The sequence below is a fragment of the Pseudorasbora parva genome, chromosome 14, assembly GCF_024679245.1.
Source record: "Pseudorasbora parva isolate DD20220531a chromosome 14, ASM2467924v1, whole genome shotgun sequence".
Classification (NCBI taxonomy): Eukaryota; Metazoa; Chordata; class Actinopteri; order Cypriniformes; family Gobionidae; genus Pseudorasbora; species Pseudorasbora parva.
Genome location: NC_090185.1, coordinates 32,833,501 through 32,977,679, shown reverse-complemented (window position 1 = coordinate 32,977,679; position 144,179 = coordinate 32,833,501). Strand labels below are relative to the sequence as shown.

The window sequence follows — 144,179 nt, the reverse complement described above, 5'->3', positions numbered from 1 at the left end:
AATCACGTTGCATTGTGGTATATGAACTCCCTGAAGTGTACATATGAAGTAGACTCGCTCCCTCAAGAGAAATCAAAATCGAGGGAGCAAGGGTCTGTCCATACAAACTTGTCCACTTCACGAAGTGGAACGCACTTCAAAATGGCGGCAGGGATTCCCCCAAGGGGATGTGCTCAGAGAAGTTTGCAAGTGCGTGTCTAAAAGTGGAGTGGAACGCAGCATGGAAACTCACCATTGGCAGGGCTCAATCCGAGGGGGTGGGATAAACGGCTGTCTTTCAAATTCCCTCTGCACAAAATTGGATACCCAGACAGCATGGTAACATTGTTACAACGTTGAGTTTTGATCCAAACCATCATTTTGGTTGAGATTGACACTTCAATGTTTAAAGTATGTTGGATCAGCATTGAAACTGCGATGAAAGCCGACAGCACACATGGCTGGAGACAGTGACATTTGTAGTTGATGAGCACAAGATCATGCAGGTGTGTGTCTTTGCAGAACACTAGTGGGTGTTTCCCAATCAGTGGGGCGTTTTCAAACCACAATCTGCATTTTAATCCCTGTTCCTGATTTGCTCTAATCCACTGGGGGCTTGGTTTGGGGACGGGCCTTCATGAGTTTAGCAAGTCTGTTGAAAAATGGTTGAAAAACATCTATTGTAGTTAAATTGGCCACTAATTGGTAAACGGCCATTTTGCTCCATCTACTTTATTATTTCTCTGTTCCTTCATTTTGCGTGCTTGTTATTTGCATTTGATTTGTATCGTTACTGATTGTAATTAGAAATATTTGTCTACATTCTTAAAAAGGGCTAGCCTGACGAGCCAGACCCTCATCAAGATGTTTGGTCTGGAAACTCACCATTGACAGCTCAATCTGAGGGGCGGGATAAACGGTTGTCTTTCAAACTCCCTCTGCACGCGATAGGATAGCGCTACAACCAACCAGAGCAACGAAGGTGAAGCAGAGCTTGTTGATAGATTAAACATTCACCGTATCCGGTCGGCTAAACTCCGAACACATCTTCCCTTCTTAAGAATGACTTCAGTGCCGTTCTTTGTTCTTTTCTCAGAGAAAAGCTTAACTCCAAGTCTTCCAGAGTCGCGGTCAAAGCTGATTCGAAAGACCGCCGTTCGCCAGCTTCTTTGTTTACTAGAAGCACGCAAACGCAACTCGGCCGTCGTCATTATGGCCCCGCCCGCAGACTCTATACACAATGTGATTGGTCCGGCAAGAGTTTGGCGATTACAGCTCAGAAGGGTATTGAGAGTTGCTAGAAGACACTCGCGGGCAGATTAGATCTGCTGCCGCTAGGGTGCGTCTAGATTTCTAGGCTAAAAAAGGGCATCTTGCTTTAGTAATGTTTATTGGGGAATTCCTAAAAAAAATGTACCACCATCATTTAAAGCGGTGGTTCCGTGGTGATTTTCTAGGCTTGGTTGTGTTTATGGGGCGCAGTATAACATGTCTTAATACTTATTTATTTATTTTATCGCTGTATTTTTCCTATATTTGACCTTTATTCCACACCGCTGTCTTCACTGTCCTTTGAACAGATCGTTTGCTTCCTGCTTCTATTAAGCCCATCCCTCTGAAAAAACAGTGGTCTTTGATTGGTTAGATGGCCAAATGTAGTTTCCTGTATTTTTATTGGCTGAAGTGCCAAGCACAGGTTGTCCGAAAACCCCACGCCCCTTACCATTACGGGCAGAAGTCACATCTGCGGAGTAAATAATGGCGCCAATATTGCCATACCAATTTGAGCACGAATCAGACCCAGATAGCGGGGACTGCACTGTGTTGCCAAGTCTGCGTTTTTTCCCGCGGGTTTTTTTCCATCTCCGCGGGTTGAAGCAACCTCAATTAGGCTATGTGATATTTAGACCCAGGAATGCAAATTTTTGCAGGCAACCTTGCCCAAATAATACACATTTTACCCCTCAAACGCCATTTTTTTTTTTTTTTACAGTTACTCCTCTAAGGATCAAGTCCAGACCGAACTGCTCAAATGTTGTGGATGGGGCTTGAGTTCGGCTGACATCCAGGCTAAAACTCACTGAAATGTAAAAACCCATTTATTTCTGCAATAGAGGCCTAGTGTGAACATGTAAAATGTGTTTTTTTCCTTTCTTTCTTTCTTTTCCCTATATTATACTTTCCGGAGTCAAATGCCAATAAATTATAATATATGTTCATGTTTATATTCTGTAGGATAAACACAATTTGTAAATAAAGTAAATAAAGTGGTTATATTGTGAATCGTCTCAGGTTACGTATGTAACCATGGTTCCCTGAGAGGGAACGAGATGCTGCGTCGAAACGCTAGGGGACGCCTCTGCGTGCCATGTCATGAAGCACTTGTGTAATCAGTCCAATAGCGGGACGATACGTCACGGGCGGGTGACGTCATCGACCAGGAAGCTATAAAGCATGCCCGGACCAAACAGTCACTAGCTTCTGGAAAAGTCGAACAAATCGATCACAGGCATGCCGGGAGTATGGCATCTCGACGCAGTGTCTCGTTCCCTCTCAGGGAACCATGGTTACATACGTAACCTGAGACGTTCCCTATCTCGAGGGAACTTCGAGCTGCGTCGAAACGCTAGGGGACCTCAATACCCACGCCGCCAGAGTCCCAAATGTCTGTATGTGTGAATCAACCCAGAAACACCCGGGACCCCGGTGTAGAGGCTACATCTAGATTGTAAAACCTCACAAATGTATGCGGAGAGGACCACCCAGCCGCATCACATACCTCTGACAATGAAACTCCCGAAATAAGAGCCATAGAGGCAGCCATACTCCTAGTGGAGTGGGCGCGGACCCTCATTGGTGAAGGATGTCCGGCCGACTCATAAGCGAGCGAAATAGCCTCGACTATCCACTTGCTAAGCATCTGCTTTGAAGCCGGTTTTCCCTTGCTCGGGGACCCAAAAACACACAAACAACTGTTCTGAGTTTCGCCACAGGGCAGCCCTGTGGACATATGCATCTAGGGCCCTGACCGGACATAGCAGATTTAGCTTCTCTTGGTCTTGACTAGTGAACGGAGGCGGACAGAAAGCCTGCAGCATTAGTGGTCCCGGCACATTAGTCGGGACCTTGGGAGCATATCCTTCCCTCGGGAAGAGAAATGCTTTTACCATTCCTGGTGCAAACTCCAGACAAGAGGGTGCCACTGCCTAAGTAGGCACCCTCGAGCGTGCCGCAGGTCTGCGCCTCAAAGTACCACGAAGGAAACGCATGACCCAAGGGTGTTTCCCCAATGATGCATTATCTAATGGAATATGATAAGCAGATATCGCCGACACATATACTTTCAGTGTTGACGGAGATAACCCTGCGGAGAATTTTTCTTGTAGGAACTCAAGAACTGAACCGAACGGGCAGTTAACAGGGTCCAAAGCCTGGTGCGTACACCAGGCGACAAAAACTCTCCATTTGAGTGCGTAAAGTCTCCTTGTGGATGGTGCTCTGGAGTGCAACATGGTCTCTATCACCTCAGTAGATAGACCCGTGTTTATGAACTGGGCCCCCTCAGGGGCCAAGCCCACCGTTTCCACAGTTCCGGGCGCGGGTGCAGTACTGACCCCCCCGGCCTGCGAAAGAAGATCTCTCCTGACTGGGATTTTCCAGGGAGGACCTTCTAGGAGAGACATAATGTCGGCGAGCCATACTTGGCCCGGCCAGAGCGGGGCTACCAATAAAAGCTGAACCCCGTCCCGGCGGACGCTCTCCAGCACTCCTGGGAGCAATGCCAGAGGGGGGAAGGCGTACAGACGCAGCCTCGGCCACGTCTGTACCATTGCGTCCAGCCCCAGCAGGGCTGGATGCGTGAGGGAGAAATATGCTGGACAGTGTGTCGTCTCTCGAGACGCAAACAGATCCACCTGGGCTCGCCCAAAGCGGATCCACAGCTCCTCCACCACCTCGGGTGGAGTCTCCATTCTCCCGGCATCACTCCCTGCCTCGACAGGGAGTCTGCCGCTACATACAGGACCCCCGGGATGTACATCGCCCTGAGCGAGAGCATCTTGCCGTGGGCCCATGTTAGCATATGACGCGTCAGCTTCCACACCCGACGCAATCTCAACCCCCCCTGGTGATTTATATACGAGACCACCGAAGTGTTGTCTGACCGAACTAACACATGGCGGCCCCGCAGGTCTGAGAGGAAGTGTTTGATTTTATATGATTGAAACACAGCCATCAGCTCCAGCTGGTTTATGTGCCAGGAGAGCTGACGGCCGCTCAGACCTTGGGCCGAGCGGCCATTCATGACCGCTCCCCAGCCAGTTAGGGAGGCATCCGTCGTTAGCGTTACGCGACGACAAGGAGCCCCCAGAACTGGACCTTGGGACAGGAACCAAGGATCTTTTCACTTCACTAAGGCACGTAGGCAGCGCCGCGTGACCTTGATCAAGCGAAAAAGGGTTTCCCCTCAGGGAGAACCCCTTGGTCCTGAGCCACCACTGTAAGGGTCTCATGTACCGCAGGCCAAAAGGTACCCCGTTGGACGCTGCTGTCATCAGCCCTAACACTCTCTGAAAGTGTTTCACAGTGAGTGACTGACCTAGCTTTATCTGGTTCACGGTATCCAGGATCGTTTTTATCCTGGGAGGGGATAGCCGAGCCAACATTATTTTCGTGTCCCAGACTACCGCCAGAAAAGTAGTACTCTGCAGCTTATAGGTGCCAGCACACATTTCTTTCCGTTCAACCTTAGCCCCAACACTCTCATATGGGCGAGAACAGCATCTCAATGCTGAACGCCCACTGTTTCGACTATGCTAACATCAGCCAATCCTCGATATAGTTGAGCACGCGAATGCCCTGGAGTCGCACCTGAGCCAGAGCTGCATTCACGCACTTGGTGAAAGTGTGGGGTGATTAAGCTAGGCCGAATGGCAGCACTCAATACTGGTAAGCTTCGCCCCCAAAAGCAAACCTGAAGACCTGTCTGTGCTGCGGAAGGATGGAGATGTGGAAGTATAATTTTTTTTTTTTTTTTTAGGTCTATTGTGACACACCAGTCCTCGGACCTGACGTGACACACGATCTGTTTTATCGTGAGCATTTTGTTTAGCTGATGCAGATCTAAAAATAGGCCTTAACCCTCCATCCTTCTTTGGAACTATGAAGTACCGGCTGTAAAAGCCCGACTCTCTGCAGAGGGGAGGGACCCGTGTATAGCCTCTTTTCGCAGAAGAGTCTGTACCTCTCGTTCCATGACCAGAGGCTGCTCGGGGGTTACTACCGTAGGAGTAACCCTGCTGAACACGGGTGGGTGTGACCCGAACCCTTTTTATAATGTGAGCAGGACCCATTCTGAGATATTCGGCAGAAGTTTCCACGCTGCCAGAAAATCTACTAAGGGAACCAGCCTCTCGAGGCTGGTCTCTGGATTTTCCTGGGTGGTCAGCCCGGTGTCCTGTAACGGATAACCGGCAGGTAGCAACCGAACTGACCGCCCCGGGGCCCTCACGAGAGGGCGCGAACATCCCCAAGCCGCTACGTTTCCGGGCGGACAAGGAGATATATGTTCGCCGGGGACCGCCGCGCCCTGAAGCACCAACGGTGGCAGGGTTGGCAGACCGGCCCCCCCCGATGGCACCGGGAAAGAGCGGGCGCCTCGGCGAGCCGCACTCTCCCGGAGGGGACTGCCATCGGAAGTCCTGCGCCTCTGACGTCAGGACTTCTTAGCCGAGGCCTTCCTAGCAGTAAGGACGGCCCTCAGATCCGCCCTACCACGGGAAGGTCCCGGCTGAGCGCGTCGCCCGGATCTCCGATCCCTCTGCGGGGGGGGGCCCCGAGCGGCCACGCTCTCTCTTTGTTTTGCTCGGTGTAGGTTTGAGAAAGGATGTACTCGGCTGAGGCTGCCCCGCCCGACAGCCCCAGAGGGACATTTTGATTTATTTATTTATTTATTATATATATATATTTTTATATTTCACATCTCAATATCAATATCCCCCAGCAGGTCTGCTTGTTTTATATGCTTGCAGGGCAACCGCCGTATACAAACCGGCGGCCGCCTGATCTGCTGCCGAATATGCCCTACCCCCAAAGCCGACTTTTTTTTTTTTTTTTTTACCGGCTTGTTGTGGGCAGCTGTGGGGCTGTGTGACGATGTGGACTCGGGGGAGAGATAGCTCGCAAGCGTCTCTTCCCCGCGAGACATCGTCGCCCTTTCTGAATGATAGATGCAGACCCATAATCTACGCGATGCCTCGGCAAACACGCGATCTGAGCCACTAAACTCAACCCCGTAATCTACACGCTGCCTCGGCAAGCGCGAGATCCGCGATCGAGTCATAGAATCTATATTGTAGACCCGTGATCTACACGCTGCCTCGGCAAACGCGAGATCCGAGCCACTAGATTCAGCCCCTCGTAATCTCAAACATACTGTCTGCTCGCCATTATATTGTTCTTTCTCTCTTATTTTATTTATATATTTATTTATTTTTTGGCGAACTTCTTGACACTCGGCCGGCCAGTCTAAACTTAACCTGGACACAGCGCGAGTTACACCAATAGCACCTCTTTTTATGAGTGTGTGTGTGTCGTTTTCTTTTGGCAGATCATCATCAGCGCTAACAACATCCAGTTCCTCGGAGCTGGAGTGCTGCTGCGCTTGTGCCTCAGCGCGAGCGGAAGAAAACCGCAGAGCGTGCTTCCAGCTCGCTAACTGAGGCATGAGATCCAGCGGGTAAAGGCAGAGATAGGGGATCACCCGTCTCTAACCCCGCCACTAGATCCAACTGCGATCCCCAGGACGCGAGCCTTCGCTGCGCCTCGGCAACAGCGGGACCCGAGCCCTGAGGACCGCGAGCCAAAGCACTCTCCTCGAAGAGTGCCCGGCGTGATCTTAATTTGCGCATTGGGAGTCTCTCGCAATGCTCGCAGCCGACCCCCTCGAGAGCTGACTGGGCATGCTCGAGCCCCAAACACATCACACATTAGGACGTGTGTATCCCCACAGGGAGGAACACAACACCTATACTGACTTGCCATATTTCTTTCTTTCTTTCTTTTTTGAACACACACACAATAAATGGACATACAATTCACACAGAGCGCTTGTGAAGACACAGAAGCTAGTGACTGTTTGGTCCGGGCATGCTTTATAGCTTCCTGGTCGATGACGTCACCCGCCCGTGACGTATCGTCCCGCTATTGGACTGATTACACAAGTGCTTCATGACATGGCACGCAGAGGCGTCCCCTAGCGTTTCGACGCAGCTCGAAGTTCCCTCGAGATAGGGAAACAGATTTTATTCAACATGTAGAATTGTTTTAAATTGTTTTTAAAAATACATATTGGATAATATCTAAAAAATAAAAAATAAAGTAGATTGTCCCCCAAATTCATGTCTGTGGTGTTACAACAATAGATTTCGCCCCTTTAAGAAAAGTGGTAAATCTATTTGGACTACTTCCTGTGTGTAAAGGTCATTGCAGGTGCTGGTTGATCTGAGGCGTGCATGGTGAGCTCATTCTTTCTCATTAATTTGACATCATCTTTAAGTTGGCTACATTTCTGACAGTTTCACGTATCACACTTTATTAGTGGCTTCGGTGTTACGTTGATAACTTGCAGATTTTAAATATTTTAATCAAAATTTTGATAAATACATATTTCCAAAATGTCCCCCGATCTTGAAATCATCAGGATGGCAGCCTCCATTTTAGAAAAGTCTGGATTTAGGCTAATTTGTCTGTGGTGTAACTGGCTTTCCTGGCAACACCACAGTCTTTATAGTAACTCCACAAAACCTTTATGCAATATAAAGTCTCTGTGGTGTTACTTCAAAATGTAGGCCTATCTGAAATTGGTTTCCTTCATTTTATCTAATAATGTAATGTTTTTAGATGATAAAGTGGTTTTAATCTTTTCAAATAAACACTATAAAGGTAGCACAGACCATTTTCCTGCTTTGTTTTCTTTTTATGTATATCCATATTTTGACAAAAATAAACTATTCTTCTTTGGCAAAAATAGGGCCAAGATGAACAATTAAACATTTCTTTAAAAAAAAAAAAAATTTAATTGATCAATGAAACCTTAACCTTAGTCCTTAAAGGGTTAGTTCACCCTAAAATGAAAATTATGTAAATAATTTCTTATGTCGTTCGACACCGGAAAGACCTCCATTCATCTTCGGAACACAGTTTAAGATATTTTATATTTCGTCCGAGAGCATATCTGTTTCTCCATTGAATACGGTGTACTGTCCCTTTCCAGAAAGGGAATAAAAACATCATCAAAGTAGTCCATCTGTGACTTCAGTTGGTTAATTAGAATCTCTTGAAGCATCGAAAATACAATGGCTCCACTTTTATGATAGATAGATGCACTTTTATGATGGATGGATGGATGGATGGATGGATGGATGGATCCACTTTTATGATTGATAGATGCACTTTTATAATGGATAGATGCACTTTTATGATGGATGGATGGATGGATGGATGGATGGATGGATGGATCCACTTTTATGATTGATAGATGCACTTTTATGATGAATGGATAGATAGATAGATAGATAGATAGATAGATAGATAGATAGATAGATAGATAGATAGATAGATAGATAGATAGATAGATAGATAGATAGATAGATAGATAGATAGATAGATTTTTGATCGATATATTTAGAACTTTTCTTTTTAATTATTACTTTATGCCTAAACATGCAGTCACAAAAAACATAAAATCTACCTATCACTTTTTCCATTGAACAGTAAAGGGCTCACATACTGTCCATTTTTGCTAATGTATGCCTTCATAAGCATAATTGTTTCTACATAATCAAATGTACAGACAAACTAGCTCTAAACTCAGTTGTGTATTTCAGATGCGGTCACATACCATAACCTCATGATCTGCTGAGAGAAACTGCCACTCAGACTACACACATAATGAAGGACATAAAGACACCATAGAGGAAAATATTTCACTGGAATGTGGTCTTTATTATATCTATATCATGTTTAATGTCAATAGTTATTTATTAATTTATTCAGCTAACAGCTGTTGTTAGAGCACTGTAATGTGTTCCTACACTGTGTCATGCCATAAATCAAAGTACCTAATTGACACAACATGCTGCTTTTTAGGTAAGACCTAGCACATAAGACCAGGTACAGATCTGATTCCAAAAAAAAGTTGGGACACATTGTGAATAAATACAGAATGCAATGATGTGGAAGTTTCAAATTTCAACCTAGGTGACATATCAGATGTTTAAACTGAGAAAATGTATAATTTTAAGGGAGAAATAAGTTGATTTTAAATTTCATGGCATCAACATATCTCAAAAAAGTTGGGACAAAGCCATGTTTGCCACTGTGTGGCATCCCCTCTCCTTTTTATAACAGTCTGCAAACGTCTGGGGACTGAGGAGACAAGTTGCTCAAGTTTAGAATTAGGAATGTTGTCTCATTCTTGTCTATTACAGGCTTCTAGTTGCTCAATTGTCTTAGGTCTTCTTTGTCACATCTTCCTCTTTATGATGCACCAAATGTTTTCTGTGGGTGAAAGATCTGGACTGCAGGCTGGCCATTTCAGTACCCGGATCCTTCTTCTACGCAGCCATGATGCTGTAATTGATGCATTATGTGGTCTGGCATTGTCATGTTGGAAAATGCAAGGTCTTTCCTGAAAGAGATGATGTCTGTATGGGACATGTGGTTCTAGAACTTGGATACACCTTTCAGCACTGATGGTGCTTTTCTACATGTGTAAGCTGCCCATGCCACACACACTCAAGCAACCCCATACCATCAGAGATGCAGGCTTCTGAACTGAGCGCTGATAACAATTTGGGTTGTCCTTGTCCTCTTTAGTCCGGATGACATGGCTTCCCAGTTTTCCTAAAAGAACTTCAAATTTGGATTTGTCTGACCACAAAACAGTTCTCCACTTTGCCACAGTCCATTTTAAATGAGCCTTGGCCTAGAGAAAACACCTGCGCTTCTGGATCATGTTCAGATATGGCTTCTGTTTTGACCTATTGAGTTATAGCCGGCAATAGAGAATGGCCCGGTGGATTGTGTTCACCAACAATGTTTTCTGGAAGTATTCCTAAACCCATGTGGAGACAGGCGGATCTCACGAAAATGCGTATAAATAGTCGTGGAATGTATACGCCAAAACTCAATTTGGCATGCTTATGCTACGCTGTTTTTCGCGTGCATATGATACGCACTTTATGGCGTATTATATATACGAACCCCCCACCCCACCACCATAATCCTACCCAAGCGCGTGTCATATACATGCCATAAAGTGTGTATCATATGCACAGGAAAAACAGCGTATCATATGCACGCCAAAATGAGTTTTGGCGTATACATTCCACAACATTGCACACTCATACTATTTATACGCATTTACATGTGATCGGGTTGGTTGTGATTTCCATTACAGTAGCATTCCTTTATGTGATGCAGTGCCGTCTAAGGACCTGAAGATCACCGGCATCCAGTATGGTTTTACGGCCTCAACCCTTACGCACAGAGATTGTTCCAGATTCTCTGAATCTTTGGATGATATTATGCACTGTAGATGATGATAACTTCAAACTCTTTGCAATTTTTCTCTGAGAAACTCCTTTCTGCTACTGCTCCTCTATTTTTTGCCGCAGCATTGGGGGAATTGGTGATCTTCTGCCCATCTTGACTGCTGGGAGACTCTGAGAGGCTCTTTTTATACCCAATCATGTTGCCAATTGACTTAATAATTTGCAAATTGGTCCTCCAGCTGTTCCTTATATGAACATTTAACTTTTCCAGCCTCTTATCCGGCCTCTGTCCCAACTTTTTTGGAATGTGTAGCTCTCATGAAATCCAAAATGAGCAAACATTCGGCATGCCATTTCAAAATCTCTCACTTTCAACGTTTGTTGTTATCTATATTGTATTGTGAATAAAATATAAGTTTATGAGATTTGTAAATTATTGCATTCCTTTTTTTATTCACAATTTGTACAGTTGCCCAACTTTTTTGAAATCAGGTTTGTAGGTAGGCTACTAACATTAATAATATGAAGATACTAATATTAATTAATATACTAATAAAAATATTAGAACCCTAATTTGGTACTGTTTAGAACCATTTTTCTTATGAGTTTATGATATCTGGATAACAAAAAGATTAACAGACAAATGTATTCTGTATCTTGGCAGTGAAAGGACAAAATAAATTGCAGAACAATAGTGATACACTTCAATAATGTTGGAATGTACTATTGGAATGTGTGCAAACAGAAAAGCTGCCCTTCTATTAACCACTAGAGGGAGGTATGCTTCCACATGGAGGCTTTTGTTAGACTGTCCTCAAGAGTCCTCTTCAAAAGGACCGGCGTTTGAATCTTAAGAGAAGAAATTCGGTAAAGAGCTTCACACCCCTCCAAAACGAGCCCAACTCTATGAAACAGATTTGGTAAATAAAGTAAAGTCCCTTGCTTTTTTGCTGAAGAGGAGAATTAAATTACAATCCCTCTTGTCATCATCACTATATCTGGGACACTGGAATACCTCTAGAGCAAACACTACGTGCCTGTCGTGTTGCACTTATACTGTCTGGAACCCTTTCACACCTCGACACGCTTCCCTGCCGTGGTACACTCGCTCTGATTCGGTGAGGGCACCAGTTGGACTGTCTTGTCAAATCTGACACCATTTGAATCGCTCAAGAGCCTTAATAACTCATCACAGACTCTTAAAAGTAGAGACCAGATCCGTTTTTGGATGTCAGCGGTTTTGATCCTAGTAAAGCGTTGAGATTTTGGCATTGACGCAATGAGAAACAAATACAGGTGTGCGCTATAAGTGACTGAAGCCAGGTACAATGAATCACTCAAGATAAGCCGTCAAAACCATTTGTTTACCAGAGACAAATGCTCGTGTCAATTGAAGTTCATGTCAAAAAGATGCCAGCCATACTGACATATAAATGGAAACATAATCTACTGACCCCCACCCCAGTGTTCTCTTTCACCGTAAAAAAAAATCTGTACCTAGACACAAAGGCTGTGGAGTAAAACCTCTGTCATCGTTTGCTCACCATCATGACATTCCAAACCTACGGCTTTTATTTGTAAAGACTTAGGGCCAGATTTACTAACAACTTGCGTCAGCGTCAGGATTTAAAGACACACGGTGAAAAAATGATCCAGTTGAAGTGGATACAGTTATTTTTGCCACTGGCTTTATTGCAGCATGTAGGATCCCTTTTCAGACGCAAAATTCTTGGTGAATTACTAAGGTTTGCGCTCAGGATGATGATATTTGCGCCATTATTTATTGTCTTAAACCAGATGCTAATTTGGACTGCTCTTGGTAGATTTGAGTTGGTCGTTATGGAAATTATCCGGCTGCGTCTATGCTCTTTAATTTGCGTGGTCAATAAATCACACACAAATTTCCACTCACTTCTTAAAGCCTAGTTCACACTGCCCGATTTTTGCCCCGATTTTGAGTCGCCGACAGGTTTTGTGAAATCGCCGACAAATGCCGGAGATCATAGGCAAATCGGTGCTCGTGTACGTGAGTGACAATCACGCAGTGTGAATAATCAAAGACGCGATCAGAGAGAATCGCCGACGAGTCGCCGACGCCGGTGAGATATTTGGCATGCTAAATATCTGGACCTGTCGGCGATTCAAACTCCTGCTGTGTGAACTGCGTTCTGACTGAAAATTACACCGACAGCCAATGAGAGAGTGAGATACAGGGCAGCGGGAGGTTCAGGGTGGAGTTAGAGCATAATTTCAGTATTTTAATAGATATATTTACAATACTATCAAACAGAAACAAAGGCCAAACATTTGCACATCCAGCCGCAGCAGCAGAACATTACAAAATTATTTATTTACCTCAAACTGTTTTTGCAGAACAAAATCCTGGCTCCCTCTGTCTCTCCAACAATTTCTTCCGCCATAATCTTTTTTCTTTTTCTCCACAAATCAGCGCACATACAATTTGAAGCAAACTTTGTGCAGTTTATCATTTTTAATAACAATTCCAAGACTCGCGCGAGAACTCCGGTCTGACGCACGTGATCTCGCATTGTTTACTTGTCACATCGCACGTGTGTTTGGGAAACGTAGTTTGCGCACCGGAGAGAGAGTTGTCGGCGATTCTTCCTTGTTCAGTCATGCAGTGTGAACTCCTCTGTCGTCAAACCATCGTGCAGTGTGAACACAGCGGTGACTGAATGATACCCCAGATAGTCATGCAGTGTGAATAGAGCAGTGACCCGACGAGTTTGAAAATCGTGCAGTCTGAACTAGGCTTAACACTGCCCGATTTTAGCCCCAATTTTGACTCGCCGACAGGTTTTGCGAAATCGCCGACGAATGCTCGAGATCACAGGCAAATCAGTGCTCATGCACGCGAGTGACAATCACGCAGTGTGAATGATCAAAGACGCGATCAGAGAGAACAGACAGCCAATGAGAGAGCAAGATACAGGGCCACGGGAGGTTCAGAGAGGAGTAATAGACCAGAATCAGTTTTATATTTACAGTTATATAAAACAGAAACAGCACAAACATTTGCTTGATGAGCCGCAACAGCAGCACATTGCAAAATGACTTATTTACCTCCAACTCTCTTTGCAGAACACACAATCCTGACTCCCTGTGTCTCCCCAACCATTTCCTCCTTTTTTTCTTTTTCTCCTTTTCACTGCAAATCAGCACTCAAGCAATTTGGATCGCATCCTTTCTGCAGTCTCTAACTCTTAAAGGGTCAGTTCACCCAAAAATGTAAATTGATGTCATTAATGACTTCCCCTAATGTTGTTCCACACCCGTAAGACCTCCGTTCATCTTCAAAACGCAGTTTAAGATATTTTATATTTAGTCTGACAGCGTGTCACCATGTCCAGAAAGGGAATAAAAGCATCATCAAAGTAGTCCATATGTGACATCAGTTAGTTAATAAGAATCTCTTGAAGCATCGGAAATACATTTTGGTCCAAAAATAACAAAAACTACGACTTTATTCAGCATTGTCTTCTCTTCCGGATTTGTTTTCAATCCTCAAACAAAGCTATCCGATTTGACATGCGATCCGAATCATGAATCAATACGCTTATTCATAACCAATCGAAACTTTGTGTGCAGTGCAGATTGAAAAAAAAGAGAAGAGAAGACGATATAGAATAAAGTCGTAGTTTTTGTTATTTTTTGACCAAAATGTATTTTCGATGCTTCAAAAGATTCTAATGAACTAACTGATGTCACATATGGACTACTTTGATTATGTTTTTATTCCCTTTCTGGACGTGGACAGTATAGTGTGCATACACGTTCATTGGAGGAACAGAAAAGCTCTCGGACTCAATATAAAATATCTTAAACTGTGTTCTGAAGATGAACTGAGGTCTTACGGGTGTGGAACGACATTAGGGTGAGTCATTAATGACAGAATTTACACTTTTGGGTGAACTAACCCTTTAAAGGTGCACTATGCAACTTTCCGTCCACTGGAGGGTGCCTGTTCTAAACAAAGGTGTAGTTTGATGACGCAAAGTTTGAGCACAGCATCTTGGGACATGTGGTCTTCACCTCACAGCCGGTGGAAAATAGGACTCAGGCAGAAATCACGTTCATGCATGCGGTTATTAACGTTACTGTAGTGTAAAGCAGAGCAGGACCGAGTGTTGTGGAGCTGAGCATGGCTGCTGGAGCGATTGTTAAACAAATACCCGCCTCGCGAACACCGGGACTTTTATTATGAAGGGGGCGGGACCACAGTCACCGGGCGCCTGCACTGATCCGCTCTTCCGGTTATGATTATGAGTTAATGCAGCTCTGTTTATCATATTAGATACATTTAAGTGTCTTTTAAAATGATGTTATGACGTTACTCTGTGCGTTCACTTGTTCACACTGCTAAGAGTAAAGCGCTCCTACCAAATAAAAGCCGAAACCGAGGGTAGCGCAGATATGACGCAATTGACAGGCGACTCCCTCAAACGCTATGCTGAAACGTCCCGGTCCTTAGTTAAAGTAGCAATTTTCTCACAATTTACAAATAGTTGGAAACATCTGGGATATTGTAGGTACTCAACTGAACAAAATATATAACACTGGCCTAGTGGTTTTTGGATATTTTACTGCAAAAATACTACATAGTGCACCTTTAAATAACAATTGCAGTCTCGTGCAAGAACTCTGACGCGCGTGTGACCTTGCTTTGTTTCCTTCTCAATTCTAGCGTGTGTGTTTGTGAAAAGTAGTTTGCGCCAGATATTCATGCAGTGTGAAAAGAGCAGTGATTGAATATTGTGCAGTCTTGGCTATAACTCGGTGTGTTCACACTTGGCATATTTGGTTTGATTAAAATAAACTCGGCCTGAACATGCCATCTGAACCCTGGTGCGCACCAAACAAACGGGCAGAGACCTCTGAAAAGATGGGTCTCAGTCCGCTTACAAACAAACTCGGGTGCGCTTCAAATTATTTATGAAAGCATCAATGACCAAAGACATGTAAACGAACCAAAAACAGGACATGATGTCTCAAGATGCGACCCTAAAAGGACAATGCTGAAGCATAATTTCTCGTCATGGTCGCAAAGTTGCCCATCACAGTTCAGTACAGAATGTGTGTGTGAATGAAATTTGAAAGTACTGCATCCGCCTTGTTGTCACTGTCATGTGACCTACGTAGCCACACTTCCATATCGCGTCCGAAATCGCGTCTGAGTAGGTGCTAAATTTGAATTTGAACTTTAAAGGGTTCAAATTCGACCATTAAAGGGTTACTTCAGTGATTAGCATATGGCTTTATATCAGTAGAAACCCTGGAGTATATTCAAATGATTGTACCCCCCCCCCCCCCCCCCCAAAAAAAAATCCCCCTGAGAAAAGAGATTTATGCTTTTTATTCCTGGAAAAATTCCTCCTATGACGCAAATCGACAATATTTGCATCATAGGAGGAATGTTTTGCCAGAGGCTAAAGACTACAGCCAGCAGAGGGAGCCATTTCCGCATGTTTTCAACCCGCAAATGGGGGATGGAAGATCACACTAACAGCACAGCTCGCAGCTGCAGGCATTAAACGGACCTATGCTAAGCAATGTAAGTGTTTTAACTTCTCAAATAAATTCATATGAAAGCTAAGCTTCCAAAGGCATGAACTGAAAGAGCGCCAGACTGAACACGCGTTGTGAATGTATGCTGCGAGTGTGGTCGTGTTTACCTCAGCTCAGCTCTCATCACGAGAGCTCATTAGCTCATTTATGACATTAAATGTAATCTTAATCCTGCAGCGTTGTGCTGTGAGACTCACGCTGCGACTCGATCGTTATATTGAACAGACACGTTCAGTATTTAATTGTAGTGTCTTCTCTAACTCAGTCACAGTAATCCAGTAGTGGTGGCTTTGGGAATGGCCTCACATGGCAGCGAAGCATTCTGGGAATTGTAGTCTTTCCCCCATGAGACAAAAATACGTCTTTTCTCAGTCTTAAAGGCACCAAATTCAAAAGTAATTTCACATTTCTACTACATTAATGACCCAGATGCATCTTTCCAGTGCTGAAGTACCCCTTTAAAGTACTTTCTATATGGTATTAATATGGGTAGTATGAAATTCAAATATACTAAATCCACCATGATGTCATTGTCATGTGACTTACCAGCCTCAGTTGTGTCTCTTCACTGCCATTCATAAATCCTCTCCTCTCCTGTGACCTCATATGATTGGAAAGTGTCCATCTGCACAATCCTTTTGCTGTTTTATTATTAATATTTTGAATTCGGACATTTTATGCGACTCACATTCTATATGGAATTAGGCCTGTATTCGGACGTAGTGCATGTTTTTGATTAATTAAAATGAATCGTTTCCTATGAGTAATTCACCTTCACATGTTTTTGAGTCACTATTCACTCTGAGGGAGTCTGATTATATTGGCTTAAAAGCCTAATGATCGTGCTGCTTGTTTTTAATGCATGTAAATTATCACACTGGTCATACAGTAGTTAAAAAATGCAACAAAGCACTGCAAACATTATACTTAAAATGTTCTGCAAAAGAAAGAATCCTATAAAGGTGGGTGGATAAATGATGACCGAATTGTGTTTGTTATTTATATTTTGTGAATGTGTGTGTGATATGTCACATGTTACTTTTGTGTCTCTTATGTGACTAAACAGCTCTACAACAATGGAAATAGGTGACATATGATACCAGATCACCTGTGCCCATTTCTCATTGTCACATGACCACATTTACCATAGCCTTCATTCCACATGAACTCAAATACTAGCGTATCAGTTTCAGCCCAGTTAAATATACACAGATAATTACACTGTTGTAATTAATTCAAAGAACCATGGAACGACAGGCCAAAGCACAGATTAGGTTTTCATACTTAACGTAACACACTTCATAAACAAGTGTACTGTGCACCACAATGACATGCATTGCAATTACAGGGAACCAAAATAAATAACATTAAAATATATTCATATGGACTACTTTGATGATGTTTTTATTCCCTTTCTGGACATGGACAGTATAGTGTGCATACACTTTCATTGGAGGAACAGAAAAGCTCTCGGACTAAACATAAAATATCTTAAACTGTGTTCTGAAGGTAAACGGTCTTACGGGTGTGGAACGACATTGGAGACTTAATAATTAATAAAAATTATAAGTCTGTATCTCAATGATACTGAAATAACACTGGTACTGGTTAGCTACAACTAAAAGTCTAAATTTGAAACATAAAAGCATATTAAAATAGCATACTACTGCACATGCACATTTCCTGCATGCATATAATACCAGGAAGGCCTATACATTTATTAAAATATGCAATATATATGAACCGTTCATTTCATTAATTGGTTTTCTAAATTAGATTAAAAACGTTAATCGCTTAAATGCAATTTACAACAATTGACATTTGCAATTTACATCAAAAATAAAGCCAACATGGAAAAGCCATGGGTGACAAACTAAATGCATCCTATGATTCAATTGATTCTAGACCCACTTTCACCAGCAGTTGAAGTATTCATTTTCTGTATGACAGTATTTAAGTCAGTTATAGCGCTTTTTACAATGCCGATTGTTTCAAAGCAGCTTCACAGTGTTAACAGGAAAATAATGACAGCATTTGATTCTGCTGTACAGCCGCTCTGGAGAAAACGGTGACGTTATCCAGCTTATTTCAATTATTAGTGTCAATGCAGGCAGATCAGTAATATAGTTGAACATTTAGTGTCCCCAACTAAGCAAGCCAAAAGCAAATGGCAAAAGAAGTGACAGTGGCAAGGAACCAAAACTCCATCAGGGGACAGAATGGAGAAAAAAACCTTGTGAGAAACCAGGCTCATTCAGGGTGCAAGTTCTCCTCTGGCCAATGAACAAACAGTGTATGATTATGAATCAGGCAAACAGTACAAGTCAGAAGTCAGATTAGATCGCAACATTTAGAATATTTGTCCAGTTCCATCTGGTTGAAGATCGGAGATATCATGCCAGAGACGGGTTTGGTGAGATGGCGCTATCGGATGTCGTGGCGATGAGGCCTTCACGGTAAGAGTAGTTGACACGCTGTCTGCAGACACTTCACAATTATTATTGCATATAATTATTAGAAAGATCGGAGTCGTCACGTCGGAGATGGGTTTATTGATGATGACGTTTCAGTGAGGCAAATTCAGAGGAGACACTAATGGACATGGTCTCAGCAGACACTCCAGAATGCGTTTGTCACATCTAGGTGCAGGTTCTTCATCTGATCTGTATACGGCCCGGATCCGGCCGACTGCAGTAAACCTCGGGATAAATAGGGAGACTAACATTAGCAAAGATGACATTCTTCTTATGATTTAACGAGTACATCAGAGTAATACAGCTTAAAAAACAATAATTTAACTGATTTAAATAGTATAACTTGATAATGTGTGTGCATGCCATAGTAAAGAGATGTGTTTTTAGTCTAGATTTAAACTGAAAGAGTGTGTCTGCTTCCCAAACAATGCTAGGAAGACTGTTCCAGGTTTAGGTGCTAAATAGTAAAAGGATCGACCACCTGCAGTTGATTATCAACTAGGTATTATCAACTGGCCAGAGTTTTGAGACCCCAATAGACCTAAATGAGTATAATGTGTTAAGAGCTTGCTTAAGTACTGGGGAGCTAAACCATTTAGTGCTTTGTAAGTAACAAGATTTTAAAATGTATGCGATGTTTAATAGGGAGCCAGTGCAGTGTTGACAGAACCGGGCTAATATGTTCATACTTCCTGGTTCTAGTAAGAACTCTGTTTTGGACTAGCTGGAGTTTATTTATTAAGCGAGCAGGGCAACCACTCAGTAGAGCATTACAATAATCTAGCCTTGAGCTCATGAATGCATGAACTAACTGTTCAGCATTTTGCATTGAGAGCATATGTCAAAGTTTAGATATATTTTTAAGATGGAAGTATGTGTTTCAATAGTATCAGTCTCTTCCAGCATTCAGGAGGAATTTTGGCCTGCTCTTCTTTACAGTGGGTGCGTTTACATGCACGTTCTTAAGCTGATTATGCCTAATAAGCCGACAATGAACATGGTCATGTAAACACGGCAACACGTTTTCTTTTGTCAGAGTAAGGTCGTAAACGGCGTAAGCATAAACCGGTCGGGACAGGTAGTTTTTTGCCTCTTACCTCGATTTCGCGCTGCATGTAAACGCATTAACCTGCTTTCTGTCAGCTTCTTGAAGAGCGCATGTGTGATAGGTGACAAACACGCAAACTTACAGCAGATTTAAACGCATCCAGACAGAGCAGGCTAGCGTTTTGCATGAAATAAGGACATATATCATAAACGCAGACTCTTTAAAGACCCAGAAAATTGTAAAGATGTGTTCTCATCTCATGCAGCAGAAGTAGAAGAGGTTCAGTCAAAACGCTGCATGAGGGATAATGAGCCATAAATATTCCGCTGATACAGTGTACACTTTATTTAAAATCACAACTGACGTAACATTTGAAAAACTCAGTCAGATGCAGACATTATTTTTGACGTCACTACAAGGAAATAACACGGTTTATGAATAAAGTCATGTAAACACGGTATACTTGCATTGTCAGTTTACTTGTTTGCATGTAAATGGGGCAAACTGATTATTAAGCTGGTTTTTTGAGATATCAGCTTACTGGTGAGCATGTAAACGCACTCAATGTTGCTTTAGTTCATTGAAGTTTGCAGGCATTCGCTTATGCACAGCTCTCTTAAGGTCCCACCGCAACAGTTGAGTTGAGTTGAGGTCTGGACTTTGACTGGGCTGTTGCAACATTTTGATTATTTTCTTTTTAAGCCATTCTGGTGTAGATTTCCTGGTGTGCTCCTTGTCCTGTTGCATGACCCAATATCGACCAAGCTTTAGCTGTCAGACAGGTGGTCTCACATTTGAGTCTAGAATACTTTGGTATACAGAGGAGTTCATGGTCGACTCAATGACTGTAAGGTGTCCTGGTCCTGTGACTGCAAAACAAGCCCAAATCATCACCCCTCCATCAGCGTGAAGGACAGTTGGTAAGAGGTGTTTGTGCTGAAATGTTATTTTGGTTTCCACTAAACGTGGCACTGTGTATTGTGGCCAGACATCTCCACTTTGGTCTTGTCTGTCCAAGCAACATTGTTCCAGAAGTCTTGAGGTTTGTTCAGATGCAACTTTGCAAACCGAAGCCATGTGTTATTTTTAGAGAGAAGCAGCTTTCTCCTGGCAACCCATCCAAACATGCCATACTTTTCTGGTCTTTGTCTAATTGTACTGTCATGAACTTTAACATTTAACATGTTAACTGAGGCCTGTCGAGTCTGCGGAATAGTTCTCGGGTGTTTTGAGAATTCTCTGAGCAATGTACGGTCTGACCTTGGGGTGAATTTTCTGTGGCGTCTACTCCTGGGACTGTCTTGAATGGTTCCACTTGTAGATAATCTTCCTCACTGTAGTGGAATAATGGACTTCACGTTGTTATATAACCCTTCCTAGATTGATGACAGCACCAATTGCTACTCTAAGATCATTGTTGATGTCTTTCCTCCTTGGCATTGTGTTAACACACACCTGAATGCTCCAGACCAGCGAACTGCCAACAATTCTGCTTTTATAGAGGTGATCACTTGCTGATGATAAATTAATCTAAGACATTTGATTAGCGCATAACTGCTGCTTACCCTCCTAATTCCTATGGAAGCAGTAAGGGTGTACTTAGATGGTCACTGACCATAGAGTTGGCCCACCCTTTGCAGCTATAGGAGTGTGTATATGGGAATTTGTAAGTATTCTTCTAGAAGCGCATTTGTGAGTTCAGCCACTGATGTTGAACGAGAAGGCCTGCCTCGCTTGTCTGGCTATCACCAGATCAAGCTCAATTTAAAACTGAACATTGGTCTGGGGAGTCTGCTCTTTATTTTCTACTGCACAAGGGGCATAATCAACGAGCATTAGTCAAATAGCTCTGTATGCAATTATATAGTCCTTCAACCAATCGGACCACAAGAGGAGTGATCAATGGGCAACGACCCATCGCTTCTCTATCTTTTAATTGTGGACTTTGTAACGACGTCTTTAGTGCCTTTTATGGGTCTTGTGAGTGGGTCAGTGGGAATGTACTGAATGCCAGTGGAGGCCTTTCTGAAGCCTTTCTCAGCCATCAGCTTTCAACAAAAATATCTTCATTTGTGTTCTGAAGATGAACGAAGGTCTTACGGGTGTCCAACAACATGAGGGTGAGTAATTAATGAAATAATTTTCATTTTTGGGTGAACTAACCCTTTAAACCCGCCAATAGCGTGCCAGGTGGATAAGCCAGTCTGTGATTGGTTCTTGCAAAAGTGTAACAGAAGCAGTAGAAGTGAATGTACGGGTGTCCAGACTGAGTTGCCGGGCGATATAATCAAATCTACGGCAGATCAGGCTGGGTTACCCAGTCTACTGGCTCGCAATCTCCGCTCTAATTCATCCCAAAGGTGTTCTATGGGGTTGAGGTCAGGACTCTGTGCAGGCCAGTCAAGTTCCTCCACAACAAACTCGCTCATCTATTCCTGATTCATGCCTTTCACTGGAACTAAAGGCTGCAACATACTCCGCAAGAACAGAGAAAAAATTTCTCGCTCCCAGGGCTCCGAAAACAAAATGGCATCATTTTGTTCTCGCAGCCCTGGTTTGGGAGTTCTCGCAGCTTGTTCTCGACACAACGCCTGAGCAGAACTTTTTTCTTGCGGGTATCCGAGAACTATCGTGTGATTGGTCAGACATTTAAAGTGGGCGTGGTTAATGCGGAGAGATGCAGATGATCAGCACCTGCTTTTCTCGTGAAGTATGGAATGCACTGCCAGAACGAACTTTGTTCTTGTTGTTGCCACCTTGAGAAAACGAACAAATTTCTTTGTTCTTGCAGAGTATGACCCAAGCTTTAAACCCGCTATAGCGCGCCAGGTGGATAAGCCAGTCTGTGATTGGTTCCCGCAAAATTGTAACAGAAGCAGGTGAATGTTTCCAGACTGAGTTGCCGGGCAAAAATCAAATCGACGGCAGATCAGACTGGGTTACCCAGTCTACTGGCTTGCAGTCTCTGCTCTAATTCATCCCAAAGGTGTTCTATCGGGTTGAGGTCAGGACTCTGTGCAGGCCAGTCAAGTTCCTCCACCCCAAACCCCCTCATCTATTCCTGATTCATGCCTTTCACTGGAACTAACGCTGGTACCACGCTTGAATTCACTGAGCTCCTGAGAGCCACCCATTCTTTCACAAATGTTTGTAGAAGCGCCTGCATGCCTAGGTGTTTGATTTTATACACCTGTGGCCATGGAAGTGATTGGAACACCTGGATTCATTGATTTGGAGGCGTGCCCCAATACTTTTGACAATATAGTGTACCTTTTGATATTCATGCAGATATAACTTGTATTAACGTGGCACTACAGCAATCTGTTACACTTAGGAGCGCCAAAACAGCATTTATCATTTGAATCGAAAATATTGTTTGACTCGTTTTTCTGCACCCTGTTGGTTACCATCGGCCATGATCATCAGCCGTTTTTAAACAATTGGCTCATGGCCGATAGTGAAAATAATAGCTTTTATTGGCAGATACAGAATATTGTCTGATACATCAGTGGATCTACTTGTCACCCATGGCTTTTCCATTTCTTATGTCCTGATACATAAAACCATGGAATGCAAAATGTTGTAATTTCTTTTTTCACATGACTCATTTAGCTTCTCTTTAGCGGCACGAATATGGCAGCAGACTTCTGTGATCATTAGTAATCAACAGGAAGTCACGTCTAATGTTCATATCATCTCTCTCTGGCTGAAATGAAAGCTTTCTGTGACTCAGAGTGGCCCTCCGCTGCTCGTTACAAGGCCGCAGAATATTGAGGAAGGCAGCTTCAGGCTCCCGCTGACTTTATATCATTTTTACAGCAGGAAAATTAATTAAAACATCAAGAGACGGAGAAAGACTGCCAGTTACACCACAAGATAGCGAGAGACTGTCTGTCTGTCTGTCTGTCTGTCTGTCTGTCTGTCTGTCTGTCTTCATCACCTGGGGAGAAAGTGGTTACGTGACATGACCAAAGCAAGTTCAAAATTACAGGTACATCTATTTGATTTGCCTGGTTATTAATGTTTAGAGTTTGCACTTTAATTTAAGAAGTAATTTACATTTTAATAGAATCAAGTTGTTGACAAAAATTCTCACTAGATTTATCTTTATTTGACCTAGTCAATGTATTTGCATTACACCAAAGACTAAAATTAAGTTGAATTAAATTCTTTGAAAATGATTTATGATGTAGCAGCTCATGGTGGTAATAATAATAATGCATGTCAGTGTTGATATGCAGACGATATATTGTCACTAGATGGCAGTATTTCTCAGGACATGCCAGTTTGCCCTGCTTACCATGGATTTATTCATTCATCTATTTATTGTTGATCAATATAATGCATAATGCAGTGTCTTCAGTCTGGATTGTAAGCAGCTGAACTGATGTGCCTGTCCACAGTAGCCAAATGGATTTCATTGTGCAAATGGATTTTTTAATGTCTATAAAATCAGGGCTATTCTGCAAGCAAATGAGCTGTAAAGTTGATCAACCTGATCACAAAACGAGATGAGACTTTCATTATCCTAGTTTTACCATACCATTAAAGTTAACCATCTTTTGTCCTTATTTTAAATCAACAGCACTATACATAACATTAACAATTACATTATAAAATGTTTAATTACATGATAAAATAGTGGTTAAGGTACATTCAAATAAGCCGTTCAGAAGCTTCAATACTTTTCAATTACACTTGAACCACCATTTTGAGGTGTGTTGAGTCAGTAAATAAGGTGTTTTTTTGTTTTGTTTTGTTTTTTAATGCTGATGCCTGGTTTACAAACTAAATACATCTCTAAATGCAATTGACCATAAGTTTTTCTTCTTTCGTGACATTTGCTTATTTATGATGCAGGAACTTTAATGGCTTGAATCAAGTCTTTGTATGGATGTTTCCTTTTTCTGTCAATGACAAAATGTCAAATCCAATGCTCATCCAAAATCAGAATCAAATCCTCCACCCCCAGCCTTTTGTCCATCACTCTAGAATCAAATTGCAATATATTGCTGTCCGGAGGATTCGAATCTTTTTCGAACGGAATCGAATGTTTTGTTTTCAGAGAAATTTTTAACTCGAATCCTCGTGAGGGATTGAATCTTTTTTTCACTCGGGCACTCTGGAATCGAATATTTCTCATTCTGTCACTGTCAAAAATACTTCATAATAACTTGCCCACTTGCGCGAAGGATAGACAAATATAAAAAATGTCGAGAAAATGTCTGACTAATTTGTATTTGTGTGAAATAACCGAGTGGTCGAAAAGACTAATCGAACGCAGTGGGTTTTTTCCCCCCCTCGGCATATGGTTGTGCATTGTTGTTCTTTTTAACCCTCGTTTGTCTTTTGTAATTGGATAGGATGGTCCTATATCCTTTAGCCCCCCCCCCCCCCCCCTCTCTCTCTCTCTCTCTCTCTCTCTCTGACATCGGGGTTTTCTCTCTTACAGTAAGCGCCTGCCACTGACAATGTGGACATCAGCGGGGAATATATAGTGTAGGCTATCATCTAAATTCGCGTCGTGTTCACAGCGCATTCAACTTCATTATTACCAGGTAAGTCGGAATTATTATGTCAGGTACCTTTTTATATATCTATGTCGTATCTTTATGGCTTTTGGTAAATGCATCCGATCCGGTCAGAAGTGAGAGATGGTTCGGACTCGCGCTGTTATCCCGTAGGAAACCGCTGCTGTTGTTATGGCAATAAAAGCGGAGCTCGTTGCGTATGCCGGTGTGTTCCAGCACTAGTTAATACAAGTTAAACCACCAAGCGATCGGAACGGTGAAGTTTACAGCTTTATGAACGTTTTATGGACCCATTTAACTCGTAGGTGTCTGAACATAACGCTTAAAAGCATGCAATATATTGCGTCTGTAATAGGAGGGGACCTAGGCTAGGGGGGACCAAGTTGACTTGCGAATTTAGATTTGTTCGTTAATCTGATTTAAGAAGAGCTGGACCAACCGAAGCAACGTTTTGCAGGTAGACTTGTTTAGACCATTATTGGTTCATTGATTATTTAATACAGAGGTTAAAAAGTTCAATATCTCCATGTGGCACCAGGCTTTTTTGTTCTGGAGCCTTAATAAACGTGAGGTTTTGGATGATATGCCTGTGCTCTGGACAGAAGTTCATTGAGACGAATAATGTCCGGATGCCAGGGGTCTGGGTGATCCCTCCTCCTGGACATCTGATTTGATTTTAGATGCTGTAATTGATTATGTTGACCGGGAGCCGAACCCTCGCAATTAGTGCAAATACTAATTATCTTGGGTCAGTGACTGAATGACTGAGCATCTTTGTAATTGAATTTATCTAGGAGGGTGTATTGGCTGTTTGTGCTCCAGAAAATGCAGCAATCCTCCAATTTAGGCATGGAACAAATTTTCATACGGAATTCTTAATCAAATCAAAGATTTTTTTTTTCTTGTACATAATGCAGTCTTTATTATTCTGGTATTTACATACTGTAAATAATATCTATACCACTTCTTCTATCATGCACATATCAGGGTGAGTGATTGAATGACTTAGCATGATTGTAATTCAAACCATGTAGAGAATATATCGGTTGTTTGGTTCACAAAATGCTGCTTTCTGATTGATCTGGCCTTGAATCTTTGTATGAAATCAAATAGTGTTTTGCACCGTCATTGTCAAAATCAGAAATAAGTCTTTAAGCCTTAGTATCTATCTATCTATCTATCTATCTATCTATCTATCTATCTATCTATCTATCTATCTATCTATCTATCTATCTATCTATCTATCTATCTATCTATCTGTCTGTCTGTCTGTCTGTCTGTCTGTCTGTCTGTCTGTCTGTCTGTCTGTCTGTCTATCTATCTATCGTTCTATCTATCGTTCTATCGTTCTATCTATCGTTCTATCTATCGTTCTATCGTTCTATATATCTGTCTGTCCATCTGTCCACATCATATAATGTATTTCTAAATATGAAGCCCTTTGTAGAATAATACAGTCGCTTAGTTGTTTTAATTGTTTTCCATCACCTAGAAATGAAGTGAAAGCTTGACTGCACCAGCTGAACTGATGCAGAATGAAAAACCTCATTGTGTTCATGGCATTTTCTCTGCTAAACTGTTTGGCATGTGAGCAGCTAATTCTTGTTCTCCGAATCACTGAATAGGGATCTTTGTTTCCGTTCTTTTGCCTTTCCGTACAAACTAGCTTTGAAGTTAACTTTGGATATTATTAGGGTGTACTGGGACATGTTCGTGTGCCTGTCCTTATTGCCTGTTGAAGAACATTTCCCGGATATGTCCTTCAAAATGTTTGCATATGATTCCAACTTCGAAGTTATGTTTTAATGTTAAAAAACTAACATCTATCTATCTATCTATCTATCTATCTATCTATCTATCTATCTATCTATCTATCTATCTATCTATCTATCTATCTATCTATCTATCTATCTATCTGTCTGTCTGTCTGTCTGTCTGTCTGTCTGTCTGTCTGTCTGTCTGTCTGTCTGTCTGTCTGTCTGTCTGTCTGTCTGTCTCAGTTTTCCACTAAAAAATGCACATTTAAATCAGTGTTACCTGCTGTTGTTGTTTTTTTTATTATTATTGTTTGTGGAATTTACTAGCAATTTCTGAGTGAAAATAGTTTCTTTATTGGCACTGATGGTTCCACAAAGAGCTTTTAACATGCATGAAACATTTCCATTCCACAAAAGGTTTTTTATAGTGGAAAAAGATTATTTAGGCCCTGTTTACACTAGTGCATTTCAGAATTAAAACATAACTTTTGCTACGGTTATGAATCCAGAGATTTTGACTTTTCAGTGTAAACACAAACCAAAACTGATCATTTTGCAAACGAAGGTGTGGCTTCCTACATTCACTCCCTGATTGGGTTTTCTGGATCATTGCATATCCTTCCCTGATTCGTCAAGCCCCTATCATTTGACCATTACGCTACCAGAACATGGCGATAACAGACCAGCCTGTAAACTTGCTCGACGAGCCTGTAAACAATAACATAGACATGGAACTGCAAGCTTTGCTGACTTTGTTGTCCTTTATAGCAGCCATTGTGCAGTTAAATTGTGCATTTGCTGCAGCCGCTTACATGCAGAAGAGGAAAGCTATTATCATTAGAGCAATCGGCAACTGTTTACACTACGCGCATGCCCAGTGTGCATGAATGGTCATGTGACGTGCGTTTTCGGTCGTGTAGTGTGGATGGAGATCTTTTAAGCATAAATGCCAGTACACTGTAAACCCTAAAAATTTGACAAAACTCAAATATTTTGAGAAGTTTAAGCAGAATTTGCATATTTTTATTTTGTACACAGGCATTTTAATTGCTCTTAGCATTAATTATTTGAATAAGCAAATTAATTAATTCATTCAGTCATTTAACTTAAAATTGTCATGTAATCTCAACTTAAATATTTTAGTAGAGGAAACTTGGCTAGCTTTAACTAGCTCATTCAGTAAATGCTAAAATCCCAGACCAGTTTAAGTTTGTCTAAACGAAAAGAGACCAGTTCATAAGACAACATAGTTTAGATTACTTAAAATGTGTTAGTTTTGTAAACTCAAAAGAAAAAGTTCTAAAAACAAAAAAATATAATTTGATTGAAATAATGTATTTAATTTAAGTTTACCCTACTCAAACCAATTACGCTGTAAAAAATAATGGAAAAAAAAATAATGAAAAAATATTTTTCTTTGAAATAAAAAATCAGAGTTAATACGATAAACATTTTTTGAGAATCGGCAACCTTTATTGAAATATTATTAAAAGATTTTATTAGCATATTGGGCAATTATGTGTTTTATTTGTGATGACGCAGCCAAATTGTGCTATTTTTATGATTTATGAAAAAATGTATGTGGTTCAGATTCAATAATATTTGAGTTTCTATTTATTAAACCAATTTCCTTCATTGTATCAAATACAATTTTTGATTTCAATAAACTCAAAATTTTAAGGCCAACCAGGTTACTTACTTTTTTAAGTTAAACCAACAATATTTTTTTTAAAGTGTATGTATTTTGAGTGTTAGGGTTTACTGTGTATAGACAAGGATTTTTTTTATTTTCAGATGCTGTGTCAAATGAAAACGCACAAGATTATTATAATGTTCTTCACATTACAAAAAACATGGCTCTTTTAAAGGGATTGTTCACTTTGAAATGAACATTCTGTCATCGTTTACTCACCCTCAAGTTGTTTCAAACCTGTATGAATTTCTTTCTTCAGCTGAACACAAGGGAAGATATTTTGAAGAATGTCAGTAACCAAACAGTTAACTGGATCCATTGACTTCCATAGTATTTTTGTTTTCCTACTATGGACGTCAATGGCTCCAGTTAACTGTTTGGTTACTGACATTCTTCAAAATATCTTCCCTTGTGTTCAGCTGAAGAAAGAAACTCATACAGGTTTGAGGGTGAGTAAAGGATGACAGATTTTTCATTTTAAAGTGAACTATCCCTTTATGAACGGTTGACTGAAAGGTTCTTTGGGGAACCAAGAAATGGTTCTTCTATCCATGACATCAACCCACCTTTATTTTTACCTGGAAATGTCTATTACAAAATAAGAGGTAGCGATGTAATTGTTGCCATTACATTTTTGACAAATCTGTACCAAAGGACATTAGTTTCGGCTCTTTGATTAAGTCCCTTGTCAACTCAATACCCCTTAAACTGATATTCCCTCAGAGCGAGTTTATAGGAAAACAAATTGCTTCTCTGGTTGAGGAAATGAAAGGCAAAAAAAGTGATGAATGACTTAAGAAGGAGAAAAAAAAGAGGGTGAAGTGTAAACATCCTTCTGAAACAAAGTTGAAGAGCAGATCTCCGAGACCTCCTTGTTGAAGTTCACCATGTACGAGGCTGCTAACGCACAATGGCATTACGGTCCCGCTTCAATTTGCCGCGGCAGACAGGCGATTAACTGCAGTTTAATCTGCACGAGGCCTTATTCTCCTCAACATTCTGATCTACGACACTATTTTTAGCCCCACAAAACAACCCCGCTTCCCCAACCCCCTAAAAACACTGCAGGCGTCTGTGAGGAATCCAGCATTTAAGATAAGAGCGCAGGCTCTGCGTGAGGATGTTAAGTTTTTCAGCATGACATGCATGTGATTCATGCAAATTCTCCCTTGTCTTTACTGTTTACTGTTTTGTTTCGAGCGAGTTTGAGGCGGTTCAGCGTGGTGCATCACAAGGTCCTCGGGCAGTTGATAATATATGGGTTCTCTGTTTAAAAAGATTGGAGAAGATATTGACTTCTAGTGCAAGTATCTATAAACCTGGCCCTTGCCCTGCAATGTGACTTCTGACTGTCAAAACCATTACGACTTTCAGTTGAAGGCACAAAGTTTTGTCATTATTTGCTCACCTTTGTGCCCTTCCACACCCATATGACTTTGTTTCATCTGTGGAAGATGACAGTAGACTTTTTGATTATTTCCCAAAAATCATCACGGAGGGGATTGCTTCTATATTCAATGACTTGAAGCTTTTATTAGAGTAGCCAAATGAGCTTTTATTTCTCTCTGGCTCATTTTCAAATCAATGACTATATCTATAAACTACTGAAACAATTTGACCAAACCAAACAATATACTGCTTTTGTACTTACACTACTTTATTAAATCATACAATTTTGTCTAACGGACTATAAAATAAATAACTTATATGGTTACTTTAAGTATGAGTCGATTAAACAAAAAGGGATTTTTTTAGGCACACTTAACCAAAGGGGGAAAAAAATCTATATCCGTTTTCAATCAATATTAGAGATGTTTTTAATGTATTTGTTTCAGCCTGAATTGCTTTGTATATTGTTCAATATTGAATATTTCATTGTGTTTCTCCCTATGTTCTCCTTTCCGCCTAAATTTATATTTAAAACATCAATATTATTTAATGTAAATCATTATTCATCAAGCACTAACTTAATTTGTTGTAGTATTAAAGAGTTCATTTTATTTATATTATGGGTTTTATTTATGTTTTTTTACATTATGCAATATATTTATAGAGAAAATTAAATTTGAATTTCATTGTCGGCCATGACATGAAACGAATTTGTTGCATCCATATTTACTTGTTTATTTTAATATCTGTAATACATAGTTATTTATTCATTCATTCATTCATTCATTCACAACAGTCACTATTGGACTGCCATATGGAAAAGAGCAGCATGGACATTCTTCAAACATACTCCTTTTGTGTTTCGCAGGAAAAAACACACAATATACAGGTTTGTAAAGGAATGAGGGTGAATGAACAATGACAGCACTGTATTTTGGGTGAACTGCCTCTTTAAGTAAAGAAAAAGCAGCTCAATGACAGATTGATGGTATAATAATGGCTTAACGTCTGTCATACGAATGTCACAAATTCGATCTATTGACTCTCGCAGAAAGAGACGAAACTTGCTGTCACAGTGTGTTTGGTGCTGATACAATGTTTCGCCACACTATAGCACTTCCTCCAGCTAAATTTGATAACTTACATGAGAACATTTTTCCTGTCTGGTACATTTATAGGCAATGCTATGACTTTTATTTTTGACAGACAGGACTTTCCAGACTGTCTTTCATCTTGTTGGTCCATATCTCTTTTTGTACAATACAAAGCTTTATTAGATATTTTAGATCTTGCTGTATTGTTATACGATTATGGGCTCTTTTATTTATTATTGGAGTTAGAAAATTTCTGTCATTCTACTTGCCTATTATTTGTTAAATTTACTTGCTATTATTATTATATATTTTTTTAGTTTTAAAAGTTATTTCTACAGCATTTTCTTATTCAATATAGTATCATCTTAAGTCTTAAATCTTAAGTCTAAATTATTTTTGTTAAACAATTGTATGATACAAAGAATGTTTTGCTAACATTCCCATTAAGTTTAAACAAACTTTTATGTAAGATGCGATTCATCGATTTGACAGCACTACATATTAAAATAACGCCTTGAGAACATTATTAAAGACCACATAACACAACCATTAACGTTACTTGAAGAACTTTGAGAGAACCTTGCTAGGACGTTAGCTAAAGTTCACTGTTCCATGTTAGCTGGGATGGTTTCAAGCAAAAAGGGTTGAACATAATTGACAATAGTTTGAAACACATACCATTGCTCACTATTTTGCCAACGTATATCGTGAAGGTCGTTGCTTTTGTCTAGAGAGTGTATCTAAACTTAGAAGATTCTCCGTTGAGCATGTTGTTTGACACTCATATCTGCTTTTCTCCCATCAATGTCACAACACCCACCCCCCCTTCTCGCCCACTGTCAATGTTGTGCTTCCAACTTTTTCAGAGCGGCTTTGATATATTTCTTTGGAAGAGAGGTGTTGCAATTTAGAGCTCTGAGAATTTTTAGATCAAGACGTGCTTTCTCTCTATCTCTCCAATTCCCATCGGTATCAAAGCCAGCTGGCAAGGTTGCAATCAAAAAGCTGAAAATGACTTTCGGAAAACGCGACGCGTTTGACCTGCTCATGAAAAGTGAGGGAGCATTGTAGTTTTGATAAAAGAACGCAGAGATGTTGATAACGACTGTTAGAGTTAGCGAGGATTGTGTAATTGTTCAGTCAGTTTATACAGGTCTCTTCTGAATAATTTCCAACAGAACGCTGCGTTCATAGAGAGAGAATGCATATATTGTTTCGTGTGTTCTAGCAGGCAGAATGCGCAGGACGCGTCCCACTCTTGCGAACAAGCTTCCCCTTATTTTCCTGCTTTCTGGGAGATTGAGGTCATTGTTAATTGAAACACAGACACATGTTAATTAGTGTGAGATATTTTTCCCCTGAATCTCTCCAAACTAACGATGTCCTTCAATTAATTACTGGGTGCACGTCTCTGCTGCAAGCTAGTGCTTGCTAGTCAAGAGAAAAATAAATTAAAGGAACTGTTCAGCCACAAATGAACATTCGCTCACCCTCGTGCCGTTCCCCTAATAGCTTTCTTTATTCTGTGGAGCACAACAGATTATGTTTGGCAGAATGTTCACGCTGTTCTTTTCCTTTTAAACCCAATTCCAGTTGGTGTTTTTGATATGTTGCAACACAGTAAGGGAAGTTAATTCAAATAATGACTTAAAGGAGTGATGAATTGAGAAATCAACTTTCCCTTGAGCCTTTGATTTATAAAAGGTCATGATAATATAAGAATATCCTGAAAGTTTTGAAACTGAAAACTTTCTTTTTAGTAAAAGCAAAGCTTTTATAGACACCAGGCCCAGAAAACGAGGATCTCAAATCAATGACGTAATAGAAGGGGGAAACGGGACCTCTACAGCTAAATGTTTACGCCTGCTTATGTAGCCCCGCCCACCTGCGTATGTATCCCCACCCACCTGTTTATGTATCCCCACCCACCTGCTTATGTATCCCCACCCACCTGTTTATGTAGCCCCGCCCACCAACTCATGGAGCTAAACTAGCGATAAGCATGCTGTAGATAGCAAGATAATCATTTGTTAACAAGACACAGGTAACACTGGATTTGCAGATATATTGAGATTAAAACACAATGCTGGGCCTTCTATAGTCCAATTACTTCCAAGTCTTCAGTGCTGCACGCCCATTAAAACCCAGCGTTCAGGAAAGAGCCTCAAAACCAGTGTAGAAAAGGTGTAGCCTGTTACTTATTAGTTATGATGTTTTTGAATGTAAAAAAACACACAAATGTCAGACAACAGTATATATATATATATATATATATATATATATATATATATATATATATATATATATATATATATATATATATATATATATATATATATAGGGTCAAGGGTTACTTCAGCGATTAGCATATGGCTTTCTATCAGTAGAAACCCTGGAGTATATTCAAATGATTGTGATCCCCCCATCATATGACCCTGAGATGAGAGATTTATACATTTTATTTCTGGAAACATTACTCCGATGATGAAATATCGTCGATTTGTGTCATAGGTAACATTTTTGGCCAGAGGCTAAAGACTACAGCCAGCAGAGGGAGCTATTTCCTCATGTTTTCAACCCGCACATGGGGCGGGGGATGGGGTCGCACTCACAACTCAGCTCGCAGATGCAGGCATTCATGTTCGGAGCTATGCTGAGCAATGTGTGTTAACTTCTCAAATGAATTCCTATTAAAAGTTAAGCTTCCAAAGGCATGAACTGAACACGCGTTGTGAATGTATATGCTGCGAGCGGACGTGTTTACCTCAGCTCTCATCACGAGAGCTCATTCAGTTCATTTATCACGGTAAATGTGATCTGACTCCTACTGCGTTTGTGCTGTGACACTCCCCTCAGCGGCTCACTCACATTATATTGAACAGACACGTTGAGTTTTTAATTGTAGTGTCTGTTCTCTAACTGAACTGATTTTATGAAGATGAACGCGGTGGGAAAGTGATCCAGTCACAGTGATTCAGTAGCGGTGGCTTTGGGAGTGGCCTCGTAGGGCAGCGAAGCATTCTGGGAATTGTAGTCTTTCATCCCGATGAGACGACAAATACATTTTCTGTCTTTTCTCAGTCTAGAAAGCACCAAATTCAAAAATAATTTCACATTTCTACTACATTAATGACCCAATTTAAATACAGATTCATCTTCACAGCACTGAAATACCCCTTTAAGAAAATAGTGTGAAATAAATGATTTAGTTGAATTGTTAGTCCTGGCATCAATTTAAACGTTGGCCTGAGAGAAATAAAAATAAAAGCTCACTAGGATACTCTAATAAAGCTTAAGTAATTAATTTCAGACCAGGAGGATTTCCTGACGACTAACAAGTTTTTCCGTGGTGTTTTTTTGATTGTTGGGGATGTAATCAATCTGACATGTGTATCAAACACCTGTTTTCCCCAAACAGAATGGCTGCCACCTTCCATTTTAATCAGCCACAGGAAAACTGCCATGGTGTGTTTGACATAGCTCTTATCCGCCACAAAAAAAAAAAAGCATTGATCTATCGCCACTCCACAGAGAGATCACCCCCAAGCGATATTTATGAGACTCACTATCCACCTCCTACAGGCGCAAATGATGTCCTTTCCGGAAAGGCACACGTGTACCTGAGCGTGGTGGGCGCCTTTCCATGGCATGTTGCCTTTACATTAAGAGAAACGCTCCAGTACAATGCTATTTTCTGAAGTAGTACTTAAGAGGAGGGGAGGGACCTCTGGAGTTTCCGCCGCTCGTTGGGAGTCTTGATAGTGGGAAAGAGGGGTGAAAAAAAGATTGTTCATTTGAAAGCACTCTGTATCCTCAAAGGGACGGCTAAGCGCATAGGGAAGAGTTGAAATCCTCCATTAGACTGAAAGGTTACAGGCTAATAACTGACTGTGGAAACAGGATAGGAGGATGAATGCTTTTTGGCATTCGAGCTAAGTGAAAATTGTGTCTTGCAAACATGAGCATATAGCGGAAGGTATTGCCTGTAATAGCAGGATGTTAGTGGACATCAACTCAAAATTGACCTTATTTATTAATGTGTTCCTGGACTCATTGTGATTTATTTGGAGCATCTTATTCCAAAGAAAAAACATGTCTTTGCAAGATTTCATCAACATTGTTCTGCCTATGATATAACAAGGTCTAGATTATTTTGCAGGACCATTATATTTATTTTAGTGAGCACTGTAAAATCGATTAATCGCGATTAATCATATCTAACGTGTGTGTGTGTGTGTGTGTGTGTGTGTGTGTGTGTGTGTGTGTGTGTGTGTGTGTGTGTGTAAACTCATATATTTACAAACTTAGTTTTGTGTATAGCACACAAAATAAATGGTACAAACCTTTGTTAGATGCGATTAATCGTGATTAATCATGATTAATGGATTTGACAGCACACATTTATTTTGTGTGAGTTGTTTTGTGTGATACATAGATGTGATTAATCGTGATTAATCGATTTTACAGCATTAAAATAAACATTAGGATCCTGCAAAATAATCTAGACATTGTTATATCATAGGTAGCACAATGTTGATGTTTACACACACACACACACACACACACACACACACACTTACAAACTTTTATGTTAGATGCGATTAATCGATTTGACAGCAATGTTTTGTATTTTTTTGTATTTTAGAATTGTGTGATCTGAGATCTTCACAAGCACAAACGAGATCAGCTTTTCAATTTTAGATGACACTCACAGCTGTCTGATGACATGGGGAAACTGGTTATAAATATAATATTTCCCTTCTGCCATGATTCATTCATAGTTTAATCATAACTGTTGCATTTATTTTTCTTTTATTCACAAATGATTGTTGCTAATCTGTTACCAACTAATACAGCAACATAATATTACTGATAATAAAATAAATTCAAAATATTAATGTATTATGAATATATATATATATATTCATATTAATATTGTTAATATATCTGAAAAATACAAATATATTTATAATAAATATATAATATCATTAACATTATTATTTAATCCATTATTATTATGCAAATATAATGTTTCTATTGATAAACACTAGCAATCACATATATAACCATTATTAAGTATCAAACGAAGACATGGTATCGCTGACAAATACATACACTCTATTTTTAGATGGATAGTTCTCTAAAAATATATTAGTATCCAATAGACATACTGGTTTGACATGAGGGTAAATAAAATGACACAATTGTCTTTTTTGGGCAGTGTGTTCTATATATGCAGACCTGTTGTTCAATTGTCCATTGCAAATGTGAATGACAAGTCGAATTACTCAGAGCGACCGAAGCGAGACGCCACAATCGAGCAGCCATGGAAGACGCTCTTCCGCGTAATCAAGTTGTACAAGAGCATGCTCCACTAATTCACATCTAATGCACAATTTTTATCTAAGATCTAGGTCAAATAGTATGTCTCATCGAGAGAAAGAAAACTTCCAGCCTGCCTTTTATTTCAAATGAGTCACCCCCCCCACCCCACCCCACCCCAATATAACATGCATTATTCGGCTTCTCCCGCTCAAGCATGGGTGCACAATTATGTCAAGCAATGCCTTGGCTTGAACAAGCGCCTGAATGGTTCACTTGGTCGTAAAGAAGATCGCAGAAGCACTCAACTACTTTATTATTTAAAACCCATCATATGCTCATTTCTGAGACTTGAGCTCTGCCGCATCTCCTGGGTTCAGATGAGGTGGATCTGTTTGCGTAATCCCCGTCGACCCTTATTGGTATAGTCGGCACAGGGAATGTGGAATTCCGTGTCCTGTGAATGCAACCAATCCTTGGAAAATGCCACCTATCTCATGTCCTAAGCAGGGAACCCCAGGTGATTTTAGAAAAATGTCAAGTTTTTCATCTCACAAGCTGGACGGTTTGACATTGTGAATGAGTTCAAACTGATATGACAAACAGATGGCGCTTGACAATTTCACTTGATTGTTGGATATTGAAGGAATATGTAATGATGTGAAAAGATCTGTGAGCAGACTGGAAAGCTTTTTAATGGAATTTTAATGGTACCATGTTAAAAAAAAAATCATTGTAATAATATGGTGGTCTTTGAAGATAAATTTAATTATCCTGTAATTTTTTTTAAATTACTTTTTGGACATTAACCATATTACCATGTAATAGCATAACTATGCCATTGTACTTCCAGAGTACTTTTTATAAGTGATGGTACTCAAGGTTTTGCCATGGTACAAATAATATGGTATTACCATATTTGGTATATTTTGAATTTCCTGACTTGCAGAGTTTTACATTTTAATCATCCTATTATACGCGTATACCAATTTATTAATTAGTTCTTGCTATGACCATGACTGATACCTCAAATCAAGTAGGCTGTGCATTTTTCTGAATGATCAAATTTTGGGATTTTTGTCTGGCAGACAAAAAAACAGAGGAAAAACTCTTTGCAGTAAAAAAGATTTGCACTGAAGGAAGGCCTCGAGCCATATCTGGGGACCATATTTGGGGTGCGCCTTTGAATTGCACCAGTAAGCATCTACCAGCAACCAAACAGAATACCTTAGCAACAATGGAGCAACCATCCAGAATGCATTGTGGCAACGAGTTTTGCACAGAAAATGCAAAATTTTTGTTAGTTTAACAGCATGGTTTATTTTTTCACCTTTATCTTTGTGTGTTTTGCCCAACATCAACTGTCTTGAATCTCTCCAGAAAGCAAGAAAAATATGCCCTTGTTTGTGAAACAGTCTCCCCTAAGTCAAATAAATAACAATGGCGAAGGAGCTGCCATAATGGAAGCTCACATGTCATGAGGAATGCTCCTAAGGCGGCGCGAGAGGGGGTTGTTATGCAGTGTGGGCGCATGCATGCACGTCTTTATCCTCGAACACGTCAGAATGATTCATACGATGACAGAGCAGCCACTGTGCTGGCCCCGCCATCGCTTCCCGCTCACAAGTGGCTGCTTTGTGCCTTCGTCAACCTCGGTGCAGAGAGATGGCAGGACACGACGAGCAGGACCCATTCAGTGAGAGATGCCCACTCTCTCTGGATTTGAACTGTCCAAGACCAGCGAGGAGGAGAGGGAGCGAGGTTAGGCAGCAATGGGGAGTCTTGCCAAGTAGACAGGCAGCATCCATTCCCATCCTGAATTTAATATCCTAATGCGCTCTTGGAATCGCAGATCTAATAAGATGGAGGGGGAGGGAGGGAAAGAGGGAGGGAGGGAGAGAAAGAGGGTGGCCCTTTTCAATAATGAAAACTGGGCAGAAATCTCTCAAGCAGTGAGAGAGAGCGAGAGAGGCCTACCATAAATTACCGAGTCAGGAAGTGACACGCACGTCTCCAAAAGCTCTTGGAAATGCCAATATCTGGACTTATTTGTTGTGCAAAGATGCGGCTGTTGCAATCCCAAGCAGTTAAAGGGCTTTGCAGGGTGGAAAATTCAAGACTGAAGCATTGCTGACTGTGAACCCCAATCCAGCCAGTGTGAAAGAAACAGCCAACTGCTTAACTATATCTCCCTCTCCATCACCTTTTCTTTAGTCCTATCTTTTCGTAGAGTTCAGGGTTTTGATTATTGCTCCACAGCACATATTTGTCAATTTAAAACACATTTTTGACAGTGTTGTAGCCGAGACCAGCTCATTCGAGTCCTGACTGAGACCTGAGTAGGGTGTGTCAGAGTAAAGATAAGGCCAGATTTACTACACAGGGCAAACTAGCGTGAGAGCGCAATTCCAAAAAAAAACGCAGATGGGAGCACATGATCTATTGACGACGTGCATATATATATATATATATATATATACATATGCACGTCGTCAGTAGATCATATATATATATATATATATATATATATATATATATATACACACATATATATAATATAAAAAAAAAATTTTAAAGCTAAATTACTTATCAGGAATATAAAAAAAATAGTTCTGCCTGCTAGGTGATGTGACACAGCATGTATTTTCGTGCAGCATTGATTACTTTGTGAGAGGCGAACAGTTCCAGTGTAACTGTGGATAAAGAAGTTGCAAAATAAAGACCAATGTGAACAACCAAGAGCAGCGCAAATTAGTGCCTGGTTAAAGACATGCTTTTTTTGGATGGTTAATAATGGCACAAAAACCAGTAAATTGATGAGTATAAGCCTTTAAATCACCTTGCATAATTCATTAAAATACTCTCCTCCCATATATTTTGCATCTGAAAGGGAAATTCCTACAAATTTAGCCGCAAAAATGTGGCCTTTTCAGCACTTGACTGAATATCTATAATCCTGACAGTAGTTTTTAATGCCAAAAAAGGATTTGCATTGGTGCAAACTGTTAGTAAATCTGGCTGGCCCTACAGCTATAAGAGGGTTGAGTCTGAGGCAAGACCCAGTACTGAAAAGGGTTGAGTCCTGAGAGGGTCGGGTCCAAGGCGAGACCAAGTCCGAGGCGAGGCCGAGTCCTGAAGAGGGTCGAATCCTCCTGAAGAGGGGCAAGTCCAAAGTGATTCCGAGTCCTGAAGAGGGTCGAGTCCAAGGCAAGTCTGAGTCCAGAAGAGAGTCGAGTCAGAGGCGAGGTTGAGTCCTGAAGAGGGTCGAGTCCAAGGCGAGTCCGAGTCCAGAAGAGGGTGAGTCTAAGGCGAGGCCAAGTCCTGAAGAGGATCAAGTCTGAGGTGAGGCGGAGTCCTGAAGAGGGGCGAGGCGAGGACGAGTCCTGAAGAGAGTGGAGGCCGAAGCGAGGCCGAGTTCAGAAGAGGGTCGAGGCTGAGTCCTGAAGAGGGTTGAGTCTGAGGCGAGGCCAGGTCCAGAAAAGGGGCCAAGGCCAAGTCCTGAAGAGTGTGGAGTCCGAGGCGAGGCCGAGTCCTGAAGAGGGTTGAGTCTGAGGCGAGGCCGAGTCCTGAGGAGGATCAAGTCCGAGGTGAGGCCTAGTCCTGAAGAGGGTGGAATCCGAGGCAAGGATGTGTCCAGAAGAGGGTCGCGGCCGAGTCCTGAAGAGGGTTGAGTCCGAGGCGAGGCCGAGTCCTGAAGAGGGTTGAGTCTGAGGTGAGGCCGAGTCCTGAGGAGGATCAAGTTCGAGGTGAGGCGGAGTCTTGAAGAGGGTGGAGTCTGAGGCAAGGCCGAGTCCAGAAGAGGGTCGAGGCCGAGTCCTGAGGAGGATCAAGTCCGAGGTGAGGCCGAGTCCAGAAGAGGGTCGAGGCCGAGTCTTGAGGAGGATCAAGTCCGAGGTGAGGCTGAGTCCTGAGGAGGATCAAGTCCGAGGTGAGACCGAGTCCTGAGGAGGATCAAGTCAGAGGTGAGGCCAAGTCCTGAAGAGGGGCAGGGCGAGGCAGAGTCCTGAAGAGGGTCAAGTCCGAAGCAAGGCTGAGTCAAGAAGAGGGTTGAGTCTGAGGTGAGGCCGATTCCCGAAGAGGGGCGGGGCGAGGCAGAGTCTTAAGAGGGTGGAGTGCGAGGCAAGGCAGAGTCCTGAACAGGATTAAGTCCAGAAGCGAGACCGAGTCTTGAAGAGGGTCGAGTCCAAGACCAAGATTGAATCGGATCAAGTCTAAGTTGATATTAAGACCAGAACAGGGTTGAGTCCGAGTTGAGACGAGACCTGAAGAGGGTCAAGTCACAGTCGGGACCAAGACCTGAACAGGTCAATACTGAGACCAGAAGAGGGTTGAGTCCGAGTGCAAACTATCACATGAATCTTGAGTACTACAACAGATTTTTAAGGCCATCAGAATTTCTTTCTCTTTTGGGAAATATATGGAAGTATAAAATGGTTTGGAGAATAAATTACATTGATGGCCAATCAAATGCTCTCTAAAATTTGAATGGCCCTCCCCATAATATCACGTCACATACTAACATTAACAGTTAGCAATCTGGTATGAATGTGGCGTAAACTAAATTTCAAGTGTCATGTTATTCCATCTGTAGGAAAGAATAATCACAAATGATATCTCTTTTATATTATAATTGCTTCTTTAGATGGAAGAGCGATTATATGGTGAGCAAAATGCACTTTCTTCTGTGGAACAGTAGATTTTGAAGAATATCTCTGCTTGTATTTGTCCATACAATAAAAGTTCAATGTTTTTTTGAGCTATTGTTTGTACAGAAACAGTTGAAACATTCTTTGAAATATCTTCTTGTATGTGTCACAGAAGAAAGTCATACAGGTTTGGAATGACAAGTTGAGTAAATTATTTATTAAGACCGTGAACATGGTCAATTTTCAATATCATGTTGGCTTAAAATGAACAAAACTAGGAACTAATTCCTCTTCTGGGCTATAAAGGAACAACCCTTGAGCAATAAAATCTTTTTTTCGGCTTATTGCGCTCCTTATTCTGTCTCTCCTGATCACCTCCTTGTTTTCTCTTGAATATACATGTCTGCGCTGGTAATTACTGCACAGATCGCTCTGTTATGTAGCGCAGAGGATGTGGTGTCAGTATGAATTAGGGATGAGACAGCCCTGCAGCTGACGTCTGCACTCGTTTTGAAGATATAATCATCCACCCTCGTGGCTCCACCAGCACTCGTTTCCGTCCCCACCTTCTCTTTACGCTAAAACACATGCTAATTGCTATTATTAGCCCGCTAGGTTTCAGCAAAATAAATCGATTACGCTGACCTAGTTGATTTGAGGTTTATAAACAGGACAAGGTTTATCGTCTCCCATGCTGGTGGGATGATGGGATGGTTGTGATGCTCCAGCTTAGTTTTAGCAGCAGGCATCTTGTCATTCCAGGATCAAGGCCATACCCTGCACAGTCCTAGGAAATAGTCTAATTCTCTTTCTTATTCTCGGAAATAGTGCTAATCTCACTATAAAAGTCAGACAAAAGCATGTGATCCAGAGGACAGAACGGGACCGTTATATCCTCATTACGGCCGTTGTCTCTAGCTTTGTCTCTCTTCTTGTGCATTATCCCAAACTAAAAACCTAACAAATAACATCATATTCAAGGTTAAAGCAATATGTAACGCTTGTGACTCAAATAAATGCTACTAAATCATAAACAGCTTGCAGTAATATCACGACATTGCGGTATGTTCCAAAGCTTTCAAGACCAAATAAAATAAGATAAAATCAATAAATATATAAATGAGTGCTGTGAAATCGATTAATCACGATTAATCACATCTATACTTTATGTATTAGTGCTGGGAAATCGATCTAAAATAAAAGTTTGTTTACACATAATATATAGGTGTGTACTGTATATATATATATACAGTACACACCCATATATTATGTGTAAAAAACTTTTCTATATAAATTGTATGTATAGTGTGTGTGTATATATATAAATATATATATAGAGAGAGAGAGAGAGAGAGAGAGAGAGAGAGAGAGAGAAATATTTTAAAATAAATATAACCATTCTTACATATATACATGCATGTGTGTATTGATATATTCATAATGGTTATACATAGTACACAAACATATGCCTATTATGTAAACACATGGAGATTTGCTAACAACACCATTACAATGTGTCTGCAATGTAATGAACACATTTATTTGGAGATAGTGTGGGAGGACAATGAAGGATATAGGACAAAACGACTTCGCAGGAATTCAAATAAATTAATTTAATGTATTTTTCCTGCTAGGCGATGTGACTGCATGTGTGTTCATGCAGCATTGATTACTTTGTGAGAGGCGAATAGTGCTAGTGTGACTCTGGGTAAAGGAGTTGGCACACTTGCATTTGAGCATGCACTTTTTATTTTTACACACTATTCGCTCCAGTGTTTGTGTTCCTCTGCGGCATGCAGCATTTTTTTTAACTCGGCACTGAGCTGCTTATCATTCTAGAGGCTGGTTACCTCTCGCTGGCTTTGATCAAACCCTGTTTCTAGACACCCCTCCGCTCCGCCTTTACTCGGCTTGCCATGAAAGAACCTGACGCCCATTACCTCTGCATCTATCCCAGAAATCCTCTCCGCTATTTCCTGATGGCCTATGGGGGGCTTTGATGGAATGTCATAGGTTGTTATGAGTGGGTGAGAAGTGCCAAGCTCTCAGAGGTTCCCCCAGCCCTGTCCTCCCGCCCCGCACTAAGCCGTTTGTTGCTGGCGTGACGGTAGCAACCGCTAACCGTTGCTAAAAGTGGCCTGCTTTTCCTAGCACTGGCTAATCTCACTTTGTTTCGTCCAAGCTCCTAGTTTCCAAAAAGCTTGCACTTAAATAACAGCGCTGGCTTTTAAGAGCCGGCCAAGGCCAAGATGGAGGGAATTACGGAGGTGAGGACGGCGCACGCTTCATCGCTGTAGATAAATCGACGCCGTTCAGTCGCGACATGATGCGGCCCGCCAAATATATTCATGCACTTATAATGCAAGACAGGATCTTAATCATTCAACGCTAGTGTTTTTGTTTGTGGCTGGTGTTTTTTTTTTCTTCTTTCTGTCTGCCGAGTGCCTAAAATATTTAACAAGGCTTGTTCTATTTTTGGATGGAAGCTCATTCTCCCCCACTGTGTGTGATCCTTTTCTTTTTTTCTCTTTTCTAACCATGATACAACGACTTCTGAAATTCAGTAGGATGCAGTTTTTAGCTTTGCCAAGAACCCGCAGAGAGTGTGGCTTTGGGGTATGACGGTATTTACCTGCCGAGAGTTGAAATGTGTTACTTGGTAAAGATTCAGCTGTACCATTAATACCACAGTATTTCAGTGACGCCACTCTAAAACTCTTCTAGAAAAGCACCAAGGAGAATACTAGAGCTTATTCTCTGATAGTGAGGGTTTGTTTGTGAATCTTTTTTAAGCAAATATTTAAAAAAGTTTTTTTTGATGGCTTTTGATTGTTTTTAGATTTATTATTATTATTTTTATAGTGTAAAATCAATAAAAATACAAACAAATGTATTTGTTTTTTCATGTGATTTTTATTTTTAACTAATAATATTAATAACTAATCAAGTATTACTATTATTATAATCTAAAATACATAAAATACAAAAAATATAGCGTTTAAGATAATAATAATATTAATAATAATAACAATAATGATAATTATTATTATTTTTATTATCATTATTATTATTATTATTATTATTATTAGTTTAAAAATAAATAAACAATAAATATAATATAATACAATATATGAATGTATTATTATGTAATGGTACATAACATTTGTTTATCATGTGATTTGTTTTAAATTAGTAATAAAATTAAGGATAATTAGTAGTATAAAATATAAAACACTATAAATAATAATAATAATAATAATAATAATAATAATACAACTATTTATTATTATTATTATTATTATTATTATTATCAATTATATTATTATTATTTATTACTTTAAAATAAATAAAACAATTAATACAACACAATACAATATGTTTATGTATTATTATGTAATGTTGTAAAATAAATAAAATATTTGTTTATCATGTGATTTTTAAAAAAGTAACAATAATTAAAGTAATGGTACTTAGTATAAAACACCATTATTATTATTAATAATAATAATAATAATAATAATAATAATAATAATAATAATAATAATAAATTATTATTATTATTATTATTATTATTATTATTATTTAGAAAATAACATAAAAGGCAAATAAACAAGTAGTTTAAAATAAACAACACAATATATAATAATAGTAATAAGACTAAAAATAAAAATAAATTGTGGCAGTTATAATATTTGTTTGTTATTATTTGTTTTAAAATTACAATAAATAAAGGCATTATTTTCATAATTATTAGTATAAGTTAAATGACACAATAATAATAATAATAATAATAAGAAGAAGAAGAAGAAGAAGAAGAAGAAGAAGAAGAAAATCATGAAAATTATTATTAGCATTTTAAAATTTGTGTATCTCCAAATCACATCACAAATTTGCTGTACAAGTGTGCTAGATCATTAGACTTCAGGGAATACATTTAGAACTATGTTTCTCAGTTGAAAAATTGCTTGTTAAAGTTAAAGTTAAAAACCTCACTAAACTCTGTTCCATTTATTTGATTTATTTTTTTGGGTCTCAGCACCGGTATATATGGAGGCCAAAACAACTTGTTTTCCACAGTGGCTGGTTCTTTGAAGATATTCTTCATGCAAATTGAAGAATTTGGCAGGTGTCACCATTCACTAAGGACACGTAGCTTATCGGCGTGCATGTTAATCACGTTCAATGCATCCTAGATCTGTCTATTTTCACCTTTTCTTCCTTCCTCCCCTCCTCTCCCTGCTGTGCATCCGTCCATCACAATGACAGACAGATGGGATGCGCCCTGAGAAAAAAAGTAAAAAATTCTACAAGGAAATCTGCTGTTGTGACAGATAGAAAGACCAAAGTCCTGTATTTGTAGACGAATCTTACCTAGAAAAGGCTAATCTGGGAGCAGACTCTCTTCGTAATGCTCTTAGCCTCTGTGCCCTGACCAATCAGAACATATCCGAGTACAGTTTGTCTCTTGTACGATTTCCCACAGGGCAAAAGGTTGGATGCACGTTGGCTCGCTGTCAGTTGTCCACATGGGATTTAATTTGAAGTCATTACTTCTTGAAGGACTGCCATAAATCTTGACGGACGTCATGAGGATTAATTGAAAGGTTTGAAGTGGCATTCTTTATCTCAGTGATGAATGCTAAACACTTTAGATTTGGTTATCGGTTGGCGACACCCAACATAGCAGCCAGAACCCAAAACATGCTGTTGACCAGCCACGGTAGGCATCGCTAATATTCAGAACTGCGTGTCTTTTCTAATTTCCGTCACTACATGTCTTAAAGCACGTCACCTATGGCACCCAACTGTATAAAGGTTTATGACAACACATCCGCAGGTCCTATAAACCAATCCTCTTTGGTTGCAGATCACCTCGAGTGTGACCACCAAACATGCTGTCTGGGATTAGACTCAAAGGTCATATGTCCCAGTAAGCGTGCCATTTATGGGGAGATGAAAGCAAGCGGTTTGAGGAATAGCTTTGAATACCTGCCATGACGTGTGCCTCTCCGCTGAAGAGCAGCATGTAGGATTTTCCTCGTGTCTCAAGCACACAAGTGGCTTCAAATGAGGTTTTTCCACACATGGCTTCCCAGAGCCAAACACAAAAGACCTTGTTGTGGCTGTGAGATGGTTTCTCATTAGAGAGCTGGAGGCTTTTATCCAGGTCTCTGACTTTAGCCCTAGCGCTAAGATGTTGTACATTTCAAGATTACCACCATGATAGATTATACAACTTGGCGGTCGAGACATTTTAGATTGCTTGCTGCTTAGTGTCCTAGTTTATTTTGCCTACAAAACAAGTCAAAACAAGACCTTCACACTTTTGTGCGGGTTAAAACCAGTACTGGGCAGATAACTTGCACACTGAAGTCTTTTACTGTTTACAAATGACGAAAATTGTAGTTAGTAACGTAATCTTGTATTCGGACTACTTTCTGATTACTTTTAGATTACTTTTAGATTACTTTCAGACTTTTGTCCAAGTCAATAATTAGTAAAGGTCACTGGATTTGTTAAAGACAGGGTTTCACATCAGCAGTGTTTAGTAAATTGCATAATTATTCATCTCATACATGGTATAAATGATCATTTTGTCCCTAAATTTAGAAGCATCATTTATGTATTTGCATAAAATTTACTTGCCCATTCTATTTTGTGCATATTGTCAAAGTTAATAGGAATGAAGCATAAACAGGGAGAATAAAAATAATTCTGAATAATCATCTGCCATTGTGTGATTATCATGTAATCCATAAAAACATAATCAGCATTTTAAAATGTCATTCAATCCATTTCCAAGTACTACATTTTTGGAATCTGATTAAATAATCCAGTTTACATGTAATCAGTTACTACCCAGCACTGGTTAAACATTGTTTTCTAAGCAACCCATTGCAGAGAGCATTTTTCTTTTGTAAAGACAGCGGCTCATGAGAGTAACCTATGGGACAGGAACTGAAGGTCACAGCCCAGACTGGCAGGTCACGTTGAAATCATGCATATCAATTAGTTATACAAGTTGCCAAATTTGGCTGCCCGTTTTAGAGCACTGGCATTCCGGGCAAGGTAAGCGCCCACATTTAACCACCACTTCTGCTGTTTTATTGGTGTGGCTTCACTCCAGCATAAATTAATAGGTGTTGCAGTGCATTGCTCTTTCTCTGCTCTGCGCAATGTGTACTTTTTGTTTAAAGACTGTTGAAAGAGGAGTAACCATGACATAAGTTAACTGTTGAGAAAATATACAAATGGGACACTTCAGTTTAAGCTTAGCTAAGTCTAAACCAAGATTAGGTAACAATTTATATCCAAATTAAAGAGAGTGAGTGAGCAAGTGGGTGAGTGGCTGAGTTACTGTGTGTGTGGGTAAGTGAGTGAGTGAGTGAGTGACTGCGTAAGTGAGTATGTAAGTGAGTAAGTGGCTGATTGCGTGATTGGGTGGGTGAGTGAGTGAGTGGGTGGGTGAGTGGGTGGGTGAGTGGGTGAGTGAGTGAGTGAGTGCCTGATTGACTGCATGATTGGGTGGGTGAGTGAGTGAGTGAGTGAGTGTGTGACTGCGTAAGTGAGTATGTAAGTGAGTGAGTGAGTGTGTGACTGCGTAAGTGAGTATGTAAGTGAGTGAGTGCCTGATTGACTGCATGATTGGGTGAGTGCCTGATTGACTGCATGATTGGGGGGTTGAGTGAGTGAGTGAGTGCCTGATTGAATGCGTGATTGGGTGGGTGGGTGAGTGAGTGAGTGAGTGCCTGATTGACTGCATGATTGGGTGGGTGAGTGAGTGAGTGCCTGATTGAATGCGTGATTGGGTGGGTGAGTGAGTGAGTAAGTGTCTGATTGACTGCATGATTGGGTGGGTGAGTGAGTGAGTGCCTGATTGAATGCGTGATTGGGTGGGTGAGTGAGTGAGTGCCTGATTGACTGCATGATTGGGTGGGTGAGTGAGTGAGTGCCTGATTGAATGCGTGATTGGGTGGGTGAGTGAGTGAGTGAGTGCCTGATTGAATGCGTGATTGGGTGGGTGAGTGAGTGAGTGCCTGATTGACTGCGTGATTGGGTGGGTGAGTGAGTGAGTGCCTGATTGACTGCATGATTGGGTGGGTGAGTGAGTGAGTGAGTTCCTGATTGACTGCATGATTGGGTGGGTGAGTGAGTGAGTGAGTGAGTGAGTGCCTGATTGACTGCATGATTGGGTGGGTGGGTGAGTGAGTGCCTGATTGAATGCGTGATTGGGTGGGTGAGTGAGTGAGTGCCTGATTGAATGCGTGATTGGGTGGGTGAGTGAGTGAGTGCCTGATTGACTGCATGATTGAGTGGGTGAGTGAGTGAGTGCCTGATTGAATGCGTGATTGGGTGGGTGAGTGAGTGAGTGCCTGATTGACTGCGTGATTGGGTGGGTGAGTGAGTGAGTGCCTGATTGACTGCATGATTGGGTGGGTGAGTGAGTGAGTGAGTTCCTGATTGACTGCATGATTTGGTGGGTGAGTGAGTGAGTGAGTGAGTGAGTGCCTGATTGACTGCATGATTGGGTGGGTGGGTGAGTGAGTGCCTGATTGAATGCGTGATTGGGTGGGTGAGTGAGTGAGTGCCTGATTGAATGCGTGATTGGGTGGGTGAGTGAGTGAGTGCCTGATTGACTGCATGATTGAGTGGGTGAGTGAGTGAGTGCCTGATTGAATGCGTGATTGGGTGGGTGAGTGAGTGAGTGCCTGATTGAATGCGTGATTGGGTGGGTGAGTGAGTGAGTGCCTGATTGACTGCGTGATTGGGTGGGTGAGTGAGTGAGTTCCTGATTGACTGCATGATTGGGTGGGTGAGTGAGTGAGTGAGTGAGTGCCTGATTGACTGCATGATTGGGTGGGTGAGTGACTGAGTGTGTGAGTGTGTGACTGCGTAAGTGAGTATGTAAGTGAGTGAGTGGCTGATTGACTGCGTGATTGGGTGGGTGGGTGAGTGAGTGAGTGAGTGAGTGAGTGGCTGATTGACTGCATGAGTGAGAGAGTGGGTGAGTAAGTATGTAAGTGTCGGTGAGTGAGTGAGTGAGTGGGTGAGTGAGTGACTGATTAAGTGAGTGAGCGACTAAGTGAGAGTGAGTGGGTGAGTGAGCGAGCGAGTGAGTGACTGATTAAGTGAGTGAGCGACTGCGTAAGTGAGTGTGTGAGAGTGTGTGAGTGAGTGAGTGACTGATTAAGTGAGTGAGCGACTGCGTAAGTGGGTGAGTGATTGAGCGGGTGAGCGTGCGAGCGAGTGAGCAAATGAGGGACTGAGTGACTGAGTGAGTGACTGAGTGAGTGAGTGACTGACTGAGTGAGTCAATGACTGAGTCAGTGACTGAGTGACTGAGTGGGAGAGTGACTGATTAAGTGAGTGAGCGACTGAGCGAGTAAATGAGCGAGTGAGTCGATTGAGCGAGCGACTGAGTCGAGGGAGCGAGCGGCTGAGTCGAGCGAGCGAGCGGCTGAGTCGAGCGAGCGTTTGAGTGTGTGTTTGAGTGACTGAGTGAGTGTTTGGGTGAGCGAGTGTTTGAGTGTTTGAGCGAGTGAGCAAGTCATACTTTGAGTTTTTTGAGCGATTTGTGTTTGAGTGAGTGAGTGTTTGAATGTTTGAGTGAGTGAAGGCGAGTGAAATGAGGGAGTGTTATTATTGTTGTATTGTTATTATTAGCATTGACCCGTTTAGAAATGTCCTGTGATGTATAATAAATCAAATAATTGTAATAAATTAACTAATTCTAAATTAATTATTTTGCACACACAAAGTTCTGATGACCTCATATTAATTAAGAGACTACATGGCATAATTGTAGTTTAAAAATGTATTTTTTGTGCTGCAGATTTGCAGTAAATAGGCATTTAAATTAAACTAATGAGGGAAAAGGTAATTTTTTTAATGACTTAAGGATTACATTTTTCTCTTTTTAAAACAACATTTCGAAGCTGAAATCTCTATTCTCAATGGCAATCCCCAGAAATAACAGTAATATTTACTTAGACAGTAATGAGAATGGGTTGTGGGTAGAATGATGGGATAAAATGGTGCTAAAATAGGCTTCATTTTCTATATTTTATAAAATTCTTTCCTTTGATTTTTGGGATGAAATAAAATGGGTTCTTAAAAGGTTTCGAGAGATTCGGGTTAAGCAACAGCTCCTCTGTGAGACATCCAATTCAAATAGAACGAAATGAAGACAATAAAATACAGAGTCGCTCCTCTGGCTGCATATTCTGAAGAGAGGGATCTTGACATCCGTGCACCTGCATTTTTAATTTCCACCCTGACCACTCCACAGGGCTCTAGTTCCTCCACGAGAGATCAGTCAGAGCCAGATGGAGATGTCTTTTCCCGCAAGTCATATATTACTCTTTCATTCCCCTATCTCTCTCTGTCATGAAGCAAAGTACTTTACTGAAGACGTCTCCTGCCAGTGCTCCGCCATCACAGGGTCTCAGGCGAGGCGAAGTGCTTCAGATGTAAAAATAGCATGACGTACTGTCTGCCGATTGGCAAGAAATGATTTGTTAGCCGTCTCACTCTTTAGTGGCTGGTAAAACACAGGAGCCGAAAAAACTGAATTGCAGATGTAATTGAATGAAGAATCACTCGGCTCAAATTACGGCCAATTTAGGCGCAAGGACAAAACGTACATGTCCGTAATGTGTCCTCATTACGTTTTCTGGTTAGTGAAGCCATTCAGAGATCAGGTGACGGACGAATCAAGGGAAAGCAGAAAGGAAGGGCACAGGACTCCGGTTTGCTAAGGCAAACATCACTATTACGTTTGCTCGTACTTGAGTTGGGATTTAAACATTTGGACAATAAAGAAAAAAGAAAAAAAAGAGGAAAAATCTCATTTTTGGGGGTATTTTATAATAATTAAGAGACTACATAGCATATTTGGTAACATTTTAATTATATGCATTAAGTATTGAATTTTTTTTTTCCAAAAAAGTCTTCCTCGAAAGTGCGTAAGGAACCGTTAAGAATCACGAAGTCTAAAAAACTGATCCTTAAGATCAATATATTCTCATTTCTTCTTTGTACTCTTCACATCCTCTACCTTTAATCCTCTGCAAGGTTTATTTTACTAAAATGATCAGAGTCAAAGTTCAGTAAAGGATTAGTTTATCAGTTACGCTGAGATAATCGGGAACGAGCCACTGTGTAAAAATCTTTCTTTCTTTCTTTTTGAACTCTTTGAAAGTCTTATCCCAATCCACCGGAGTTCTTTATCCGTTCTTATCCTGCTCTTAACCTTTGAATCTCGACCGAGTCTCATCAGGCATCTCTGCAGGGTAAAAGTGCCCTGACAGGACTATATGATGACTGTTACAGATGAGAAAAGCCATGCTTCTAATTTACACATTTATCTTGCTTAGGGATATTCTGAAATCTGTATGCTAATTAACAGGTTTATCTTTCCGCCCAAGTCTCACAATGTCCTGTTATAAAAGATTCCAAAACGCCTTCTGGCACTTTACAGTTTGATGTCATGTTTCATTTGTGTGTGTGTGTGTGTGTGTGTGTGTGTGTGTGTGTGTGTGTGTGTGTGTGTGTGTGTGTGTGTGTGTGTGTGTGTGTGTGTGTGTGTGTGTGTGTGTGTGTGTGTGTGTGTGTGTGTGTGATATTACCCATGTCCCCACTTTTCAAAATGCTTATAAATCATATTTTTGTTTTTTGAGAAAGTAAAATTGCAGAATGTTTCTGTGATGGGTTTAGGCGTAGGGGCAGTGTAAGGGGATAGAAAATATGGTTTGTACAGTATAAAAACCATTACGCCTATAGAATGTCCCCATATGTCACAAAAACAGACGTGTGTGTGTGTGTGTGTGTGTGTGTGTGTTTTCTTTTTTTGTCTCTTATTTACGTTTTATTAAATACTATTGTCTACAGTTAACCCTTTACTGATATTATTATCATTATAATTATTATTTATTAGAACATTAGAATGTAAGAAATGTCCCACATCTGCAAACACTGGAAAACATTGAAAAACATTTATTTGTTTGCTTGTTTTAGATAGAAAAACTTCTGTATTCCCTACTATTTACGACACTGTTACTCACTGCAATAGCGGTATTCTATTTATGCATCTGTTTATAAATTCATACTGTAATTTTATTTATTTAATAATACACGTACTGTAAAATAAAGTGCAACCAATAATAAAGTATTATTAATTAGTATTATTATTATTATTGCTAGAAATGCTCAAACATTATACAGTTTTGTTAACAGAGTTGCAAAAATTGCAATGCACATATACAAAAGTAGAAATGTAATTATCTATTAAGAGAAAATATTCTACAATCTCCAAATATTTTATTTAATTTTTTGCATATATTTAATGTATTATATTTAAGATGTTTTATCTCATTTTACACCCTATTTCTGGAAAGGACGTGCTCTCCGTCATCCTTTTGTCTTCTCTACAGTATCAAGTCTATATTTAAACAGCATGTCATTTATTTTATCCTTTGCATATTTATGGGAAGAAGAAAAAAAAAAATCCAAGCCCTAATCTGTAGTTCCCGTAAGCAAGCAGCAAGTAATGTGAGTATCCATAACCTGAACCGCCTGACTATTCTAAAACTATTGATCATTGGGCTCGACACCCCCATCCCAGCATCTCTAGTGGGTTCTCGGGTTGCTTGCATCATCGCCATTGTGTGGAACCAGAGTAAAGCGACAGATTGATAAAATGACCTTCATCCCAGACAGAGGTCAAAGGTCCAAATAGGCGTTCCTCCTAAATGACAGGCCATACATAGTGGTTATGCCTTAAGGTCAGAGCTGGAACAAGGACTAGAGAAGAATGAAAATACTCAACCGTATAAGTGAATAAATGAAAGCAAGGGAGGTAAGAAATCCATTTTCTCTCGTTTAAGAGAGTGTAAGGTAAAACATGCTTAAGTTTTTATGTATCAAGGGACTCCAGTTACAACAGCAAGATATTTTTTATTATGACATTTGAAAGTACCTTTATTTTTGGCCTACTTTTTAATTCTATATCTTTAGGCATAAAAAAACCCAACAGAACATAAGTTATGGCTTTAAAAAAACATCTGAATTCAGTGGAGGGAAAGAAAAAAAACATTAAGCTAGAAATAGCCTGTAATATTTTTCAGAAGGGTAAGAAACTAATGCACGCAAAATAATTCCCAACAGGACTACATGGCATATATTTTTAGATGCGCTTTCGCTATGCTGTGTCTGTCGGCAATGTAACCGAATGTATCCAGAAAATTGGTTGTAATCTGAGAGAATCTGCAGCATATGTAGGGATCTCGCCTGAGGGGCTAATGTGCCCCGTGAGAACAAAGTGGTCCCCGCAGCAGAGCGCCCATTCACTCTTGCATGAAGAGGATTTTAACTGATGATTGCTCGATCTGAAGAGGGGTGTGTGTCGTTAGCGAGCCTTGAACACTCAAGTCTAGATGCTTGGCCTTGTGATGTTGGCTGTATGAGGTTGGATTTCATCAGTGAAGTGCACATTTTCACTCTTAGTCCAAAAATACAATTCGCACAAGTATGCAAATGTGAGATCAATCCAAACATTATCTAGCCTGACAAGCCAGACCCACATCAAGATGTTTGGTCTGGAAACTCACCATTGACAGCTCAATCCGAGGGGCGGGATAAACGGTTGTCTTTCAAACTCCCTCTGCACGCGATTGGATAGCGCTACACCAACCAGAGCAATGAAGGTGAAGCAGAGCTCGTTGATAGATTAAACATTCGGCGTATCCGGTCGGCAAAACTCCGAACACATCTTCCCTTTTTAAGAATGACTTCAGTGCCGTTCTTTGTTCTTTTCTCAGAGAAAAGCTTAACTCCAAGTCTTCCAGAGTCGCGGTCAAAGCTGATTCGAAAGACCGCTGTTCGCCAGTTTCTGTATTTACTAGAAGCATGCAAACGCAACTCGGCCGTTATTATGTTAAGCCCCGCCCACCGACTCCATACACGTTGTGATTGGTCTGACCAGAGTTTGGTGTTTACAGCTCAGAAGGTATTAAGAGTTGCTAGACGACACTCGCGGCAGATTTGATTTGCTGCCGCTAGGGTGCGTCTAGATTTCTAGGCTAAACATTATCCATATAAAACATTTTCATCATTTACAGATAAATCATTAAACACATTTTTACTTATGGTTTGTGATTCAGCTACTATCAGATCCAAAACAGTTGCTGCTACATCTTTCAGCAAAAGTTAAATAGCAAACTCTCCATTTTCCAAAACAAAATGCTCCGAATAAACATATAATCCTCCGACGCGATACAGCACAGCGATCTAGCATATTTTGGGAAGAAAGCAAAGCACACAGTTACGTTTACTTTGCATCTGCGCTCACATACTTGCATTGATTGTGTTTATAGCCGGGTTTATGCTAAAGCCCATTATAGCGCTATTTGCAACAATGCCAAGAATTCAACACGCACTTGCTTGGGTTTACAAATCATGTTCAGACACATTTTAAAAAGAATAATGAAATCGAGCTAATGTGCAGAAGCTTCTGGTTTTGTGTACTTTACGGTTTACACATACGTTTCTAACTAGGTGGCCCCCATTACACTCACCCCCATAAATCTCACTACGAACTGGGTCACGGCACCAATGTAACCCCTCTGGTTCTAGTTGCACCGCTCCGAGTAGGATTCAAACCGATGTTTCCGGAATGGGAGGCAGGTGCACAAACAAGGATGCTAGTGCTCCTCTTAAAGCCAGGGGACTGAGGTTTAGTCCAATCTCCTTACCCCCTAGGTGGTCCCCGATGCACTCACCCCCCTACACCTCTCTCCTATCCGGTCACGGACCAATGTAACTCCTTTAGTTGTACTTGCACTGCTCCAAGCTGGATTTGAAACAACGTTTCCTGCATGCGAGGTGGCCGCGTTAACAAGAACGCGTAAGACTGCAGGCTGCAGTCTTGAGGCTGGGGAGTGAGGTATTCTTGAACCCCTCTTACTAGAACCCCCACCTCACGCCCACCTGGGTCTCTGCACAAATGTAACCCCTTTGGTTGTACTCGCAACACTCCGAGTGGGATTCAAACCTACAGTTCCTGCGTGACAGCCACCTCTTGAGGCTAGGGGAGTGAAGTTTATTCAAACAGCTATTAATTCCTGGCTCAGTGAGATTTTGCTTCCTTCTGGAGCCTGTTCCAATTGAGGAAATGCAGTTTACATTACTTCTGTATTGGCTTCAAGAGAGATTGCGGGAGGTTGCCGCTTGACACACACACACGCTTTGAAAAGTGGGGACCTGACCAATGTCCTCATATTTCACCCTCTACTTGTAATACCGGTGTCATACCCATGTCATTATACACATTTGTGTCCTCATATGTCACAAAAACATGCCCACACACACCTCACTCCCATCCGGGTCAAGGCACCAATGTAATCCCTCCGGTTGTATTCACACCGCTTTGAGTGGGATTCAAAGCAATGTTTCCCACATGAGAGATGGACATGTTAACAAGGATGCTAAAGACAACAGCCTCGAATGCAAGTCACTAGTGCACCTCTTGAGACCAGGAGGGTGAGGATTACTCTCGCAGCTCTTACGTAGTGGCCGTTACATTATCAATTGAAAAAATGGCATTGATATTAACAGTTTTTTGTAAAAAGTGAAAACCGAACAATGCATCTTTGATCTTTTCTAATAAACAGGCCTTTTAAATTACCCTTTAAATGGGCCTGGGAGGAAATTCATCTGGGAAGGGAGAGGAAATGATGACTCGGATCTTAACGGGATTCTGTATTGCTGTAGTGTGTTCTACAATTAGTCTTCTGAGCTCATCGATTTAAGTCCACTATCTAGCAAGAGACGAGACATGCAGCTCCTTTGTGGGTGTTTTTACCCAGAGGGGCCGTCCTGATTGCTGTCCAGATGTCCATTACTTTAATTGAGAGTAAGGAACAGCAGACTGCCAACTTGAGAGGGAAAGAGATAAGACAGGAAGAGGTAACTTGCAGGGATGAGAAGCTATTCCTGGTCAAAACATTCCACTTTGCCTTTGTTCTAAGTGGTAGAACGTAGAAGAGTCTTCCTGTTGGTGCATTAATGTCTCCTCTGTCTATAAAATTGTAATGAGATCTCCCTTTTTCTCTATCCTAAACATTCTTAAAAGGAGTTTGCGAGCCATACTTTGTGTTCTCTGTTGTAACTGTGTTCATTAAGACCATTTATTAGAATAAATGGGGCCTATTTTAATTGTATGTTGACTTAAAAACCGTTGTGCTATGACTTTTAGTCATGTACAGCTGCGAAGTTCACATGTTGCTAGATGAGCTCAGAAGTGGTCACCGTCCGCCGAGGCTCTCTTCATTCCAGTGTCATTTAGAATGACAAAAGGGGTATTTTTATGTGACATTGTAGCTCTCAAAGGGACTGTAGTCTGGGTTGTGGAGACGCCGAGCTTAGACAAAGCCTTGTATTTGTTTTGAAAGGTTTCTTTTGTCCATCCTTTTCATACCAGTGTTTAGAAATTTCTAAACAGTGTTGCATGTTTTTATTTTACTCAAGTTGCTTGTTTAGAGGATATGAGAGAATTTGTCTTAACTGCAGTTTAACTGTGGTTTGTTCTTCTAACATTTACGTGATTAAGTGTTGTGATCAAATGCATACCTTTTTTATTTTATTTTTGTGAATTAGGTAAAATTTTGGCAGTATCGTTTGGAATAATCCAAAGGCGTTTCATCAGCCAATTTTTCCTTAGCAAATAAATCGCGCCCCCTTAATTAACTCGCAAATTAATCCGCTCAAGACTTTCCTATTTTGAGCATTTTTTTCCCCCTGATTAATAGTCAAAGTAAGCGTGGGATTACTGGTTCTAATAATTATAATGTCCAATATAATAGATGATTTTAATCAAGGAAAATAAAATGAGACACAAACCTTCATGACCAAAGGCAGTAACATGCCATCCCTGAATATCACAGCAGCACTTTAACTCGAGGAGCAATGTAACACAAATACATTTTTGTTTTAGGGCCTGGCGACTGATTTACGGCAGTTATTTTGGGCCGTAAAACGACAGGTGATATAAACAATGAGCTTTATCCGTGTGCAACCACTACGACCTGACATGACTTGCATTTGAATTTAGCCCAAATGATGTTTTAAACTCACACTGTGTAAATGCACAATGTGGTCATTTAGTGGGCGTACAAATAAAATGTTTATGATGATGATTTTTAAATATAAAGGCACATTTACAAAATGTTATAGAATTTAATATAATAAATGTAAAAGGTATTATTGAATCTAATTTTAAGTAATATTTTTGACATTATTAGTATTAAGTTTTATTATTAGTAGGACTAGACTGAAACACTGAACAGCCAAGAAACTGAAAGTATACTTCTGCCGTCTCAGCACAGAACCAACAGATGGCTAAATTGTCTTGACTCATTGTCTTGGTGGATTGCAGCAGAAACAGGAAGCCCAGCATTATATTATCCCTTGTAAGATGGAATTAGCACAATGGCCGTGGAAAGCCTGAAGATCATTCAAATCACGGGGGGTAAAAATAAAATAAAAATCAATAGGTGCTGTAGGGGTTAATGAGGCAGATGTGTGTTACGTAGAAGATTTTGGATGCTATCTGGACAGCTTAGCCTAAGGTGAGCTGGATGGGGGCCAGGCTGTGTTCTAGTACACTACGGACCCCCTGGAGAGAGAGACAGAGTGTTCACTCAGTGGACGAAACATGGACTGACATGCTCTCGCCATCCGGACACGGGCGGCTGGGCTCAGTGCTAGTCACTCAAGTCAACATCGTGGCGCGGTTTTATTTTTAACAACGCTGGAATGGAACAATGCAAAATAGGATTTTGTACCAAGTAATGTGTAAATGAACAGGGGCTAACGCCACGTGAACTTCTTAACAAGCCGCCCGTGTGGTCCGAGATTCTGTGAGGACCAAATTTACCTGAATCGTCGGCACTGATAATTGCTGACAAAACCAACAGTGGATCCGGGCCTTGCACACATATAGCGGTCAGCGCTTTCTATTCTTTGGTACAGACGAAGGGAGACATTTACTAATGAGAGCAGGCCATTCAGCATGTCAGACTTCTCCATCACACACACATACATGCGCATTGACTGAACAGAGCTGTAAATCACAATTAAAATGACATGGCTTAACAAGCCTGCCTGCCGTCCCCGCTTCTTTGCCCGTCATAGCATAAACCCCCAGAATTACGATTATATAATTAGATCATTTGTCCCTTCACCTAATTGGCACTGTGGGTTGTTACGCTGCTCCTCATTTAGGACTAATATTTTGTTGTTATACTAATAAGATAAAGATGCGTAAATGTCAGCAGCGCATTTATTAAATCGCAACGGGATCCAGGATATCAGTGTATGGATATTGCAACCTGGGTTTACCATTTGTCATCTGCAGGAATAATGAGATTTCATTCATTTGCGACGTTATTTAAAGAGGATTTTTAATCAGACGTGTCTGTTTGCAATGTATTTATTTATATGTCACCAAAGCAATCTTTCTGAACACCAGGAGCGTAAGATTCAATGGTGCGCAAGTTTTTAAAGCCGTAATTTTGTTTATCTGAAGAATGCTTTTGGGAGAATCAGATTGCCTGGTTTTGATGGATTACAGTCAGTCTTTGTGCCTGCTTTGTAATGCAAATAAATCAAAAGGCCATCTCTGTCTCATTAATGCACACACACACACTTTCTCATTGTACGTGCAAACTCAAGTAGCATGCTTGTTGTGTCATATTTATGCTGTGATTTGTTGGAAAGATCTCTGAATTCGTTTCATTTCAAAGTAAAGGTGCGTAATACCTACATTGCTAGTGTCACTACGGTGAATAACAGCTTAAAATTAAATAGGGTTTTCAAACTGAAACACTCCCTGTATGTTATTGGTCTGTCAAATAGTTAGCCCCGCCCCAGATTCACCCCATTGGTTGAGTCAAATCTGCAGTTGTCGGGGCTACTCAGACAAAACATGTTTTGAAAACATCACAGAGGCAGAACTTTAACTTTATATTTGTCTGAAAACATGGAAAGAACGAATACCTCGCTTTTAAAATGAACACTTCATGGCACGACTGCTAATGAAAGGACAATGCTCGAATGAAGATTATAGGACAGATGGCTGTGTGGCAAAAATAGCAACCATTTGGTTATTTTAGCATAAAGTTTGATAATTAAAGGAGATTAGGTTAGATACAGAGTAAAAATACATCTGTATTATGGAGGGATTAAATGGTAAGGAAGCGGGTTATCTAGAACCGGGCCGAATGTAACCTTTAACATCTGTGACATTTTATCAGTGGGGGTAATTATCATCACCTCCATGTGACTGAACATTAATCAGCCTGGCTTATCTTTGAACAAAATTGAGAAATAAACAGCGGCGAGCCAACATGTACACTGAACGGGTCATTAGCGGCATAAGTTTTGCAACTTGTTTTTCATTTCTCATTTGGTTTTAATAGTTCTTGGGTCTCTTATGACACAGTTTGACAGTGTGATGGGGCAGGAGGTCAGCGCTCTTACAGAGTGTTAGGGCATGGAGAGCAGGCTGCTTTGCTCCCCGCGGACCTCATTAAAACCTTGAGGAGAAGTGCTGTGAGTCTGACCACCGTTCAACTGAAGAGTAGTGCTTGGTTGAAGTTAAAGTGCCCAGGCCTTCAAAGAAGGGAAATATTGGAGGGGATGGTTATGAATTTCTTGTGTTCTTTCAATCCCACCTTTGTGGTTCAGCTTAGGATGTACGCAGCTGCTTCATACAATTACAACTTTGTGAAGAAAATTCTTAGAACAATATTCCTATCAACCTATGGGATTAGTCTTTTTACAAGTAGGGATTTGAACCCCTGTGAATCTGAATCAAAGTCCGTATTGATTGTGGAGGTAGGGTTTGGGATATGATTAGGAACGGGTGTCTAGGGGTTTGTTTACACCTGGTGTTAAAGGGTTAGTTCACCCAAAAATGAAAATTCTGTCATTAATTACTTGCCTTCATGCCGTTCCAGACCCGTAAGACCTTTGTTAATTTTTTTTTGAACACAAATGAAGATATTTATTTTGAAAGCCGATGGCTCAGAAAGGCCATCATTAGCCACAATGTCATTTCCTCTCTCATGACCCATAAAAGGCACTAAAGAGACGTTGTTAAAAAGTCTGACTACAGTGGTTATACAATCATTTTAAAAAGTGATGGCCGATTTCAAAACTCAGCTTTCTGAAGATTCAGAGCTTAATGAATCAGCGAATCGATTCATAATTCTCATCATGTGTCAAACCGCTAAACTAGTGAAATCACAGGACTTTGGCGATTCATAATGCTCCGAAGCTTTACGAAGCCGTGTTTGGAAATTGCCTATTTCGTTATTTCGTTTTTTTTGCGCACAAAAACTATTTTCGTCACTTCCTAAAATGATTGTAGAACCACTGTAGTGAGATGGGCTTTCTAACAACGTCTTTAGTGCCTTTTATGACAAATAACAAAACATTTTGTTATATTTTTGTTTATATAACAAAAAGTTGAGACATTGATTAGGATTGACATTATCATTTAATGACATTAAATGAAATTGGCATGAGTAAAAAAAATTTAATCCAGAAATAGAGCATTCCTTCATTGAATCTTAGTCCAAAGGATGTTGATCCAGCAATAGGTCCTACTTGGCGACTTCCAATTATGCACTTTGAATAATTAAAAATGTGGTTATTGGTTGAATTTGTACAGTTGTGTGTGGTAAAAGCAAGACATGTTTTCACAAGGGAAATGCATCGAGTCCTGTCGCCTGTATTCTAATTCAAGCAGGCTGTCTGGATCCCTCAGGGGTCCAGCTGTCCAGCATGGAACAGCTGAGGAGCTTCCCAAAGATCAGAGGCACACGCCCGACCGCTCTGCTTGTGCAGCTGACAAAAGCCCTTCCCCGACACTCCACCCAGCCCCACTCAGTTTGCTTTGTGCAACAGTCCTGGAATCCACCCCTGTGTGAAGGCTGGGTGGCACGCCGTGTTGTTTTAGCACCATGCTCCACTGGGCTCAGGCGTCAAGTCTCTAAACCAGCCACATATCTGTCATTGGAAGGGCTGTCTGACACAGGCCTCTAATGGCACAGATATCACAAGTCACCCCTCGGAAAAAAGAGAAGCCGGAGTCATGACGGCATCTGAAGGCGTCAGTTGCAAGTTAATTCGAATGGAAGATGCACTGCAGTGCTTGTATATTATGTATTTGGGGCAGTTTGTGTCAGGAAGGCTGGGGTTGGCTCATCAAGAGCCAAGTTTTCCATAATCTGTGTAGGGCGAGAAACCAAATAGGAGTGCTCTCAAGTCTGCTTTCAGAAAGCGTCTGGAATAAACCGCCGGATTCATTTGACAATTTCTCTTTCACAGTAGGAATCACAAGCTTATGCAGCATGGCTCTGGTCAAGAGGAAGCACTCACGGATGTCCAACTAATGGCAAATTACCCACCCCTCGTGGTCTCAGTGTAGTTTCACTGAAAGCAAATGGGAACTGAAAATCCAATAACTCCTTTATGTTGCTTCTCCGGTCCTTTCTTTCCAATCTCCGTTGTATTTACACCACCGTCCTTTGGTATGCGAGTAATCCTTTGCCACTTCAGAACCGGGGTCAGAGATAGAAAATGAGAAAACAAGCCGAGGTAATTTTCCTCTGCCAATATTCTCGGCCGGTGACCTTCACCCTACTCAAGTGGAGGAGGCCAGCCAAGTGGCAGTTGAGGAACCGAGGGGTAAGAAATGAAAGATAAGAAACGCCAAGTGGAAATGGAGTTTCTTTGCCGGATACACCAAACCCATCGGCACAGCCTCTGGGAGGATAAATAACTCTGCTGCCTTCGCGGAGCATCTAATTAAATCAAAATGGGGCAGTTTCAGGTTATTGCCTACACTCATTAAGTACCCACCCAGTCCTTGTACTTCAAGCTTTGCTTGGAGTCTGAGATCACTGAACAAATTTAATTCAGCACTGCCACTCAGCTGGAGCCTTTTGCACAAAATGAGAAAAAATGATGAGTAGAATTGCATTGGGTTTAAGCATTAGGGAAATCGCTGATACCTTCATATGCTAGGCACAGCGGTTGGATTAGTGGTCATGTTTTTGACTTTGTTAACTACTTCTATTATGTGCAAAATTACAATTTTATTTCAGGGTTTTAGTGCTCCACTTGCAATACGAGAGAATGCTGGCCTCAACAATTTCACATCCAGCCAATTTGGAGTTATTTATTCAGTTTCATTTCTGCTTTAAAACAAAATAAATAGACCATCTTAAAAATTTAACTATGGGCTATATTATTAGCCTGACGTGGTCATACTCAATTCTAGTCAGAATATGAGTCTGAAACTGCTCCATTGGGCTGTGATTATGGGGCGTGTTTCAACCGAACCAGGAAAGACATCAATTGGACAGACCTACAACCAATCAGAGCAACGAAGCGACGCATAAAGTTACTTGTCAAATGTCAACAGAACTCAACTGCACTGTGTTGCCAAGTCTGCATTTTTTCCGCAGGTTGTTTTCCATGTGAAGCGACCTCACTTACCGGTATGTGATATTTAGACCCAGGAATGCAAATTTTAGCAGGCAACCTTGCCCAAATAACACACATTTTACCCCCAAAACACCTTGCTATTGTTTAGGGCTAGTAGTTGGCGGTTTTGCTGTAAAAACTTGGCAACCCTGTCTGCACGCATGCTGGAATAAATGATGCCGGTGTTGTAAAAAAAAGAATTTAAGGATACACAGAGTACTTATTGACATTTCTAAGAGAAATGTAAAGGTGAATGCAAATACAAATAAGCTCTCCGTTTAGGATTCGAACAAATTCAACCCAACCGTTTGATGACGTGGATGATTATGTTACTGTTGATCATCTGTCCGTCATCGTCTAAAGCCCGCCCTGATGATTTCATTGGTCCGATCAGTTTCTGTTCGGGGATAATTACTCCTCTATGGATCGAGTCCAGACCGAACTCAAATGTTGTGGGCGGGGCTGAGTTCGGCTGCCATCCAGGCTACTGTAATAAAGATGCATGCTCATATCTTTCTGTAATTTTAAAGACCAAACGATGTGTATTAGATTAGAAAGGCCATGATGGCACACTCCACACTCATCACGTGGGCTACTCTCTCTCACATTATAATCCGCCATCTGACTGATTGAATCACGACTTGAGCTTGATCCGTGCTAACCCTGTAATTCCACAGACGGGATACTGAGAGGTAATTTAGGTGGCGGCACTATCCATGAAGCCTTTTTGACCCTGTCCCTTTCTGACTGTTTCTCGTTTTTAGGAGTGATCCTGGATGAAATCTAAGGACAATAAACATGTCACTAGCATCATTTGTTTAAATAGCTAATTAAAGCTTTAAATTCACGTGGCAACAGTCAGTTTATTTTATAGTTCATGAAATGAATAGGATGATTTAATCCAAGAAAATGTGTCCACTTTGAGACCCTTGGGAGTTAAATGCAAAAGTGAATGTAATTTAGGTGTCGGGACTAGCCAGGAAAAAGTATAGCTGAATTGAGAGAACACATTCAGGGTTCATTTTACCCTGCACATTTTTTATTCATTTATTATTTAATCCAGCATAGTTGATTAATTTTTACTTGTTTTATAATGTTTACAGATTAATTTAAATCATTGAAAATTTTTTTGAAATGCTCCACACAATCACTGGTTTGCATGATCACTCTTTCATTTTTGATCGTATTTTACAATATAGAATATTTTATATTGTTTTTAATACATAATATGCGTACATTTAAGCTCATTTAACAAATATTAGAAGTAAAAATTAAAGATTTAAAAGTAATTCAATTGTAATGGACCAGTCTCTGTTGTCCCTGTTTCCTCCGTAACGGCCCTGGATCTCATGCCGGATCTTGTATCATGTTCAGCGGAGGAACTTCTAACTTCAGAAGGCCAACCGGCTTTTCACTCATAGCCGAAATATGCTTTGACTGACTCCATAACCTGTCCATAAAAAGTGTACAGTGTATAAACCTTCCACAAATCAGTGTATAGTTCTGAGAACTGGGTTGTTATATCTGACCCAGGATCTGGGTTGCACAAAAACTACCCAAACACTGGGTTGTTATATCTGACCCAGGATCTGAGTTACACAAAAACTACCCAAACACTGGGTTGTTATATCTGACCCAGGATCTGCGTTACACAAAAACTACCCAAACACTGGGTTGTTACGCCTGACCCAGGATCTGACTTACACAAACACTACCCAAACACTGGGTTGATATGGCTGACCCAGGATCTGAGTGACACAAAAACTACCCAAACACTGGGTTATGTCTGACCCAGGATCTGGGTTACCCAAAATCTACCCAAACACTGGGTTGTTACGTCTGACCCAGGATCTGGATTACACAAAAACTAAGATGTTACGTCTGACCCAGGATCTGGATTACACAAAAAACTAAGATGTTACGTCTGACCCAGGATCTGGATTACACAAAAAACTAAGATGTTACGTCTGACCTAGGGATCTGGGTTACACAAAAACCACCCAAATACTGAAAAATTAGGGTCAGAAAAAAAAAATAGGGTCAGTCTCCCAGAAAAAAACAGCCTCATCAGTTAAAAAAAGTGTGCGAAACCCCTCTAAAACCAGCCTGGGAGACCAGCTAAAACCAGTCAGCTACTTAAGCTACTTTTTTCAGCAGGGAGAGGCAATATATTACCCCCAAAAAAGCAAATAGGTTGAGAATCAGACACACAAACAATAAGCAAAAGCAGATTCCTTGTTTTTAGCATTAAGCTAACTTGATAAAACCTTGTATTCAAAAAACAGTGAAAAGCGCAGGTCCACAATCAGACGCACGTGAGCAGCAATAAACAAAACAATAACCCTGTTGTTAGCATTAGGATTTAAGCTAGCTAGCTGCTTTAGATTTTACATGGCGATCATTTGTTTCTTGTCGTTTCCACAACAAATACAAAGAGAGTGTGTTCAAGTGCAATAGGCTAGATAATAATTGTTTCCCACATGACATACTATACACTATGAACTTAAAATATGCTCTATGTATGTCCTCTTGAAGTATTCGAATTGGGACACACACCATGTACTTTATGTGGCGGCACTAATCACACAGTCTTTCTGCCTATTTTTCTTTTTTACGAGAGACTCTTGACAGAAGAAGCCCATCAGAGGTCCAATCTAATGCAAAGCTATATAAATGGGATGACAAGCGGACAGACGATCAATATGCAAATAATAAATATGTCATTAGCATCTAAGCTAGCTTAATAGCTAGCAGCTTTCAATGTTGTGGTAAAGGTTTGTGTCTTGTAAATGATTAGGCTACGTTTGTGAAGGAAAAAATGTCCCTAAACGCAATAAGAGGCTGTAAAGGAAGTAGAGGTCATTCTGGCGCAGATGATCAATAGTATCAGATCCACATTAGAACACAATCGGTGTAAGACTACACGGGTTTAGTCTGGAATGATATGACATTGTCCCTATGAGCGTATCCTTTTCTTTATGTGCTGCAGCTGAAGTCCGTCGGTCATCTTTCCAGTGCTGAGATTCAAATGTTTGGTGTGCATCATTTGAATATTACCCAGCGTTCTGTTTCCGTTTGTCCCTGTGCTAACAGCAGTTGAGATTCTGTGCTGTTGTTCACTGACCTGAGGTCAGTTTGCTGCTCCTCTTCTTCCACATGTGTTTGTTGTTCTGTTTTGAGGAGGCTGACTCCAGATCAGCGCTCAGTGGAAATCTCAGCGTGGCTGTGATCTCATGAGTCATGTCACCTTTGGCACAGATTTTCTCCTCTTCTTGCTGTAGTTTAGTGAATGTTTTAGATGATGACGCTCATTTATACATTTAACTGTAGCAGCTGCATTTTAAACAAATATAATCAAAATTATAAAGGATTATATATATATATACTTATCAATGTACATTTGTTTCGTTGTTGTTTGTTATTGTTGTTATTATTATTATTATTATTATCAGCAGTATCATATTATTAGTAGTAGTAGTAATCGTATTAACATTAATACCATTAATAATAATATAACAGTAATTTAATTTAATAACTATAAAAAAATATTATTTATTATTTATAAAAAAGTTTAATACAATATTATATTATTTTTTAAATTAAAATTAAAAAGTAATTATAACAAATTAAAAGCAATATAAAAACGTTATAAATATTATATATATATATATATATATATATATATATATATATATATATGTTATATATAATAACTATATATAATAAGTATTTAATGTAATAAATAAAAACTACAGAAATGTTGATTTATTAATATTGTTTTATTGTGATATGTTTGTATATATATATATATATATATATATATATATATATATATATATATATATATATATATATATATATATATATATATAGTATTAATTATTAATGTACATTTTATTTATATGTTATTACTGTTGTTATCATTATTATTAGAAGTATTATTATTAATATGGATGTTTTATGGTGATTTATCTTAATCAGTTATTTAATGTAATAACAATATAAACCAATATTTATCAATTATATAGTATTATTTGTAAATAATTATATATCATTTATATAAAAAATGTATACGTTATTTATCTTTATTATATAATTATTACATTAATTTTTACGTTGTTATTATTAGTACTGTTATTATTCAAATGGATGTTAGTGCTTTAACTTTTTGGGATTGTGTAGAAATAAGATGCTCAAATATATATATATATATATATAAATTGCAGCTATTCCTTTAAGCGATGTTCTCAATCTAGTGTGAAATGTTCATTTGGTTTGTGTCTGTGTTCACAGTTGCATCTTCCTTTTGATTTCTCCTCTGTGCGCTTCTGCACATCTGCCCCTTGTGGCGCGGAGGACCCGTCAGCAGGATCCCTCCTCCGCCCGAATCCCTTTCGCCAAGCCGTTTTCAGAGCTGTCACATAAATCTCAGACGGCCGGAGCCCCTCAGCGGCCAAGGTCACCGCCGAGGTTTAGCTGCCAGTCATCCGGCTGCAGAGCTGCGTCCACAAAGCAACATTACCCTGAGCTGCACACTCAGCTCTCTGCCGGCAACAAGAGAGAGCAAATACTCTCACAGCGACAAAAGTACTGTCACTTCAGATCGCGTTTAAAGTCCGCTCGCCGCGGCGCAGTAATTATGCTAAGTCTTTGACAGTATAATCGCTCTCGCCTTCTTGATAACGTGGTGTTATCTTCACCTCAGGGGCTCGCCGAGGCATTTATTGACCTTTAAGTTGTTGTAGTGGCACGAGCTGTCAGCGAGGAAATTGATTCAGAAAAGATAGCAAATCACGAGAAACTCATCCTTAACTCGCCCGGCAATTATCGCAACAAAGCGTAATAACGTCCGATTGTGATGCAACAGTCACAAAAGAAAAAGAAATCAGTCTAAATTGAGTCGCACCGCTTTGTACTTGAGCACGTGCGCTCCAGAGTGGAGAACTCGGCTTCTTTCGAGAGCTCTCCAACGCCCCTGCGATCCCACTCAGCATAATTATAGTGATCATGAGCGCGGGATGAGTGATGGAAGGAGAGGGAGGGCGAGACGTGAGGATGGATGCGGTGGGTGGAGGGAGGAAAGGCGAAACTGCATGATCTTGTTTTGTCTTTGTTGCTCCGGCAAGGCCCTGTCAAAGCTGAGACGTGCTTCCCGACACTCCGGCGATGGATAGAGTGTGAACACTGCTCTCTGCAAGATAGATGAGGGGAGAAGCATATTTTTCTCTTTAATAACTTATTTTGAGGCAAATGCATTTCGCTTGCCATTGGCATTCTGTTCCACCTCTGATCGGATCTTTTGTTTGTGCGTAAATGTCAACACATTTGAGATTAGATATTCGGCGTTCACGTTCATAATTGGGAACTTTTGGTGATATATTTGTGTCAGATAATGATAGATAGAAAGAAAGATAAGACCGGTATACTAACAATATTCAAAAATCCATTAAATAAACACAACACTTAAAATCAGTGAGGGTATATATATTTTTTATTTAATACACAAGTGTGTATTGATGTATTTTTCATATATTGATTTATCTTGTGTGTGGGTAAAAGGCAAAAAATATGTGAGATTAGATATTTGGCATTTACGTTCATAATTGGCACTAATTTTTATATTTGTCCGATTTTGGATAAATCAGATGGAAGACAGAAATGAGCAATATACAAATCATAATATAAGATGAAATTAAAAATCCATTAAATATACATAATACATAAACATACAGTAAAATAATACATAAAATCAGCATAATACATAAAATCAGTGAGTGTAGTTTTTAGTTATTTGTTTATTTTTTTTATTTAATACATAAGTGTGTATTGATGTATTTTTCATAGTTTACTAAGGAATTGCCACTTTTTTTTATACATTTTTTTCTCCCACTGACTCCCAGTGTGTGTAAATGGCTCAACACATTTGAGATCAGATATTTGGTTTTGGTGTTCATAATTGCCACTGATTTGTGGTTATATTTTTGTATCAGATTTTGGATAATTCAGATGGATGACAGAAATTAACAATATACAAATCATAATATAATATAACATAATATTAAAAAATCCATTAAATAAACATAATACATAATATATGTGAGGGTAGTTTTTAGTTATTTTTTTAAATAATTTTTATTTAATACACACGTGTATTGATGTATTTTTCATATATTTATTGATTTTTTTATTAAGGAATTTCCAGTACATTTTTCTCCCACTGACTGGATGTTGTTCCATGTGCGTAAATTGCAAACAAACACATTTGAGATCAAATATTTGGTGTTCACGTTCATAATTGCCACTGATTTTTGGTTATATTTTTGTATCAGATTTTGGATAATTCAGATGGATGACAGATAATACAAACATAATATAAAAATCCATTAAATAAACATATGCATTAAATAAACACTAAATAAAATCAGCGAGGATAGTTTTAAGGTATTTTTTTATTTAATACTTAAGTGTGTATTCATGTATTTTTCATATGTATTTATTTTTTATTAAGGAATTTTCACTTTTTTTTTTTTTTTTAATAAAATGTTTCTCCCACTGATTGGATGATGTTCCATCTGCGTAAATGGCAAAACTCATTTGAGATCAGATATTTGGTGTTCACATTAAAATTGGGACACTTACGCAAGATACATATTTGATTTTTCTTTTTAATTCAGGATATTTTGTATAATTCAGATATGGGATAGATCAAAGTAGTATAGAAGCATTGAATTAAAAATACATGAAATAAACATGCATTAAATAAATATACATAAAAAGCTGCAGATCAGTGAGCAGTTTTTATGTATTTTTGATATATTTTTGTCTAATACATAAGCGTGTGCTAATGTATTTTTTATATATGTATTTATTTTTTAAAGTAATTCCACTTTACTACACTCTAAAAATGGCTGGGTTAAATTGGCAACCCAGTGCTGGGTAAATATTGGACAGAACACATGCTGGGTTATGGCATTTTAACCCAGCAGGCTGGGCTGTTGAGAAAACCCAAAATGTAGTCAATTGTTACCATTAATGGATTTGCTATTCTGGGTTATTCTTGCTGGGTTGTTCTTAAAAAAAATCTCCTGTGCATTATCTGTAAAACTAGACAATCATGAAAGAATGTTTAGACTGTTAAAACAATCATTTTTATTGCTTGAAAAATGGTACAATACACAAATGTGTTAAAATTGGCAACAATGACAACTACAAACCTAATATATTCTGTTAATTTATTCACGTTTAAATCGAACTTTTATTTTGACGGGTTGCCGTGACCTTTGAGTCTGTTTTCGTGATATGACACGCGCTCCCGTCATTCACACAGAGACGCAAAACATGGAAGAGTAACGTTAATCATTAAATAGTATTTAATATACACAGACACTCGTATTCGGCTACACAATGGAGCCCTGCGTGACGCGACTGAACGCAGCTGCGGGACGGAATATAGTCTACTTGTGAGTCGATGCTATACAGATCCTATCGTCACATTTTTAACATTGCAGCATGTACTTGTTACCGAAGTACCGGTACTTGTGACATCCGGTGACATCCCTATACAACCATGTTTAATTTTCGTAAGTAGATCATGGTTCTGTGTAATCACAAACTGTATTAATCTATCGTCTCACATGCCTAACGTTACCTAAACTAACACGAGTCAGTACGGTTGCATCGGATTCTGAGGTAAAACTTTTGTTGTCTTAAAGCTACACTGTGTAACTTTTTTAGTTTATTCTTAGCTAAAATCACTTAGTTCTTTCAAAAATATATGTGCTCATTAATGTATATTTACTTCTTTCAAGTAATAATGCATTCTCATAATTTTATAATATACCATTGAAAATACATAAGTGTTGAGGGTTCGGATGGCGGTCGCCATGTTGCTCCTCCATCTTGAAAGTACATTATCCCAAAGAGGGACATACCCGTAAATTCAAGCTTCGCTTTTCGCGTTTTTACACTCGATGGCACTGTGTCGAATGTGAAGAGGGGGGTTGCTTGAGGCTGCTATATGATGATGGAGGATCACTCTTAAGCCCCTTTCACACTGTACGTCGGACCCGCAATATTCCCGGAACATTGCCGGGTCGCCTTCTGTGTAAAAGCAACCACGTCCCTGAATTGATTACCGAATTCGACCCCGGTCGGGGACCTAGTAACATTGCGGGATATGTATCAGAGTCGCCAAGGAAGCGGAAAAGAGAATTAAGACGGCAACGCGACAGGCAAATCAACAAGACAAAAGTAAATACTGGAGTGGCCTTTCCAAGATGGAAAGAGCTCATGAGGAGCAACGATTTTAAAAAGAACGCCGACGTTGCCTGCTTTCTTCTCGACAGGTAATATTAATTCAGCCTATTTGTGTATATTGGAAGTTTTATTGTTGCTTGGCTAATTATATCATGGTGTGCTGTGCATAACACTAGAACGACGTCTAGGATAGTTTTCCTCGCGTCAATGATGAAAAAGTATTGTTTACCTTATAACATAAATCCGTGTTCTATGACGGATAACATGAGATTAATATTTTAATTGCATTATAATTTGTTTGCCTTACGCTAGTGGTGTTGTACAATATACAGAATAATGATAGCACTGATAAAAGTTACTTTACTAAGAGCTTGCATTCGTCTGGGAACCTGCTGATGTTAGCAATGAACTGGTTATTATTCAGTTCTATTATTCATTTTACATAGATTAACTTGATCATAGATCATTTGGTAAATTAAATAACTGCAAATTATAATAGTTTTCAAAAATTACCTCATCACTTGAGTTGACGCAACACTCACCGAAGAGGTCGAACTGAAAGCCATGACTAAATCGGCCACCGTAGGAGTTGAAACGAAATCGAAATTGAGAGGAGCAGAAACAATTATTCACTGGATGGTCATATACCTTTTTACCACTAGATGGGAGAAAATATCACATAGTGTAGCTTTAACGTCATGTAAGCTTAATAATTGTTGCCGCGAAGAAGGGGAAAAAAACTATAATTATGCTAATTAAAATGATTATTAATGAAAATATATGAACTTATTTTAAAACATCTGCAACCAGTGACTTTGCCTTTTGCATTGTCTTTTCAAAATGACAGTTTGGGAGCGAATTTAAACTAATCAAGGCGGGAAGCACGTGAAACAACCAAGCATTGCGACCCAGCAGGTTTAACCCAGCGACTGGAAATTTGAAACTACCTAATAGTGTTTAAAATGTGATAAAATAAACCCAACAAAATTTACCCAACAGTCTTAACATAGCATTTTGGGTTAGAAAAAAACCCAGCATTATTTAGTGTATGAATCATTACTACGTGATTGCAAACAAATGTTCTAATCAGTGTTAAGTTTTTTAGGATTTTTTTTAGGATCTGCAAATGAAAACTAGCTGCAGTATAAAATCATACAAATTAAACAGTTTAATCTTATATTTATTTCTTTATATTACACTATCTACATGCATTTTAATGCTTCAGGCTAAAATGAAAAACGAGTAAAATGTTTTTGCAATGGCAAATTTGGCAAACTGCTTTTCCTTTCAACTGAGAAAGTATTATTTACCCAAGGCCTGCTGGCTCATTGTTGTCCAGAGCTTTTAAACAGCTTCTTTTCATATCGTCAAAGCCATTCAACCAACAATAACATTAACTCAGCCCTTGTGTGATGTTAATAAGGCGTCCAGTCCCAAGGACAGCACAGCGTTTATGGAGACGGAGGCTTGTCTGTTTGATTTGGTGGCATGATGGGGATATTGGCGAACAACCCTTGGGACAGGCCGTGAATCATTCATCCGTGGGTCACTGGGAAAAAGAGGATGGGGGATATAAAGAATGGGTTTAACCCCATCGTACAAGTATTCGAAATCAGTTCCATAATTCATGTACACTGAGACGAAGTGTCTTTGGGCCTAATAGAAATTCTGTTGTGTGTGCTGATGGACGTCCGAGAAAGTCCTTCAAATTTGAGATTAATCCAGCTCGTATCCAGTGTATGAGCTCAGTTTGTCTGGATGAAACATCCCAAAGGAGGAGTGTATTGCTAAGACTACTTTTATAGTTCACCCAAAAATGAAATTAATGTCATTAACTCCTCACCCTAATGTCGTTCCACACCCGTAAGACCTTCGTTCATCTTTAGATGTTCACAGTTTAAGATATTTTAGATTTAGCCCGAGGCCTTTCTGTCCTTTGAATGTAAGTGTATGGCCACTTGCTGTCCACGTCCAGAAGGTAATGAAAACATCATGAACGTAGTCCATATGTGGCATCAGTTGGTTAGTTTAATACTTTTGAAGTGTCGACAATACATTTCAATCCAAAAAGAACAAAAAATACAACTTTGTTCAGCATTGTCTTCTCTTCCGTGTTCCTCAAATAAAGATTCAAACAGTCATGAATCATGATTCTGATCGCGAGTCAAATCGTGACATTGGCGATACGAATCACGAATCGATCTGCCTATTCACGACCGTTTGAATCTTCATTTGAGGTTTGAAAACAAACCCAAAAGAGAAGACAATGCTGAATAAAATCGTATTTTTTGTTATTTTTGGACCAAAATGTATTGTCGACGCTTAACTGTTTTCATTGTTTGTTTGTTTTTTTATTGTATTAAATCCAGACCAAAAATCCTAATAATCAAACTAAATCATAATGATTATTAATGTTAATAATAATATAGGGACTCAACAACAACAAAAACATTAAAATTATTGTCCCTGTTTTTTAACTAAGATACAACAACAAATGAGAATTTAGTGATATTTTGACCACTGGAATAGAAAATGTTCCCAATTTCAGAATTATAGACACTGTTTTCACTACATTAGTTTGAATCACTAAATTTAGTGATGATAAATATTTGCAATAAATTTAGTCATGGATTATTATCATCTAAAAATATTCGAAATAGTTACATTTTTTCAAATGTTTAAATTTTGAATGTGTTTATCTGTTCCAAAGTTTAAAAAAACAGACACGGATGGCAGTGCTCTGTTTTAAGTCTTTTTTAAAGTTTTTTTTTTCCCCAAAATTACTTTTCGCTGGTTAGGGGGTACTTGGCTGAAAAAATATTTCACAGGGTATGTCACTGAAAAAAGGTTGAAAACCACTGCTCTAACTTAACTAAATTACTTTATTACTATAAATACGCAAGTGTTACTGAAAATGTACAGAGTAAAATATTACTGAAAATTCATTAGTAATGCCTTACACTACTGCATTACAGCAAAAAGTAATAAGTTACTTTAATGTATTACTTTTGTAATGCGTTACCCCCAACACTGGTGATGGCGAACGGGAACATGGTATGTGTTACAGTAGCAACACATTATTATATGTTGATCGCGTGTAAAAAAACAGTAATTTTCACACAATTGACTTATCTGTACAGCGCTGTTTCCTCTGTCCTAAAAACGGCCTGATGATTTCCTTGTTCTATGAAGTCCCTCCTTCAGAAACACGTAACGAGTTCTGATTGGGCCAGCGCTTCCCGTGTTGTGATTGGACAGCAGCTTAGCGCACTTTGCCAGGAAAGGTCCCGCCTCTTTCAATAACGGGGAGATGCAAGCGCTGAATGCGCGCTCTTCTCCACGTGGGAGAGCAACAAGACCACTCCCCCTATTTTGCATGTTCTTGTGGGCGGAGGGTTCTTCAACAGACGGTTTTAGTTGCGTCATTACAGCAGGAAGTGCAGGGGTGTAGTCCAAACCGGCCGTTCGCTGTAGGCTTTGAAAGGGAACTTCTGTTAAATAAAATATCTCGCTTGGCATTGAACTTTGAGCTTTATAATTTTACAGGTATTATTTATGCTCTAACAGCAACATTACACACTAACTAAAGTTTGAAAGATGGAATCGTGAAGAACGGGACCTTTAATTAGAGTTATGTGTCCGACATTGTAAAGAGCGATACCATTGTGCAGCATTTACCACAGTAACTTGAGTAGAGTTGAGTGAGTGAAGTGGAGGCGGGGCTAATATGCATATTCATTAATCCGCATACGCTAAATCAATAAATGCAGCAAGGATGTAGGGTTACATTCAATCTATTTAAAGGCATATATATACAAAAAAAAAAAAAAATTCACTGAAACCACAACCAAACTTACATTCAAAGGTACAGCAGCAAATAACTTGCACATTTGATAAAATTGACATGACTGTTATTTTCCCTTTTATTATTGTGAAGCTCCTTTGAAACAATGTGTTGTATAAAGCGCTTTATAAATAAAGGTGACTTGTCTTGACATTGCAGACTGCAATCATTCCCAAGTGTTCATCAAGGCCCTTGTGATCATTAAGGCCTGTCTGGGACACCCCTTCCATTCTCGGTTTGGTGGTTTCCTGTAACAGCTCCTGTATTCACGGAATGCGCCATTATGAATGTTGACGGGGTGAGGAGGAGGAGGGGGGTGGCAAGCTGTGGGACAAGCACGCAGTGAACCGACACATTAGCGTGTATGGCCTTGACTGGCAGGGTGTGTATTTGAGCTGCGTGTCAAACATGGAAGAAGAGAGAGAGCGAAAGAGAGAACCAGACCAATGCAAATAGCAACGCTCTGCTGTGACCTAGAATGCCTCCCTGCATACAGATGCTTTGAATGAATCCTGAGTTTGTGTTCATATCCAAACCATCCCAGCGTGAGGGCAGGTGCTCCTTAATGTCAGTGCAGGAGCGTATATCGATCTCAAGCTGTGCTCCGAAATGCACTCAAATCTTGTGCGTTTGGGATACTAGCTCACGGCATGTGTTCAATATTACATGTTACATTTATGTAAGGACATAAGTGATTCTGTTTTTAATGTTTAGACATGCTTACCATGATAATCTTTGCCTTGGAGTACCATGTAAATACCATGGTATTGCTGATAGTATTAACTTCTGGTATCAATTGCATGTACAAGGATATTCGGTTACACTAATTTAAGCTGACGTAGTTTCATTGTATTTACTCAAATAAGTACTGAGTAGCAATTAACTACCTGTACTTACTATAGAGTTACGGTTAAGGTTTGGTTTAGGGTTAGTTACTTGCAATTATGCATAATTTACTGGTGTTACTATAGTAAGTACATGTAGTAACTTGTAACTACGTCACCTTAAAATAAAGCGTAATGAAAATTTGGTCTTATTCTGATTATGTAAGCATCATGTAAAAGCATTAATTTGAGCGCTATAACCAGATTAACCTAATATTCTGATTTCTTGAAGCAGAGTAAAACGGGTGCATATTTTTGCTTTTATCAGAATTTGGTCATATTCCAGAATCCAGTAATGTAAGCATCATGTAAATGCATTAAGCTTGATCTCTATAACCAGATTAAGCCAATATTCCGGTTTCTAGAATCCAAATAACGTGTATATATTTTTTGGTTTTAATCAGAATTGGGTCATATTTCGATTATGTAAGCATCATGTAAAATCATCAATTTATCGCTATAACCAGATTAAGCCAATATTCTGGTTTATTGAAGCAGTGTAACATAGGTGCATATTTTTGCTTTTATCAGAATTTGGTCATACTCCACAATCGTTATGTAAGCAGCATGACAATTCATTAGCTTGATCTCTATAACCAGATTAATCTTATATTCCGGTTTTTAGAATCCAAATAACGTGTATATTTTAGTTTTAATCAGAATTGGGTCATATTTCGATTATGTAAGCATCATGTAAAAGCATTAATTTATCGCCATAACCAGATTAAGCCAATATTCTGGTTTATTGAAGCAGTGTAACACAAGTGCATATTTTTGCTTTTATCAGAATTTGGTTATATTCCACAATCCAGTAATGTAAGCAGCATGACAATTCATTGGCTTGATCTCTATAACCAGATTAGGCATATATTCCAGTTTCTATAATCCAAATAACGTGTATATTTTTGTTCATACTCTGATTATGTAAGCATCGTGAAATGCATTCTTATCGCTAAGTAAAACAGGTGCATATTTTTGTTTTAATCAGAATTTTGGGCCATGCTAACTTATTCACAAACGTATAATAAACCTTATTCAGAAAAAAAAAAAAAAACATCATAAATTATTATTATTCAGATCTGTGCCCTGTCCAAAACAATTATAAATCTGGGTGATAATAAAGAGGTAAAACTTTAGATAACGATATAATTAATATTTGATTTAATGTGTGGCAACATTGGGGAATTTTCGTGTACACAAAAAGGTCAATTTTATATTATCAATACTGTAGCGATGCATTAAGCACCATTCACACATATTCAAATCATGCAGCTTTCTTTCTGTCAATATGACACATCTGCGCATGGCAAAACTGCTGTAAAATCTTCCGCCCTCACTCGAAATTCACAATTGCATGGATTTATATTTAAGTGCCATCCATGCCAACGGAAGTGCCAACGGAAGCCAACTTCTTGACTTAAATTATGTAATGCATTGAACTTGTATACATTAATATTTAGCACATAAATAAGAGTTTTTTTTTTATATAAAAATAACTTTCTAGTATCTGTGAGGGCTGTAATTATTGTCAGAGGTTAATAAAAGGTCTGTAGAATATACTCTGCTTTAATTGACTGTGCCTTCACAATCCATATTTCACACAGTACCGGGTGGTGAAGCATCATTTAGCACTGCCGATTAGTCTTTGTTTGATGTGGCATTGTATTACACATAAAGAGAAGAGAGATCTACAGGTGATTAGAATTAATTAGATGGGAGATTGTGTTCCAACAGAAATATTGCTACAGGTTCTTAGATATACAGGTGCACATAATCCTACTGTAGGAAGATAAAAAAGAGGATGCATAAACATCCTTGTTTGTCCTGGAACAACATTTCTGGCTTCATTTTAGGGTTAGTCCTGCAGTTTAGTGGTTGTGGGGGAACGGGGGAAGTTTGGCCTTGAAGTTAGATTGTCTTTAATGTAATTGATTATTGGCTAACATGGAGCGTTAACAGTCAGCACTGAACTTTTCATTCAAACAAGTTCAGGCACCAACATAATTTGCATATCTTTCTTGCTTGAATTTCTTGGTTAAATTAGTGGAAACACTGACTATTTGAAAGTTGACATCTGTAGAAGCAGCTGATTCATTTCCAAGATCTGATTTGAAAAACGTACAATGGGACAAATTTATTCCTGATTACATTCTGCTCCTCCATGTTCATGTTTTCTGCTACAGTAAGTGAGTTAGCACAGCTTTATCTTAGTAAACTGTTTAGCATATTGACTTAAGTTGTTTTCATTTCCTTCTGAGTGATTATGGTTTGGTTTATGATATGATTAAGGGCCTGTGATTTCCAAAATACGGACTGCATCACATAATCCATTCATAAAAATAGAGTTTATTGTATAACATGGACTGTTGTAGAATTCAGCAAGATTTTTGGATGAATAAATTGAACGTACGGCTAATCACTTAATCACTTTAAGACGGGTCTGTCGATGTTAAACTAACAAAATGGCTGCTATTTAAGTATGAAGTCTGTCTCTAAATGAGCTGAGCAGTTTCGTCCACTACACATATTCAAGCAGGCGTGACGCTAGTGGTGTTTTTAGTGTCTGTTGTCACTATATATAAGAGCTAAAATAACTACTATCATTTGATACACAGATGCAAACTACAACCCGCTAAAATAAAAGTTTAGTTTAACTTGAAGAAAATATGACAGACATATAATGTTATTGTATAGTAGAATGTACTTCTCAAAGTAATAATAGTAAAAATGTTTTTAAAAATGTTCACACATTTTAATTTGAATAGCAAACATTTGCTATACTTTGTCAAAAAATTTAACTTTGATTACATTAAAAAAGTTTTATGATTTATTACAACAATTTTACACTAAAATAATATACTTTTGAAATAATCAAATTTACAATAAAACACTGAATTCAGTAAAAAAAAAATGGACAAAACGGATTTTCTGAAAAAAAGAAATTTTAGACTATTATTGTTAAACTAAATAATAATAATACAATTGTTACAGTATTAAGATTTTTATTGATAATGCAAATTGATTTAAACCATCAAAACAGGATTGAAATGGAAATCATGGAATTTGGAAAAAATAAATGTCATATTAGTGTTATTTTAGTATTATTTAAATGCTAATATAGTTTTATTAATATTTAGAATGAGTTTTTCCATTTTCATTTTAGTTGTTTTTTTAATTTATAATAATAAATTTTATATATATATATATATATATATATATATATATATATATATATATATATATATATATATATATATATATATATAAATAATACTTAAAAAAATAAACGTTAGCTGAAATAAATTATTGAAAATATACATACTTAAATATTACATAAATATTAATATACATTTCAGCTAACTTTTAATTTTTTAAGTATCAAAAATAAAAGGTTTAGTTAATGTCAATAACCCTGTTTATAGGGCCCTAGTTTAGGATTCATTTTTAGGGCTCATGGGGTTGCTTAGACAGTAATGCTGTGTCAGACAGAAAATCCGGAAACACGTTCAACTTGGCCAAATCCCGGCGACCACAGGTGCAAACCCGTGGGCACGTTCTCTCCCCTGTTCATCTCGCTGTCTCTTCTTCTAATTGGTTGGTGGATCGCCTTGAGGGCAGAGCAGAAAACGAGACGGGCAGAAGTAGCCGTCGCTTTCCACTAATGACATGCATAGGCCAGCACCTCCCGTGGACATGACTATCCAAATGACACACTGCCAAACTCCTACACAACCAGCAGACAGCTTCATCGATGCCTCTCCTGTGCTTCTGCTTTGCTTTTTGGATTTCTGACCTACTTTTCCGGAGCCCCGGCTGACGTCGAAATCTTGGATGTCTTCCGATGTTATCTGAAAACACACACCCACACCTGTAATTGAGCGGCCACGACAGAGGCAGCTTTAATTAACCTGTCGGCAGATTTCAGAAAACCGCGGCGTGGGTGAATCTGGGTGGTGTTACGACGAGCAGATGTTGGAGATTCTGATTTTAAGGATCATCAACTGCTCAACAGAAATCTGTCATCAGCCTGCTGTGATGTCGCTGTTTTAACGCTCGTGACGTCTAATGTAGCAGATCCTCTGAGAGCAGAGAGTAGAGCTTATTTCATTCACCCTGAAGCTGCAACAACACTTGCCAATCAAGTGTTAAATTATAACTCATGCAGTCTAATTCTGGGGACGTTTAGAGGCTGACGAAAGGTTTTGAGTGCTAAGTAAGCTTGATTCTGATCCCTCAGGATATTACAAGCAAAACATTTTGCAATGCTTTTTCTTTCTTTCTTTCTTTCTTTCTTTCTTTCTTTCTTTCTTTCTTTCTTTCTTTCTTTCTTTCTTTCTTTCTTTCTTTCTTTCTTTCTTTCTTTCTTTTTCTCAACATCAACTCATTGTTTCTATCACTCACCACATGACAGTTTACAACCTGAAATAACCTTCCCTTGTCATAAAAAAGGCAAAAATATCAGATATTTTTGACAGTGACATAAGGGTCTAAAATATAGGTTGGATCCCATGACTTTAAAGGGATAGTTCACCCAAAAATGAAAATTATTTCATTAATTACTCACCCTCATGTCGTTGGACACCCGTAAGACTTCCATTCATCTTCATAACACAAATGAAGATATTTTTGTTGAAAGCTGATCCACTCACTGATCTGATCCACTCACAAGACCCATAAAGGCACTTAACACATCGAAACAAAGTCCATCTCACTACAGCGGCTGTACAATAATTTTACAATGCGACGAAAATAGTTATTGTGCGCACAAAAATCAAAATAACGACTTTATCCACCAAGTTATTGACGTGAACTCGACGCATGCGTGAGAATATGACGCAGATCCGCCGTTCGGATAGATGACCCGGAAGAGGAGGAGCGCCGCTATCGCGTGAGTTCACGTCAGAGGCCTACACGAAAGACAATAACTTGGCGGATAAAGTCTTTATTTAGATTTTTTTTGAGCACAAAAACTATTCTCGTCGCATTGTAACATTATTGTACAGCCACTGTAGCGAGATGGACTTTGTGTCGATGTTTTTAGTGCCTTTATGGGCCCTGTGAGTGGGAATGTACTGAATGCCAATGGAGGCCTTTCTGAAGCCTTTTTCAGCCATCAGCTTTCAACAAAAATATCTTCATTTGTGTTCTGAAGATGAACGAAGGTGTTACGGGTGTCCAACGACATGAGGGTGAGTAATTAATAAAATAAGTTTCATTTTAGGCTGAACTAATCCTTTAATGGTCGCACCACATTACTTTGATTTAAAACCAAATCTTGTTGATATGTGTGATTCTGGTATTGTAGAATGCATATAAAATCATTATGGCTAATTTAATACAACTTCAGATTTGCTATCTTAAATATCTCCCTCTGCTCTTTACACCGCAATGCCTAAAAAAAACCATACGATGATCTCAATAGAGCCTGTGGTTTTTCTTTCATGTGGAGGCATGGGTTCACAAAACCTGCAATTTCCTATATCAAAAAGAAAGAAATTGCCGAAAGGAGCTTCACCTCTTACTTTATTCCTGGGCCGTCACCAAAAACCTTGGAGCATGTAGTTGGGTGATTTCAACAAGCACTTACAGTCATCCTCTACTGCTTTGTGAGATTGGCTAAATTGGTGATAGTGACTTTGGTGCGACTGTAACAGAACACCTCTGTCATCATTCAGCTGCTGAGGCATTGTTGGATTCACTTGTCATGGTTGTCCTCACTTAACTGAATACTTTCGCATAAGAGCAGATGGCGTGGCTATTACAGATCGTCTTATTTACCACTGTGAGACATGCAGACTCCCGTCAAGGCAAACAGAAACCAACACCGGTCTCAATCTAGGTTGGGGTCGTTTCCCAATCCCCAACCATCCTTTCTAGTCCCAATGAAGGCAAAATGCCCATAGATGTAGTTGACATTTCTGCAAGTGTATAATATAAACGGTCAAAGATCAAAGTAAACTAAAGTTAAGACAAAGTAAATTTGTCTCCTAAAAAAACAAATTGATTCTGATCTGCCAAAATGAGTCGTAAGTAATTTCAGTCTCACTTCCTTTTACATACCTACGTAACAATATAAAAAATCTGTGATCAACATCTACTTTGACCCTCAAACACTGTAGTTGTAGCTGAAGTGTTGTTGACGTCAAGACGACGCTGTTTTCATCCACTTTGCATGCACTTCCAAAAGGATCAGGACTAGGCCTGTCACGATAACAAAAATTGCTGGACGATAAATTGGCCAAGAAATTATTGCGATAAACGATAATATTGTCGTTCTGAGACCATTTTTATCTAAAATAATGATAATGGCATAAAAATGCAGGTACACCTTTTCAAAGATCAATAAACTTTAATTTCTAAAGACTATTTAACACTAAAAATGGAAAACATTTTAAATAACCACAATAAATGAACAAAACAACCACAAACAATAAAAGCATGGACTTTCAGTCTGTTTAAAAAAATTACATTTAAATAAGTACCAAAAACAATAAATAAAATTGATGAAAACTGCAGCGGATGATTGTGTTTTAGGAGCATATTAGGGGCGATTAGTTCACAAAACCCACTGTTCGGTTCGTATCGCGGTTTTAGGGTCACGGTTTTCCGTTCTGTACGGTTCTTGTTGTTTTTTTTCTTTTAATCCAGAAATGTACTTCAGCATATGATATATTAATTATCCACAATTTAGGATACAGTATTAAAAAAAATGTTATATCATAGCCTAATCATGCACAAACTGAACTTGACCATCTCTGAGGAAGGTGATATTTTGATACAGCAAGAGAGAAGACATTGATGACATGCTTTTCATTTATTTGGCAAAAAAAGGAGAATGTGTATTGCTAACTCTACAGGACCTTATGTGCCTTTTTAGCACACAAAGATTGAACTGAAGAATTAACTTGCGTCTATAAAACTTCAGTGTAGCTTTAAGCCTCGTTTATACACGACGCGTCTGCTCGAGCACGAGGGTGCGCGCGGCAAAAATGACGTCCATGCGGAGGGCGCGAGACCCCATTTCGCTTTGGCGTTGTGCACGTCAAATTTCGTAACTTTACGTGTGGCTCCGCAACTGAAGAGCCATGAGTTCCAGACGAATCTGCTGGCCCGAGAATGACGTCTCATCTCGCCGCACCCCGTCTGCGCGTCGAGTATAAACACCTCCCCAAATGGACACGGCACGTGCAGCCAATGAGACAGATGAGAAAAACAAAAAAGCATGCAAATGGCAATTATCGCGGACGGAAAAATCATCAAGCTAATTTTTTTTATCGTGCGATTAATTGATTTATCGACTATCGCGACAGGCCTAATCAGGACTCTTACAGGAATTGATATGGGAAAACTGACGCCATTGTTACTGTTTTGTATCATTAATGTGTAACAGTTCCAGAACTGAAATTCAGATATGTAATGGTTATTTTGTTTCCGGCACATGCTGTAAGCATGACATCACAACAGACTGGGCCATCTGACCAATCAGAGCAGAGTAGACCAATCACACCAGACTGGGCCATCTGACCAATCAGAGCAGAGTTGGCTCTTGGAAAGGAGGAGTTTAGAGAGATTGAATCTTCAAATGAACCTTTTTCCAACTCTTTGAGAAATGAGATGGTGTCCAAGGCATATTATGAGAAAATGAAAAAATAAAAAGTGTTTTTGACCAATGATGCATGTAAATCGTTTGTAGGAGACTCCAGAACAAAATGTGCAATATTTAAAGTAGCGTAATAAGGGCACTTTAAGTTACTGATGTTGTGTGTGTTGTCGTTCCAGAGTGGTGAGTGGAAGGAGAGAGTCCTGCTTCCCCCCTCCCTGCCCATTCCATCATCCGCAGAGCATCTTTCATGCGTCTCCCTGGGTCTGAATCCCACGTCAGGATGAACTGTGAGCAGGATTTTGGAGATGGAGGCATGAACGTCACTCTCACTCTCCGGCTGCTCATGCACGGCAAGGTAAACACACACAGACACCACAAACATCGAGTGTTTTCAGTGAAAAACGACACTGGGGAGTGGGAACCGACATCCACATGTACATTACAAAACTGCTAAGACCCAAAACTTCTTAGGAAAATATCTAAGACTCGGTGTCAGTAGACTAGTTTCACACCTACTCTCCCTGGCTCAGCCTGTTAACAAAGAGATGTTTTAATACAATCTCTGATTTACCTCAGCATGCAGATATATATATATATATATATCAGGAACTTAGAGATTGTTTGCGCAAATCTGCTTCAATGAATCGGGTAAAAATAATGAACTGTTTGTTTGCATAATATATCACTGTTTATTACCGTGTTTTGATATATTGGTGCAAGTAAATGCATTAAATATTAACATTTTGGATTAATGATAGCTAATTTGATAACTCTTCCATGTGTTGGTTTAGTGAAAAACAGTGTGAGACTCATGCCATTATTATTTGCATTCTTCAAAGTATTTTACTTACCAAATGTTTTGAATTTACTTGAATGCAAGTTCTTAGCAAACAAATGGTTGTAGATTTCATCGCCATGTCATTACAGTGTTGTCAACATGTTCGTTTAACTGTCAGCCAGATGCCAGTGACAGATTTCCCGCCACGTGCCCAAAACTCCTTGATATTCTCATTTGCATATCTCGAAAAAGGAACGAGTCATTAAAAACAGTCATGAAAAACCAATGAAAACCTAATGAACTGTTAATAAACTGCCACATTTATATGATTTATGTGCCAATTTATGTTACCTTAATTCTCCATCAACAGATTGTGATTTGATCTTTCGATGAGGATAAACAGAGATCCTTCAAGACTTAAATGATGCCTCATATTCTTGGCACTTTAAAACACATCCTTGCTGAAAACTTTTCTAGGAACATTCGTACACGCCCAGCATGTCGATGTGACGTCAGTGAGACGTTGGATTTTGGTTGAAAATGAAAATTGGTTTGACGTCAAGCTCCAACGTTGGACAGATGTTACATTTTGGTTGGAATAAACACCCTCACAAAAAAGTACACTTACTACCAGCTTCACGCATTACTAACCAGACTGACTTTATTTCTGTCAGACGTCTACAGAAGTTCTTCTTGCGATTTAACAGAGGTTTAGATGTTGATGTTTTGTAGTCACCATTATGGTGATCAGTGTTTGCTTTAGTTGGGTAGTTTGACTTGACTTTTTAACATTAGTTTATCTCTTGCTGCTGTAACTGTGTTTATGGCAAAATCTGCAAGAGAAATTGTGTTCAGATTATATCAACTGTTTGATGATGATAAAGATATGATCATCGTGTAGTGTTTGATATCATGCTAATCATTTCTCATTATTGATTGTAATAGTCCTGTGATTGTCCGGCAGTGTTCTAATCTGAGGGATTGTGCACCAAAATGTTTTAAAGACACACACAGACATTAAAGAATCATTGTATGAATCTTGATTACGGTGACATGCTTCATGCCGCAATGCATTCTGGGTATTTCATACAAAACTAGTCAGTAGCAACCAGAATGCTTTGAGGCATTAAACACGTCACCACTGTTAATATTCATATGCTGATTATTGATATATGAGTGAGTCTAATATATGCTGGAGATCAAAATGTTTAGTGGATAATGTAGAATTACAGGCTTGCTATTATTAATAAAACAAAAAAATCATGTTTGAAAAATATTAGATTCTGGATGACATCAGTGAAATAGACCACTATATGACGATCATATCTTTATCATCAAGTAACACTTCTGTTTCTGATCACAAAAAACTAATGTTAAACAGTCAAGTCAAATTACCTAACTAAAGCAAACACTGATCACCATAATGGGGACTTCAAACTAAACTGTTATTTTGAATAAAACATCAACATCTAAACCTCTGTTAAAGGGTTAGTTCACCCCAAAATGAATTTTATGTCATTCGTGACTCACCCTAATGTCGTTCCACACCCGTAAGACCTCCGTTCATCTTCAGAACACAGTTTAAGATATTTTAGATTTAGTCTGTGAGCAAATCTAAGTATATGCACACTATACTGTCCACATCCAGAAAGGGAATAAAAACATCATCAGAGTAGTCCATATGTGACATCAGTTAGTTAATAAGAATCTCTTGAAGCATCGAAAATATATTTTGCTCCACAAATAACAAAAACTACGACTTTATTCAGCATTGTCTTCTCTTCCTTGTTTGTGGTCAATCCTCAAATAAAGATTAAAATGGTTATGAATCAGTGAATCGATCAATGATTCGGATCGCCAGTGTCACGTGATTTCAGCAGTTTGGCAGTTTGACACATGATCCAAATCATGAATCAATTCACTGATTCAAAACCGTTTGAATCTTTATTTGAGGATTGAACACAAACGCGGAAGAGAAGACAATGCTGAATAAAGTCGTAGTTTTTGTTATTTTTGGACCAAAAAGTATTTTCAATGCTTCAAGAGATTCTAATTAACTAACTGATGCCACATATGGACTACTTTGATGATTTTTGTATTCCCTTTCTGGAAATGGACAGTATAGTGTGCATACACTTAGATACGCTGCTGGACCAAATATAGAAATATCTTAAACTGTGTTCTAAAGATGAACGGAGGTCTTACGGGTGTGGAACGACATTAGGGTGAGTCATTAATGACATCAATTTACATTTTTGGGTGAACTAACCCTTTAGTTCTCAATTTGAGCTTCTGTAGTCGTCTGACAGAAATAAAGTCAGTCTGGTTAGTAATGCATGAAGCTGGTAATGCTGTTTGTAGAGTTGTTTAATCCCTTTGCTGAGATCTTCAGAGATTTACTGTGCTGCCACACATTTTACCCTTTTTTTGACGTCAAACAAACGTTGAGTTTAGAGGTCAACCCGATTTTCATTTTCAAATCAAAATATGACGTCACATTGACATTCTGCTGAGTGATGTCACGGCTTAATAAGTGGTACATGACATCATCCCGCAAACCTTTTTTCTCACTCTAGTCAGTTATAACACTTCACATACTAAAAGCAACCCTCGGACAACTTTCACAGTCCGTTCCCGTTGGGTTAAACAAAGTTTTGTTCTTAGATATCGCACTTTTTGGGAACATAAATCAACCGGGTTTTGAACACCATTTTGTGTTGACTTTAAACCTTAGATGGGACATTAAAAGGTACTTGTGGAGCCTGGAGAAGACCCTTATCTAATATAACTCCACGTGATCCCGAGTCCACAGATACTCCAGACCCAGCCTACCTCATCAAAACCCACAGACAGATAAGCGGGAGTGAGCTCGGTAATCAATACGCTGACATTTGCTTTGTTTCTCTTTTCGCAGGAGGTCGGCAGCATCATAGGCAAGGTGAGCGAATCTCTTTGTTCCCGTCGTCCCTGCTGTTGACTTATTAGATTCGGTGGATGCTTCTTGAGATTTTTGTCACTATTGGGTTTGTTTTTTCCCCTCTGTATTAGATTGTCTTTGCAATCTTTCTCACAGACCTTTAGGTTACAATCCAAAAGCCCAGATTAGAAACCTACAGAATGCATCACCACAAGACTTGATGATTCCAAGCAAATGGATTGTTAAATGCGACAAGTCGTGCATCATATGTATTAATGATCTGGATATATTACATTGTTAAATTCTACAGCTAGCTCTGTTTATCCCTAGAGCGAGTGCAATTGTCTAAACATGGCACAATCTCTCCGAGAGGCTCAATGTAGATGTCACAATGATTAGTAAACAGTGTGTCAGCTACTGATGAGATGATTTTTGTGGGATTTTTTTCCCCTACTTCGGCCAACTCTAGGTCCTGAAGCTACAAAACAAATACACGGACAAATACACACAGTTGTTGGCATTTCTTTGGCTCTATAAATAAATCTCCAGTGAGACAAAGCTCTCTTCAGAACCGGCCTGCTAATAGGTCTCTGGGCCTTTGCCAGAGTTTGGCCTCAGGACCAGCGCCAGACAGAAGGATGCAGACCGGTCTGAGCTCCACAGGGGTCTCCGTCGCTGCAAATATGTCTTCTCGAAAACACAGTGCACTCTTTTGTCTAGCGCGAAAAGAGTCAAACGTAAACAAAGTTTGCCTCAATGTCCTAAAAGTGTTATCTTCAGATTACAACATCCAAACAAATAAAGAGCAAGCTTGGCACTTCTTGTTGCAGGGATCTAATCGACCAATAAAATAGAGCTTAGCTGCACACTCTAAAAAGTGTTGGGTTAAAAACAACCCAAGTTGGGTTGAAAATGGACAAACCCAGAAATTGGGTTGTTTGAATGGGTCCATTTACTAAGGTTCAAACAACCCAATTTAGTTCGTTGTCCAGGCATTCGTGTCTGCATTTAAACACTTGTGTAGAGTATGTTTCTGGCTGTAGTTCCCAGTACTGGCAAATTTCCTAAATCAAAGTGTTACATTGCTGAATCAAAAAGAAAAAGTTAAAAAGCCCTCACCTGTTTGATGCATAAATTTATCCCACAGCTAGTAATTTCATTGGGCTAAATTAAATAGCCTTTATAATTATAATCCTATGCATCTGTCCCAGGCTTTTGGGTGACATTTATGGAAGGATGGTCATGTAATGCCTAATCACGTTCCAGTTTAAGATCAGCTAAATGTTGACTTTGACATCCTCTGTTGTCTTCTTTTTCCCTCTCTTGTTTTTTCTCTGAAGCATAGTAAATGAATGAAGGCCTGTGGTGTTTATCTCCTCACTGTGAAATCAATATACCAAGGCTTGGTTTCCCGGACATAGATTAAACACAGTTCTAGACTAAATCTCTCCCGTTACCGGTGGTTCTCCATCACAAATCTTCATTGGCGATATTCATGGGGGAGGGCTATCTAGAGTCGATTACTATTCGTAATGCGTCTTCGGGTGAAAGAAATGAAGGTGAATTGTGTATTATAAGGATACTGAGAGTTCGACTACAGTGGACAATGTTGTATTTGTCGTGAATAAAAACGAGGCCTCCAATGACAGATGGGCAATCATTCAGTGGGCGTTGTTTTTGTTCATGCAAGCTTCTTTGTTTGTTAATCATTCTTGCATTAAATATTGCAATGAACGGGGATTTAAAAAAAAAATGTACATTACATGTATAAATTATTGTAGTCATAGATTTTGCCTTCTGCCGAAAATGTCAAAAATTCTGAATTTAGTTGGCAAAAAAAAAACATTATGTTAAACGTAAAGGAACACGCAGACTTTTTGGGACTTTATCTTATTCACAGTATCCCCCAGAGTTAGATAAATACCATTCTCATCTCATAACTTGCACACCACCGCTAGCCTAGCTTAGCACAAAGACTGAAGGTAAATGGCTCCATCTAGCCTACTGCTCAATAAGTGACAAAACAATGCCAACAATTTCCTATTTACACGCTGTGAAGTGTTGTGTACTAAGACCGACGGAAAATGAAAAGTTGCAAATTTCTAGGAATATTGCTAGGAACTATACTCTCATTCCTGCGTAATAATCCAGTATTATTAAGATAGGCTAGCAGTGGGTGCGTATCAGACAGAGTTATGGCACGCACAGAGATGAGATGGTATGTATGGACTTATCTAACTCTGGGGGATATGGCGAATAAGATAAAGTCCCCAAAAGTCACCATGTTCCTTTAAAGTTTGGTTTTATTATCCTTGAGATTCTTTTATAGTTTATATAAATAGTTAAAAGTAGTTATTTTTTTGTGTATTTGTTTTTATATTTGTAATTTTCATGGACATTTGTGTTAAAGTTTTTGTCATTTTGTTGTGTTTGTCATGTGCATGTGTGTGTGTGTGTATATATATATATATATATATATATATATATATATATATATATATATATATATATATATATATATATATATATATAGTGCTGTGAAATCAATTAATCGCATCAAAAATAACACTTTGTGTTTACATAATACATGTGTGTGTACTGTGTATAAGTATTATGTATACAGTATATAAATACATGCAAATGCATGTATATATTTTATAAACAAGATATATACGCATATATTATGTAAACACAAACTTTTAATTTGGATCTGATTAATCGTGATTAATCGGTTTGACAGTGCTAATCTTTTAATATGTGTATATAGCAATTTTTATTTTTATTTTCGTATATCATGTTAAGCTAATTAAAAAATTATATATTTTTTCCTTGGCAACGAGCTGAAATAAGATAATTTGAAATATAAATTTATATTTTATTTTATTTCAGATAACATTTATTTCAAATAGCAATTTTTTTTAATGGTTTTAGTTTTAACTATAACAACCCTACATTGATGAATAACAACAACAAAAAAATGTTTGTCATTTATTTAGATATACAAGTTTCAAATAATCAACACACAAGTAAGCAGCTGTACTATATATCGTAACAAACTGTACTTCTCTTCTTTCACATCCTTATTTTTGTTTCATTCAGATTAAAATATGGTGTCAGCCTGTCAGTGTTTAGGTTATATTTAGCTTATTTAATAAGAACGCTGCTACATGCATCATAGTTTGAAGTCTTAAAGAACTTTGTGGCATGAAATTTGTATTGGCATTACGTGTAGATTTATAAGAAAGGTGGTCTTGAAAACATCTTATCTGAAATGTCAATTTTCCTAATAAATTAAAGTCCCTCTTCACCTCTGTTATGACACATCCAATCATCCTTTTAGCCCATCTAAAGACAATGAAACGCCAGTCAAGCGTGATAAAGCAGATCTTTGGATCTGCAGTCATGACTATGCCGCACACGTTAGCTTCCGTGTCTGAGATAGCGAGACACTATCTGAGGCTATCTAAGTGATTCATGGACTATTGATTCCCTAGTCAGTCCAATTGCAGAGACTTCGATTGGAAAACCTGTTCCCCTGAGGCCAATGCATGCAGATGCCATATTGCTGTGTAGCGAAGCAGAATTGATATTAATTTCAGCTATCTGTTCAACTAGTCAAACTCACTTTATCCTCCACTATAAGCCATTGTGAAAGACAGTCACTCTGGGAAAACAACAAATCACGCAAACAAACACGAGAGAAAAGCAATGAGCGCTTTATTATCTTCTTTTTTCTCCCCTTACAGAAAGGAGAGACGGTGAAGAGGATACGAGAGGAGGTAAGCCACATGCTACTCATAGTCTTTCTCAGCTTCCCAGCATGCATCATGCATGCAGAACAGACGGCATTCCTTTGAAGCTAGCGCCACACGGGATTTCTACACATAAATGTAGTTTCATGCTGAAAAAGAAAAGACGCACAAACGCCCTTATTTCCCACATAAGTCCTCCAAACAGTTGATGTCCGCCACATTAAAGCTGAAATACTGCAGGAGACATGAATATTTAAATGAAGCCTTTCATCTCAAGGGCGCATGACAGCGTGCACGCTGCGAACACAAATTCATTAGTTAGATATGAATGCGTTGGTATTTTCAAGGTAGCTGCTAATAACAATAGCTTCCGGATAGAGAATGCAGTGGGTTACCAGGGAGAAAAACCCAGGCGTGGGTGAGCATGTCCCTTCAAGAATAATAAAAAAATTTATCTGACACTGATGATCAGCAGAAATTCTTCATGGGCTAACTGAAACACACACAATCTCTTATTCTCTAGCTCGCTTGCACCCTTATCTAATGTTTTTCTTGCTCACTAACAACATAAAATGACAAAAAGACAGCTTTTTTTCAACCTAACTAATGGTCTAAGGTGGCAAATGTGAACACAAGCCTGCACATGAGGCATTTTCTATTGCGTTAGTTGGGACACCACAGGGGTCAATCTTGGGCCCGATAGATGTCATAAAACAGAAGATACTACAATTTGTAGTTTTTCTCTGCTGTTCAGTGCTATTATTAGGAATAAGAATTGCTCTTGCTGAAAAAAAGTTTATCATCCGCCCCATGTCATACCAATTCCAAATGATTTTCTTTTTTCTGTTGAATGTAAAAGGAGAAATTCTGAAGAATGTTCACACTGCTCTATTCCATACAACAAAAAATATAGTTACCAGGGACTTTAAGGGCCCTATCATGCACCCGGTGCATTGTATCGTTTGGGGACTGAGGAGACAAGTTGCTCAAGTTTAGGAATAGGAAAAGTATCATTCTTGTCTAATACAGGCGATCAACTGTCTTAGATCTTCTTTGTCGCATCTTCCTCTTTATGATGCGCCAAAGGTTTTCTACACTGTAAAAAATTATTGAGAAAAAAAGTTACCTGGTTGCCTTAACATTTTGAGTTCATTGAAATTAAAATTTTTAGTTAATACAATGAAAATTTTTTGAGATTCGACAACCTTTATTAAAATTTTATTAAAAGATTTTGTAAGCATATTGGGTAATTGTGTGTGTTTTATTTCTGATGACGCAGTGAAACATGCCAAATAGTGCTATTTGCATGATTTATTACATTTTTTATGTGGTTCAGTGACAATAATATTTTGAGTTTCTATTTATTAAACAAATTTCCTTCATTGTATCAACTAAAAAAATGTATTTCAATAAACTCAAAATGTTAAGGCAACCAGGTTACTTACTTTTTTAAGTTTTTTAAGTTAACATTTTTTTGTTTTTTTTACAGTGTATGGATGAAAGATTTGGACTGCAGGCTGACCATTTTCCAAAAAAAGTGTTTTTTGGTAGTTTCAGCCCTACACAGTTATCATTTTTATGGACAGCAACACATTGTTTAAATAGCAAATGCACTCGCGCTCATCTGTTCATCCATGGAGGTGCTGGTCTGAACACCAGGTGTGTTCCGGCGCATTGTTGGCGCGTTCCTATTTTGAGGAACTGAATATGACTGCACCATTGACCAACAAAAACCAGATCTAAAGTCCATAGCGCAGTATTTTTGGGCTATTGAAAGGGTGTGTTAGTAATATTAGCCTATAGGCAGGTTTACAACGTGTGTACACTCTGCTTATTACACATACAGGGAGGCGCAGCAGCACAAAAACATGTTTAAATAATAAAAATAAAACGATTCCACTCTGGAGAAGTCTTTCCACTCACAATTTCCTCCATGTAAATAGCGAATCCGCCATGGTGTGAGCGCAACTGGCTTTTAAAGGGAAGGTGAGATGAGACTCTTATTGGTTTATTTCACATTACGCCCAAAACACACTCATGACTCATTAAGATAATAGGTAAAACGTACTCGGTTACTTTCGTAACCTCGGTTCCCTGAGAGAGAGGAACGAGTATTACGTATGGGAAAAACTCCTTTTCTCGAGAATGTGAAGCAAAACTTTTAATAAAGGTATCTATGTAAAGCGCAGTGAGCTGCACGGCCATAGCCCAGCGCGAGGAGCGCTCTGATTGGCCGGGCTGCGGCAACTGCAGGAACCTATGGTGAGGCGGCTGAGAGGAACGAACCAATGGGGGGCGTTCCAGAAGCCCGCCGAAAAAGGTGCTTATATTTGCATACAGGAGGCTATATAAGACCCTAATTCGCCATAGGTGTCAGGTTTTAAGATCGACTGAAGCGATACCGGAGAAGCATAAACACGGCACGGAACGTAATACTCGTTCCTCTCTCTCAGGGAACCGAGGTTACGAAAGTAACCGAGTACGTTCCCTTTCGAGAGAGGTTCCTCGTATTACGTATGGGAACACAATGTAAAGCGCCGTGTGTGCTGACTTACCCAGTATACCCAAAGCACATGTTATAAACACCCGAGACACCGACAGAGGCGGCTTATAAGGGGAATGAAGAACCGGAAGAGTCGGTTCGTTTGAACAGCTGATCGGACATAGTCGGATCTATGATGAATGAATAGTGCTTAAGGACTAATGTGTACAGGCCAAAATGTAAGGCAATCTGTTTGCCAGGGTCAAGATAGAGCCTAGATGGAGAGAAGCCTTGCTTGTAGAGCTGGAACCTCCAACTTGTAGAATCTGATAAAAGTGGACGGAGAGGCCCAGCCTGCCGCCGCACAGATATCTTCCAAAGAAATGTCACACGACCAAGCCCAAGATGAGGCCATGCCTCTAGAGGAGTGGGCTTAAATGCCTGTAGGACAGGTTAGGTCCTAGACCTATAAGCTAGTGGGACTGCATCCACTATCCAGTGTGAGAGACTGTTTCATGACAGCACAAACTTTAGTGCGGCCACCGAAGCAATGAAGAGCTGATCCGACTGCCTGAAGGGGGCGGAGCGCTCTAGATACAATCTCAATGCTCTGACTGGGCAGAATAGGTTTGCGTCTTATTCTCTCTGAGACGCGGGTTAAGCAGTGCAAAGACCTGCATACTGAAGGGGTTGATAGCACTTTCAGCATAAAACCATGCCTCGGTTTGAGCACAACCTTGAAGTTGCTGGACCCAAACTCAAGACAGGAAGGGCTCACGGAGAGTGCAGGTAAGCCACCCACTCGGTTAACCGAGGCCACAGCCAGCAGAAAAACGGTTTTGAGTGATATGTGCTTCAAGCTCGTGTTCTGAAGTGGTTAGGAGGGGGAACCCTTCACGGCCTCCAAAACCATGGCGAGGTCCCAAATAGGGACCGAGGTAGGGGCAAGGCAGGCTGAATCTCCTGGCCCCTTTAAGAAAACACACAATAAGATCACTTTTCCCTAGTGAATGTGCCGCGATCGGAGCGTGGCTAGCTGCTATGGCGGAGACACACACCCCGAGTATGGAGGGGGGACGACCCGCATCCATTAGCTCTTGGAGAAAGCGAGCGGTTCCGCCAGTTCGCATGAGTGTGCGTCGATGTTTCGCGTAGCACATTGGTTAGAAAACCACTGACCACTTCAAAGCAGAGCTACCAGATAGCAGGGGCTCTAGCTTCCGAAATAGTGTTCATAACTTGTCAGAGAGGTTCCCGGATACCGTTGATGGGCCATACGTGGAGGGCCCACAGCTCGGGATTGGGATGCCAGACCTTCCCTTTCATTGGCAGAATAGGCATGGGGCTGTGTCTGACAGCTGAAACAGTATGGAGAACCATGTGCGGTTCTTCCAAAGTGGGGCTATTAAAAAGCACAGGCTGCAGCTGGATCGCGATCGGAGGGAACATATAGAGGGAGCCTGGGCCAACATGGGCCAGGGCATCCCTGCGTTTGCAGAAAAAAAAAAAAAAAAATATTGGGCAGCGTGTGCTGTGCGAGCTGAATTGTTTGCGGGTAAAGGGACCATCCCCCTGGGGACATGGGTCCTCTGGATAACATGTCCGGACCCTGATTCAGAATACCTGGCACGTAAGCCGCCCTTAGGGAGCTCAGATTGTGCTCTGCCCATAAAAGGAGATGCTTAGCCATGCAGTGAAGAGAGTCTGATCTCGGCTGCCCTAGCGATTTTATGTACATTATCAAGACGTGGTGGTTCTTATGCCGTAAGTCTTGAGTCTATGACAATGACTGTACTGATAAGCCTGCCCCTCGAAGGCGAATCTCAAGAATGGCCTGTAGTGGGGGTGGGGGGTTATCGTAACGTGAAGTATGCGTTTTTCAGATCTATTGAGAAAACCCAATCCCCGGGGCGAATGTGCGCGAGGATTTGTTTCACCGTCAGCACCTTGAAACGAGCGTGTCATAAGTGCTTTGTTCAGATGCCTGGAAAATGGGCCTGAGACCGCCACCCATTTTCGGCATGAGGAATTAGCGACAGTAAAAACCTGACTCGCTAGCGTCGGGTGTACTGTTTCTGCCGCTCTCTCCTTTAACAGTCTCAATGCCTCAGCGAGAAGCACGTGACTGACACTGCCTCGTTTTAACCTCGTTTTATATGTTCAACACCCAATATTATATACCAGGAATGGCCTGCCAGGCCTGGGCTCGTGAAGCCAGGGGTTGAATTAGATTCGGGGGCTGGCCGCTTAGTAATAGGGGCCTGTTAGCCGGGTTGCTTGTGCTGTAACACTGCTTGTAACACTGTGGGGATAGTGTTAGTTTTGGCGGTGCAGGCTTTGCAGTGGGCGCACGCCTCACATTTATATTGTGTGTGCGAGAGTGAACTTTGTGAAAAGTGCTTGGGTGCAGGAGTGCAGACTGTAAAGTGGGCACATTTCCTACATAGAAAGCTCTTTTGTGTGTAGTGTAAACAATGTGCAGTGGCGCACAACCTACGTAGAATACCCACGGTGCAAACCAGTGAGCAAATCCACAGGGGTAAACGCACACAGCATTAGTGTGCAGACGAGCGTGTTTAACACAGGCTAGTTGACTGCAATATTTCATCTCCAGTCACTTAACTTAAGGGAACTGGAAGAATGTAAGGAAGTGCGGGTGGTATGTGAGCCATTCCACAATGCCGTTATGCTCTAGTCTAGACTGAAAGCGCGCATGCAGACAAGCGTGTTTGACCACAGGCTAGTTGACTGCAATAAGGCTAGTTGACTTTATATGGTGTAATCCGGCCGCGGCGGGATTTATTTGTGATTTTGTGAGGCTGAATTAACAGTGCTTATGTAGGGGTGCACACTGTGTAGTGGACACTTTGTCTACAGTGTAAAAGCCTTTCCAGCCGCCTGAATAAAGGGGACTGGAAGTGATAGAGTGAAAAAAGGGCTTAGCTTGGCAGCCATTTTCCGACGCCCTTATGCTCTGACAGTGAGCGCGTGCTATGACGTAAGCCGCGCTCTAGTCAGCAACGCGCTGTGGAAGGGGCGCGCGCTATCATGACAAGGCAGCCATTACAACTTCCTTGGCAGTAAGCGCGCGCTGCAGCGACATTGTTCTTGACATACCCAACAGCCCGAGCTCGCTCGTCTAACTTACTCTAGTATTCTCTGTCCGCAGCGCTTCAGCACGGCGGCGGTAGAATGAGCACGGCGAGAACTTCGGCTCGAGTTTGTTTATTCACTCTAGTATTCTCTGTCCGCGGCGACAGCGCGACTGAACGAGAATTGGAAGCGTGAGGAAAAACTCTGTCCGCGGCGCTTCTAGCACGGCGAGAGCTTCGGCTCGAGTTTGTTTATTCACTCTAGTATTCTCTGTCCGCGGCGATAGAGCGACAGGACGAGAGAATTGGAAGCGTGAGGTAAAACTCTGTCCGCGGCGCTTCTAGCACGGCGAGAGCTTCGGCTCGAGTTTGTTTATTCACTCTAGTATTCTCTGTCCGCGGCGATAGAGCGACAGGACGAGAGAATTGGAAGCGTGAGGTAAAACTCTGTCCGCGGCGCTTCTAGCACGGCGAGAGCTCCGGCTCGAGTTAGTTTATTCACTCTAGTATTCTCTGTCCGCGGCGATAGAGCGACAGGACGAGAGAATTGGAAGCGTGAGGTAAAACCCTGTCCGCGGCGCTTCTAGCACGGCGAGAGCTTCGGCTCGAGTTTGTTTATTCACTCTAGTATTCTCTGTCCGCGGCGATAGAGCGACAGGACGAGAGAATTGGAAGCGTGAGGTAAAACTCTGTCCGCGGCGCTTCTAGCACGGCGAGAGCTTCGGCTCGAGTTTGTTTATTCACTCTAGTATTCTCTGTCCGCGGCGATAGAGCGACAGGACGAGAGAATTGGAAGCGTGAGGTAAAACTCTGTCCGCGGCGCTTCTAGCACGGCGAGAGCTTCGGCTCGAGTTTGTTTATTCACTCTAGTATTCTCTGTCCGCGGCGATAGAGCGACAGGACGAGAGAATTGGAAGCGTGAGGTAAAACTCTGTCCGCGGCGCTTCTAGCACGGCGAGAGCTTCGGCTCGAGTTTGTTTATTCACTCTAGTATTCTCTGTCCGCGGCGATAGAGCGACAGGACGAGAGAATTGGAAGCGTGAGGTAAAACTCTGTCCGCGGCGCTTCTAGCACGGCGAGAGCTTCGGCTCGAGTTTGTTTATTCACTCTAGTATTCTCTGTCCGCGGCGATAGAGCGACAGGACGAGAGAATTGGAAGCGTGAGGTAAAACTCTGTCCGCGGCGCTTCTAGCACGGCGAGAGCTTCGGCTCGAGTTTGTTTATTCACTCTAGTATTCTCTGTCCGCGGCGATAGAGCGACAGGACGAGAGAATTGGAAGCGTGAGGTAAAACTCTGTCCGCGGCGCTTCTAGCACGGCGAGAGCTTCGGCTCGAGTTTGTTTATTCACTCTAGTATTCTCTGTCCGCGGCGATATCGCGACTGAACTAGAGAAGAGGAAGACTGAGGAAAAACTCCGTCTGTCCGCGGCGCCTCCTCAGCGCGACGGTATAGTGACGAGAGCTTCGGCTCGAGTTCGCCTATTCACTCTAGTATTCTCTGTCCGCGGCTGTAGCGCGACGGAATGAGAGAAGAGTGGGAACAACTCTGTGGCAGCGGCGGAAGAAGAGCCGCGGCGGCGGCAGAGTGAAGAGAGCTTCGGCTTGAGTGTGCTCATGTCCTCTAACATTCTCTCTTTCCGCGGCGCTATTCAGCGCGACGGGACGAGAGCAGAGGGAGAGTGAGAAGAGCTCCGTCTTTCCGCGGCGCTTAACGACGCGGCGGAACGAGAGAGTCCTCGAGTAGAACAAGCCTGTAAGCTCTAGAAGTGGCGTTGCAGCGGCAACACACACACAAACACATATAACACTCAACATAGACACAGTTTAAAGGATATATAACGCCGGATGGCGTAGCTGGAAGGGCAGAGAAGGCGGAGAGGGAGTCCGTCGTCCTCAGCTGCAGGTTCCGCTGGTGCCTTTTCAACGGCGGTGCTTCTTCCGGAGACCAGCGAAGGTATCGCTGAAGGAGATAAAATCTGACACCTATGGCGAATTAGGGTCTTATATAGCCTCCTGTATGCAAATATAAGCACCTTTTTCGGCGGGCTTCTGGAACGCCCCCCATTGGTTCGTTCCTCTCAGCCGCCTCACCATAGGTTCCTGCAGTTGCCGCAGCCCGGCCAATCAGAGCGCTCCTCGCGCTGGGCTATGGCCGTGCAGCTCACTGCGCTTTACATAGATACCTTTATTAAAAGTTTTGCTTCACATTCTCGAGAAAAGGAGTTTTTCCCATACGTAATACGAGGAACCTCTCTCGAAAGGGAACCCTTTTTGATCATGTGCCTGGTGCGCCGAACGTTTTTTTGTCAATAAAGGTGCACTATGTAGTATTTTTGCAGTAAAATATCCAAAAAACACTAGGCCAGTGTTATATCTTTTGTTCAGTTGAGTACTTATATCCCAAATGTTTCCAACTATTTGTAAATTGTGCAAAAATTGCTATTTTAACTAATGAACCAGGACGTGTCAGCATAGCGTTTGAGGGAGTCGCCTGTCAATTGCGTCATATCTGCGTTACCCTCGGTTTTATTCTGCAGAAATGCTTTTCTCTTAGCAGTGTGAACATGTCACAGCAGCGCCGAGCGAACGCACAGAGGAACGTCATAACATCATTTTAAACACACTTAAATGTATCTAATATGATAAACAGAGCTGCTTTACCTTATAATCATGACCGGAAAAAGTGGAAGTGCGCGCATCCGGCAACTGTATCCCGTCCCGTCATAATAAAAGTCTCGGTGCTCGTGAGCCGTGTCTTTGTATAACAATCATACAAACAAGAAGCACATTTGGAATGACATGAGGGTGAGTAGAAGATGACACAACTATAGGGTTTGTGGTAAATCTTTTTGTCTTACTTGCAAATTTTCTAGAAATTAAGTCATTCCTGACCTATACTTAAAGTCGCACACAGTCAAAATTTCAGTGTTGATAGAGAGAAAAAACAAACATAAAACAACACATTATTATATTCAGAAATAAAGCTAAATTACGGTAAATAAGGCCAAACATTTAAAAACATTATTAACAAGGCAAACATTTGTTTTAGGTCCCCTTGCTCCAAATCAAATCCTTCAAATGTAACTGTATTCAGAAGATGAATGAAAAATATTAAACAAACATAAATTCTAGTGAACAACAATTATTATAAATGCCAAGACTAAACACATTTATTTAAAGTGGAACTAGAACTCTCCGTCATGTGGGAAACGCACCACACACATCACCTGGCTTAAATCCAAATGCATGGTGTGTGTGCTAAACGTTAGTTGCATTATATACTGTTATGTGATTCAAAAAAATGTATTATAACTACAGCAAACTCGCTTTATTACTGAATACATTTAGCAATGATATAAATACATTTGATAAATTACAATATATATATTCACATTATACACAACTTGCAAAAAATATGTCAATTATACCGTCAATATACTCCGCTGCATTCGCATGCATTTGTGCATGATTGATGGAGAGATCAGTGTAAGTGAAGCTGACAATCAGAGCTCTGCAGGAAAATGAATCTCTGCTGGAGATCCACACTTTTGGACTGAACACACGCGATATGCACAGCTAACATAAGCCCTATGCGGGCGAAACTAGTTTCCCCCGAGGAGGTCAGGTAAATTTGTGTTTCATAAAGACGTACTTTGAGTTTAATCCCATCCTAATTGAACACGCCTGTTTTTTTTTCTCACTCAACCCTTATAAAATAAAATAAAAAATACAGGACATTGCCTACTATTGTTTTGAGCATCCACTGAGAAAACTAATCTTGTCTGGATAGGAATTTGTTGTGGTATATACGTTTTTCACAACTTTAAATACCGAAACTAAAACTACATTCTTTGTTGCGTTGCCTAGTGCAGATTCGTTATGGATTATGGTGTTTTTGCCATCTTGCAGTGTATAATAACATTTGGTTGGTGGTGCAAGCATTGCTGGCATCCCACATGATGTAGAAAGGAAATACATTTGTATGAATATTTAATGTGCCTAAAAGTGCGCAAAAAAAAAAATGCACAACACTTTTTCCAAGGCCGCCCTTTATACACACACACACATACACATACACACACACACACACACACACACACACACACACACACACACACACACACACACACACACACACATACACATAGTATGTTTATAATGTAGGTGATCTCAGGTTTATATTAAATTGTCAGGGCATTTGGTCCCCACAATGTAATATAAACAAGTATACACACATACACACACACACACACACACACTGCAGGTGGCTGTGTATTTGAGCAGAACTTTTATTTTTTTGAAGTACATTTTGCAAAAAAATGCTATTTCATTTCTGTGGTTTTACTTTTCCATCCATACAGAGCAGTGCACGTATCAACATCTCAGAAGGCTCGTGCCCAGAGAGGATCATCACCATCACGGGCGCCACAGAATGTGTGTTTAGAGCCTTCACTATGATCACAATCAAACTGGAAGAGGTAAGTACAAGAAAACTGCTCTTAGTATGCAATCACACGGATAAATAACCATTAAATATAATAAACATGCGTGATAAAGGTTAAGTTCACCTAGAATTGAAAATCGTATAATTTACTCACCCTCATGTCGTTCCAAACCCGTAAGACTTTCGTTCATCTTCAGAACACAAATGAAGATCTTTTTACGGAAACTAAGATCTTTCTGCCCCTATATTGACAGCTATGCAACTATCACTTTGACCCTTACATTTTTTTTAAAGAGATTGTAAAACTAATCTATATGAATCTATATGAGCGGTTTTAGTCCAAATTTTCTGAAGTAAATCAATCACTTTATATGACAAACATATTTATTCACACACAAACATTCATCAACTCAGATGTAGCAAACGGAAGCTCAAGCATGTTCGTTTGATGTGCAAGAACTGGTGTTACGCAGCACGTTTGAGCTTCAGCAAGAACCAATGAGGTTCATTCTCGTGTTACGCAGCACGTTTGAGCTTCAGCAAGAACCAATGAGGTTCATTCTCGTGTTACGCAGCACGTTTGAGCTTCAGCAAGAACCAATGAGGTTCATTCTCGTGTTACGCAGCACGTTTGAGCTTCAGCAAGAACCAATGAGGTTCATTCTGTTGTTACGCAGCACGTTTGAGCTTCAGCAAGAACCAATGAGGTTCATTCTGGTGTTACACATCACGTTTGGGCTTCAGCAAGAACCAATGAGGTTCATTCTCGTGTTACGCAGCACGTTTGAGCTTCAACAAGAACCAATGAGGTTCATTCTCGTGTTACGCAGCACGTTTGAGCTTCAGCAAGAACCAATGAGGTTCATTCTCGTGTTACGCAGCACGTTTGAGCTTCAGCAAGAACCAATGAGGTTCATTCTGGTGTTACACATCACGTTTGAGCTTCAGCGAGAACCAATGAGGTTCATTTTCGTGTTACGCAGCATGTTTGAGCTTCAGCAAGAACCAATGAGGTTCATTCTGTTGTTACGCAGCACGTTTGAGCTTCAGCAAGGACCAGTGAGGTTCATTCTGGTGTTACGCAGCACGTTTGAACTTCAGCAAGAACCAATGAGGTTCATTCTGGTCTTACACATCACATTTGAGCTTCAGCAAGAACCAATGAGGTTCATTATGGTGTTACGCAGCACGTTTGAGCTTCAGCAAGAACCAATGAGGTTCATTCTGGTCTTACACATCACATTTGAGCTTCAGCAAGAACCAATGAGGTTCATTATGGTGTTACGCAGCACATTTGAGCTTCAGCAAGAACCAATAAGGTTTATTTTGGTGTTACGCAGCACGTTTGAGCTTCAGCAAGAACCAATGAGGTTCATTCTCATTACGCAGCACGTTTGAGCTTCAGCAAGAACCAATGAGGTTCATTTTGGTGTTACGCAGCACGTTTGAGCTTCAGCAAGAACCAATGAGGTTCATTCTCGTGTTACACAGCACGTTTGAGCTTCAGCAAGAACCAATGAGGTTCATTCTTGTGTAACGCAGCACGTTTGAGCTTCAGCAAGAACCAATGAGGTTCATTCTCGTGTTACGCAGCACGTTTGAGCTTCAGCAAGAACCAATGAGGTTCATTCTGGTGTTACACATCACGTTTGGGCTTCAGCAAGAACCAATGAGGTTCATTCTGGTGTTACGCAGCACGTTTGAGCTTCAGCAAGAACCAATGAGGTTCATTCTGGTGTTACGCAGCACGTTTGGGCTTCAGCAAGAACCAATGAGGTTCATTCTGGTGTTACGCAGCACGTTTGAGCTTCTGCAAGAATGAAGGAGTCAAAGCAAGTACAGTTAAGCTTCTTTATATATGTTGATCAGTGTTTATTTGTGAATAAATGCCTATGCATGATTACTTAACTCTATGTAAAATCTAGTTGTTGCATCACCAACAGTGTGCAAATAAAAGACTTGCGCTGAAAATGGATGATTTACGGTCGATTTGCAGCAATAAAGCTGTCAGGATGAACTCCTTTGAACTCTGTGTTTGAATTTCAGCAATTCTGAGACATGGTTTGTAAGAACAGCTGGATGAAACAGTCGTGGGTAGTTTTCATATATCGTCAGTTGGTCCCATTGCAGCGGGGTGCCTATCTGTTGTAGGATAGCCTCAGAAATGTAATTTGAACCCCTACACGTAACATTCCCATGGTGATGCCGGTGAACGATTGCTGAAAAGAGACATACAACTCTCTGAAAAAAAGAAAGAAAAATGTGGTAGAAGTCTGATAATACGATGGGGCTTTGAAAAGTGAAGCTGTTGTGTGTCATATACTTCACAACTGTCTTGGGCTGGATCTGTTTTGGCAGTCTTAACTCTTTCCCCAGCCTTGAATAGATTTTCCATAATTTATGAGATAACGGTTCCCTGCCATTGACAAGTCTTTCCAGCAATCCGTGTTTTGCTTATACGCTATTATGAATCTTCTGAAAGAGTACAGAATCACCAGATCCAAAAACAAGCAATGAAAAGGACCAGGGCTGTCTTCAAAATTGCCCCCATACCCTCATTTACGATTCCCAACATTACTCCACTATAGTCTACTTTTGAAGGAGTGAATGAAAACAAATGAGTGAATTCAGACACTGTGTGCTGGAATGGCTGCCGCTTTTGCATAGTTTGTGCTTGCTGTTTATTAATCATTTGAAAATTAGCAAACTGCAGGCTCCAGTAGTAAGATAAAAAGATTGATCTTGAACTCTGTCAATGAAACTAGTACGTATAAGTCGTAATTAAACAATAATTAATCAATTAAAAAGGAATTTATACCTGTATGTTGTTACAATGGACCAGCAGAGGGATGATTCAGCTGTGGATGGCATCTTCTGGCAAGATGCAGGAATTCCTCTTTGGCATGACCCTCACAGTGCATTATGGGTATTCTCTAGCCGTTGAGTGTACATCAGTTGTACACTTGTTATTGCGGTACATTATGGAATTGAATGAGTTTACTCAGTATATAGCCTAGAAATCTAGACGCACCCTAGCGGCAGCAAATCTAATCTGCCACGAGTGTCATCTAGCAACTCTCAATACACTTCTGAGCTGTGAACGCCAAACTCTGGTCGGGCCAATCACATCGTGTATAGAGTCGGTGGGCGAGGCTTAACATAATGACGGCAGAGTTGCGCTTGCGTGCTTCTAGTAAACACAGAAACTGGTGAACGGCGGTCTTTCAAATCAGCTTTGACCGCGACTCTGGAAGACTTGGAGTTAAGCTTTTCTCTGAGAAAAGAAAAAAGAACGGCACTGAAGTCATTCTTAAGAAGGGAAGATGTGTTCGGAGTTTTGCCGACTGGATACGGCGAATGTTTAATCTGTCACCAAGCTCCACTTCACCTTCGTTGCTCTGATTGGTGTACCGCTATCCTATCGCGTGCAGAGAGTTTGAAAGACAACCGTTTATCCGCCCCTCAGATTGAGCTGTCAATGGTGAGTTTCCAGACCAAACATCTTGATGTGGGTCTGGCTTGTCAGGCTACTCAATATATACAGTCAAACCAAAATATATTCAGACACCTTTATCACAGTATATTCGCTATAGCTTCGAAAATGGTAATAAAATATGACTCGGAGTTAAACTGTGTCAGAACAAAATCATCTTGATAAGGTCAGATAACTTTGATAGAAAGGTGTGTAATGGATTACAATCAACCAATCGACTGTTCAATTTAAGTACGCAATTAGATGATACCAATTAAGATCAACCAATGACCAAGCAATGTTTCATTTTGTTCAGTTTGTGGTGTAAATGGGTCACATTAGCAATTCAAGAAAAAACTCTTAAGCAAAACATGGTCAGGTCTAAAAATAATAGTGTCTGAATAATTTTGTTCAAATATTTTTATCAATTTGCACACATTAAAACACACAACACACAGTCGTTCATAGAAACATACACATAGATGAGTCACAAATTCATATTTTTATTAATAGCATCAGTAGGGTTATATAACTGCTAGTCAATGAGGTGTGTCTGTCTGCCTGGAGCACGTCAGCTCTACACCCACCAACTAATAATGAATCTTCTCACTCCTGCTAAATCCATTATGTATTTGATATCCTTTCATAGCAGGCAGAGAGCCATTCATTAAACATCTGTTAGGAATCTCCCTCTCCCTGTCCGCTGCACAAGACCGTCTTCGTATCCATAACCGGAGAGTCACCATAGAAACCCCTGAGGTTGCACAAGGGTTCGTTTTCGCAGAGAATATCATGCGCAATACCGTTGAAATTTAACATGAATCTCTATTGAGGTCTTGCCCGGCTTTGATCTAGAATGTTTTCGTCTGCTCTTGCAGTCAGCTGAGAACACGGATGACATCTAAAAGCCATGTCTCAGAGTTTTGGATGATATATGACAGAATAGACAGAGAGCTGCGGGTCTTAGGGAGAAGACTGTGAGTCTTGACTTGAAAAAAAAATGTAAACGGTAAAAATGTCATGAGATACTGGATCCTATTCACTAATAATTGTGCAACGGTTGTGTGCAAACATTTCTGGTCCTACAACAACAGAAGCCACATGAATGGCACTAAACAACAAAATTATGAAATTCCTTGCACTGCATCAAAAATAGTTTTATCCTGTTCACTGTGATTTTGCAAAGTAAAGAAAATGTTGGTGGCGCTACACCAAAAAAAAAAAAAAAAACGAGCGCACACTGATACCTAAGAAGAAGAGGACAAAGAGAAAATAAGTAGACGAAGAAGAAGATGCAACAAGGCAAGATGTAGAGCTGGTCTCTTTGGTGTCTGAACACAAAGAACTTTATGACAAAAGCGACTACTATTGCAGATCGAATAGGAGTTTAATTTAATTTAAATGGGTGGTAAAACACAATTTCACTTTTCTAACTTTAGCTAGTTTGTAATGTTGTTGTTTGTGCATAAACAACATCTGCAAAGTTACAACGTTCAAAGCAAAGGGAGATATTTGCTTTTAAAGAAATCAATTTCTAAGGACTACAGCAAACGGCCGGTAGGGAACTACAGCCTTTTCCTCCAGACTCGCTGACATCAGCAGGTTCAATATTTACATAAACCCCTCCTCTGAGAATATTAAATAAGGGGGGCAAGGCCATTTTTTTTATTGCTGTGGAGGAGAGTTGTGGTATAGTTAATTGCTGACGAAACGCTGTTATTTTCATCCGGATTGCAGGTCCACTTTGTTCAGCCTTCCTAGGGATGGGGGAGTTAGGGATCAATGGTTAAAATGTATTTTTATCTCGGTCCCACATAATTATTACCCAAATCTCGCACGCTGTGCTGCACATTTTACGGAGGAAAGCTTTCACAATTATCGCGAGTTCAATGCAGGATTTGCACAACAGCTTGTCCTGAAAGATGGAGCTGTTCCAACTTTAAAAACAGGCCACAACCTGTAAGTATGATTTATTTTTCGTCTATGTGTTTTTCTGTAATAGTTTGTATTGTTAATTGTACGTTGTAGCAAGGAAGTAAACAAATGACAACGCTGTTTGGCTCTGCAAACCAGTTTGTTAAATGCTCGTTCATACTTAACATTATCCGACAGACATAACGTTACAAACTTTTTTAAAATATCAACAGCGAACTTGGATTAAGTGTAAATTATTCTTTGATTAGAGCTTTTATGTGTTGTTTATCTACAGGCATGCAAAACATGGTTCTGTGTTTGATTTGGCTACTATAGTAAAGCCAATGTTTAGTGTTAGTTTTGGGTTAATAGTTCTTGCGACAGATATTTGGCTATAATCGTTCTAAAAATACAAAAGGTGCCATTCAGTAGCGATAACTATAGCTCCGCAGTCTTTACAGATACTAGTAAATGTAAGGTACGAAAAACGTGCACTAGGCGGATAGCGAATCAGAACACAGCTGGGCCAGCTAACCAATCTGTGCCCATTGTGTATTTTTGAGGGACCAGCTTGATAGAACCCGGAAAACCATCAGACTGTTTTTACAAGAAGAGACAGCAGTGTAGAATAAATGTAAAATATACAAAAAATGCAATTAAAAAATAAAAATTATTACAGTGCACAACACAATCAAGCCTTCAAAAGACTGTGTTTTACCACCCCTTTAAGACATTTTTCAATAAGCGCCATCTACTGTCAGAGAGTGAATTTGCACGTTCACTCGGCATATCGCCAGTGAAAATAGCTTGTGTATGAGAAACGGCGGTGATAATCATGTAAGATAATCGTCCCGGTGTGCACAAGGCTTTAGACGTGTTCCTGGGTCAATAGTTTATCTCGGAACAACATTCCTGTCCAAAAACTTAGTTCTACCCCTAAACCTAACCCTACCCATTATAAATGATAGGTGAATAACACTAGGTAGAAGCACCGATCACTGGTTGTAAGCTTAAACTTCACATAAACTGTAAACTTGTCCCTCAAATCTGATTGGTTGAATGGCATTCAACAAAGATGTTGATCCAGGAACATGTTGTACTTGGTGAAATCACAGTCTCCCTTTTGTTGCACATGCTTTAGATTGCAGCTTTTGTCATACATTCTGTGCCAGGACCTGCTTACTCAACAGATAATATGCAAATAAGACAGACTCAATCTGCTGAGCGTAATATCTAAATTGATATTTTATTATGGAGGGTTGTTAAATGAGACGAGAGGGATGACCAATAAAGGGTTTGCGTGACGTCCTACATTAAGAATGAATCGGGAGATTTAGTCACCGTTATTAAGACTGAGGCATATTAATATCATTACTAATTCTACAGAGAAAAGAAAGCAACAAAGAAGGACAAGATAGAATATCATTTCGATACTCCTTTCCTGAAACTCCACGTCATCGGCAAGAAAAGATTCACGGTTATCTTTTTTCCACCTCCATCCGGTCTCTGGAGGTTTCGGTGCGAGACGTTGAAAGACACAACAACAGCGTCTCTAAAGCCCTAGCGCTGATGGAAACACTAAACAGAGAAGAAAAAGACTCTACTTTCCGAGACGCCACTCGAGGCGTATTCATTCAGCTCACGTAGGTGAGGTCTGGGTTGATGGGCAGGGAGACAGCACACGCTATTTACATTTCAAACTCGGCAAGATTCCTGCTCCCCCCCTAATTGATTGCAGCAGCGGTGGGCCACGATTCGGGGTGATATTTATTACCTGGTTTAATTAAAGAGAAAGCCTCTGAATCTGCACTAGCTGAGTAATGGACGTTGAAGCTGATTTCTTGTAGTGGCAGGTATATGAGATTGGAACACTCTGCATAAAGGGATAGCTCATAATGCCTGGTACACATTGAACAGTTTTGGGCTGTCCTAGATGAAAGATGACCAGTTGTGGCGATTTCTGTGGCTCTTAAACGGTGGTCCTAGGTCATATAGTGAGAGCTTCAGAGATGGCCTTGGGACCAAGGATAGTCTGCGATGATTCTCTGACAGTGTCAGAAAATTACCATGATCATCTCAAGGTGTGTTTGCTGCTACAATATGCATCTATTGACTAGCCAATAAAAGTGCAACATAAAACGGCGTCTTTATCAACGCGACTTGGCGCTAATACTTTAAACTACTTACCTCAAGTTCCATTTGACCACGTCCATATTCTCCTCGTTTGCTTCCTCCTCTCTTTTCAGCGCACGTAAAAAACACAAATGCCAAAGTGCGATTCATCTTGCTTTATTTGTTGACTAGCGCATACTGATGATGTTTTATCCTTGTATACTAACTGGCATCGTTGTCTACGATTCAAAAGGTGTCCCAAGTTTATTAGAGCCATGTCACACAAGTGTTATTTGTAATGCTTTTATAGGATTGCCGAAATCCCACAGTCTAAAGCAGGCATTAAAAATTAAATTTGGGCATTCTGGATGTTGGATCAAATGATGGTTCTCATGTCATTTAAATATGATAATGATTTTGTAACCACTTGTAAAGCTCTAAAAGAAACCAAACAACACCCAAAAATGCTCCATAAAAGTATCATAAAATTGGTTCATTCAGCAAACTTCTGTCAAATCAAGATGCGCTTATTGACTAGGTTTAAATGTAGCCCACCTTGCAAATAAGTCACACCTTGATAGAGACAAGTGTGGATGACAGGAGGGTAAATATCATTTAATTTGGTCATAAAAATCAATGAGTGTCTTCAACGGCGGTGCAACTGTGTTCAGCCGGCTATAACCTTTTGTTAGCGGGGACATCGATCTGCAAACTCTGAATAGAGAAATTGATTAAAGTGGCTTTGGTAAAGAACGTTTCATCAGATTGCAATCAAAAGCCACGAAGGGTCAGCGGTGCACAATGGCATTTTCAAACCTTGGAAGAAAGAATGTACGTTAACGATCCTTGTACATTATGAAGGCATCCTTAACTCATGGTGTGCATTGAATCCCGTTGAAGTACGCCAGGCTCAATGCTAAGGAGTTTTTTTCTACGGGTCAGGCCAGTGGTTAAAATCGTTCTTTCCATTAAATTTTTTTTACAGGCCCCCAAAAAAGTAATAAATAAATAGAATAAAATAGTTGCATTGTTTTTGACCTATGTGCCTTTGTATTATAATAAATAAGAGGGTGACACCATGTTAGATACCAGTGAAATGTCACAATTCTCAGCTCCAATTTTGATAATGCAGCGAAAATGTAAAAGAAAAAGGAAAAAAAGAAAGTTGTTTAATAAACAGTACTTTGAGTTTTTATCAGGCGGGTCTAACAATAGTATTTAGGTACAGAAATTGAATAAAGTAATCAAATGTAAAATAACTGCATAAATTAAATGTAGAATAATCTTTCTACAATTAAGGGTGTGTTCACACTTGTACTTCGGTTGGTTGTTTTTTGGTCCTGTACAAAAAAAAGAAAGAAAATAATGCATTTAGTCCCGGTTTCAGCATTGTGTCCTTTCAGCATTCTGTCCTTTTTAGGGTCGCATCTTGGGACACCGTGTCCCGTTTTTGGTTCGTTTGGATGTCTTTGGTCCTTGTTTGTGATCATGTCGAAATACACCCACCTTCTCAGGAGTTTCGGTCCACTTGTTTGTTGCGCACCAGGGCTCGGTCGTTAGCGTTCACACACATTTAAATGAACCGCACTAACATTTGCACCAGGGTTTGTTTTAATTCAATCAAACCTGACAAGTGTGAACATACCATAAAAGCTGATGAACATTAAAGGGATGGTTCCCCCCAAAATAATTTTGTCATCATTTACTCACCCTCAGGTTGTTCCAAACCTGTATGATTATTATTACTATTATTTTTGATGAACACTAAAGAAGATATTTGGAAAAAAAATTGTAACAAAGCAGATAGAGCAACCATTCACTACCATAGTATTTTCCCTCTACTATGGAAGTCAATGGCTGCTCTATCTGCTTGGTTACAAACATTCCTAATATCTTCTTTTGTCTTCATCAGAACAAAGAAACTCATACAGGTTTGGAACAACCTGAGGGTGAGTAAATGATGACAGCATTTTCATTTTTGGCTTAACTATCCCTTTAAGAACATAGACAGCAGCAGGTATATTAGGCTGCTGTCACTTTAAGATTGAATGCACAATTGGGACACCATTGATCCCGTCAGTTGTCCTGAGCCTCTTTCACGCTGGCCCAAAGACATCAGGTAGTCTTTATTGTTGATCCCAAAGTATATTGCCTCCTGTTTTCAACCAAATCTCTTAACTCTTACCTGAACTAGGTAACACATAACAGGTGCTAGTTTACAGTAAAATATTAGATACAGCGAAACAGCTGGCAGCACCCATTTTGAGGCTAATATTGCACCTTTGATCCCTTCTGGAAAATCCAGGTTAAGGCGGTAGCAGCAGTCTTGGTAGAAGAAGCATATCACATGGCCAGTTCCTCTGGGAGTAATCTGGGGTTTAGTCTCTTGTTCAGAGGGGAATAATGGTGATAGATCATGGATCACTGCTTGCAGGTCCAAACCTGAAATGTTCCATTTACCCAGATCTTCACCCATGGTTCTAAATCAACCTGAATCACATTTGCTCTTTTGAAAGATCCTATAAAGGCCACACCACAACTTTCAGTTAACACGTCACCCATTCTATGTTTGGCCCTCAAGGACTTGGCTGCTCTTGTGGCGAATGGCACAGTCACCAGTAAGCCTCCAGTCACGCTGCGGCTGGTCATCCCGGCCAGCCAGTGCGGTTCCCTCATCGGCAAGGGCGGCTCCAAAATCAAAGAGATAAGAGAGGTGAGTGCTTTTCCATATCCCTGTCTTTCTTCTCTCTGCCCCAGGACGTCCATGTTAGGACTGCTTGCGCTGTTGCATATTTCATGGGTTTGGATGCCAGTAAAAGCCCATTTATTTTACATTTATGGTCTCTGGGCTGTCAAGATGGTATGAGGTAATGGTGAATGGTCTGTCACGCTATATTTGGAGTGTTCCGTAATGCAGTTGCAGGGGGTGTGGGTATGGGGAAGGTTGTTGGAGTTAGGGGAATATCAAGTGCGTTGAACTAATCAAAGCAAGAGAGTACGTTTTAAAATGGGGCATGTTAGGGTGGTTGTTAGAGGCTTTCAAGTCAGCAGCACCAAGGAAACAGTGGAGCTCAACATTTTAGCCATTTCCTCTCGTTCATGGAGCTTGGTTACGCAATTATTTGGCCGCATTTACACTCCAGGTCCTGATGGCCAGTTCCGATTAGTTGACTATATCCGATTATTCCCTTATTTGCATGCATATTACTAGGATATTGGCTGTTTATTAGTACTTATAAAGCACATATTAATTCTTATTCTACATGAGCTACATGGGCTTAAAGGGATAGTTCACCCAAAAATGAAAATTAGCCCATGAATTACACACCTTCAAGTCCTCCTAGGTGTATATGACATTCTTCTTTCAGACGAATACAATAAGAGTTAAATATAATAATAATAAAAAAAAGTCCTGGCTAATCCAAGCTTTATAATGGCAGGGATTGTTTTTGTATGGTTTTTGAAGTCCATAAAAAAGCATCTGTCCATCGACTAACGTGCTCCACACGGCTCTGGGTGGTTAATAAATGGATTAATAGAAAAATATCCATATGTAAAACATTAAAAAGTAAAGTTTCGGCCGATCACCTTCCGTATTCAGTTTATAGAAAAAGTGTTGAAAGTGCCTCTGCAGTTCAAAGGTTTACACGACCAGTTATGCTTGTCAGAGGTCGCATACACATCTTGAACTCAGAGAAGGCACTTTCAACACTTTTCCACATAAGGCGATTGGCCAAAACTTTAATTAAAACAGTTTTAAATATGATTTGTTTTTCTTACACAAATGCAAAAATTTGCTTCAGAAGGCCTTTATTAACCACCCGGAGCCGTGTGGAGCACGTTATTTAATTATATATATATATATATATATATATATATATATATATAACTCCACTTTTTTTCTGAAAGATGTCGTCATATACACCTAGGATGACATGAGGGTGTGTAAATCATGGGCTAATTTTCATTTTTGGGTGAACTATCTCTTTAATCCTTCCCAATACCTAAATTTAAAAGCTACAAATACTACCATACTAAATATTAATATTAGTCAATTTTTGAATAAAAGACGTTTTATTTTTGAAGGCAAAAGTTGAATAAAAGACGTTCCCTATACTAAAGTGTTACCCTTAAATCTTCTTTTAAAAGTGGCCTATATCCGATATCTGCATTTACACTATTCACTTGGCAAAAAAAAACAAGATAGACGTACTGACCCGGAAAATATTAGGCCAAAAAAACGGAGTGATTTGCAATGGACGAAATGACAACACCAATCCGCTCCAAGGTCAGCAAAACATTGAGTTGAGCCTTTGATTAAAGAGACTTGTAATCATGGTTGTTGTCCACACGAGTTGACATCATTCCCCACTGCCACTTTTTTAATGGCGTACGACTCGCATTAACAGAATTATCCGATCTTTCCTCTTATATGGCAGATGCAAATGCACGTATCCAGTTCATATCAGAATTATTTCCACATATGAATGAGGCCTGAAACTGATCGGAGAATATCGCAATCCATGTGCTTTTTCCTGCTTACATGTTCGTGGGTCATATCCGATCTGTGCAACATGGGACGAGAAATTCGGAATTGGGTCACCATGTAACGCAAATCCAGCCTTAGAATCAAGTTTTTCCCCCCTACCTGACTATTGTATCTGTATGCGTATGTTTTAATCTAGCAGTACTTTGGGTAAACAATTGTTAGAAGTTAAAATCTTCAAAAACAAAGATCAATCTTATTGATGTAAAGTTAAGAGTTTGTATAAGTCCTCATTTATAGTACATAGGGATGTCCAAACCTGCTCCTAAAGGATCACCAACCCTAAATAAAGACTCCTGAACTTAAACATGCTAATCAAGGTCTTCAGGATTACTCGAAACTTTCAGACAGGTGTGTGGGAGATAAAATCTGCATGAAGCTTTCCTTCCAGGAGCAAGATTGGACACCTGACCTATGTAAAGCAGTGTACTAATGATCTGTTCTTCCTGGCAGAAAACAGGGGCTCAGGTACAGGTGGCAGGAGATCTGCTCCCTAACTCCACAGAGAGAGGCGTGACGATATCTGGCAGTCAGGACGCCATCATCCAGTGCGTCAAGCTCATCTGCACTGTAATACTGGAGGTAATTTGACTCCGAGCAAATCCATTTGGCTTCATTAACACGTTTTTTATGCATGCATTAGTCTTGAAAAACTGTTGTGGATGACTATTGTGTGATATTCTTAATCTGCAAGACTTCAAAGGCGCCTGTACTTCAAAGACGGCATACTGGTTTTCAGTTAAAGCTTTAGTGGCATTGAAGAGAGTGGGTAGCCTAAACAGATATTTTTATTGCTTTTTGCAGCTGTCAAAGATTTTCGATCTAACTAACTGCACGTTAAAAATCATTACAGTAATGATTATTGAATGTGTTCTCTCAGATCTCCCACAGCATGAAATGCATTTCCTCTCAAATGGTTTTCTTTTGCACATAAATGGTTCAGAAAAAAAAGCGTTTTTGTTCAGTGGGATTGTTCCGCATCGTTCTGTTTCATTTTTAATGGACCGGATGAGGGGCAGATTGTTGACTGCTACACTTCCCGTTTTAGGAATCCTCAAATGTCTGCCCGCTCCAGGATGCAAATTATGCAAAGTCACCCAATGAATATTTAAAAAGATTCTTTTTGTTTGGTTGAGCAAGCGTGGGGGATGTGCCTCGCTGGGTTTTCATCCCTTTAGCTTTATTCTGACCTCTTGTATTTTGGCATTTTAATCAAATGACCTCGTATGAGCAGATATAGTTAGTTAACTGTATAGTTATCTGTTTTTTGTGTGTGTAAGATGTGTTGTAAGATGTTCTTCAGGTCCAACACCTTGTCTTAAAGGGCCGAGAGTGATTTAACAGCCATGATTTTAATATTTTTTGAAGTTATAATCTGGGTTTGAACACCAGGCTCGTAGAGTACATCAGTAACACTCCATTTTCTGCATTGCACGTTTTCCATCCGAGGATATCATGAGCAAGCATTAATAGCATTCTGAAATAATATGGCCAAATGACTTCCTATGAGAGGATAATGGTATGCTTTTAAGTGATCTGATGAAGAGCTGATCAATATATGTTGCATTTGTGCACCGTGTCAGCATTTCCAGTTATTAAGATAATATGCCCAAATGACTGCAAATGCCTTAGGTAAGAGAGCCACTGCCGAATCAGCCGAGAGTGGTTGGATACTATAAGTGAATCCGTAAGGTCCTGAGTTAAAGTTAATGATTGATTTATTTTATGTTTGCAGTCTCCTCCAAAGGGTGCTACAATTCCGTACCGCCCCAGTCCTGCTCCAGGTGCAGTTCTTCTTGCTGGAAATCAGGTAAAATACAAATCAGCATGGCAAAACGTGGTTCATTCATGAGCAATACAAAGTATCCCACTTTTCTTATTATTAAAAAAAAAAAAAGAAGGAAAACCTAAAGGTGCATTACAAAAGATTTTTTTTATAAAAATGTGAAATTATCAAAAATTTATTTGAGCAAGTACATAGTAAAAATCTGTGTTCGAAACGATCTCCTTGCCCCGATTCACAATGATTCTGATGATAATAATAATATATAACTTGAACTGTCAGGTCAGATTTAGCAGGAAATCATTTGTCTTTGTGTGGTTATCGCGTTAATACATTTATTTTAAAACAACAATGGAAGACTCAAATACCCAAAAGATATTATTTATGTAAATGTCGACATTCGCTGTGATAAAATGAGCGCTAAAGGGAGCATTCTTTGATCGCTTTCTATATATAATTTAATCTTAGTTTAAATATATGCTTATATTCTACCAAGAGAAATAATGTGCAGTTGACCGTTCGATCACTGGCTCGATTTGCTGATGTATAAACAGCAATAAGTGATTTTGAGACAAACAACGTCTGACTGTACATGTACATGTCAGGCATTGAAATTAACAGTTATTTGTATGCTGTGGCATGTCTTACAGCGAGTCTTTTTGCAAAGCCTGCTACAAAATTGTGACCGATTTACCAAAGAATCCAAAGTGAATGTACCGAACAAGCAAATAATGCTCTACTGAGGCTCTGTTTACACCTGGTATTGGGATTTTGGTTGATTGGATCATAATTGGACGACGATAAATACAGGTGCAAACAGGGTCTAAGACATTTTGAGCATTTTGAGTCCACTTTCAGAGATAGTTGAAGACACATTTGACCGCATTGCTTTCGTAGTGTAAACGCAGTGTTTTGAGCTATCTTTTTCTTTCCACTTTCAACCACTTCTGAGGGAGGGTCTATGGACAGGTAAATGTAGGTGTTCTTTCAATCTAATGGACAAAATAATGGACAAGAACGCGAAAAGAGACAATGGAAAAAACGCATTGTGGTCGAATCCATTTGAACAGCCAAACAAAAAAACCTCTATGAAGTCTACTCTCTGCCTACTGACCTAATGCTAGACAGAAAGGATTTAAGTTTGGTTTAAAGACGAAATATGTACCAAGCACAATGTTCTCTCTCCATTCCTGATTTCTAACACACACTCACAGCGTTCGGCTGGTCTTGCGGCTGTCAAGAGCAGAAACGAAAGCTGCTGATCTTCGTGTTTTTCCGTCATCTCGTTTTGCGTTCATATGTAAATTGCGTGAGCTTATTTTGTCCATTAGATTGAAAGATCTGAAAAAGACATACGTTTACCCACGATAGACCCTCCCCTCAAATAAATCAGGACAGAAGTGGTTGAAAGTGGACAAAAGTGATGGACAGCAAGGTTTAAAGAGGAATGTGGCCCTCACCTACTTGTAATCCGATCAACCTTAACTCATCTTAATACCAGGTGTAAGCAGGACCTGAGCCGTTCATAAATAAGCACTTTCCTAGCATTAGGATCCTTTGGAAGACAAAATAATTTTTAGTCCAGTGTCCTGTATTCCTCTTCTCTCCTCGTCATCTCACTAACGCTCCAGTGGGCGGGGCCAAAGACGTGAGGGCAAAGTGGGCGTTGACTTTCTTCTGCAGAGGCGGTCCTTTAATGCCGTAATGTGACAAAATCCTTCAACTGCTCAAAGGCAAATCTTCTGTAGTGCACCCTTAGTAAGCGTTAAAGGGTTAGTTCACCCAAAAAAATGTTATTCAGTTTTTAATTATGTCGTTCCAAACCCGTATGACCGTCGTTTATCTTCAGAGCACAACTTAAGATATGTTTGATGAAATTGGCAAGCTTTCTGACCCTTCATAAATAGCAATTTAATTACCACTTTCAACGTCCAGAAAGGTAGTAAAGACACCGTTAAAACAGTCCATGTGACTCCAGTGGTTCAACCTTAATTTTATGAAGTGACAAAAAATATTTGTTTGCGCAAAAAACAAACACAAATAACGACTTTACTTCAGCAATGCCTTCTCACCTGTGATGTAAACAGTGCAACACTTCCAAGTTCCACGGCAGAACGGCGGCTCACCATTGGCCAGCTCCTGCGTCAGCGTCACACACATGCATTATGGTGCTCACGTGAAAAGCGTCGGCCAGTGGTAAGCCGGCATTCTGCCGTAGTGCTTCGAAAGCGCTGCACTGCATTTACTACGTCAACAGCGTAGGAGACTGACACAGATGAGAAGAAATTGTTAAATAATTGTTTTTTTTTTTTTTTTTTTTTTTGAGGGAGGGGGGAGGGGTTCACACAAAAAGTATTCTTGTCGCTTCAAAACATTAAGGTTGAACCACTGGGGTCACATGGGCTATTTTATCAATGTCTTTACTACCTTTCTGGGCCTTAAAACTCGCAATTAAATTGTTGTCTATGAAGGGTCAGAGTGTGCTTGGATTTCCTCAGAAATATTTTAATTTGTGTTCCAAATGTTTTACGGGTTTAGACCGACATGAAGGTGAGGAATTAATGAGAGTTTTCATTTTTGGATGAGCTAACCCCTTATAGGAATAGTTCACTCAAAAAAAACAAAAAAAACTTTTTTCATAATATACTCACCCTCATGTAGTTTCAAACCTATATTACTTTTTCCATCTGTGGAATAGTTGAAATTTTTAATATCCCAGAGCTTCTTTTTTTCCCAGAGTAATGAAAGTGAATAGGTTGTCAAGCTACAAAACGACAAACCAATTACAAAAGTGGTCCACAAATCGTGTACTATATTCCAAGCCAAATTCAATTTTAGGGGCGAAACTATATTCCTTCAAGGCCTTGTTCTCGCTGCACACAAATCTGATTTGTTTTTCAAATCCAGTCTTCGGGACTGACTGACGTTTTGCAAGGAATGAAATTGGAATCTATTTGTTCAGACAGTGTAGTCAATGTCTGCTACTGCTACATCACTTGTGACAGTCATGACGTAGGTGTCATCATGATGCCAAGATAGTGCTTCTTCTACAGAAGAAATTAGCACGTTGCTATTGTGGATGTCTATTATGGATTCTCACTGGTGTAGAGGCATTATTTTAACAAGTATGAATGATACTTGTTAAATTATACTGAATGAAACAAAACAAAACAAAAAAGATTTTTGATGCCTATGTGAACAAGGCCTAATTGTCTCAAATATAATGAATGGGATTATATAATGGGGTTGAGCAGATCCAAAAAAACATAGCCCACCTGTAAATATACACAGAAAATACTTTATATTCATTTGATTCTTAATATAGTAGAGTTTCATAAAGCCATACTCACAGCATGCTGCCACTATTTCCTTTAATAAAACCAGTCTGTCTATCAATGAAGGGGGTTGGTGGGGGCAGTCTGTGTTTATGAAATATTTCTGAAGCGTGTTTGTTGTGTGGGCTACTATTAATGTCATGGAGTGAATCATGTAAACTAAGTATTGCAAACATGTATAAAGGCATCTAGTTCAGTTCCATGTGTTAGTTTATGAGCTTATAAATGTGTCATGGTTAAGTTTAAACCTGATTCTGCAAAAAAACTCAATAAACCTTATTCAGTGTGAATGGCATATGTAATTAAATGCAAACGAAAGCGAGGCTGAGAGATGGAAGTATATTCAATATGTCATATGTGTAAAACAAGCTGAACAAATTTGTGTGTAAATGCGGCTACACGTTATTTGAAGGTGTCCTTGTTACACTGTGATTATACATTTAAAGGGATAGAGCACCTAAAAATGGAAATGACCCTGTGATTTATTCACCCTCAAGTCATCCTAGTTGTATATGGCGTTCTTCTTTCAGACAAATACAGTCGGTAGTAATATTAAAAAATGTCCTTTATAATGGCAGTGAATGGCAGACCAAAATTTCAAGCCCAAAATAGTGGAAAGCGGAAGACGTTCTTCTTTCAGACAAATACAGTCGGGAGTAATGTTAAAAAATGTCCTTTATAATGGCGGAAGCTAGATATTTTACTTTATAACGTGTTAAATATGGATATTTTTCTCAAACAAACCCATCGATTCCCTTCAAAAGGCCTTTATTAACCCCCTGGAGTCGTGTGGAGCACGTTTATAATGGATGGATGGGCTTCAGATTTTGGGCTGCCATTTATAAAGCTTGTACGAGTCAGGACCTTTGTTTAATACAAGTAATATTTTATTCGTCTGAAAGAAGAACGTCACCTAGGATTGCTTAAGGGTGCATAAATCATGGGGTAATTTTCATTTTTGGGTGATCTATCCTTTTACATATTAGTTTACAACATGCACTTATGACATGTTAGAGTTTGGTTTAGGGTTAGTTGCATGCAATTGTGCATAATCTACATATTACTATTGTAAGTACATGCAATGTGTTACAAGTGTAAAATAAGTGTTACCAACTATTCCTAACTAGGCTGTCAGATTTAATTGAACAGCAATTGTAACAAACCGTGCTTCCATCCCTCACAGCCATGTTTTCATCCCTATCAAATGAAGTATGCTGTCTACCAGGACTAAGGGCTATTGTTTCACTCTTTAATCTATCGTTTTGCCTGTTATTCACTTCACGTAATTTTCTAACATGTCTCCAGAAGAGAGTAGAGAGGCCGTTATGTTTATTCATGTTGACACGGCTATTCATTATCAACACTACTATGCATGAATAACAGTAGCATTAAGATCAATCAGGCTCATGAATATTCCTCACCATTAAAAGCGCTTTGGAGTCATTCGCCAATGTAATTAATCGCAGTGGTTGAAACTTTGACGTGCTTACTTATGATACATCGCCTGTTTGATATATTTATATGTGTCTGTCATAAAAAGAGCAAGATTAATGTCTAATAATGAAATTAATGTCCATTGATTCATATCAGAGAATATATTTTCCCCCCCTTATTAACCCTTTTCTGTCTGTTTTAAATCACGCTTGGTAATTGCCGCTGATGTACATGCGGAATATGCATATTCGTAAAGACTAATGAGTAATGACATGCGAATGAAGCCTTGGTTTGTGTCTCTGTCCCCTATTTGCCTTTTTAAGGTTTTCGAAACGTCAGAGTTTGCGTCTCACCCGCTTTTCTCAGTGGCTCAGGGAGGGCTGGATCTGCAACAAGTGAGTATTATTTATCCATGACGGATAATATAGGGAGCCATGCTTCCCACTCTTTCTTTATTTGCCTCTTTCGCTCCCTGCATGGAGACGGGACTCCTGTTCCCTTCTGTCCTTCCTCTTGCCGCATGTTGCAGCCAGTGTCCTCCCCACTTGAGCAAGGGAGCGAGACTATACAGAAATTACTGTTTTTAAAGTCTACATCTACATGAGGTTCCCTTCGGGCATGGCTTTACTTTATTTTTGCTGAGAATTGTGTTTAGACTTGATTTCGTAAGGTTGTGTAAACTTTATAGGTATCAGGTAAACGGTTTCCCCCAAGGCTATGTCTTCGGCAATTATAAATTGCAATTATAAAATGTAAGATTTGGTATTTAAAGGGATAGTTCATCCAAAAAGGAAAGTCATGTTATAAATTCTCACCCTCATGTCGTACCAAAACCTGTAAGACTTTCGTTTATCTTCAGAACACAAATTAAAGGAATACGCCAATCTCCAGGTCTGGCGGTAGCACTTTTAGCATAGCTTAGCATAGATCATTGAATCTGATTAGACCGTTAGCATAAACCAGCTCATGACCAGCTAATGTCCAGCATTAGCCACCTACAATAGGCCTAATTTAACACTAATATCAGCAGAGTAGTCTGTATTCTTGGTATCCTACAAACCAGCTTCAGTTCAGAATTATTTTGCAGAAATAGGACCCTATTCTCTGGCTAAATATTTTAGAACCATCGCCTTATTGTTTCCATGGCGTCACGTCATGCTTCTCACATGACACACAGCAGTCACAATAGCGCTGTCTGACAGCTTAGCTATATCGGTTTTATTTCCTGTTTTTTGCCGTTTTTTATTCAAAATATTCACAAACTTGTTACCTATCTCATATTCTGATTTTAAAATGTGTCTTAGTGAATGTGTTTTGCCATTTAAATTCATTTTTTTTTCATTTCGGCACTGAAATGAGGAACTGAAATCTGCGTCCTGATTCGGTCCGGTTACATATCGGTTATATAGCACCGGTTTTCAGTACCCAACCCTACAGTGAACACCACGACCAACGAATACAACGTGAACCACATAGGAGACTGGAACCGGCCAGAATGAAATGGTTGAATAAAGTCGTTATTTTTGTTTGTTTTTTGTGCACAAAAAGTACAGATTTAACAATGTCTTGACTACCTTTCTGGACCTTGAAAGTGTTCATTAAATTGCTGTCTATGGAGGAGTCAGAGAGCTATCAGATTTCATCAGAAATATCTTCATTTGTGTTCTGAAGATGAACGAAGCTCTTATGGTTTTGGAATTAATGACATTTTTTTATTTTTTGGTAAGCTATCCCTTTAAGAAATAGTTTGTTTAATACATTTTTACACAGCTCTTGTCCATGCAATGATAGCCTCTCCCTTCAAACACCATATAAGGTGGCCATATGATGTGCATGCTATAAAAAAACTAACAACAATTTTTTGAGTGAGGATTTTACTGAAATGTAAAATGTCTTGATTTTTCATCTCACTTCCCAAGTTTGTAAACAACTTGGCTTTGAAGAGTGTAATTTACAGGGCAGAAAAAATATCACACTTTTAGAGGTGTTTATCACTGACGTTTCTGTTAGGAATAAACATCTATTCTTGATGTTTTACAGTTACAGGATTTTCTGCCGATGTGGGAAGTTTATTTGAGGACACTATGATGGTGTGAATGACTGTTAATCTCTCGACTTAATGTTGAGGTCTTTTGGGCAGACGATTATCAGTGTATATGCGCATGTTTTACTATGAAGATTAGCAGGAACAGTCGATAGCATCAGCCATCCTCAGTTAAACATACTGATGAAAGACTGTTTATCATGGCCTAGAGACACGAAATATCAAGGCCAAAACTGTTAAGCGCATGTTAAAGGAATATATCCTCAAAAATGATCATTGGAAATCTACGGTTTTCTTTCTTCTGGGAAACCCAAAAGATGATGTTTAGCAGAATGCTGCTTTTATGCTCTCAAATCTTTGTTTAAAATTTGTTTAAGAACCAGTGACAATTGTTGTGTTTTTTTGTTAGCATTACATATACAATATGCCAATTTTGAATATGCAGATGCTTGAGATTGAGAGCTATGGCAGAAAACATTTTCATCATCCTGTGTGTTTTTGAGAGTGAAATTAACGAAGACAGAGTTTTCATTTTTGGGTGAACTATTCCTTTAACTGTCAGCCTCCTCTGACTAATGCTGATGTGAAGGCGAAAAAGAGGAACCATGTGACCTTCCAAAACACACACACACACACACACACGCACGCACACACTACCTCGAGAGCAGTAAGGACGAGGTGTCAGGCCCGAGCAGTGACATTCTCTTAAACGAGCGGAGATAAATGCTGTCTGCCAGGAGACGGGACTGACAACATCACCACGGCTCTCGCTAATGAAGGCCCCACGTACGTGTGTGTGTGTGTGTGTGTGCATAAGGATTATGCAGCGTTAAGTGGCTCAGCCAGGCGATTAATGCTTTTCTACATTATTTACGAGCGTTCTGAGCTCAGAGAACAGGCAGGGAAGAAATAATAAGGCAATGACTGAAATTATGGAAGCTCCGCCTCCTTTTTTGCTACCTTAAGTCCTTCCCCCGTATATGCACATGCATGTTGCCAAGCATCTGAAAGCACTGTGTTACATATTAAATTAATAGTTTGCCCCCCTAAAAAGTTTTTTTTTTATTATTATTATTGTTCTGAGACTAACATTTCTTAACTCTAAAGGTTTGTTCACACAAAGAACGATAACTATAAAGAAAACTATATTAGCGTCAACACCAGCGGAAAATATACTTCTGTTTATTATAAGCCCGTGCTTGTTTGCCGCTTTAAATGCTCAAGCTCGTTACAGTAGGATGGAGTCTGATTGGCTTACTGTTGAAAAAAACGCATATGCTGACTAGCTATGTTTTGAAGCATGGTAGCTGGTTTGAGCTGGTTCTGAGATGGAGCTAGTTTCTTAGAACCAGGTCATGACCAGCATAAACCAACTCATGATCAGCTCATGACCAGCATAAACCAGCTCATGACCAGCTAATGACCAGCATAAACCAGCTCATGACCAGCATAAACCAGCTCATGATCAGCTCATGACCAGCATAAACCAGCTCATGACCAGCATAAACCAACTCATGACCAGCATAAACCAGCTCATGATCAGCTCATGACCAGCATAAACCAGCTCATGACCAGCTAATGACCAGCATAAACCAGCTCATGACCAGCATAAACCAGCTCATGATCAGCATAAACCAGCTCATGACCAGAATAAACCAACTCATGATCAGCTCATGACCAGCATAAACCAGCTCATGATCAGCTAATGACCAGGATAAACCAACTCATGACCAGCATAAACCAGCTCATAATCAGCATAAACCAGTTCATGACCAGCATAAACCAGCTCATGACCAGCATAAACCAACTCATGACCAGCATAAACCAGCTCATGACCATCTTAAACCAACTCATAACCAGCTCATGACCATCTTAAATCAGTTCATGACCAGCTAATGACCAGCATAAACCAACTCATGAACAGCTAATGATCAGCATAAACCAGCTCATGACCAGCATAAACCAGCTGGTTCAGTTGATTTATGCTGGTCATGAGCTGATCATGAGTTGGTTTATGCTGGTCATGAGCTGGTTTATGCTGATCATTAGCTGATCATGAGTTGGTTTATGCTGGTTGGCTTATTAGCTCATGACCAGCTAATGATCAGCATACACCAGCTCATGACCAGCATAAACCAGCCCATTACCAGCATAAACCAGCTAATGACCAGCTTAAACCAGCTCATGACCAGCATAAACCAGCTGGTTCAGTTGATTTATGCTGGTCATGAGCTGATCATGAGTTGGTTTATGCTGGTCATGAGCTGGTTTATGCTGATCATTAGCTGATCATGAGTTGGTTTATGCTGGTTGGTTTATTAGCTCATGACCAGCTAATGATCAGCATACACCAGCTCATGACCAGCATAAACCAGCCCATTACAAGCATAAACCAGCTCATGACCAGCTAAAACCAGCTCATGACCAGCATAAACCATCTTATGACCAGCATAAACCAGCTCATGACCAGTATACACCAGCTCATGACCAGCATAAACCAGCCCATTACCAGCATAAACCAGCTAATGACCAGCTTAAACCAGCTCATGACCAGCATAAACCATCTTATGACCAGCATAAACCAGCTCATGACCATCTTAGACCAGCGTAAACCAGCTCATGACCAGCATAAACCATCTAATGACCAGCATAAACCATCTCATGACCAGCTAATGACCAACATATACCAGCTAATTACCAGCATATACCAGCCCATTACCAGCATAAACCAGCTCATGACCAGCTAATGACCAGCTTAAACCAGCTCATGACCAGCATAAACCATCTTATGACCAGCATAAACCAGCTCATGACCAGCATAAACCAGCTCATGACCAGCATAAACCAGCTCATGACCAGCATAAACCAGCTCATGACCATCTTAGACCAGCGTAAACCAGCTCATGACCAGCATAAACCATCTCATGACCAGCTAATGACCAGCATAAACCATCTCATGACCAGCTAATGACCAACATATATCAGCTAATTACCACCATATACCAGCTCATGGCCAACTAATTATCATGACCAGCTAATGACCAGCATGAACCAGCATATGCCAGCTCATGACCAGCTAATGATCAGTATAAACCAACTCATGACCAGCTAATGACCAGTATAAACCAACTTATGACCAGCTAATGACCAGTATAAACCAGAGATGACCAGCTTAAACCAGCTCATGACCAGCATACACCTGCTAATGACCAGCATAAACCAGCTCATGACCAGCATAAACCAGCTAGTGACCGGCATAAACCAGCTTATGACCAGCATATACCAGCTCATAACCAGCTAAGGAACAGCATAAACAGACTCATGACCAGCATAAACCAGCTCATGACCAGTTTAAACCAGCTCATGACTAGCTCATGACCAGTTTAAACCAGTTCATGACCAGCTAATGACCAGCTTAAACAAACTCATGACCAGCATAAACCAGCTAATGACTAGCATAAACTAGCTCATGACCAGCATATACCAGCTCATAACCAGCTAAGGAACAGCATAAACAAACTCATGACCAGCTCATGACCAGTTTAAACCAGCTCATGACTAGCTCATGACCAGTTTAAACCAGTTAATGACCAGCTCATGACCAGCTAATGACCAGCTTAAACAAACTCATGACCAGCATAAACCAGCTAATGACTAGCATAAACCAGCTCATGACCAGCATAAACCAGCTCATGACCAGCATGAACCAGCTCATGACCAGTTTAAACCAGCTCATGACTAGCTCATGACCAGTTAAAACCAGTACATGACCAGCTCATGACCAGCTTAAACAAACTCATGACCAGCATAAACCAGCTAATGACTAGCATAAACCAGCTCATGACCAGCATAAACCAGCTCATGACCAGCATGAACCAGCTCATGACCAGCTAATGACCAGCATGAACCAGCTAATGACCAGCATAAACCAACTCATGACCAGCATAAACCAGCTCATGACCATCTTAAACCAACTCATAACCAGCTCATGACCATCTTAAACCAGTTCATGACCAGCTAATGACTAGCATAAACCAGCTCATGACCAGCATAAACCAACTCATGACCAGCATCAACCAGCTCATGACCATTTTAAACCAACTCATGACCAGCTCATGACCATCTTAAACCAACTCATGAGTTGTTTTATGCTGGTCATGAGCTGGTTTATGCTGGTTAGGAGCTGGTTTAAGATGGTCATTAGCTGTTCATGAGTTGGTTTAAGCTGATCATTAGCTGTTCATGAGTTGGTTTATGCTGGTCATTAGCTGGTCATGAGTTGGTTTATGCTGGTTATTAGCTGGTCATTAGCTGGTTTAAGCTGGTCATTAGCTGGTTTATGCTGGTCCTTATGCTCCATCCATCCATCCATCCATCCACCCATCCTACCACCTGCCCACCCACCCATGACCTTCCATCCATCTCTAGCTATCATATTTTTTTCTGCTAGATTGCCATTAAAACATCTAATCGTTAAGCTTTGACATTTTGATTTAGAAATTATGATGCCAAATGAAACATACGCACAGATGAACTGTTCAAAGTAGGATCTATACATTTGCAAAATATATATAGGGTGAATTTTCACTTTATACTAATTGTTCTCTTCCACTCTCAAAACTCACTTTCTTTCAAATGACACGGTCAGGGTTGAACTTCAATTGCTGTCTACCCTGGCACAGAGCTGTTGTGTGTCTTCAGAAGACTTGAAATACAGTACACTTGTTTTTTTTTTTTTTGCTGGACCATCTGACCGTCAAAACCCCTTTTTGTGCAAACGAGCAAGTCATATTTTAAACATTGACATTAACAAATTGAAAAAGAGGATAAACAAAGATAGCTAAACAAAATGGGAGAATACCAGAGACATTGAAGGGTAGGGGTGGTAGTCACGTAGCAGATTCTGAGCTCACCTCCGGAGACGAGCTAAATCCGTCCTGACAAAGAAGGGCCATGTCCCCATCTCATCCCCACAAAAAAAAAAAAAAAAAAAAAATGTTTTCCTTGAGAGCTGTGACCAATCATTTTCATTAACTTGGCTGCCAGAGACACAAACTAGGGTTGATCTTCAACATGGGCTGCCATTTCTGCATCACTGATCTTTTTATTTTATTTTCCATTTTAGCCTCCCTCGGTTTCTCTCTCTCCGTCTCTCTTCCACATGTTTAAACTTTTAAACAGGCTTATGCAAGAGAACCGCTGGGAATAGCACGTAGCGTTCTCTGTAGCTTTTGCGTCTGGCTATTTGGCTTCTCATTCTCTTTGATGCAGAAGCCTTGATTCAAGAACTTCTAGCTTCACATCTTGTCCCCTTAATAGTTTTTGAAATATGAGAGTGGGTGTGGTGGGGGCAGAGACCCCCTAGTTCTATCCTAACCCCTTGACAAGAGCCCCAAAACCCTCTAATAAAATCAGCCAACAGACAAGCAAAGACTAGCAAACAACTTAAGGCTGGAATGTGTATATACACCAATATTTAAATATCAACGCACATTCATAATTTAGCAACTCATCCGCCTTGATGAACAACAGTATGAAAAGTATGAACATGTTAAGTAGCCAAGCATAATATTTCAATTGCATATTGAAGTCAATGTCAACATGAAATGGCATGCGTAACCCATCTATTATTTATTGTATGTTCTGTGAAAGAATATCACTGTTGGGTGAAAGTGTTTTAAATTTGAGTAAATTCTGAAAGACAGGAGAAGTACAAACAACCACATTAATGAATAGGTTTTAGAAGTACAAAAATCTGCTACAGAATTACCTTGTTTCCAGATTTATAATTATGAGGATCTTTTAAAAAAAGAATGATTGAATAAGATGTTTAACACTAGTCACTATTTCTTTTTCAGGCTTATACTGTACAAAACCAATATGGCATTCCACACTCAGAGGTAAGAAGCTTTAGATAGAATTCCTGAAAACCATCCTCAAACTGCATAACTTTCATGAGTTACGTGTCCTTTTGTGAAGTAAATGAGCATGTTTTACACTTGTGAATTAACTATATGATTAAACTCTCAGCTGTGTCTTCTGATAAGCGTAATAAAACCTTTTCATTAAACCGAAGCTACATTTCCCTTCCATTTTTCTTTTATCTCAGTTGGCCAAGTTGCACCAGTTGTCCATGCAGCAGGGTCTTGCCCCCATGGCTCAGCCCCAGGCCACCCAAGTTCTGCCCGGTATGTTTTGCCAATCCTAGTCTCTTTGAAGAGGAAGATAAGGCTTGTGGTGGGTTATTATGGGTTAGACAGTGGCTTAGACTTGTCGCCATCTTACTCACACATGCAAGACTCCCCTTTGTTTGGTTCACATGAATGAGTAATTTGGTGAACAAGTGATCTGACTCTGTTTCAAGGCCAGGGACAGTGTGAATGAAAATAAAAGTAGTTTTTTTCCCCACTCAGATAAAAGGTTAGTTCACCAAAAAATGAAAATTCTGTCATTGATTACTCACCCTCATGCAATTCCAGACCCGTAAGACCTCCGTTCATCTTCGGAACACAAATGAAGATATTTTTGTTGAAATCCGATGGCTCAGAAAGGCCTTCATTGGCAACAATGTAATTTCCTCTCTCAAGACCCATAAACGGCACTAAAGACGTCATTACGAAGCCCATCTCACTACAGTGGCTCTACAATAATTTTATGAAGTGACAAGAATAGTTTTTGTGCACAAAAAAACAAGCGGTTTCGAATCCTGAATCAATATGCTGATTCATTCAGCTCCGTTGCTTCAAGAAGCAGTGTTTTGAAATCGTCCCTTCACTACATAAGTCGTTATTTAGGTTTTTTTTGTGCACAAAAACTATTCGTGTCACTTCATAAAATGATTGTAGCACCACTGTGAGTTAGTGAGATGGGCCTTGTAACGACGTCTTTAGTGCCTTTTGTTGCCAAAAATATCTTTATTTGTGTTCTGAAGATGAACGGAGGTCTTACGGTTCTGGAATTGCATGAGGGTGAGTAATTAATGACAGAATTTTAATTTTTTGGTGAACTTACCCTTTAAGTTTGTAGTATACTGAAGCGGTCTTATAAAAACAACTCGAGTGCAAAAAAACATCCTATATTTATCCAGAGTCTAAATCTCTATGCACAGCGATTGTCGATGTGACACAATTCACCAGAGAATTCAAGCTTAAGTACAAGTAGATTCAAACAGACCTCCCAAAGACCCATAGGCCACCCTGGTTCAAGGTAATACACCTGAGCTCCATGGAGCATATGGCACATGCAGATTACAGCTGCAAAAATGGGGCCAAATTTTACAAGGCTCCACAGTCAGCTCCTGAGGCTTCTCAGAGCTGTGATAAATGTCCAGCTAAAGCTCTCCTTTTCTTGTTCCCTTTCTTTTTTTTGTCTTGCTCACAACCAGACATCCAATTATACAGCCACGCCAAGTTTTTCAGTGATGCCTTTCAAGCTGGCTGGAGATTCCCAACATTTGCGAAAGGTTTGTTGTGTAGGCCCTCTTAAAGCCGACAGACTGTTGAACATTATGGTAAATAAGCACTTTCGGTGCAAATGTGAGAATCAAAAAACCCTCCTTCAAGGAATTGAGGAGTCAAAATAAATGTAATAGTTGCCCCCCGCCGCTAAAACTACAAGAGCACATCCTATCATGTTATGGCTGGGGAATTCGATTATGTCGGGGGTAAAAAGCTCATCAGTCAAGGCAATGTTTCAGTCTATTAAATAGGCCCCTGTTGGGCTAGGAGGCACTGCTGGGTCTGGGCCTCCTGCTGAGACAGGAAGTAAAGGCAAAGAGAAACAGGCTAGCTCTGTGCACGTCATTAGCGGTTAGGTGATAGCATCCAGCTAACAGATAGGAGACCACTTAAAAGAATATTCTGGGTTCAGTACAAGTTAATCTCTCCTGTGAATTTGTGGTACAACGCAGATCCACAGAAGATAATGTTGGGTCAGAAATAGAGCTAAATTTCTGGACCAATTGCCACACTGAACAAATGTAAAGACCTTCTAAATAGGTACTCCAGTGGTGCTATGTTGGTCCAATCAAACTGATTGCAATTTTAATTACAAAGAACGCACAAAGGGGTAAAGGGGGGATGGATGATGGGAGAAAATAACTTGTCCTGAGGTTACTCTTGTCCACATAAGTTCAGAAAAGCTGCAGTCAAATTTAGTAGAACTAAACAATGAAAAAAGAAAGGGAAAGAAGAAAGCAAACAAACTACAGTGAATTATCCTATGGTTTGTTAACTTGGAACCTGTTCCTCTTCCAGCGGGCATTGAGTCCAGTTCCCAGACAGCTTCACAAGAACTTCTCATTCCAAATGACGTAAGTAAAACTTTCTTTTAAGTATTGCATTGCTCAAGACAGCAACACTTTTTCTTTTGTAAAAATACTTAATTATGGTTACGTCTTACATAGAGACTTTATTAAGATTTGAGAATGTACAGATAAGTGTTTTAGAGATTAGAAAAGGCCTGTTCTTGATATTTTTGAGAGCACCTCTCTTGGAACATTTTGGCCTGAAACTCTTTATTTCAAACACATCGACATGAGTCTTTTTATCTGTCCACCCCATGCTCTGCCAAAAGAGCTTCACAAGATCCAGTTCAATCCTGTCATGGCGTCTGACATGCTTAGCACTCCTCTGCTGTCAAAACAGAGACGGTAAATAAAGCCAGAGCCTTTTGTTCGAGCTCTACGTTGCACACCAGGGGGCAACGGGAGGTTCCCTTCATGCCTGCTGACCAGGGCTCCCTCTCGCCTCCATGTCTCTCTGAGATCACAGGATTAATCGGCTGCCGAAGGGCCCAGCTGTGGACTCGATACTCAATACATATTTTCAATTTCATTTTTTTGTTATTTTAAGGCCTCATGTCTGCCTTGTTATAATCTACTTGTGCATAGTAAAGGCAGACATTTTTGAATAAAACCAGGGCTGTTCACATAGGACATGTTCTTGTGTTCTTTGACTTTTTTGCCATTATCTGATTGTTTTCACTGTCTCACACAAGTTAAAAACAGTTTTAACTTTTGAGACCTGTCTTGTTCCATGCCATCATACTTTGTTAAACTTATTTTGAACACAAGTATGTGCCCGATGTGAACAACTTAATGTACAAGTAAATGTAGAATTAACTTACTCATAGAATCGGGCTGCAACCTCTAACAATATTTATATATATTATTGGTGGCTAAAATTATTAGAACACTTCTGGGCATCTGGGAGTCCTCTTACTGGTCCTGGATTTATTTTCCAAGAGGACAATGATCCGAAACAATCTTCTAACTATTGCCGGAACTACCTGAGACTGCTGGAACATTGAAAATGGTGGACTGCTCCCTCAAAGTCCGGACCTCAACCCCATCGAGCACATTTGGGCGAGTTGGAAAATAAACTGGACAGATCTATTGTACATTCAAATGAAAGCCTCTGGCTTCAGTTGCAAAAGGAATTACATTAGTGTTGAAGTTCTCAGAGGAAATATACTGACACTATGCCAGAGAGATATGCTGCTATAATTGCTGCAAAAGGTGGACATACCAAATATTAAAGTTAAAAGTTGATAAAAACAGTACAACTCACTTTATCTGATATTTGATGGTCAGAGCAACTATCTCAATTTAATCATGTTTTGGAGGCAAAAAAGGCTCAGATCTCTCAGGTGTTCTACTAATTTTGGCCACCACTGTATATAAATATTCAATGAGAACAGCAAGTGAGCATTAAATCATCATGTAATAATGACTGATGGCACAATTCATCTTTATAAATCCTCAGCATTTTTAAAGGTGCCCTAGAATGAAAAATGGCATTAACCTTGCCATAGTGAAATAATAAGAGTTCAGTACATGGACATCACATACTGTGAGTCTCAAACACCATTGCCTCCTACTTCATATGTTAATCTCGTGAATCAAAAACCCCACGGAAAAATAAGTGCTTCTCAACATAAACCCAACCGTGACCCAAGCGTTGGGGATCATTTATATGCACGCCTCCAACATTTGCATCTGTTCAAACATGTTCATTGTCAAGCGGAACTGACTGAGCGACTCATTGAGACTGCAGGTAAAGACACTGGAGGATAGCAAAAACGGCAGCTCTCATGACACACATCATGTTTAGGCTGTGCAGGAGACTGTTGTCATATGTCAACAGTCATGGTTGAGGTTTATTATAATCGGATACCACAACAATTCGTTCATTTGTTCGGCCCATTTCAAGCAAGCTTCACTCAGCGTCTTAAACTGAAGGGGCAACTGTATTACAGCAAGCAGTAAGTAGTGATTTATCCACTTATTATCTAGCTTTTTAAACAATTTCTGATTAAATTGAAAGTTTCTTAGAGAGACCACATTGTCTAGATGACGCAAGATGCTAGTACAGTAACAATAGGAAACTCCAAGTACCATACAAAACTAAAAAGTGTGTCTAATGACAAAGGTTAATATTATTTTGTATTACAAAATACAACCGTAGATTTGTTGCTTACAGATCGTTCACTTGATCCTTCTAGCAAACGTCACCTTTTCCACCATATAAGTTAAAGCGATAGTCATTTGACAAGGCTAATCATTTTGTAAAAATATAAGTTCTATATTTATATTTTTGAGAACTGAAGTAGGCCTATGATGTTTTTGCATGCTTGTATTAAGAGTGCATCAGAATCACTGCGTAGCCTACATTGTGACTAACGTTTTATAAACATGCAATATCGTTGACGAAAAAGACAAGTCTAAAATGTAGACTGAATGACACTAAGCAGAATATCTCAAATGGAGATTGCTGAAATGCAGCTTACTTGTTTATTGGTATTTTCAGATCATCCACGTGCGAGAGAGAGAGCCCGCGTGCATATGGTTGCCAGATTGGACATGTTTAGGTAAAACACCAGATGTGTTATTTTCACAGAAAACCTCTGTTTGAGAGATTTAAATGACTGAAATCTGGCAACCGCACGAACGATGATCTCTTTCTCGCACGCGGATGATCTGAAAACACCAATAAACAAGTAGGCTGAGTTTTATCAATCTCCATTTGAGATGTTCTGCTTAAAGTGTCATTTAGTCAGTCTGTGTTCTGTCAGGACGGTCAGGACTCACGAGCCGCTTCGCTGAACAACTGAACTGCAGTGAGCTGTGAGCTGCTGAAATAAGCCAATCAGAGAAGAGCTCAACATTAATATTTATGACTCTTCCAAATAAGGCAAAAACAGAGCATTACATCCTAGGGACAATTTATAGGGTTGTAAATGGACCTGTAAAACTGTATCTGGACAAATTTTGCCCTTAAATTAGCCACATACCCTCTATGTAGATATCAGAGAACAATTTAACATATTGTTTCAAATCATTCTAGGGCACCTTTAAAAATATTTTAGCTAGACAATCCGACTTGTATACTTAAACAGCCTTTTTATGCTTACATGGTGTGTCAGCATTTTTTATTTCTTGTGCAGATGTAATGGCAGACAAATTGAGTGGATGCATTATCTAGAGTGATTCTGTACAAGTGAAGACTACCTTGAACAGAAAAATCAGTCAGTTCTTATCAAATTGACACTAACTTCAAATAAAACTTACTGAGTGCATTCATTAAGTCCTTAACTTCAACATACATGATAAACTTCAAAGCAACTTCACCCATTTCTCCAATCAAGGGCTAATTTAGTATGCTTGTACGTTCATATTCTTGCATAAAGCAGGGTGATGGAAAGCATGTATTATTGAAATTCCCTCACAGCGATAAAATTCCAAGGCAAGGCGACATCAAACAGACATCAAACGGCTGGCAGGCTAAGTTGTTTATCATTCGCAATCAGGTTTCTCTCTATGGAGGAGCAGTTTCTCCATGGTGAACCATCCCCCCTAAATCTCCTGAAACATGCTACAATTAGATTGGGATCGGATCAGTGCTCGAGAGCACAGCAGTGGCAGCGGATGCAGCTGGGTCAGAGCTCTACCTGTTCAAAGATTGCCCTGTGAGAGGTGGACGAGCTCGTCAGTGACACCAGCTTTTGGTGGCGGGAGATGTCGTCGCTCCTCAGACGTCCAAAGTCCTAAGAAGTGGATTCACCTAAAATAGGATTGGCTAGGTTATATATACCAGTCTCTTACTTTAGACACTTGAGCCAAACTGAAGTTGTTTGTTTTGTAAACTTGAAGGTTGGAGGAGGTCATATGGGTGACGGCACTTTGTTTACTTATCCTATTTCTTAAGGATGTGTAATTCATGGATTTCTTAAAATTAAGGATGTCAATCAGCAAATATGTGGTGCAGGGCAAAGGACACGCTGGAATCCTCGATGTCAGGGCGGCAGCGAGACCTGGCGGTCGACTGCAAGTACTTAGCCACTATCAGCTGAGCTAATAATAGCCCCTGGGCACCAGGGAGAGCGGTGGGACAAATCAGGAGCTTTGACGTCCATATGACTTGTGAGGAAAGGAATGCTTTGTGGAGCAATTCTTGCCCACTTAATCCAACTCACACTCAAAGTGAGGGCTGGGGGCTGGGATGCAGGGTGGACAAAAGACAAGCTGTCAGTCATTTGAATGATAAACTGTTATCTCATCCCAATTGGGGTCACTCCACTTTATCATTGTCCAGGCTTGACAGCAAGCCCAGAGGTCACCCGACCCCCTTGGTCTTTTTCCTTCAAGCTGTGGACACCTTCTACAGAAGCTACATGAACCACTGTATGAATCATCTGGATCCACACAATGAGTTTTGGGAAGCTGCACACTCGCAACTTAAAAAAACAACAACAAAAACTTGACAGTAGAATGAATTAGTTCACCGCCACCTGTTGTTGGTTTAAACTGAGTGTCTAGATCCACAGAACTATTAGCAGATGCTTGTTACACAGACAATGCCATGCACAGACACAGCTTTGTCATATTTGGTCCAGATGAACAAACACATAAACCAGCACCTCAGGGCCAGCAATGACGACATGCACACAAAGAGAGACTGAAGTCTTTGTCAAGAGACACATTAGATACGGGCATGAAGGTGCAAACACTGTCCCTGAAATCAATAGTTACTTAACCCCACAGATGGGCGGTTGGGCTGTATGTCAGGCTTTACGAATTTCAGAATTGCAGTTGATCAAGCGAAAGGGAAATGTTCCTTTGTTGTTATAATGTTTATTTTGTTGCAGTTTTGTACCATGAGCTGTAGTATCCAATCGAACTGTTCTGCAGAGTTTAACATACATCAACCAGGATTTCGAAAAACCTCCAGGCATGTGTGTTGGAGTTAATCTCTGCAGGACTTTGGTCCACCAGAAGAAGGACTGGACTCCTTTTTCTTAGAGGGAATCACGGAATAGCAGTTTATTGATCTAATGGGTCTTGTACTTTGCTTTCAGCTGATCGGTTCAATAATCGGCAGGCAGGGTACAAAAATCAACGAGATCCGCCAAGTGTCAGGAGCTCAGATCAAGATCGGCAGTCAACTGGACAGCACTAGTGACCGACACGTCACCATCACAGGCTCTCCAATCAGCATCAACTTGGCCCAGTATCTAATCACATCCTGGTAAGCACTGGAAGTCATCCCATCATAACAGATTCTGGGTGTTTGTACTTGACCACTCCATGTGTTTAGGTGGCATTCTTTACACCATAGTGCTCTAGAAGACCCTAAAGTATGAGACCCTGACAAAACCTCTGGGAATATTCAATCAGAGGTCTTTCCAGTCCATAGTTGCTGGCCAAAAAAGAAGCACTCTTGAGCAGAGGCATTGCACAACTACAAAGCAAGAAGATGTGGCGGAAAGAAGCCAGGCTGAGGGATTAATTGGCCAAGTTTCAAGCCAGAAGCTTGTTAGAGCTTAAAGGCAGAGCATTTTGGCCGCCCCATAGACAGACTGTAATTTTCTCCCACAAGATCTATGCGTTTGCAATTTGATCAAATGTTGTGCCAGGCAAGAAAGAAATACATTCCTGACAGCTCGGTTCCTCTGCAAAGACTTGCCGGGGCAAAATTTAATTTGCTAATGTAACAAAATTATTACCCAGGCAAATGAAAATGATCGTTGTATACTAATGTCAGATCAATTAACATGAAGTAGAATTTGCAAAACACACATAAACAATTCAAACCACAAGAACATTTTTATAGTTCAAAGAGGTCAAACCGGTTATTCTGTTAACCGGAGAATATGCATTAATGAATACTAATGAAGAAACAGGATACAATCCCACTCCAAATTAGTAGCTTTTTTAACAATGTTCTGTATTGGCCAGCAAAGAAATTCAGATTTCTAACAGATGCAGTGTCATGTACAAAGATATATATTAATTCTTCTAGCATATTATGACTCAGCAAGTCGACAAGAGAGCAATAATTGGGTTTTGAATGAAATATTTATGCTTGTCTCAGGTGTGTTCAACAAGCAGACCGGTGCAGAATGTCAAACTCATTCTGAAAAGCCCCTCATTATTTTATCTGAAACATGTTCCTCAGGTTTCCTGCATGGAAAAATTACTATTTTGGTTTGAAGATATTTTGGAACAGCTTTTGTTATTTTGCTTCTGTCTTAATATTATTGGTTTCCCATCAGTTGAATTCCTATCAGTTTGGTTTTTGCCGATCTCGGAGCAACCCAAGGCACTCTAGCATCAGGATATTTCCTTCACGAGTCGGCTCCATCGAGCCATTAAAAACCAAACATGATTATTCATGTCCTAGAAGAAGTCTGGAGACGTCACCCCCAATCAGCGTCACTCTCTAAGAATACTTCCTACGAGACAGACGACTCGTTTCAATGCATTGCATCAGAACGTTCTGCATATTGAACACACCCCCTACTTGATAATGGTAAATCAGTGCTACGCCCTCGAAATACAGAGCACGTTTGATTACATGCATTTGCAATGAGTACCATGTTGACAAATGCATCTTTTTGATAAAAGATAAAGGAAATGCTACTGAAATTGAAATCATTTTGTTTCTTTTCCCAAAGCCCCTACCCAAGCCATCACCCTGAATTAAACAGCTCCTTTCCCATGAGTGCCAAGGTCCCCCCTCAAATAATCTGTTGCAACCACCAGCAAAACACACCTCTCTTATGATTTTTTTGTTTCTGTTTTTTGATTATTTATTTTTTTATCTCTCTCAATTTTTGTTTAACATGTCTTTTATTTAACCTTCTAACCCTTCTCCATCCGGCTCCCCTCCCTTGTCCCTCCACCCTCCTCTCCTCCACCTCCTTCCTTCCCTCCCTCGTACAGTTTAGAGACCGCCAAATCCACTGCCCAGTCCTCCTCCATGTCGACCCCTGTAGACCTCAACATGAGCTTCACCCAGACTGCTCCCCCTGCATCGTCCTCTGCCGCAGCCCTGGCAGCGATGGGCGGCCTGCCCCACGCTCCAATGTTGGGCGCCCCCTATACCCTCCCCCTCTCCAGCCTCCTGGGAATCAAATCCGTCCCCTTCCTGGCACTCTCGGCCCCTGCTGCCACAGCTGCCGCTGCCGCCGCCGCCGCTGCCGCCGCCCCTGCCCACGGCACCTTGGCTTCCTACACCGCCAAGATCTCTTCCGCCAATGGCATCAAGAAACCAGAGCGACAGAAGTTTGCGCCCTACTGAAGTTCGCCAGTACCTCCTTTGTTTCCAACAACCGGAGAGGAATACTTTAAGGGTTTTTCTCTTCTAGCCTGATGTAGCTGTGTAGAAACAGACGGTACCAATTTGTTTTCTTTTCGGTTTAGTAGCTTGTCCTGAAAAACGGTAGGAAAATAATGGCATAAATTTCAACGTTTTCGTTTTTTTTGTCGATGTTTTTGGCTGAGGTAGCCGCTAAAGCCATAGACTATTCCTAATCTCCTCTTTTCCCGAAATCTTTACACACGTTTATTGTCTGCTCTTATTTATTGATAACAACGAAATATTCCCGCAAAGAGTTTATAACGTAGAACACTGTTGACTGATGCTAATCTCTTATGTATCAGCTTTTATACAATGATGTCTGTGAATGCTTCTGTATACAACTTCCTGATTTTTTTAGAAATCTTTAAATGATGTATTAAAACAAAAATTATGAAAAAAAGGAAACGTTTTTAAAAATGACAACAGATCTAAACCTTGCTTTTGTGTTACATTTTTACGTTCTGTTCACATTCGTTTTGAAATGTTATTTATTTTATTTATTGTGCGGAGTGTTTCTTTTACAGTCGATGTTTGTTTTCTGTAACGGCTGCAGAACTTTCTTCCATTCGATCACGGTTACATACGTCCTGGAAAAGACACATGTCTGAGTAACCTCGAACAAGATGTTAGTTTAAGTAGTGGGTTTCTTTACTTTCCATGGGAAGCGACTGGTGCCACGATGAATTCTGGTAGAATTAAAAATCCAAATACGAAACAGCTAGCAAATTCGTTTCAAAACATGAGTATGATAAACGTTAATGTTTCAGGGGGGTTCTTTCACCATTTCTAATGGCATAAAATGACTACTATGCATGGTGACTGCCCTTATCGGAACCTAATGCTGCATGTTGACTTGGCCCCTCACACACTAGCAAAGATAGCTAACGCGTAGGTCTCTTTGTCGATGGCGTTAAAAATAAGCAGTGCTGCGGAAGAGCAATATTTGTCTGAAAGTACTATATAGCAGATCTACACATAAACATGCTTCAAGTGTAGCTACAGTAATCATAATGCTCGATCACAGAGTATATTACGTGGACTGATTTTGTTTTTTTTGTTTTTTTAAATATAGAAATAATCACACTTATTTTTCTAAAACTAGAGTCCTAAAAATTGAATGTGACCACTCACACAATTCATTCATGTGGTAGATGTAGTATAACCTTGACTCGTGTTTGTCACTTTTTTTCTTTGTCGTAATGTTCTTTTTTTTGTTTGTTTAGATCTTCTCAAACCCATACTCATTTGCATGAATTTAACTTGGCGTCTATGCAAAACATCTCGGGGGCGGTTCAGTGAGGTATCCTATGTCATGCTTCATAGATGGCCCTAAATAAACCACCATTGGGAAAGGGCTATCGGCAAAGACGGAATCCAAGACAAGGACAGTGATGCTCTCATATTTATGAACCATGCTATGTATAATATACAGTATATACATAAATATATGTTATATTATATTCATATTTCCCATTCCAAAGCCTAACACGTAACCACTCTTTAACACTATAGGAAATGACACCGTGTGGCTTTGATACGCACTGTCACACTTCACCGTGATAATTCCACGATAGCCGGTTTGAAAACTGTTCCGATGCTTGAATTATCCGAAGTCTGGTTTTTGGATTCACACGAGGTTTCGTTTGTCAGCCTTGGCATAAATGCAACTCTTGTTTTAGTTTTATTCATCAATGCCATACAAATGAATAAAAAACAATACTGTATTAACGTAATCCAGTCTCTTTTGTTCTTTTCCAGCTGCGTGAAATGGAACAGCATTAACATTAATAGCTAAGTGTGTGCATGCTGGGATAGTCACAGTGACTAACAATGCACAGTCTGTTTTTTTTATTACAGTTTATTTTTTCGCAATTTAGAACTTTAGAGTTTAAGATGTAAGACTTCAAATAAACAAGAAATTAAAATTATACGCCCTATGGTACTTTGTGTTTTATTAAAGCAATAATCCACGCAAGGCTATTACATTGCAGTGATTTCATCATGGGTAATGTGTATTTGTCCCTTAACTATGGTAAACTTCTGTGTACTGTATAACCTCCAGGGCCATGTTGCTTGCATGAAACAGCAGCAACAGTAATATAATAGCAATATAAAAGACAGAAATATTCATTTTCTTTATATTCATTTAAGACTGAGTGATGTACAGTACAACCAGGCAGCTCTGAGAATCTTAAAACTTTGCTTTGGAGGATTGGGAATGACATAACTGGATCAGAAACTGTGGTATAATATACAAATTCAGACATATAGTAATTGCTTAGTATTAAAACGATATATATTTCAAGTTTAAAGTTGCCAAATTTCTGTTTCTCCGCATTAACCCCGCACACTTAAAATTTCTGACCAATCACACAATAGTTCTCGGACACCCACAAGAGAAAAGTTCTGCTCAGATGATGTGTCGAGAATTAGCTGTGAGAACTCCTAAACCAGGGCTGTGAGAACAAACACACAGTTTCAGCCAGTCCCGTTTTAATCTCCAGTCCCTATGGAGTAGTATTGCATCCTTTATATCTCAGAAGAGTCTTTAGTTTTATCATATTTATAAAAGACAGATACACCATACCGATTCTTTACGAAAACAGGCAAGCTCATAGGGGAGTGCTGTGGGCGGAGCTAAAGAGGCATGAGCACACACAAATGCATAATACATTCATGCATCATCCCTCCCTGGATAACTTGATTCTCTATACATTTGTGTTGTTCACATTATATGCTCTTACGCGCCGATTACCATCAAAACAAACATTTCATGCAGTTTCACTCACCACCTGCGGTTTCGACTCATGACCGGGAGAAAACACACTTGCAGAACGTTGTTGCTGCTCCGGAGCTGCATCCACTGTTTCCTTAACCCTGGGTTATTTGGGAAGCTGAACAAGGTAACCTTTCCCGCACAACCAGAAACACACTTCTTTGGTGACATTTTTTTGTTTTTGTGGTCTAAAAACAAAATGACAGTGCTGCTGACGGCTCACATAACCTGAACGAAGCTTGTTGATGGGCTGCTCTTGCTCCCGCTCTGGCTGGTGTGTGTGTGTGTGTGTGTGTGTGTGTGTGTGTGTGTGTGTGTGTGTGTGTGTGTGTGTGTGGTTGCTCTAATATGGGAGAAGTGCCATACAAGCAATTTCGTCCTTCATGACCTCACACAGGCCCATACTCGAAAAAACCTTTTCGAAACGTATTGGAAACCTAAAGCAATGTATTTGGCACAGAAATACGTTCGTTTTTTTAAAAGCCAGAATACATGAAATAGCATTAGAACCCCCATTTAAATGGTTACATTTGGTTAAATACATACAAAATGGCTGTCTTGCCAAGTATTCAGGTACAGTCAGTTTTGGAACGTGTTAGAGAAAATGCGTGTTGTTTAACAGTATAATGGATCCGTGCATTAGCTCTTAAAGTGACAGCAGCCTAATAAACCTGCTGCAAAAGATAGGAAACCACGCTCTGCTTTTGACTGAATAACTTTAATTGTAAGCATTCATCTGTATTTCATTTTACAATGAAGGCTAAAGTGTTATTTTGTATTTGATTACTTTCATTTCTGTAGTATTTCTTACCTGGATACTGTTAGACCCACCTGAAAAACCTAAAGCCATGTTTATTTAATTTGTCTCTTTATTCTATTGTATTTTTTTGTGCCATCATTTGCAGTATGTTCAACGATTAAGCCTCCCTGTCTTGTGTGTAACCTATTACAACAAAATTATCAACAAATTACGAGATAATAACAAATGATCTGTATGGTGGTGGCAGTTTTCCCAGTGGCCTCGAAAATGGTACAGAATGTCGATATTTTTTTCGATGTATCGTAGCGAAGTTTGAAATTCCGGTAACGTGACAACACTAGAATATATAAATCACTAATCTCACACTGCCTCTATTATGAATGGTTAATATGCTAATGTTAAAAAAGTCTTTAAATCAGCCTCTCTTAGCATTCATTATGCAGTATTAATGCCAACACACTGTCATTAGAAGATTTGTCTGTCAACACTGATGTTACGTTTTTACAAGGTTAGCATCCTCTCAAAAGCTAATTAAAAAGCCACTGCGCAGTGGGCCGTTAAAATAAGCAGTCTAAAATAAGACATCCCACTTTGTTTGAACAAGTCTCTGTTGTGTCACTCAGTGCAGACGGTGTATTTTCATTTCTGAGCAAAGGCCCCTTGAGAGTAGTACAGCTGAATCTCAACAGAGATTGCCGAAATTCATCTGTATAATAAACAAACTCAGCTATAATAACATGCTGACACATCAGCCACCCCTCTATCTTACTATCCCAGCGCAACCTGGGCTGAAAGTGGCGGTTTGCCATCACGCCACTAAATGCAACGACGCCACAGATGAAAGCGGTCTATGAATAAAGCTTACACCTCACAGCAGCTGCTCAAACACAAACAAATTCTTACAGGCGGGGTTTTCTGTCCCGAACGGGTGGGGGTGTGCGTAATGACAGCCTAAACACAGTCTGCGCCTCTCACAAAGGAACTCGCTGATGCCCACACACGACAATCCGTGACATCTCGCGGACGAAAAACCCCGTCGGGTTTGGTGTCCTCCACTGATGTCCACGGTCTGAGACGCACACTTCACAAGAGTAATTATGCAACGCTAACCTCCTACAGCCAGTGAGTGGAATAATACTTGCAATTTACCAACAATTAAAGACAATCTGGAGACAAAGAGGTTTGAAACGGAAGCCGTAATTATGTGGGGATGGCCATTTGGCTGTGGCGGGAACTAACACCAGTGGGTTTGGCATGCGGATAAAAGCACATGCTGTGTGCCGTGTACTTGGAGAAAAAAAAAAAAACATGAAAATTGGAATCGAATTCACAGGAAACTGAAATCCAGCTCAGCCCATTAAGAAGAAACTAGAGTGTATTTTTAGCCTAAAGCTCTCCAGAATGATTTAGGGCCATCGTGACCTTCCCCAGAGGCAATGGGAGAGCCTGTACAATATTTTGAAACTGAAAACTGCGACTTTGCCATTTCCTATTAACAGGCCAGATCTAAAATATTCTTGAGATGTGCTGATTTTCCCTTTACATATTAGCCTGGATTTGGCCTTAGTTGCCAAGCTGTAGCATATGAACTTCAAATATGCAGCAAGTCTGATCTAATAATGTCCATAACCGAGGTTGTGTACCAAGTTTTTGGCCGATAATTTTGTATGTTAAAGTCAAAATGTCTCATTTCTGCATTCAGGCAATGTCTGATGAGAACAGAAACCAATATGAAATAGTTTATGCATTATAAAGGGTATAATATTTTAAAGTTTTTACAAATTATTACATTATAAAGATGAGAAATGGCTATAATGTTGCACAGTTTTACTGTAAAGGGCACAGAGCATTACTGTAAATGATTTGAGAGCATTTTTACAAACATGAAAAAAATGAAATACACTTTCACTGAAATAAAATATTTAAAAAAACTAAAATGTATTATTTTTACTCTTATTTACACAACAAAATGACTTAAAACTATAGTAATGATACTATTGAATTTATAAAAGGTAAAAATTATAATAGTATCTCAGTGTGGTTCAGAAAAAGTAAGCTTACAGAGGAAAGATGCAAACAAAAAAGGGAATCTTAGACACTATGCATATTGTTTGAGCAGTGTATGCGATGATAACTTTTGTGGTAAAACGGGAGTGTTTGCATTAAACCGTCATGCAGGGTTATTATCGTTAACTAAAACTGTATAAAACATTTCTGTTCATTGAAATAACGCTGAAAAAATGTAATAGTTCAAAAAGCGTACTAAACTAGACGAAAATTAGAAGTGTTGCCTTGACAATAAACTGAAATAAGTTGAAGCACTAAAATGATTAACTGGAAATAAATAGTAAATTAAATAAAAATAAACCAACATCGCAATATACTTATTTTTTATTATTCATGATTCGGATCGTGTGTCAAACTGCTGAAATCATGTGACATTGGCGATCCGAATAATGAATCAATTCGCTGATTCATAACCGTTTTAATCTTTATTTGCGGATTGAAAACAAACAGAAGACAATGCTGAATAAAGTCGTAGTTTTTGTTATTTTTGGACCCAAATGTATTGTCGATGCTTCAAGAGATTCTAATTAACCAACTGATGCCACATATGGACTACTTTGATGATATTTTTATTCCCTTTCTGGACATGGAGAGCAAAGTGTGCATACACTCACAGGCTAAATCTAAAATATCTTAAACTGTGTGTCTGAAGATGAACGGAGGTCTTACGGGTGTGGAACGACATGAGGGTGAGTCATTAATAACAGAATTTTCATTTTTGGGTGAACTAACCCTTTAAATACTACACACACAGCCATTCATTTGTCTGAGGCCAGGGCAAGAGGCATCATGGGATATACAATTACAAGTCATTATCCATGTGGACTTACGAAAAATGAAAAATTAAAGGTTTGTATAACAGCCTCATTCCTCCCAGATCAAAACCGACGATCAAAGGCACGAGGCCTCGGGTGACCTGTTAATGAGTAATGCATGTCGGCAGTGTGCTGATGTGATTCAAAAAGGTACGCCGCCAAAAGGAAAGATCAAATCTTGAATGAAGAAGGAAGTGGGATTTATATGACACACCAATTGTTTAATACGTTTGAAAAAGACTTTCATTTTCAGTACTTGCAATAATTATTATGTTGGAGAGGTACGGAGTTCATGAAACACCAAAGCTACTTCCTCATTCAAGATATTGCTTTCCTGTAGTCAAATTGCAACAATGAAATACCAATAAAATGCACACTTAGTAAATGATTGGGATTTAAATTAAATAGCAGACGACAGTAAATAAGCTAAATAAACGGTCTTTGATATGAGTCTCTAGACCAGGGGCCGGTTTAGCTGGCCAGCCAGATTTGTTTAAGCTTAGTTTGTGGCAGTCCTGGGTTTTAGGTACCATTAAAGTGCTTTGGCTTTTAGCTGTGTTCATCTCCATAGTAACTTCCATTCCACGGCTAACCTGCTCCAGGGCGCAAGATTTTTTCCCCCAGGATGGTAGGGGAAGGTACCGCCTTTTTCGTCTCTGATTGGCTAGAAGGACTCTCCTCCGATTGTTTATACATCTCACGTTCATGGCATGCTGTCAGCTAGTCTGTTTAGATCATCTTTACATCAGAAGTAAACAAAGTCACTCCAACATAGCCTCCCCCCCACACACACACGTTTGTTTT

At 39.8% G+C, this 144,179-nt stretch overlaps 1 protein-coding gene across 6 annotated transcripts; it reads left to right on the top strand.

Moving 5' to 3' along the window:
* The first annotated feature begins 25,059 nt into the window (after positions 1–25,059).
* Positions 25,060–138,883, top strand: pcbp4 (poly(rC) binding protein 4). Of its 6 annotated transcripts, none has more exons than XM_067416292.1 (15): positions 25,060–25,198; positions 83,388–83,566; positions 86,904–86,927; positions 90,653–90,685; positions 100,594–100,710; positions 110,756–110,887; positions 113,174–113,302; positions 114,456–114,530; positions 119,596–119,667; positions 127,175–127,216; positions 127,426–127,504; positions 128,701–128,778; positions 129,572–129,627; positions 134,673–134,842; positions 136,540–138,883. In XM_067416292.1, the coding sequence occupies exons 2-15, from the start codon at positions 83,459–83,461 to the stop codon at positions 136,895–136,897; spliced, it is 1,473 nt and encodes a 490-aa protein (XP_067272393.1). In that variant the 5' UTR covers positions 25,060–25,198; positions 83,388–83,458; the 3' UTR covers positions 136,898–138,883. The 6 variants fall into 6 exon arrangements, with proteins under 6 accessions (XP_067272393.1, XP_067272399.1, XP_067272395.1 ...); XM_067416298.1 differs by having other exon boundaries at positions 136,272–136,682; XM_067416293.1 differs by lacking the exon at positions 25,060–25,198 and adding an exon at positions 25,413–25,628.
* The last annotated feature ends 5,296 nt before the right edge of the window (positions 138,884–144,179 follow it).

What these genes read in the sequence shown, in the direction of transcription:
- pcbp4 (XM_067416292.1), top strand. Translation starts at nt 83,459, where the DNA reads ATGCGTCTCCCTGGGTCTGAATCCCACGTCAGGATGAACTGTGAGCAG. An exon ending in TCTGCACTGTAATACTGGAG is followed by an intron (nt 113,303 to 114,455) that starts GTAATTTGACTC and finishes TTATGTTTGCAG; the next exon opens with TCTCCTCCAAAGGGTGCTAC. An exon ending in GAGGGCTGGATCTGCAACAA is followed by an intron (nt 119,668 to 127,174) that starts GTGAGTATTATT and finishes TTTCTTTTTCAG; the next exon opens with GCTTATACTGTACAAAACCA.